This window comes from Pan paniscus, chromosome 18 (assembly GCF_029289425.2).
Source record: "Pan paniscus chromosome 18, NHGRI_mPanPan1-v2.0_pri, whole genome shotgun sequence".
Taxonomy (NCBI): Eukaryota; Metazoa; Chordata; class Mammalia; order Primates; family Hominidae; genus Pan; species Pan paniscus.
This window is the reverse complement of record NC_073267.2, coordinates 96003070-96129972: the sequence shown is the minus strand read 5'-3', so window position 1 is coordinate 96129972 and position 126903 is coordinate 96003070. Positions and strand designations below refer to the sequence as shown.

The 126903-nt window shown below is 48.2% G+C and overlaps 2 protein-coding genes across 20 annotated transcripts; both read left to right on the top strand.

Annotated features, from left to right (window-relative positions):
• The first annotated feature begins 27192 nt into the window (after positions 1-27192).
• On the top strand, positions 27193-55795 carry LOC100967801 (uncharacterized). 19 transcript variants are annotated; one of them, XM_055099249.1, is made up of 8 exons: positions 27210-27336; positions 38092-38174; positions 38264-39225; positions 39314-39545; positions 40711-40904; positions 41610-41703; positions 42702-42921; positions 43565-44762. In XM_055099249.1, the coding sequence occupies exons 3-8, from the start codon at positions 39203-39205 to the stop codon at positions 43582-43584; spliced, it is 783 nt and encodes a 260-aa protein (XP_054955224.1). In that variant the 5' UTR covers positions 27210-27336; positions 38092-38174; positions 38264-39202; the 3' UTR covers positions 43585-44762. The 19 variants fall into 19 exon arrangements, 16 of the variants coding, with proteins under 16 accessions (XP_054955232.1, XP_054955239.1, XP_054955238.1 ...); XM_055099251.1 differs by lacking the exon at positions 43565-44762 and adding an exon at positions 43308-43526; XR_008621299.1 differs by lacking the exons at positions 27210-27336; positions 41610-41703 and adding an exon at positions 31214-31398 and having other exon boundaries at positions 40711-40878; positions 43565-43873; positions 44430-44762.
• On the top strand, positions 49290-67320 carry LOC134729387 (uncharacterized). Its single transcript, XM_063598098.1, has 8 exons — positions 49290-49384; positions 52018-52210; positions 55145-55195; positions 56986-57076; positions 58205-58311; positions 58739-58857; positions 59006-59149; positions 61437-67320. The coding sequence occupies exons 1-8, from the start codon at positions 49290-49292 to the stop codon at positions 62206-62208; spliced, it is 1572 nt and encodes a 523-aa protein (XP_063454168.1). The 3' UTR covers positions 62209-67320.
• Positions 67321-126903: the final 59583 nt, after the last annotated feature.

The following is a 126903-nucleotide window of genomic DNA, read 5'->3' as shown; positions in this document are numbered from 1 at the left end:
GCTAATAAAAAAGGGTCATAAGACGCATCCTTAAATGGAAACAGCAGGTTGCGGCCAAACCAGGAAGAACAGAAAGAAGTATCGAGGACATACAGGTTTGTTTGCTAGCAACAGCCCCAGCTCATATCTCATTGGCTAGAATGGTGTCACATGACTACTTCTAGCTGCAAGAGAGCCTGGGAAATGTACACTTGCTGAGTTCTGTTGATGAGGAGACAACTGAAAGGATCTTGAGGACATAATGAAATGTCTCCACCACGCTCATAAAAAACAAGACTCACAAAATGCATCTGTTTTCAGTGGGTCACCAGGGATGAGGAAAAAAGGTGCCTTCAGGTTTGAAGTCTGGGTTCTCGGAGGCCTGCACATGTCTTCCTGACCACCCCATTCATGGGTTCCAGCCACTGGGACTTTCAGGATTGACTGACTATTCAGAGTTATTAGGAATTAAAGCAATTAAGGGCAATTGAGACCAAGAGGAAGAGAAATGGCCATTTCTCAAGTACCTCCTGCATGTAAAGCAGTGTGCCTCTGGAAGTTCTCACAATGCCACATGCACCGCAAGGCCACATGCACCACAGCCTGGAAAGTGATTTTATAGACAAGGCTACTGGCGGTGAGCACCATGTGCTGATGATGGTAATTTTTATCCGGTGGGTCTTTTATCGGGTGGGTATTTCATGCTGGATGCCACACATCCATGCCCTGTGCCTACATCCCCATAACCATGGTTCTGTGAAGGACATGACCCTTGGACAAGCAAGGAAAGGAATCCCAGAGAGGCTAACAGCCTGCACAAACTCAAACAGCAGGAATTCAGAACTCAACTCTGTCTCCAAATGTCAGCTCCCAGCCTGCTGCCACCCCAACTAACAGAGGCAATTTAGCAGGTTACGGGCCAAGTGGGCAATGCCCTGGAAGACTCTGGAAGGAAACTGAGGACCCAAAAGTTTAAGGAAGCTGGATAAAGCCACACAGTTGCTGGCAGTGGGGGCCAGTACTGAAACCCAGGTCCACTTGATTCCACGGATCGTGCTTTCCCCACCGTGTTCCTGTACCTTTTTCTGTCCATTCACCTGACCCTGGTGGAGCCAAGCAAGCCCTCAGCCCTAAGAGCCATGGAGGGCCAGGTTCTGCATGGAGAATGAGCTCCACATTTCTGGTGCAATCAGTCCTTAGGCATATTAAGGGTCAACCGAAGGGCTCCCCAAAGAGACCCAGAGGTCTGGATTCACAGCAAGGACCCTGTGCCGCCTGCTCCTCCCTGGATCAGATCCTTTGGGCCTCCCATGGTCCAGGTTGCCACTAGGGCACATATGTTGTGCATGTCCACATGTGTGGTGCCTATGCTGCCCGCCACATCCGTCCTTGCTGAAAGATGCACCGAAGCTGGCAGAGACAGCACCTGCAAACGGACCCATGGTGTCCTCTAGCCGCTCTTGGCTGTCGGCTTTTGTCCTGGGCCTCCCTTGCTAATGAGGAGCCCAGGGAAGCCCAGCCGTCGTGCCTTGTTATCTTCACTCCTTCTCCAGAAGATCCGGTTTCCCGTCATGTCTTGCCCTGGCCCCTCACAGGCTATTGTGGAATATACAGAGACGCAAAGCTCTTTCGGGATGATTTATGAACCCCTTGCTGGGGGCCCATCTGTCTCCAGGAGACCCCCACTCCTGAAGCCAGGTATTGCTGGGGTCACGACCCCGGGAAGGCCACCAGAGGTCAGATAAGGATGGTGTTGAGTCTATCAGTGACCCCTCTGTTGGACAGACCTCGGCGTGATGGGGCTCTGCTTGAGGAATTAGTGAGATTTGTCAGGGGGTCTGTGAGGGAGAGGAGGGGGCATTGCTGGCTGGGGTCACAGGGTCACTGTGCCTCGGTGACTGGGTGAATTTTAGGTCATGAGCTTGCCCCGTGGCTCTGCCAGGCTGCTCACGGATAGGATGGTGCAGGGTCTAGCTTACCCCACAGAGCAATCCCAAGGAACTATGGAGGCAGGGGCAGGTGATTTGAGTTCAAGCTCTAGCACAGTGCCTAGCACAGAGTAGGTGCTCTATAAAGAAGAGTGGAATGAATGAATGCAGGCGTGAATGAAGACCTTGCTGCATAACCTCAAGGTGGTGCCCATGACTGGTCTCGAGCTGCCCAGTCCCCCTCCACCTTCCTTTGGTCAGAGCACTCGATGTCCTTTAGGGGAAAAATTATCTCTTCTTGTGGATGAAGCCCTGCTCGCTCATGGCCTGCCCTCCCCACAACATGGGGTCCGCCATGACCCAAGCTTAGGCAGCGGGTCCTTCCCCCAAATACGAAATGGACTGTGAGCAGAGGGAAGGAAGAACGAGCAACAGTGGGAATATGTTTGTCACAGCAGGGGCACCGGGTGGTGTTCTTGTTGTGAGGCAGCCCCAGTGCATCCCCATGTCCAGACTCGGCTCTCCAGCCTTCCAGTTCTACACCCAGTGCGTTCCACCAATTATCCCTTTTCTTTTCTTCATCTCGAGTTGGTTTCTGTTGCTTGCAACCCTGAACAGTTATTCCCCACCCCCTTATACACATAAACGTAATATGTTCAGCTGGCTGAGCCACTTCACCTCCCTGGGCCTCGGTTTGCACATCTGTGAAATGGGTGTCACGAGTCCTCCTCCAGGGTCTTTAAGGATCTAGTCAGGGGATGTTCATGATATTACCCCGGCTTGCACCCTTGGTGTGCAGTGCCTGTGGCGTGTGAGTGAGCACAGGCTGACCTCCTGGTGTGGGTCCTGATGCCCTGGGGAGCCGGTGCAGAAGGAGGTGGGTGGGGCTTGAGTGTCGTTTGTTGGGGCCCCGTCCCCTTCCCTGTACACCTTGCCTCCAGGGTGCTCAGTCCACAGACAGACCTGGAAGCCAGAAAGCTTGAGCCTCATGATTCAGAGCCTGGATTATGCAGCCCGATTACCTGGGTTCAGATCCTGTCTCTACCACCCGCCAGTGCCATTACTGCGGGTAATGAATTTAATCTCCCTGAGACTCAGTATCCCCATCCATAACATGGGAAGGACAAGGATGATAGCACATCCTGCCTCAGGAGGGGCCAGGATGGGTTGAAAGAGATGGCATTTGGGAAGCCGGTGCCACTCTCCAGAGTCCTTGGTGTTTGCAAACCAGAGATGAGCAGTAGGGGGCAGGGAAAAGTTAACCCCCAGGGCCTAGACTGGGGACTCCTCAGAGGACAGACAACGCTAGGGCCCCTAAACATACTTGCTGCCTCAGGTCAGGCTTCCACGGAGCACATGGAGCTCGAGGCAGGAGTCATTGACTGGGAGGTGAGTCCAGGAGGCTCAGGCAGGGGAGCAGATGAGACAGAGGGAAGGCAGGAGCCAGCAAGGCACCCTCCCGAGAGTTACCATGTGGGCCTCCGTGCTCAGCCATTTTGGGGGCTCAGGAACATAGCGCCTCACTCGTTCATTCATGACTCTCACAGACACTGGCATTCCCTTCCCGGGTGCCACGTGCCCCGGGTCCTGGCAGAAATACAAATGGATCCAGAGTGAGCCCCACTATCCACGGGCTCATGGTCCAGTGTGGTGACACACAGGCCACGCGTAATCTGATTGTAGCAGGGCCGACAGAAGCAATGGCTGTCCTGGCTCAGGGAGCAAGGGTGAGGGGCTGGGGTCAGGGATGGCAGCGCTGAGGGGCAGAAGGAAGGGCAAGGACACACGGTACCCGGTCTGGAGGAGTCCCAGGCTGTGTGTGGGAAGGGGATCTGGGGATGCCGTGGTGGGCAGGGGTGGCGGTGGAGACAAGTGACTGGGCTGGAGAACGCAGGGCCTTTCCCTCTCAGCTGTGTTTTCTGCCCCTACATGACCCTTGACCTTCATTCAGACACGTACAAAAAACCTTCCAAAGGGAATTTTCATAGCCGGTTTTGCTATGTGCTGTTTTGTTTTCCTGGGGGGGGTGGGGCGTGGAGGCGGGTTAGGTGCTGAATAAGGGAGTCTCTTTGAAGGCTCATCCAGGACGCTTCTAAAACAGCCCCTCGGCCCCGCAGGACCCAGCGCACAATTCTTGGAATTGTCCCGTTTGCTCCATTATGTTACAGAAAGTGCAATACCACAGGCATTTTCTTAAGAATCAAGATCTGAAACCAACATTATCTTACTCTCTTATTGTTGGCACAGGAAGAAACCGGGCCCCTGCCAAGGGCAACATGTCAGCCTTCCAGCAAGTCCCCGAAGGTCGGAACCTTCGAGACGGGTGAATTTGGATTTCATCTTAGGAAAAGCTCCGAGTGTGGCACCAGGACGTGGTGAATATTTTAAGTAACTTTACATATTAAGGAACCCCCCCAAAAACAAACAAACAAACAACAACAATAAAAGGAGGTTCCCTAGTTTCAAACCTCCGCGGGTGAAGAGGATGGGGCGTGAAAAACAAAATACAAGAGATCCCTCAAAATGCCATGTGTCTTCTCCACTCCCTGGGTCTTGGCTATTCTCTCTGCTCCAGGCATATCTGCTCGCCACCTGTCAATGTCTTATTTAATCCCTGTTATGCTGTGGCTACTGTGACAACTTCCTTGACCTCCTCCAGTGCAAATTGGTGATGCTCTTCTTTTCATACTCACACTGACTGGTGGCACAGTACACGGTGTTTATTATGACTCTTTTTGCCTGATATTATGATGATTGATGAGCACAGGAGTCTCCCTCAATGGTTCCCTGGTGACCAAGAGCTGTATATCCACCTATTCCTCTGCCTGGCACATTGCCAGGTTTATGGCAGGAGATCAATACCTGCTTGTTTCATTCATTCATTTAAAAAATGGGCTCCTCCATTCTCGACTGCAATTCCACTGGCCGAGAATCAGTAGCCACAGTACGCCTGTGTATTGCTGCAGTGTCTGTGTGTGTCTTTCTTCTGTAGGATCCACCAAATGTAAAAATTGGAGCTGGCTCACAACCTTAAAACATACACACCCCATGGGAATGCAGCGTTCGATGCTGATCGGAAAGAACTTAGAAGCACACAGATGGAGTCGCAGAAATCTGGAATGCATGAGGTCCTGTAATTAAACATTAAATTTTACTCTGAGGCCTGGCACAGTGGCTCACGCATGTAATCCCAGCACTTTGGGAGGCCGAGGCAGGTGGATCACTTGAGGTCAGGAGTTCGAGACCAGCCTGACCAGCATTGTAAAACCCCGTCTCTACTAAAAATACAAAAATGAGCCGGGCGTGGTGGTGCATGTCTGTAATCCCAGCTACTTGAGAGGCTGAGGCAGGAGAATTGCTTGAATCCAGGAGCTGGAGGTTGCAGTGATCCAGGATCATGCCACTGCACTCCAGGCTGGGTGACAGAGTGAGACTCCATCTTAAAAAAAAAAAAAAAAAAAAAATTGTACTCTAAGCTTCCTGGCAGGCAAGGCAAAATGGAAATTGTTCAGGATCATCTACATCTTCCTGTTACTCAATTCTAGGAGGGTGGTAGAGAGTGGCAATGCTTTTGACTTCTGTTTTGTTAAAGATATAAAACATTAGTCATATACTGTGTTCCAATCTGAGTTTATCGAAAGTAATATAAAAAAAGGACTCAGGAAAGATAGACACATGGAGGGCCCAATATCTTTGTAGCACTGTGGCTCTGACCTGGGACTGTGTTATAATTTTAAGGATTACTGGCTGCTGGGACAATGAGCTCCCCGAGTCTCAGGACAGTAAGAGGCAATTTCTTGCCCAGGTAAGAGCTGTATGCAGGTGGTGTTGGTCGGTCGCTGTTTTCCTCCATGAGGTGAGTCAGGGACCCAGAATCCTTCCCGTGGTGGGCCTGCCACCTCTTAAGCCCTGTGGATTTTATCATCCAACTGGTGGTTGGGAAAAAGGAGAGCAAAGCAGACACGCCCTCTTCTCAGCCTTTGACGGGAGGTGACTCCCATGACATCCGCTCATGCCACCATGACAGCTTGTCCCAGAGCCACCTTCAGATGTAAGGGGGCTGAGAATTATAGCTCCTGGCTCTGCAGCTGCCCCCAGTGACAACTCCTTCTTACGTGTGGAGGGGGAGGGGTCACAGCTATATATTAGAATCCCCAAGGAAACATGTTTATAGCCTACATGCAGTGCCCACACCCAGGCATTCTAGTGCAGGGAGTCTGGCAGTCACGGGCATGTGTGTTTTGAAGGAGCTCTCCGGGTGAGGACGGGCCCTCAGATCATTCCCTCTAGCATTGGACACTTCTCTAACCACATATATTTGGTTGAATAGGGTCCCCAAAATCCATGTCCTTCTCAGAACCTCAGAATGTGACTTCATTTGGAAACAGGGTCTTTGCAGGTGTCGTTAGTTGAGATGAGGTTATACCGGGGCCAGGAGGGCCCTAGTTCAATGACTGGTGTGCACAGAAGAAGAGGAGAGGGACAGGCAGAGACACACAGAGGAGAAAGTCAGGAGACTGACAGCAGGGAGGCTGGTGATGATGGAGGCAGACACTGAGGTCGTAAAGCTGCGAGCCAAGGAAAGCCGGGGACTGCCACCAACAGCCAGAAGTTGACAAGCCTTCAGAGGGGGCTCTGCCCTGCTGGCACCCTGACTTTGGACTTCCGGCCTCCAGAACTGGGAGAATACATTTCTGTTGCAGCAGACACAGGAGGCCAATATACCACCTGACGCCATGGCCGTTCTGGACAGGGACCCACGAATGAAGAATTTGGGAAAATCGGACACTCTGCAGCAATGTAGGGTGGGATTCGGAGGATTTCCCACATGACAGCAGGGTCCTGGGAGGGTTGGGTTGGAAATTAGAATCCAGACAACAAGCCTGGATTTGGCCTCGGATTCTTGGGGCGAGAATCTAAAAGCAGATTTTCCCACTTTTGGTTGACTTTTCCTCCACTCTGAGATGAAGCGTTTGGCCTGGGAAGGGAGTTCTCAACAGGTAGCGCATGAACCAGCAGCAGCAGCAGCTCATGAGGGTACTGTTGAAAATGCAGATGCCTGTGCTCCCCCGAGCCCCTTTGAAGCAGCATCATCAGAGATGCAGCCTGGAAATCTGCATTTTCACAAAGTCCCCGGTGATTTGAGAGCATGCACGTGTGTTACGCACTGACCTGGAAGAGGTTCAGCGTTTAGTGATAAATGAGTCTCTACAAATGTAAACACAGTCTCACTCCCTGGAAACACTCCCTGGAAAAGGGGAGCAGATGTGCAGCACCTTAACCTGGAAACCGAGCCCTTGGGAGTAAGGGCATGAGGTTGTAGCTGGGATCCTAGTACAATAAGGTGATTTTGGCACCCACTTTACAAAGAGCTTAAGCAAGACCCCTATAAGGCGAAGAGTATCGCCCAAATGTGTCAGGGCATTTGGCCTCTGATTCCCAATTACGGGAAAGCAGTTTAAGTATTTAAGCAGTTATGTGTTTCTTTCCTTTATCTGGGACTGAGCTATGAAAACCTCCACGTGGATATGCTTAAAGAGATACCCTGATTAGGAGGGAGGAGAGGAAAGAAATCCCTTGTTACATTAGAATAACAATTTCAGCTGCCGTGCCAAGCACATCTGAGAAGGCATTTTTTAAACATAGATTCATTATTCAGGAAAAGAGAGTTAATAAACAAAACACAAAGCCTGAACTCAACTGGAATCTAAAAGCCAAGTTGAACTTTCTTTTTCTAGCACAGGTTATGATGTTATCTCATTCATTTATTTCATTCCTGGATTAAGGTGGTTTTACTCAGTCTTAATCTTTACTAGATTTTTCCACCCTAGGTGGGAAAAAGTGGATTTTTCATACCTTTTGAATTTTATAGGTAGAGAAAGAAATCATAAAGAAAAAGATTAACATATTGGACTATGTAAAATCCTTTTATGAATCCATCACAAAATTAGAAAGTAAACAACAAATTGGGGAAAATGTTTCCAACATCTGTGAAAGATGGTCTGACTTTCTCATTGGCCTTTGGAAGGCTAAGAGACCTATTGTAATGAAGGGATAAGGCAAATCACTGTCCTTAAAATGCAGATGACACTTGAAAATCAGGAAGATAAAGTCGATCACCCTAAGAGGTGAAGGGCAAAAAGTATTATCAAGCAATTTATAAAAGAAGAAATCCCACTGGCCAACTAACATAGAAAACTAATCATCTACAATAACAAGAAAACACACAGAGACACAGATGTTCTTTCTTTTTTGTCTGCCAAATTGGCTAAGTTTTTAAAAATTATAGTATTCAATAGGAAACGTTTGAGAAAAGTACTCTTATCATATATTGCTGGTAAAATTGTAAATTGTTACAATCTTTTTGGAGGGCAATTTGGCAAAGGGTATCAAATGCCTTAAAAAGTGCATGTCTTCAAAAATAATCATATTTGTAGGAATTGGTTCAAAGGAAATACTCAGAGGTTCTGCAAATATTTACAGATAGAGAGATAGATAGATTTATTACAACATTAAATGTGTGTGTGTGTGTCCTAAAAATGGCAATTACATAAATAACTAGTAAACAGTAATTGGGCAAATAAAGGATGGGCCATATCCACAAGTAAATGCTTTGTATGGTGAGAAATTATGTTCTTAAAATATTTAGCTGGGTGTGGTGGTTCACGCCTGTAATCTCAGCCCTTTGGGAAGCCAAGGTGGGTGGATCACTTGAGGCCAGGAGTTTGAGACCAGCCTAGGCAACATAGTGAGACCCCTGCCTCTAAAAGAAAGAAAAAATATTTAAAGTTATAAGAAGTGTTTGTAAAACATAATTATAGGACAAACAGTTTACGAGGAAGTACGTGTGTCATGATTTAAAAATTAAGTGTTTTATTTGGTGGTCTAGAAAAAGTATGACCACTTGAAATAAATTCAAGTGTAAATAATAACAACCTTTGACTTTACAGATACGCTGAGGTTATTTGCGGAAGGCGGGACGGAGGCGACTGAACCATCACTGCCGCGTCTGATTTTTGTTTCAGTTTAAGTGCTTGACTGTGGTTTCCAAATTTCCTACAGTGAACATGTGGGGTTTTTCAAAAAAACAAATATGTGAAATCTTTCTCTGTCTAGTTCCTTCGCCTTTACTTTTCTCGATGGTTTGTGAGCTAAGGTGGGCTTTCTACATGGACTTGGAATATTTGAGGAAAGATGGGGCAAGGAAATAAGAAATAATTGCTGCTTTGTGGCAGAATAAACTGTGAAGGCCCCCTCCTGGCCTGCTTCACCTCAACAGGCCATGGACCCTGGCACCCAGCAGCCTACAGACAGAAAAGCCTCTTGGGAGGTCCAGGCTCTGCCCCACCCTCCCCACAGCAGCTGCCGTCACAGCTACGCCTCTGTTTATCTGCTTGATGTATGCGGTGTTGTGGAAATACATTTGAACGAAGGGCTCTGTGGATTTCAGTGGTTTGAGATGTTGTTGCTGTGGAACATGAACCCATCTTTGATCCACCAAGGAGCACCGGCTGGCTCTCTTAGACTTGATGTTGAAAGGTCGAGAATCTAGAACCCCAAATCAAGACATGGAAGAATTCAAGTACAAGGCCGCATTTATTGAGTGGGTGCTGGCCCTGTCCTTTATGAATAGCAGCTTTTTAAATTTTCACAATAGTCCTAGGGAATAGGCACTCTGATTATGCCTACTTTACAGAGGAAGAAACTGAGGCCCAGGTAACATAAATGGTAGAACCAGGACTGGAACTGAAGGCTGACTTCAGAGTCCCTGCTCTTAATGGGTCTAAGACTCTTGTGACTCTGTGGGACCCAGGACCTCTGAGGGCAAGAGTGGAGAGGCTGCCACTGGTCTCCAGAGGTAGGGATGATGTCAGCTGGGGGTGGATGGGTGGCTGAACTTGGGATCACTGGGTCATGCCCTGGAATTATGAGTTGGAGTGCTTCCTGGAAAGAGATGGACACCTGTTCGGATATAGTGGATAGAATGGCAGCCTCTAGAAAGATATGTCCATGTCCTAAACCTAGAACCCGTGAAGCTGACCTTATTTGGATAAAGAGTCTTTGCAGATGTAATGAAATTAAAAATCTCAAGATGAGATCATCCCAGGTTATCCAGGCAGCCACTAAACCCGACGATCAGAGACACACAGAGAGAAGACCAGGAGAGCATGCCAGGAAGACAGAGCCCAGACTGGAGCGATGCACCACGTGCCAAGGGGCGCCAGCAGCCAACAGATGCTGGAAGAGGGAAAAGGCGTCCAGAGGGAGCACGGCTCCGCCCACACCCTGATTTGAGACTTTTGCTCTCCAGAACCAGGAGAGAATACATTTCTATTGTTTTGAGCTCCCTTGGTTTTTGGTGGTTACAGCAGCCACAGGAGACTCATACCTAATAACGAGACCCAATAAGGCTGTTCTTGTACCTATTCGTGTTTCTCTGAACAAGGTTGTTCCAGCTCTTGGTGTCGGGGGAGAAAGCCTATGTCAGATGATGCCAGGCGGGACACTTCACTGTGCAGGAATCCACAGGTCTGTGCCTCTCTGAGCCCTGGCAGGGAGCTAGAAATAGCTCAGGCGCAGCACCCTTTTTTGGTTAATGGACTGGGCTTGCGGTGCCTGCTACTTAAACAGCTACGCCAGGCGGGAGGCTGCAGGGAGCTCAGCTCCTTCCCTCCCTGCCCCTCCTTATCATGATGGATTGCCTCTCAGGAGTGAGATGGAAACTTAAAATGCTTCGCTCTGCACAGCTCCGGGCAATGCCTGGCTCTTTTCCTCGCAAATTCAGGGTCATAAACTTTTAAAAATAGGCACAGGGCTGCCAGTCTCATTAAAGGAGACTCTGATTTATTGAGATGCATGGGCATCGTTTTCAGATAGTTCTGGAACTTTTTGGAAAGATCCTACTTATGACCATTGTGAGTTTGCCCTCAGTCCTCCTTCTCCTCCTTGGAAGTTAGTTTTCTTCCCCGCAGGAGCAAAAAAGAAGCCAGCAGCCTTGAGGACTTTCTGGATACCCTCAGAGGAAGCAAACATCTGGTGCTCTATAAATGCTTCCCTCATGGTTTGAGCTGAAGAAGTAAAAACCACTCTTCTGAATGGCTTAGAGGAGCCAGTTGGATTGATGAGAAAGCAGCCGTGTCCAGTTATGTTTTTCCTGAGCGTGTCAGGATGAAAACCTTCTGCAAAAGGGGATTTTCCCAAAAAAAAGGTGGTGGGTGGGGTGGGGTGGGGTGGGGGTGGACATGTGGCACCCATAGAGCCCTGTTGTTAAAAGTATATTTAGCCAATTTTGTTCGGATAACGGTGGAAGATAAAATTTGCCAGGGACCCAGCTGACCTCTTTACAACTGGAATCAGATCCATTAATCTGAGTACAAAATACAGAGGGGGCTTCGTTACTGATCACATTGTTCTTTCTTTTATCCAGGCAACAAACAATGAAGGTAGGTATCACGTATAATCCCGCTAAAGAAACATGCCTGTTAAATGTTGAATACAACTCCCTTTTAGTACTTTTTTTTCTGTTTTGTATATTGTGTGTACTTAAAATCTGTATTCTACATGGCTATTTGTAACCCTTCATCCCACGCAATACACTGTGAACATTTTAACATGCATTAAGTATTTTATGGCCTCGTTGTAAATGAATAGTTTTCCATCATAGAAAGGTATCCAAATTCATTTAACCAGTCCCCGTTGTGGCATATTTGCTATAATAATCTGATTAAGCACTGAGTTTTTGTTCTAGGGGTTGAGCAAGAGGTAGATTCTGTTTCCTATAAATTCTTTTTCTCTGAGTACACAGGCCACGTCGGATGCCAGTTTTTGTCTTCCTGCTGGGATTAGATGTGGTAGACAGGGAATGTTTCCTCACCAGCGTGGTGAGTTAAAGGCTGTCATTTCAGACCCTTCCAGGCAGGGGCTGGAGCATGCTGATGACAGAGAGAAACATGGAATTCTTCCAACAGCCTGTGGGTCCCTAGGAAGCTGGAACATTCTTTGTCTGATTAGAGGAAGAATGGCATTTCTGAAAGTGGGTTTTGTGGGTGCATAAAAAGCCCAAAAAAGGGTCTGTTCTGGAAAGTTGGCCATCAGAACCTTCCCTTGATATGATGGAGTATATCAAAGAATCACATTTGGGTGCCACTAACAGAACCCCCCGACCTCACCCTACCCCCACCAATTGGTGGCTTGAACACAGTTGGTACGTGTTTTTTTTTCTCAAGTGTTGAGAAATCCTAAGGCTGCAGTAAATAGCATTGGTTCAATACAACACTGTCAGAGTCGAGATCTTTTCCATTTTCCCTAACTTTCTTTTATTGTTACCTCATGGTGTCAAGATGGTGGCGACATCTCCACCAGCCCATCCCTGCTCCAGGTGGAAAGATGGGAATAAGTGAAGTTCAAATGAACAGATTCTGTTTGACTCTAGGGGCAATGATGCGTACAGCCAGTTGGCTCTAATGGCGTCACATGATTATACCTATTTGCAAGGGAGATTGGGAAATGTAGTTTTTTAGATGCCCATTAAAACTTGGCTCTCTTAATAAGAAATAGGGGAAGAATAAATGTTGTGTGGATAATCAATAATTTCAGCGATGTGAAGCAAGCTGAGAATTGTTTTGAAAATGGACAGGCTGGGTATGGTGGCTCACACCTGTAATCCCAGCAATCTGGGAGGCTAAGGCAGGAGGGCTGCTTGAGCCCAGGAGTTTGAGACCAGCCAGGGCAACATAGCAAGACCCCATCTCTACAAAAAGATTTAAAAAATTAGCTGGGCATGGTGGCTCATGTCTGTAGTCCCAGCTACTTGGGAGACTGAGGTGGGAGAATCGCTTGAGCCCAGGAGGTTGAGGCTGCTGTGAGCTGAGATTGCGCCACTGCACTCCAGCCTGGGTGACAGAGCAAGACCCTGTCTCAAACAAAAAAAGAAAAGAGTCAGATATTTAAAGGGTAGACTGCAGAAGCAAGGTAATACACCAATCTGAAAATAAATGTTTTATTCACAGCATTGCCTCTAAATACAAACCACTGTGTCATCCTCAGGGTGCTTTAGATGGCTTTCTGTAGACTTCAACCACGTTAGGGGACAGTTGGTGGCCAAAGAAAGAACATCTGATTACCACTGGCATTGCTTAGTTTAAACAGTCTAAAATCAGTTCTGTAGAGGCAGACCATGATATAAGGATCCACATGTGGGTGGCTTATCAAGGAAGAAAGACTTCCCAGAGAGATGAGTGAGGGAGCAGTGGAAGCAGGACAGAGAAGGAAAAGCTGAGCAGTTGCCATTTCAGGCAGGGTCCCAGCCGGAGCCTTTTTCGGCAGCATTGCTCATTGTTCTTAAGGCAGCTGGGACTTTATTGGCCCTGCCCTCGTCAGTCACTGGCCAGGGCCACTCAGGAGGGTCTCAAGGTCCGAGGAGCCTCCTCTGCATCTACGAGTGAAGCAGCCCCTGTAGCTCAAGAACAGGACTTCAAAGAGAGTCACAGGTGCAGGTCACCAGAAGCAAAGCACACAGAAGATGGGGGAAGTGGGGATGGATAAATAGAGGTAGCAACAGGGAGGACATTGTCTCAGAAATACTCTGAGTTATTTCCAATGACTTTTGCTGCAATGAACATCTTTGTATGCAAATCAATTTTCACATTTATGATTTTTTCCCTAATAAATTCCTAGAAATAAAGTTCCTGGATCAAAATCTATAAATTACTCTCACGGCCTCTAGAAACATGTAAAACATGCAACAATTTCTATTCTCCTCTCTGACATTGTGTATTAACATTGAAAAAAGTATTTGCCAAACTAATCAATGAAAAAAATACCGTTCTGTGTTTATTACGTGTGTGACTTGGATTACTGGTGAGAAGGGAAAGTTTTCTTCTATGCTGTCGATTTCCATGTTTTCCTTTATTGAATTGCCCATTTGAGGCGATGACTCAATTTTCCGTGTGAGTTCATGATTTAGCTTATTAACAGCACTGCAGACGCTGGTCAGAGTCCTTTTACCCTGCCTAAGGTCTGTCCTCCCACTGAGGGGTCCTGGTGACCGGGGCTCTGAGTGAGTGGGCTTCCTGCCCTGTTTGCAGACATTACACCCAGGGCCAGGAGAGACAGTGATCATCTGTCACCTGTGTTTCACCTGAGCTTCAGAAACCCTGCAGACCTGGGGTCCAGCCTGCAGTAAAAAGCGGGTCACTGGCCAGGTGTGGTGGCTCACACCTGTAATCCCAGCACTTTGGGAGGCTGAGGTGGGCAGATTACTTGAGGTCAGGGGTCCAAGACCAGCCTGGCAAACATGGTGAACCCTGTCTCTACTAAAAACACAAAAATCAGCCGGACATGCTGGCGGGCACCTGTGACCCCAGCTACTCGGGAGGCTGAGGCAGGAGAATCAGTTGAACCCAGGAGGTGGAAGTTTCAGTGAGCCAATATCGCACCACCTCACTCCAGCCTGGGTGACAGAGTGAGACTCTGTCTCAAAAATGAAAGAAAGTTTTTAAAAATAAAAGCAGGTCACTGTTTTACTGGTTGCAAAACAAAAATCCCACATGTGACCAAGAGGCTGCCCGTGTGCATGTGTGTGTGTGCACACGTACATGTGTGTGATTTTACATCAGACTGACCTGGTTTTCCATTCTACATCTATCACGTGCTAGCTGTGTGGTCCTGGAGAAGATCCTTCACTGCCCTGAGTCTCAGTTTCCTCAGCTGCGAAATGGGAGAAGCACAGTGCAATGCTGTGTGGATTCCACGACCTGATGAAGACAAAGCTCCTGGCAGGCAGGAACCGTTTCAACCGTGTTAGCGGCCATGGCTACAAGCAGCCCTTAGTCCTGGAGGGGCCTGTGTCCCCAGAGTCCAGGTCTGTCGCTATAACTTGTCCTTCAAGGGGCTTCTAAAGTCTCTGTGTCTTCAGGAACCCACTGAGCATCCGTGACACAGGCTTTTTGTAGCCAAATAATAAATGGCATCTCAGAACAAAACAAAACAACATTAGGCCGGGCGCGGTGGCTTACACCTGTAATCCCAGCCCTATGGGAGGCCGAGGCAGGTGGATCACCTGAGGTCAGGAGTTCGAGACCAGCCTGGCCAACATGGTGAAATTCCGTCACTACTAAAAATACAAAAATTAGCCAGGTGTGGTGGCAGGCACCTGTAATCCCCGCTACTTGGGAGACTGAGGTAGGAGAATCGCTTGAACCTGGGTGGTGGAGGCTGAGGTGAGCCAAGATCATGCCATTGCACTCCAGCCTGGGTGACAGAGGAAGACTTCATTCCAAAAAAGGAAGAAAAAACAATCATTAAGAGCAGCTTTTCCACAGCAGTGCCTTCATGAAAGCGGTCTCCACTCCAACTTCAGGTGGGATTATCTGCAGGCGATGTTGTCAGGAAGATGCAATGAGGTGGGTGGATCAGCAGCTAACAGCAGAGGAGAGGGGTGCTCCCGGGTGGACCTGAACTCAGCCCTTGGCACCATGCCTCACACTAGGGCCGGTCACTTGGCCTCACTGTGCTCAGTGTCCTCGCCCAGAAAACCAGATGCAAGAGCCCCCTCTCCACCTGACCCGTGGGCCAGCCCTCTCGCCCCTGCAGCAGCGCTTCCAAAACTCCAGTGCTCTGCCTCTCACTGTTCAAGAGCATCTCTACTGATACTTTTGTTTAAATCTAAGCAGGCCGATCCTAAAGAGAAATTTCAAATGAATTTTGCACGTGGCACACCAGTGACGTTTGCCACATGTAGACAGGTAACTTTCAGGAATAAATGTCACAGGCCACATGACATGAGACCTGATGCAGACGCCCGCTGGAGCTCCAGGTCTGGCTCTTGTTGCAAAAAGGAAACTAGCAAGCGTCAGCTATTGCAGACCCATCAGCACATACCTGTGGCTTGCTCTCGTCCGCAGGAGAGGCTGTGCCAGGAAAAGAGGAAGGCACTCCGTAAGTCAGTGTGATTTAACACCATATCACCTGGGGGCTGTGGCACCTACACCAGCGGCCCTCTACCCATGGGGCTGCCCCTTTTAAGACCCTGGTGAAGGAAAATGGTCTTTCCTTGAGCAAATTGTTTCTCCAGACAATTGCACTTCCTCCAATGCTGGGCTTTCCCTTGGCGTTCTGCTCCCAATATGTGAAACCTGAAGAAATGAGTTCTGTTGTTTCAGGCTTCAGGCATGAGAATAACAAGGCTGGGCCCCAGTGCCCGTGCTGAACAGTGGGGTGTTGTCAGCACTGCTGGGGGCACTGTTCATGTGCCTCCATGCTGAGGTCTGGGCTGGAGATGCTGTTGCCATGACGACCGTAATAAGGAAGGCATCGACAAGGCTCACAGGGGAGCTCCCCCGCCGCCCCACCAAGCTAGGATGGTGGCAGAGGGTGCTGCTACACCCTTGTCAAACTGTGTGGCAGCACCGACCAAGGCTAAATGGGCAAACAAAAATCCCACACATGATCAAGAAGCTGCGTGTGTGCATGTGTGTGTGTGCGCACACGTACATGAGTGTGATTTTACATCAGACTGACCTGGTTTTCCACTCTACATCTATCACGTGCTAGCTGTGTGGTCCTGGAGAAGCTCCTTCACTGCCCTGAGTCTCAGTTTCCTCAGCTGCGAAATGGAAGAAGCACAGTGCAATGCTGTGTGGATTCGATGAGCTGATAAAGACAAAGCTCCCGGCAGGCAGGAATCGTTTCACCCGTGTTAGCGGCCATGGCTACAAGCAGCCCTTAGTCCTGAAGGGGCCCGTGTGCCCAGAGTCCAGGTCTGTAGCTATAAGTTGCCCTTCAAGGGGCTTCTAAAGTCTCTGTGTCTTCAGGAACCCACTGAGCATCCCTGACACAGGCTTTTTGTAGCCAAATAATAAATGGCATCTCAGAACAAAACAAAACAACATTACGCTGGGCGCGGTGGCTCACACCTGTAATCCCAGCCCTTTGGGAGGCCGAGGCAGGTGGATTCTGCACCCCAGCAATTCCACTCCCCAGTGTGCACCCAACACGCATGCCTACATAAGTTCATCCAAAGTCACACACTAGAATGTTCAGAGCAGCTCTGCTTGCTCACAACCCCAGCATTCAAAATAAACCAAACACCATTCACAGCAGAGCAGATAAATCACATGTCCATGCAAATGGATTGCATTAGCATTAAGAACAAATGGTCTATACCTGCGTGCAATGGGAATGAGTCCCTTAAACATCAGGTTGCAGGAAAGAAGCCAGACACAAGAGACCCCATACTGTGTGAGTCCATTTATTTAAATTACAAAACAGGCAAAGCTGGTCGATGGTGTTAGAGGTCGGGTTGTGCTTTTTCTTCAAGGGTACGTGATGGCGAGAAGGGGCTCAAAGGAAGATCCTTCCCTGCTCCAAGCCTCAGTTTCTTCATCTGTGAAGTGGGAGAAACGCCCTGTGTGGTCAGCGCTGCATGGATCAGGTGGGCTGATGTGCACATCTCCTAGGATGCTGGCCACGTTCTGTTTCTTGGTCTGGGCACTGGCTTCACAGGTGTGTTCAGTTTGTACAAATGCATTGAGCTTATCATATATGCACTTTTCTGCATGTATATCACATGACTTAAGAATTACGAATAAAAAGAACTAAAAGCCCAGAAGAAGGGCTTAAATGATCTCCCTCCCTCTCCCTCAGTCATCCCTGAGACCACAGTGACTGGCACCCCGGCTCTGAGCCCCACACTTTAGAGGGCTCTGCTCTGACTGTCTCCAGAGCTTCATTACTCGCTGCAAATACGTGAGTGAGAAGGGAGAGAAAAAGAGAGAGGGAGACCAAGACAGAAAAGAAAAGAAAAAAAGATACAGTGATTACCACTGCAGAGCATGAAACCCCAGTGGAGAGAGAAGCTGATACCACAGGTATCCCTTGTAGATAAAGAACCCCTCAATATGTGTGTAGTGGTATCTTCATGATACCACAGGTATCCCTCAAAAATAAAGAACCTCTCAGTGTGTGTGCAGTGGTGTCTCCATGTTACTGAGCTCCGGGGGGAACCCAGAGCCAGGGTGGCCCCAGAAACCACTCAGCTGAACCTTGCTGCCCTTCCAGAGGTCACAAACCTGTGCTTTCACTGCTCCACACAGCGCTGTGGTTCATTTTTAAAAATTAAGTATCAATATTCAAAAATATGAAAATTGCACCTAAAGCTCTAGATACTCAGTTTTGTTTTTTTAATTGTTGTTGTTGTTGTTTGTTTGTATGTTTTGAAACACCAGAAAATCCAGCCACACTGGACTTTACTCCCGAAATGCCCTAGAGCCAAGAAGGGGCTCTTTCCCCCCATTGACCTTGGCTGCCCTTGGTCCCTGTATGATGCTGAGACCCTGTTCTATATAATTGAGTCTGAGAACTCGGTGAGTGCACTTTCATACATAACCATTCTCACTAATCAGTCCCCGATTGAATACATTTCCCTCAGGCAAACATATTCCAACCCGAGTTATTAGTCCATGGAGATTTGAGTGTGAGACCCCTGATCTTCATAATTGAGATTTGAGAAACACTCTAGGCACACATCTACGTGCTTACACAGGATTACCTGTGAGCCCAGGCCATTTCTTCCCGGGAACACCCCTAGCTCCCTCCTATGCTCTGGCATGCAGCATGCCCTCAGCTTTGTCTTCCATCCACCATTCCAGCCATTTCTGACTCTCAGGTGCCAATGGAGGCCAATGCCTGTCCATGAGGAGCAGGCTCCCAAGCTGGCGCAAGGGAGGGAGAGGGCACCCAGGAGGGCCCCTGTGCTTGTTTCCTGGAGCTACCTTAACAAAGTGCCACTGACTGGGCAGATTCAACAACAGGAATTCATTGTCTCACATCCTGGAGGCCAGAAGTTCCAGATCCAGGTGTCAGCAGGACTGGCTCCTCCTGAGGCTGCAGTAGGGGAAGGGGTGGTGGGGCGGGGAAAGGGGTGGAGGGGGGCGGGTGGGGACCGTTCCAGGCTCATTCCCTGGCTTCTGGTGGTTACTGGTGATTTTTGCATTCCAGGCTTGTGGAAGTGTCACCCCAACCTCTGCCTTCATCTTCATGTGGCTTTCTCCCTGTGTGCATGTCTGTGTCCAAATCTCCCCTTTCTATAAGGACACAGTCATATTAGATTACAGACTACTCTACTCTAGTGCAACCTCCTCTTCACCCAACATTACATCTGCAATGACCCTATTTCCAAATAAGGCCAAGTTCTGAGCTGCCAGGGGCTAAGATTTCAACCTATAAATGTTAGAGGGGCAAGATGCAGCCCACACTAGCCCCCATCCCATCATCAAGGAAGACAACATTCAACCTGGGAGATGGGCAGGAACCAGCTCAGCTTCTGTCCGTCTCCTAGGCTGTGAAAGGTGGGCTGTGCTCCAGGCAGAAGCAACAGCACGTGCAAAGGTCCTGAGGATGCAGCAAAGAAAGATGTACCTTCTGGAATGATGTATGGGGAGGGGACTGAGACGTAAGAGGTAACCAGGACATGTAAGATGAGTGCGCATATAAGTGTGTCTTGTAAACTCCCAGACACATTCATATATCCTCAGGGAAAAGCAGTAGAGGGAAAGATCCTCCAGTGTTCCCAGGGACCATCCCTGGGTGGTGTTGGGGCAGCATTCGGGGCTCAGGGGTGGCTGGAGCGGAAGGAAGGGATCACATCTCTCAGTTGCTCCATGGGGCTGTCTCCTAATGCAGAATGGTCCAAGCTGAGCAATTACGAACACCCCTCAGTTGCTTCATGGGGCTGTGTCTCCCAGTGCAGAACGGTCCAAGCTGAGCAATTATGAACACCCCTCAGTTGCTTCATGGGGCTGTGTCTCCCAGTGCAGAACGGTCCAAGCTGAGCAATTATGAAAACTTTTAAAGGCTTATGCAGCAGCCTCTTCCAGAACGCTTCACTTCAGCCCTCCTCGTAAACAGATTGTAAAGGTGCAATCAGCCCAGAGCCCACTCCGCTGTGATAATCTGATGTAAGCCAGGCACTGATTTATATGCGCCAGTCCAAACAAACATACCTGTAGACCATCAAACTGGAATTTCTTCCATACTTTCTTCTTATGCATTAAGGAACTGCTTTTGTTTCTCTTTTGCCGGAGGGAAGTGCCGTAATTATTTCACAGAAAGAGAGAAGCAGTGTGCAAGACACTAGGTAAAGGGGCTTGCGGAGGGCTGCAGGCTGGGCAGGGGCTACCATCTCTCTGTAGACAGGGCCAATTTGAAGGGAGAGACTGAAGAAGCCTACTGTCCCATGTGTGCGTTATTTATATTTAAAAATGACTTGTGTTGTGTGTGTTGTATGCCAGGTGCTATTCTGAGAACTCACAAATAGTATGTCAGGGGCTCTTCCATCCCCATTTCAGAGATGGGTAAACTGAGGCAACTGTGATATCCAGTTCTCCCCAAATGGAGAGCTGGGTTTTGGTTTCTCTCTGCCTTGTCCTCCCATGCCCCTGAGCTCTTAGGATGTGGATCTAGATGTGCCTTCTTCATCCTGGATGGTTAACATGTCTGACTCAACACACTACTGATTTCACCTACCTTTCAAGGGCATTGGCGGGAGCTTGATTTCCAGTTCCCACACCTCCTCCTCTCTCTTCCTCTCCAATAACATTCCTGCAATGCTCACGTTGACTACAACATTGGCTGAAATTCCTCACCAGTCCCCAGATCCACTACCTTTGTCATAAGACATTGCAGTTCCCCAGCACCACAAAGACAGAATGTATTTCCCTGCCTCTTAACTTTGAGATCATCATGTGACTTGCTTTGTTCAACAGAATGTGGTAGAAGCAGTGGCATGCTGGTTGCCAGCCCAGGCCTTAAGTGTTCCAAGCCCAGGCCTTAAGGGGCCTTGCATGCTGCTCCGGTGTGCCTCTGCTATTGCCATGAGAGGAACACACTCAGGTTAGCTAACTGACCCCAGGGGCAGGATGAGCCATACCAGCTGAGCCCAACCTGGATTAGCATGCTGCTAAGATATTGTGGTTGTTCCTTGTGCAGCATTTTATGAGCCATAGGTAACTGCTACAATTTTTATTGTAGGAAATTTGATTATTATAGAACAGAATGAAGAAGACCAAGTCATTTGTAGTTGCATTACCCAGAGAGCATCTCTGAGCATTCTGGTATTTTTTCTTCTGCTGTTTTTCTCTGTGTATGTGTGAATGCCACTGTGAGTTTACAAAATGAAATCCCACTGCATGCATATTTTATGGATGTGCTCATCTCATTAGTCTCCTCCACCACCCCAGCATTTCCACCCTCAGTCATCAACAAGGAATCTCTTGTTGAATTTCTTCAGATGCACCCGCACCCTCAGGACCTTGGCACGTGTTGCCTGGCTGCCTGGAACTCTCTCCTACCTCTTCTTTAGCTGAGTCAATGCCTGCTGGTCTCTCAGGTCTTGCCCACTTGAATGTTGCCTTCCCCGATCCTTTCAGTCTGGGCTGGAGCCCTCCAGTCCTCGGTGTGCCCATAGCTCCCTGTCCTCATGATTTCCTTAATTACCTGCCTTGTGTGTGCCTGGGGACTTGTCCAGATCCTTCTCTAGACTGTGAGCTCTGTGGGGGAAGGGACTATGTCTTGTCCAGCATTCCTCGAGAGGGCAGCCCCTGACACACAGAATGCGTAGGCACACGCTATTTGAGAAGTGGAGTTGTGACCTGATAATGTAACATGATACGGATGGAACATGATAAACTGAGCTATTTTTCCTGTCATTAAAGGCCAGCTTGCTTTTCAATGGAAAATTGCCCTGGGCTTTAAGAGATGCCTGGCATTTCATGTGGCTAGAGGGAGATCTTTCTGCCTGTTTTCCTAAGCCAGGGCTTGAGGAATACTTACAGAAAATGATGGGACGCTTTCCCAGACAAGCAGTTCTATGATTGTGCTCTGCTGTCTCCCACTCCCAACCATCCTGGTTGCCAACTCTTGCAGCCTAGAGCACTTTCCTCAGAGTGCCTCCCCTGCTCAATAAACTTCAATTGCTCCCCAGTTCCTGGCAGAGCGTGTAGCCTGACTGATCACTTGGACAGTGGGTAGGAATGGAATCATGGTCAAGGTAGAAGCTGGGAGGAGACAAGATGAGCAGGGCTGTTCCTTGGCTCCTTGCGGTCACTGGCTCCAGGACAGGTCTCTCTTGGGACTGTGCATGCCTGTTGGGACTGAACAGGAAACAAGCCTGTTGTTTCTCTATCAGCAGGGCTGGGAGACCTCCAGAAAGCTGTGGTGAGTGCAGAAATGAGCAGCTGTTCTTCAAGAAGGCTGGCCGCTGCTGACTCTGAACCAGTGGCCCTGCTATGTGCAGGGTCCTGACCATGATGCAACCAGAACCCTGGTCCGCTCTGGCCTGTGTGCTCTGGGCCCCCAGTGCTCCTGCCTCTGACTCTGGGGAGCCACGGACTACCTTGCTTTAGTCTCATCCTTCTTTGTTCTTTACCGGGCAATCCTTTCAACCACGAAGTCTGCCTTCCTGGTGGGTTAGTGCCATCCTGACTCTGTCCTGCTGGAGGGCTTTCCTGGCCACTGCATCTGAAGGAGAGTAGTTGGGTGGGGAGTACTGGGGGCCTGGAGGTCTGGCTAGAATGCCAGCTGTGAGTGTACCTACCGTGTCCCCACCCCTTACTTGGCCTTCCCAGTGGATGCCGGCTCAGTGCTTCTCAAGCTGCCACACGCACACCCAGGATGGAGATGTCACTGAAATGTGGATTCTGATTCTGCAGGTCTGGGGTGGGGCCTGGGACTCTGCATTTCTATCAGGAGGCTGATGTTGCTGGTGCCTGGCTATTCATTGAGTGCCAGGCTCTGGCCCATTTCCAGTGACCGTGATTTGCACGTCTGGGCTTGAGGGCTTTTCCCCAAACCACACCAGGCTGCTGTGCCAACACCCAGTGCGGCAGGCCTCATGCCGTGAGGACCATATAATTCGCAGGCCTCTTGCGGAGAGGAGCATACAGCTCTCGGGAGGTGGCCTGCGAGCACTCCTGCTCCCTTACCCCTTGGGCAGAGAATTCCAAGGCATGGGCTTTGCACCATTTTCCCATTTCCCTGCAGAAGGGAGCTCTCACCACCCAGTGGGGCAGCCACATGAAGAACACTGCGTGCGGGGCTGCCTTCACCTCTGTGCTCACACCCCAGTCCCCTGGGGTGTCCCCTGCACCTCCCAAATAAATGACTTGTGCTTGAATTCTTGTCTGCTCCTGGAAGAACCCCAAACTCAGATGCTGCTAGGGATTTAACTGTGTCCCCCAACCCCAAATCTCCGTGAATGTGACTTTATTTGGAAACAGGGTCCTTGCAGCTGGAATCCAGTTAAGACGAGGTTACACTGTACTAGGAAGGGCCCTCAGCCACTGGCTGGTGTTCTCATAAGAGGTTTGTGGAGGCGAATTCTTAGGGAGTAAGAATGGTTTGGGAATCATGCAAAAGGCTGGGAAGATCTACATGAGCTGACAGAAAAGATGTTCATGCAGGATTCGGCAAGGGAAAAAGGAAGTTGCAGGAAATACATGCGTGATGTGACACCATTTCTGGTCAAATAAATACCATGCGGGTGTCTTTCCGTATGAATAAAACAGTAGGCAAGGCAGGACACACAGGCACTGTTGAGCAAGCAGGGTGCAGCTGGGGATGAGTGATGCCAAGTGTACCTCCCCGCTCACTTGACTCACCCCCCTACTGTGTGAATTCATAGAGAGCATGACTCTCCTTACAATTTCCAAATCAATAGGGCTGGGCACGGTGGCTCCCTCCTGTAATCCCAGCACTGTGGAAGGCCAAGGCGGGTGGATCACTTGAGGCCAGGAGTTCGAGACCAGCCCGGACAACATGGTGAAAACCCATCTCTAGTAAAAATACAAAAAATTAGCCAGGCATGGTGGTGGGCACCTGTAATCCCAGCTATTTGGGAGACTGAGGCAGGATAATCACTTGAACCCGGGAGGTGGTGGTTGCAATGAGCCAAGATCGTGCCACGGTACTCCAGCCTGGGTGAGAGTGAGACTCTGTCTCAAAAAAGAAAAAAAAAGAAAAGAAATCAATAGAAAAATACAAGCGAAAGTGATGCCATAGACTTAAAAACCTAATGACACAGTTTCAAATTAGTATATAAAATTAAATTATACTCAGTAACTCATTAATTTAGTAAAGTAGGTGGTAAAACAGCCTACAGAGTGATTCCATTTTTATACCATTTAGCGTGTGTGTGTGCATCTGTAAGCATGTATCTATCATCCATCTCTGTTTGTCTTTCAATGATCTATATCTATCTATCTATCTATCTATCTATCTATCCACCTGTCTGTCTGTCTGTATTGATCTAGGGAAGAGAAAGAGCTTGGGATCTGCCTTTGTTTGCTCCCATATAAAAATGGGAAGTGTGGTTTTCTGGATTCTTCTTTCAGTGCTTTTCTGCATTTAGATTTGTGCACAACGAGCATCTGGCACTTGTACACTTTTTACAAGTTCTTAGACCCCCCAGCTCCGGGGTGCAGGGGTGTCAGGCACCTCGGCAGGACTGAGAGTGGGAACACGGTCATCCTCCCGGTGCAGCCATGAGGGCAGCCATGGCCACGTAACCCCTGGGGCTTTTTGTGTCCACTGATGAGGGCAGATACCACTCCTTGGCAAGCAGCTCACCCAGCTCATGCTCTCTCTGTACACAGGCTCAGGGTCCTGGGTCAGAAAGTAGCCTCTCAGTTCCCCCTCCTCCCTGCCAGAGATCGTTGAAGGTGGGGAGGAATGGGGTCTTTTGGGGAGAGCTTGTGGAATGAGAAGAGGATGAAGCTGAGATGGTCAGGGACCTGCCATGTGGCAGGGGGAGGAAGGAGGAGTAACGGGGGGCAGGCGGAGAGGGGATAAAGGAAGAGGATGCCTCCTGCAGCCACGCTGGGAGCTGACCCTCTCCACCCATGCTTCGTGCCCTCAGGCGCTCATCCAGGGATCATCCTGTACCTCAGACTCCGCCAAGAACTGTCCAGCCCCAGGGCCTTTGCAAGCGCTGGTCGCACTGCCTGGGATGCCCTCTCCCGGCTCACCACGTGGCTGGCTCTTTCTCATTCTTTGGCCTCAGCCCAGTGGCCTCCTTCTCGTCAGAGAGGCCGCCCCTGCCTACCCTGGCTGGCCGGCCCCTCCCCCACAATGACTCTATGATATCATCATGTTCCTTCTCCTCGGAGCCCTCAGACCCTCTGAAATCCTCTGGTCTGTGTTTTGTTTCCTCTGTCTCTATCTCTCTCCTCACTAGAAGGCAGGTCTCAGGAGGGCAAGGACCCGGCCTGTCCAGCTCCCAGCCATAGCCCCAGGGCGGGACATGCAGTAGATGCTCAACAAGGCTTCTTTCCTCCCACCAGCCTCTCCTTCCCGCAGGGGCGACAGGACTTGGGGGTGTTGTTGGGGTCTAAACGACCCAAAGGAAAGAGACGCTGAAGTGGGTGAGCTGGCCTCGCACTGCACTTCCTGCTGGAGTTCAAAGTCAGCCCTGCCCCTGGAACTGCCATGGCCAGTTTAGATTGTTCCAGAATCCCGCTGCAGGCTGTTCAAAAGGCTCCCAGCTGCTATCAGGAAATAGCTCAGGAAGGTCTCCGTTAAACACTAAGAAACTGAGATGCAATCAGCTGGCCTGGAATTCAGGAAAGTGCTGGTTCTGAAATTGAGGACAGAAAGAACATGTCTCGGGGCGAGAAGATGTGAACCTGCCAACCAGCCTGTGTTCTTCTTCCACCTGTCCTGCCACGTGTTCTGCCACGTCCATGCCTCCTGTCCCGCCAACACCCCAGGAGGTGGCAGATTGGGACCCTGCTCCATGGGGAAGGGAACGCTCAGTGACTGCTGCCCTCTGCTCGCTGGCGTCCACCCGTAATCTCTCAGTTGTGGTCTCAAAGGCCAAACATGAACCAGGATTTTCCATTATGGTTGCAATTTTGGCTTGTAATTTTATCACTCGAATCTAAATCCACTTCAGAAATGCCATAAACTAATTGTCACTGAATAAACTGAAACTTTTGAGGAGTTTATAAAAGTGATTTAGTGGGAGAAAAAAGGAAAATAGAAAACAAATGTTGCCCACAGAATTGTTGGCAAAAAGGTAAAAACTCTCTGTTTCTTTTGAAAGCATTCCCTTGTCTGGGAGCAATCCCTGCCCATCGTGGCTTTGGGGCCCATTCCCTGAGATTGTGTTTGTCTTGGAGCTGGTGGGCTTGATTTCACATTTGTCCCTGGGAAGCTGACTGAGGCAGCATTGGCAGTGAGGGCAGGGATAGGTTGCGTAGAAAATAAATGGCCGCAGATCAGATCCAATCCTTATCCCACAGAATGAACCTTGTTTCCTTGATTAAAAATAATAATAATAACAAAATGAATGTTGGGGTTAAGTAAATGTGAGTTAATTACTAAGTTGTGACCACGTTCACAGTTTCTGAGGCTAAACACTTCAACGCTCCTTGTCAGTTTATGTTAGGCAATAATTTGAATGACTACTGGTTAGCTGTTTCACTTCATTCATATTAAGAAACAATATACAAAGGGTATAAAGTGATCAGCTCTGTTTACACTGAGGAGGAGGGTTATAAAATCAGCTAACAGGGAGCGGGGCAGAGGGGAGAGTGCTCAGGGTTTTTGATGTGCTTCTGATGATGGTTTACGAAGGAAAATCTTTGGAGAAACTTTTAAATGTAGACAGTCTGGGAACAGTGAAATGATGCAAAGCCCTCAACGGCATTTTCAGCATGGACCAGGGAGAGAGCAGAGAGTTTCCCTGGAATACATAGCTTGTCGATAAGAGAGAGCCTACAAAATACTCCAGGTCAAAAGGAGCGAGATCCAGGATCAGTTGAACTCCTGCAAGACCTGCAAGTGCCGAATTACAGCAATCTTGGTGCCTGCTGAGGTGGGAGTCAGGGAGGCTGTGGAATTCTGAGCTTCCTGGTTGGCTGAGGAGACAGGGCTCAGGGGAGAGGTCTTCCTCCCACCACTGCCTCAGAGAAACCCCAAAACCTCATAGCTTCGTACCCCAGAATTCTCTGGTCTTCTGCAAAAATGCAGACATGCTGGTGTCAGAAATCAGCCTGGAGTCCCAGGAGCAGCATCTCACATCTTTACGGCAACACAAAACAAAGCAACACAAAAACAACAAATGCAAAGATATCTTCTTGAGGAGAGGCCTCAACTGAATGAGCAGGGAGGGGCGTGTTCCTTAAACCAGTGGTTCTCAGAAGGTGGTATCTGGACCAGCAGCAGCAGCAGTGGCACCTGGGTGCAGACCAGAGGATTCCAGAGCCCTGAGGGCTCCTAGAAGGAACACAGTGACATCACAGAGTCATTGTGGGGGAGGGGGTGGGCCAGCCAGGGCAGGCAGGGACAGCCCCCCTGATGAGGAGGCCACTGGGCTGAGACCAATGAATGAGACGGAGCCAGCCACGTGGTGAGCCAGAAGACGGCATCACAGGTAGTGGGTCCAGCATGTGCAAAGGTCCTGGGGCAGGACAGTTCTTGGGGGTATTTGAGGTACAGGATGATCCCTGGATGAGCGCCTGGGTGCATGAAACATGTGTGGAGAGTGTCAGCTCCCAGCGTGGCTGCAGGAGGGAGTTGTTTAATGAGTACTGAGTTTCAGCTCTGCAGGATGAAAGGAGTTTGTGTGTTAGAAATGCATATTCTCAGCCCCACCCCGGCCCTGTCACAGACCCTCCAGGGAACCCTCATGCAAGCCGAAGTCTCAGATCTGCTGCTCTCAACAACTGGGTGTTTCCCCAAGGCCCCCTCTGGGTGAATCTCAGATGTAGCGTGGGGAGAGAGGATACAGACGCTGACCCCTGGCAAACCCTTCCCTCTGATACTCAGTGTTCAGGTCCATGAAATGGGCTCCCGAAGTCCAGCCTCACAGACCCCATAGGAAAGCAGATGGAATCTCCAAGGGCACCAGCTATACATGGTGGTGGAAGGACCAACACATGCTCTCAATGCCACTGCGGACCACAGGCCAGTGCCTTCCATGAGCCTGACCTTCAGGCCTCAATAATCGCTCCTTCTCTGTCCAACACGGGCCCTTTTTCTGTCCTCCTCTTTCTTTAGGCCTTTCTCGGTCCCTCACGACTGGCCTCACCCCGTCCTGGGCTCTGCAGAACTGGTGCATGGCTCTGCGAGGGGGTGAACCCTGGCTCTGCCCCTTTTCTGACTGAGGAAGCTGCTTGGCCTTTCTGTGTCTCAGCTGATCTCTAAAATGGGAGTGAAAATCTCTAAACTCATTGGCCGCAGTGAGAATTAGAGAAGACGCAGCACCCTGCTATATGCCTGGCATGGTTGCCGTCCGCCAACAGTGCCTACCAGTTATTATCAACCAGTCATGCTCTGAAACTCTCCACCCACCTAAACATGTGAGACCTCTGTGACACCCCCATCCTAGAGCTCCTTACCACCTCACTGGTTGAGCCCATGGGTTCCTCTGTTTCTTAGATATCACCATTTTCCTTTCATGCGTGACTGTATAGAACCAGGTACCTGTAAACAGGAGCGTCTGCTCTGGAGCATCCTCTATTCTAATTTCTTGGCATCTCCCATTTGTGGTTTCCCATGAGAAATGAGCTTGTGGCTGTGGTCAGCCTCCCTGGGCTGTCTTCTTCCCGCTCATGTGGGATCAGGCTCGGAGCTGGAGGTCACTGCCTGCAGGGCTCCTCGGGAGAAGCACTGCACAGGATGCTCTGGGGTGATGAAAAGTTCCAGATTGGGCCATCCAGGGTTCCAGTCAGCAGCCATTAGCCACGAGTGGCTGTGCTCTTGAAGGGTGGCTCAGAAGCCGAAGAGCTGCATGTTTATCTTATGTGATCTGAATCGAAGTGTAAGCAGACACCTGTGGTGAGCAGCTTCCGAGGTGGACTGCAGCCCTGGGGAGTATCCCCCTGCTTCCAGGCTGTGCTCCCTGAGCCCCAAAGGTTCCAGAGGTGCTTTCAGGGTTGCACCTTAGAGGCAGAAGGCAGGAAACGTCGGTTGGCAGGGCTTTGTGACCCCACCTTCTACAGAGCACGTGTGTCCTCATCCACGTACCATGCTGTTTGAAGAAAGCTTAGGAAAGGAATGATGAGACCCGTGACTTCAGTCAAGCCTTTGCTGAACATATAAGGAAACAGAGAGGGTCATGAAGTGGAAGGACTCACACAGCCACCCCTCCTTCAGTGGGGAAAGCGAGCCTGGGAACATGCTCAAGCCCCTTTGGGGTGGGGGGGGGTGGGAAGATGGCAACAAGCAGTTCCTTGTGGACCCCGGTCCCTGACCCCACAGAGTGGGGACCCCAAGGGCAGTGAGGGGCAGAGTGAGTTTGTACCAGGCACTGGGACCCCAAGCTCCCTCTCTCTGGCCATGGCTTTGGGGGTCCCCAAGTGGAAGTGGAAGAGGGAAACTGAGGAAAACAAAATGGTCCTGCTTGAGAGAGGGAACATGGGCTGCTTTCTCCTCCCCCACCAGCTAGTCCAGTGAGCCTCACCTGTTCTCAGGCTACTAATAAAGACATACCTGAGAATGGGGAATTTAGAAAGAAGGAGGTGTAATGGACTCACAGTTCCACATGGCTGGGGAGGCCTCACACTCATGGCAGAAGACAAAGGAGAGGCAAAGGCAGGTCTTACATGGTGGCAGGCAGGAGAGCTTGTGACAGGGAATTCCCATTTATAAAACCATCAAATCACGTGAGACTTACTCACTACCACGAGAACAGCATGGGGGAAACCACCTCCATGATTCAATGATCTCCACTTGGCCCTGCCCTTGACATGCTGGGATTATTACAATTCAAGGTGAAATTTGGGTGGGGACACAGCCAAACCGTATCAGAGCCTTTGAGATGTGTCGAGGCTGCCACCCCAGCTGAATTCTTCAGCAGGACAGGAAGGGGGCTGGGAAGGGCTGTAACTTTCTTGCTCTGTGATCCAAGCTGAGACAGAAATGTTTGTTGAAAGGGACTGGGGTCAAACAAGCCTGGGTTCAAATCCTGTCCCACCCTTGCTTGTTCTGTGACCTCGAAAGTCAGTTCCCCTCTCTGAGCTTCTTTTGTCTCATCTGTAAAATGGCGACAAAATATAAAATGTAAAAATACAAACCAGGAAGTTGGAAGTCATACACTTTCTGATTTCAAAAGTTACTAGAAAATTATGACAATTAAAACACTGTGGTCCTGACCTACATACAGACAGACAGACCAATGGGACAGAACACAGAGTCCAGAAAGAAGCCCGTTGACTTATTTGACATTCAAGTGTCTTGAGCCAAGACCCTTCAGTGGGGAAAGGGAAGTCTTTTCAAAAAATGGTATTTGGAAAACTGAATACCGCACGCAGAAGAATGAAGTTGAGCCCTTCTCTTACACCAGATACAAAAAATTAACTCAAAAAGGATCAAAGGCATTACCATAATAACTAAATGTAAAAAAACTACAAAACTCTTAGAAGAAAACATAGGGGGAAAGCTTCACAATGTTGGACTCGGCAGTGGCTTCTTGACCACGACACCCAAGAACAGGCAAGAAAAGGAAAAACAATTAAATCCATGCAAACACGTGTGCACAAATGTCCTCAGAGCGCTATTCCTAACAGCCAAATGCTGAGAGCAACGAAAATGTTCATTGACAGGAGAATGGATAAACAAAACATGGTCCATCCATACAGTGGAATATTATTCGGCCTTAAAAAGGAAGGAAGTTCTGACACCTGCTATGACATGAGTGAGCCTTGAGGATATGGTGCTGAGTGAAACAAACCACTCATAAAAGGACAAACATTGTATTATTCCACAGACATGACTTGCCTAATGTCAGCTAATTCTCAGAGATAGAAAATAGCAGGTGGCGGGGGGCTGCTCAGGGTTACGGGGATGGGGGTGGTGTTTAACAGGGACCTTCCTGAGCTATTTCCTGATAGCAGCTGGGAGCCTTTTGAACAGCCTGCAGCGGGATTCTGGAACAATCTAAACTGGCCATGGCAGTTCCAGGGGCAGGGCTGACTTTGAACTCCAGCAGGAAGTGCAGTGCGAGGCCAGCTCACCCACTTCAGCGTCTCTTTCCTTTGTGTTGTTTTGACCCCCAAAAACACCCCCAAGTCCTGTCTCCCCTTGTGGAGGAAAGGCTGGTGGGAGGAAAGAAGGCTTGGTGAGTATCTACTGCACACCCAGCCCTGGGGCTACGGCTGGGAGCTGGACAGGCCGGGTCCTTGCCCTCCTGAGACCTGCCTTCTAGTGGGGAGAGAGATAGAGACGGAGGAAACAAAACACAGACCAGAGGATTTCAGAGGGTCTGAGGGCTCCGAGGAGAAGGAACATGATGATGTCATAGAGTCATTGTGGGGGAGGGGCCGGCCAGCCAGGGCAGGCAGGGGCGGCCTCTCTGACGAGAAGGAGGCCACTGGGCTGAGGCCAATGAATGGGAAAGAGCCAGCCACGTGGTGAGCTGGGAGAGGGCATCCCAGGCAGTGCGACCAGTGCTTGCAAAGGCCCTGGGGCTGGACAGTTCTTGGCGGAGTCTGAGGTACAGGATGATCCCTGGATGAGCGCCTGAGTGCATGAAGCATGGGTGGAGAGGGTCAGCTCCCAGCGTGGCTGCAGGAGGGGGTCGTGTAATGAGTACTAAGTGCCAGTTCTGCAGGATGGAAACAGTTTTGAAATTGGACGGTGGCCATGGTGGTGCGATAATGCGAATGGACCCAATGCCACTGAAATATTCACTTTAAAAAAGTGAAAATGGCAAGGTTTACATTAACTAGACTTTGCCATAATAAAAGGAAAAGGAAAAAATATAATAACTGTGTGAAGTTGAGATGAAATGATGCAACTAATAATTTAGTTTGGTTAGCAAAGAGTAGGCACTCACATAGTTCAATATAACCATCATTATGGCGGTACCCTGTCAGTGCTGGGGGATGCTTTATGAGGGAGGTGGAAGACGAGGAGGAGGCGGAGAGAGAAAGAGAATCAGCTTCTGTTATCCACAGCAGGATGCCTCTGGAGTTGTTTGAAGTAGAAAGTTAGTCCATGTGATCCCGTTTATATTGTAATATTGGTTGACTAGGTCTTTAAAAGTACAAAGTACTAGATAGAGCTAACTCAGCCCAGTCCTAATAATCACGACTCCTTGAGTATCTGTGAGGCTTCTGGTACGTTCTCTACAGTCCCAACATTGGGACCGACTGAACCATGTGTTGCACATTAAATCCATGGTCCGGGGCACCTCCCAGGCCACCTCTGTCATTTCACAAGAGCCAGGCCATCTTCTCAGTGCTTGTGAGCATCCCTTCACACTCAATCCTTCCCACACACCTGCCAAAGGGAAGGAGGCAGGAACCACGTACGGACGCCAAGAAAGAGGCGGCATGGTCCTCCCGCCCTCGAGGCTGTTACCATCTGGAACACCCCACCCCAAAAGTAAGACCACCTACCATCTGGGCTTCTGTCTCACACAGGATATAGCCTCTCAGTGGCCAACTGTTTTTAATAAGGGTCTGCCAGTTCTAATGATATTGCACAGACACGGGGAAGGGGAGAGAGGAGACAGGACTTTGTCATGAGCTGTTCATCCCTCCAACAGCAGTGCTGGTGTCACGGCTGATGGGCAAAATTCCTACAGATGCCTTCTCTTAGAAACTCACTTCCCTCTGGAACCAGACGCAGGCTTCTCCAGGAAACAGCTCACTACCTGACACAATCCCCAACCCCCCTCTGTCTTCTTTTCCCTTTTGCTTGGGAGAGCGTTTTGGGCCACTGCCAAGAGAGAGAGACCTTAGGCTGCGCACCGAGTCCAGCATCTATGTTTACTAAGGAACCAAGAGTCCCTCTCTTGAAAAAGAAAGAGAAGAGAATTTTTTTTTCTTTCCTGTGAAAGCCATTGCTGTGGCTGGGGCCATCAGAAGCGTACTTGCTTTATCTAAAGCCCCCAGAGGGCCTGCATAGCCCACTTTGCTTCTCCATGGCATAAGGGAACTCCTCAGGCACCCTGGGCTTTTCCTCTGGCCTGAAACAAACCCCTGCTGTCCATGCAGATCTGGACTGTCACCCAATCCCCTGTCTGCTGAGACCCCTAATAGGATATCTGGCAGTGAGAGACGGCATCTGATCTTATCAGCTTCTTCTCTGGCAAGCCTGGCTCCACCAAAATAACTTTTATCTGGAAATAAAATAATGCAATTAATGTCCTGACTGTCTGATACCCTCTCGAGTGATCTCAGCTCTGATGATTTCATGGGGGACCCCCTGTCTGCTAATTGCCCAGAGCATTTATTAAGTCAAAGGCATTTGGTTGGAAAACAAAGCCAGTGAGTGAACAAGGATCTTATGCAATGAAATGAATACACAGCACAGGGGTTTTTTTTGTTGTTGTTTTTTCATTTTCTCTTTCTCTATTTGGATCTAAAATGGCTCCGTTCCCCGCACCCCACCCCTTCCCGGGGCAGGAAAAGTGCATGCCCCTCGCAAGCGTCGTGACTGCATTTACGTCACCTAGGAATTTTCTTTTTCTGGCTTACTCTCTGGCATCACCCGGCCGAGAGGCTCCAGGAAAATCGTAAACCCTGTTGAATGGCACCGCAGTAACGGCCAGTCCCATCGGAACATGCTTGTGCTTTTTGTCTTGTAATGTCAAAATGAACTTGGCCGGGAACCTGAAGCCGCCAGCTGTGTGCCAGCTTGGCTTTCCGTGTTTCTGATGGGGGGGTGGGCTGCAAAGTGGGGAGGACTGAGCAGACCCCAGCAAGCTCGCTCCGGGTCCTTGCGGAGCTCAAATTGGGCTGCCCGGCATGGGATTGTCTCGAAGGCTCCGAGAGCCCATCCAGAACCTTCTTATACTCACGTAGGGCTGGTGCAGCGCACACAGGAAGCCCTGGATCCAGATGAACTCAGTCTGCCTGCCTCTGCCAGGAATACCTGTGTGACCTTCAGGGAAGCAGTTTGTCTCTCTGGGCTTTAGTTTCCTTGTCTGGAAAATGAGGAGAGACTGGAATGGGTTAGGAGTTTTCAGCTCATCTCATCCTGGGACCTTATTTTCTAAGGAAACCTTCCCAAGATGTGTCCTTTGTAAAATAGAAAACAGTTGAGATCTTCTGCTTGAAGCAGACGGCTGGTACCTCAGTCCCATCTGCTAAGTGCTCCTGGCTTCTTTTCCAGGAAGATTCTGGGGGTCAGACCACCAAATGCTCTCTGAGGGGAATTCCAAGCTTGTGCTTCTGTGTTCTACGATTTGCCAAAACCAGCTTCATTCAATCAGTCAATCTGTATCTATTGATCCACCTATATCAAGCTTGTCCAACCCAAGGCTCTAGGGCCACATGTGGCCAAGGAGAGCTTTGAATGTGGCCCAACAGAAATTCCTAAACTTTCTTAAAACATTATGAAATTTTTTGTCATTTTCTTTTTTTAGCTCATCAGCTATGGTGAGTGTTAGTGTATTTTAGGTATGGCCCAAGACAATTCTTCTCCTTTCAATGTGACCCAGCCAGAGAAGCCAAAAGAGGACACCCCTGATGTATATCTCCTACATAGATATCAACTAGGCTTGACCTTATTTATCGCCAAACTTCAGCATGTCTGAGAGTCCCCCAGAGACTTGTTCAAATATGGACTTCCGGGCCCCACCTCTGCAGTTTCTGATTGATCGGGGTCTGGGCTGTGGATTTCTAGCAAACTCCCAGATGAGACCGATGCCGTGGTTCCAGCTCACCCCCTGGGGATCCCCAAATCCTCTTCCATATTTGCTCACAGAGAGGGTTTCTTCACCTTGATTTTAGATATTTGAGCAGAAACTAAAGTGTGAAGGACAAGAACGGTGCTCTCTATTTCCCACATGCACAGAGAGGAATAGTCAGAAGGGATTGTGTCCAGTTTTGAAGGCTCTGTGCTGCCCTTTGGGGCCCAAAAGCATTTGCGTCATGGGATACTTGCATTTACTAAACTAATCTTTTCTCTTACAATTAGGGCATAAAAGTCTGACTAGTTGTAGTTAATCAGATTAACACACCCTACAGCCCAGTTCCATCCCATCCTGGGTGAGCAGCTAGTGGAATTCTCACACATCCATAAGGGACATGTGCCTCCATGTCCCTCATGGTGTCGTTTATGATGGTGAGAGCTGAGGAGCTTACCACTGGGACAGTGGACAGTACAGCATGGGGCGGCCCCCATGGAGTGAGGGGTGCCAGCTAGGGACAGTGCATATGGACCCAATACAGTGGGTGTGTCTTAATACCTTGCTGAGGGGTGGGGTGGGGAGGGGAGAAAAATACAACAAAATATCTAACACAAGACCATTTATGCAAATTGTTTCCACACTAAGAACACCCTTTAGCCCCGTTGGAACGGTTGCCCACAGGCAGAGAAGGAATGGGAGTAGGAAACCCTCAGGAGGGGGCTGGAGAAATAAAACGAGAGAGGGGCTCCGTCGGGCCAGGGACGAAAATGGTGCACCAGCAGCCGAGGGCTGCAGTTTGTTGGCCATCTGCACCTGAGGTAAGAAACCAGCACAGAAAAAGTGAAAAAATTAAAATGTGGGTCTTGGGCATCCACAGACAGCACTAACGACTTCTTTCCCTCCAGCCTCTTTACCTTTGTTAACCTCACATTGCCTGTTCTCATCACAGCAGGACAACTAAGCCCTGGCTCCGTCCTGGCGCCCGCCCTCCCTGTGTGTCCACAGTGGCCGGGGAACTTGGGGGCATGGCCAGTGGAAAATTAGAGAAAAGAATGACTCATCTAGGTTCCTTTTTCCTTTGTTGTCATTCCCCTCATGATCAGGGATGACTGTGGCTAATTTCCTTTGTGCGGTTTTAGGGCAAAGTCGGTTTGTAGTGAACTCACGCACGGTTCACGGACCTGGCTACATCAGTTGCAATCAAGGCACTTGTCTAAAAAACCAACACAACCACTAAATTCCCAGGGTCCACTCCATACCAGATTCTCTGGGACGGGGGTTAAAGAATCTGCAGGTGTGTGTGTGTGTGTGTGTGTGTGTGTGTGTGTGTGTGTGTGTGTGTGTGTGTGTGTGTGTGTGTGTGTGTGTGTTTAAAGTTTCCTTAAGTTTTCCAGGTGTTGGGGATGAAACCCAAGTGGGAGCTGAGCTTGTGCCCCCAACCTGTGCACTCTGCAGGTGCTGAGATGGGGCTCCCCTGCGCCCCCTGGTGGTGAGGACGAGGGGCGCGCCGCTCTCCCGAATGGGAGAACCCAGCCTGGGGGCAGGTAGGAGCCCCACAGAAACCAGGTCTGCCATGATACCAGATGGATGGGGCGAAACCACCACTCCACTGCAAGAACATTCGAGACCGTGTTTTTTTTATCCCGCCGTGTATTTCACTGCCACAGGCATTATCTCCTTCAATCTCATTTGTCTTCCACGGGTGCCTTTCCAGAGTCCCGAGGAGTAATTTTTATGGTGGAATTTAAGCCCCTGTGTCAGGATATTAGGGAGATGTTTTGCGGGAGACACTTTTTCTCCCTTTCCCTCACATCTGTTCAAGCCTATGCTCAGGCCAAGTTCCCTGATCCCACATCACTGCGCAGAGGCCTCCCTGGTGAGGCCTAAGAAACAGGACAGTGATTGTGCCGACATCTTGGCTGATGGGAAGGCACCAGGGCTCCATGGGAGAGAGGCTTCTAAACGTCTTGTCCCAGGGGCTAGATCACTACTACGTTGTTTGTTATGTCCAAAAAAATGCAGAGACTCCACATGAGCCAGGGCAGTGCTGGGGGCAGGTATTCACCCATGGGTGAGCAGACATGGCCCTGCCCTCCGGAAGCTTAGAGTCTACTGGGTAAATGGTCAAATAACCACACAAACAGATCATTAGAATTGGAAGGTCTGATGAAGTTTAATCTGAGATCTGAACGTGAGGAGCTGCCTACAGTGATAGCTGGGAAAAGAGCACCTGGGAGGGAACAGCATATTTGAAGTCCCTGTGGCAGGCCTTCAAGTGGAGTGTGGCTGCAGCAGAGGCTGGAGAAGGAGGTGGGGTCAGGCCAGCATGGCTCAGAGTCCACAAGGAGGACTGGAGATCTGCTCTGGGAGCCCCAGGGTCATTGGAGGGGACTCAGTGGGGAGTGGCGTAATCCCATCTGTACTATTCTTTTTCCTGATCTAATAAATGCACGTGGTTAAGAAAGATCAAATAATCCTCAACAGCCTTTCATGGAAAACGCACTGTCGATGGGAATGTAAATTAGTGCAGTCGCTATGGAAAGCAGTTTGGAGATTTCTCAGAGAACTTAGAACTTCCATGTGAACCAGCAATTCCTTCACTGGGTATAGACGGGAATAGACACACATGCATGTGTGTGTTCATCGTGGCACTATTGACAATAACAAAGACGTGGAATCAACCTAAATGCCTATTGACAGTAGACTAAAGAAAATGTGGTATACACACACCGTGGAATACTATGCCACCATAACAAGAATAAGATCATGTCCTTTGCTGCAACATGGGTGCAGGTGGAGGCCATCAGCCTCAGCAAAGTAACACAGGAACGGAAAATTAAATACAGCATGTTCTCACGTATAAGCGGGAGTTAATGATGAGAACATATGGACCCACAGAGGGGAACAACAGACACTGGGCCTCCTCAAGGGTGGAGGGTAGGAGGAGGGTGAGGATGGACACACTGCCTAGCAGGTACTATGCTGATTACCTGGGTGAAGAAATAATCGCACACCAGCCCCCTGCGACATGCACTTCACCCACATAACAAACCTGCACATGCACCCTCTGAACCTAAAATAAAAGTTGGGAAGAAAATGAAAACACCGGCTTCCTGCTTTACTCCTCCCCATGCCCAGTGCCACTCTCCAGAGCAACTATTTTGGGTTTTTTTGTTTTTGTCTGTTTGTCCTCAGCTGTGTATTTTCACTCTCCTCATTATAGTAGAGAATATTTGTCATCATTAAATGAATGAATGAATGGACTCCCACCCAAAACCCACCTGGGCAAGCTCAGGAAGAATGTCTGGAGGCTTGGAAGACTGGGGGCAGCCAGCAGCCTCCCTGCTGAGCGGTTCCAAGCACTGCCCATTGGCATGTGGGAAAGGGCACCTGGTGTATAAGTAGGAGCGCTGCCACCTCTTGGGGGCTGAATGCCAGAGGGGCAGAGGGAGCTGTGGGTCCCATGAGGTCTGGTGTCTGAAGCCCATGCTGGGACAGGTGGGCTGTGCCAGGTGAGGTGGTTCAGGTCCTACCCTCTCTTTGCAGGGCTTGAGTCTGGGGGAGCCTGGCTGCCCAGAGGTGGCAGATGACATGAAGAAATAACCATGTAAGGGCTGGCTGTGTATGAGGTAAGGGGAAAGGAGATGGGGGTTGGGGAGGAGGGGGACTCAGAGGAGGGAGGGAATGGAAGAGCAAACATCATGGCTTCCTCGTCTAGAGCAAGCATTGGGAAGGATGAATGCCAACTATGTTCCAGGAACTTCCACTGTTCTCACACACCCAGGTGAGTGGTGTTCAGGTGGGTGGCACCCAGGTGAGTGACATCCCAGTTGAGTGGCACCCAGGTGAGTAGCATCCAGGTGAGTGACACCTAGGTGAGTGACATTCAGGTTAGTGGCGTCTGTGTGAGTGGCATCATCCAGGTGAGTAGCTTCCAGGTGAGTGGCACCCAGGTGAGTGGCATTCGGGTGAGTGGCATTATCCAGGTGACACCTGGGTGAGTGGCATCCAGGTGAGTGATATCATCCAGGTAAGTGGCACCTAGGTGACATCCAGGTGAGTGACATCATCCAGGTAAATGGCACCCAGGTGAGTAGCATTCAGGTGACTGACACCCAGGTGAGTGGCATCCACGTGACTAGCATTGTCCAGGTGCATAACACCCAGGTGAGTGGCACCCAGTTCAGTGGTGCCCAAGTGAGTCACATCCAGGTAAGTGGGGTCCAGGTGGTGGCACCCAGGCGAGTGGTGCCCAGGTGAGTGACAGCCAGGTGAATGGTGTCCAGGTGAGTGGCATCACCCAGGTGAATGGTGTTCAGGTGAGTGGCATCCAGGTAAGTGGTGTCCAGGTGGTGGCACCCAGGTGAATGGTGTCCAGGTGAGGGGCATCACCCAGGTGAATGGTGTCCAGGTGAGTGGCATCCAGGTGGGTGGTACCGTCGACGTCACAATAGCTAACAATTATTGGGCTCATTGTGGACAGGCACTGTGCCGAGCTTGACATCACTGAACACAGTTCATCCTCGCCAGGAGCTGGTGGGCCGTCCCTAGATCAGAATCCGAGGAGAAAGGACTTCCACACGGCAGCCAGCGAGCTGGAGGGCGGCCTCCTGCCACCACCAGGCTCCCTAACCCAGTCCTGGATATCTGTGAAAGAATGAGTGGATCCCCACAGGCCAGGTGGGCGGGGAGGAGGGCTATTGTTTCCTGGGACAAACGTGCGTGGGGAGCTGAGTGTTTCTCCTTTCTCAGTCCTGACTTCCCACAGCTATCCCCAAACACACTCGTTTACACTGAAGCACCAAGAGATCAGAACCTTCTGGAATCTTAATATGCGAGGAATCGGTGGAGAAGGCGGCACTGAAGAAGAGTCGTCCCTAGGCCAGGCTGGAGGGAAACTCAAGACGGCGGCCTGGCCCTCCTGGGTGGCGGAAGTGGGAGCAGCAGGAGCCCTGGCGGATCCGGGAGGCCAGAAGAGCGGAAGCTTCCTCCCCTCTCAGGTGCGGCTTAGCCTCTGCTGGGCAGCGCTGTGCCCCACTCCCCGCCCCTGCATCTCCTAGCTCAGGAAATGAGCCCCCGGGCGTCACCCCCTGAATCTCCCAGCACGGCCTTAAGGCCGGCACAACCTTCAGTGTCTGGGGTCAGCCTGCAGCGGGTCAGGGGTTTGCTTCCTGCAGCCCAGGCTGAACCCCCTCTGCGTGGGGATGAGGAGGCTGAACCCCCTCTGCGTGGGGATGAGGAGGCTGAGCCCTCTCTGCGTGGGGATGAGGAGGCTGAACCCCCTCTGCGTGGGGATGAGGAGGCTGAACCCTCTCTGGGTGGGGATGAAGGGGCTGAACCCTCTCTGCGTGGGGATGAAGGGGCTGAACCCTCTCTGCGTAGGGATCAAGGGGCTGAACCCTCTCTGCGTGGGACTGAGGGGGCTGAGCCCTCTCTGCGTGCGGATGAGGAGGTTGAACCCCCTCTGCATGGGGATGAGGAGGCCGACCCCTCTCTGCATGGGGATGAGGAGACCGAACCCTCTCTGTGTGGGGATGAAGGGGCTGAGCCCTCTCTGCGTGGGGATGAGGAGGCTGACTCCCCTGTTGCTGTTCCCTGTGGCTTGGGGGCCCAGGCTCCCTATGGAGGCTGAGGGCTTCCAGCCCAGCAGAGCCTGGAATAGGTTCTGCTATCCCCACAGGAGGAAGCAGACAGAAGATGAAAAGGGGTGGGAGACAGGCAGGGGAAGGGAAGGGAGAGAAAGAGGGAAAGCACAGAGCAGAAGGAGACCGGGAGGGAGGGACCCTGAGCTCAGATCCTACTCAAAGTTTGCAGACAACTCACTGCCGTCCACCCTTCCCTGAAAAGCTTTGCAAAGATGAGGGGGTTGGCTGGTTTCAGAGTAGAGGTTTATGAGGAAAGGGTGATAAAGGCTTTAACAGTCACCAGGTCCCAGGGTGTTCGCCCTTCATAAGCCTGTGTGCTGGGAGGGATGGCAAGTGGGCCAGAGGCCCTTTTGTCTCGGGAACACAGGCCCTTGGAAGTCTAGCAGGAAAAGGCGGCTCCCAGGAGACCATCTATTCACATTCATCGGAAATGGCAGCCACTGGCCCAGAGGCCGGGGAGGGTGGGTGGAGGGAGCAAGGGGCGGGGCAAGGATGAATCATTCATTCATTCATTCATTAGGCCAGCAAATATTTCTTTAGCAGCTACAGTGCATTCCAGGCCCTGGTCTCTATGCGGGAGAAGCCAGCAAAGACCCTGTCCTCAGGAAGCTTCCATTTCAGTGCGGGAGGACCCACAATCCGTGAGGCCCTGGGCCTGCCGGTGTCAAGTCCTGCGAAGGAAAATAAGGCAGGGAAACAGGCTGGAGAGTGCGGGTGCTGCGTGATGCTGTTTATGTAGGGCCTGAAGGGAGGGAGGGGTGGCCACTACTGGATCCCCAGATCTCTGCACTCCTGCAGAGATAAGAGGAGCCAGTGCAGAGATGGTGCCGTGGCCAGAGGTGCAGGGGGCATCCAGGGGCAGGCAGGAGGCCGGAGTGGAGGGAGCGAGGGGGAGGGGCAGGTGGGATTGGCTCGGGGAGGCCTTGGGCCCTGTTATGAGCCTCAGATTACACCTGGCTGAGTTGGAAGCTGTTGGAGGGTTCAGAGCAGGGCCGAGATGGGACCCAGCTCAGGTGTTAAAGAATCACATTGGCTGCTGTGTTAGAACTGACCAGTGGCAGGCCAGGTGCTAGCAGGGAGGTGCGTTCTGGGCTACTGTGATGACCCAGGTGACAGAGGGTGGCACCAGGGCCTGGACAGAAAGTAGAGGAGAAGGTGGTAAAAAATAAATATACAAAGTACGCAAATATATGTATAGATATGTAATTACATATTAATTATATATAAAATGTAACATATGTATATTAATTATATAAAAAATTATATATGTAATTTGCAGATAAAGTTATTTTGTATTCCTTCCTAGACAGGGATCCTTGGGAGATACAGGTTTGTCCATTTTGGCCGAGAAAGAACAGCCCCTGACCCATAGCAATCCTCTTTCAGTAACTGTTGAAGAAACAGAAGCCATTTTCTTAGCAGGAAGCTGAGACCCCAGAGGCTGAAATTTCACTCAGACCCAGGAGAGCCAGAGTCCGGAGAATCCCCCTGGTCTCCGCCCCTCAATCCCAAAGTGAGGGTCTTTCTCAGGGTCCCTGGAAGAGCTGGTGGGAAAGCGGTTTATGAGTTTGTGAGTGCCGTCCCTTGCTCTGGGCAATGTCCTCTGAGATAAGAGACTCTTAAAATGTAAAGGACAAGCCACTCAAGGCTCTCCTCCCGAAGAGATGGGAACCATCCCTTCCCCATCTCCGTCCTCCCTCCTCCCAGGCCCCCTCTGTCCCAGGCCCCCTCTGTACCGGTTCCCCGCTGTGTGCACCCAGCCTCCTCACAGTGGCCTTCACTGAGCCCCACCCTGGGTTAGGGGCAGTCAGGCCCTGGGAATTCACAGAAGATAAGGCGTTCCCTGCCCTGCTCATCCCAGCCCAGGAGTCTGGCAGAATCATCAAGTGAAACCATTTTCTGTGCCTTCTGCCTCTGTTTTGGGAACTTAATATGCATCATGATAAAAGTGACTGTGACAGCAAAACACCCTTTAAAACACCCTTTAAAGATTGCATGTTGAAATACAACAAAAATACAGACAAGTATGCAAATCACAGGCATGCAGCTTAGTGAATTTTTGTGAAATCATCCCTGCCCTGGAGCCAGCCCCTCAGCCCAGAGGCTCCCGTGCCCCTCCTGGCTGCCACTCCCACCTCCTGATAACGCTTATCAGGCCCCGGCCAACGAGGGAGGCAGAACCACTACGCGTGGTGTGGAATAACAGATTTATGACAGGGATTTAGACCCTCCGCAATTGTGGGAGGAACTAGGGGGGTTCAGAAGCAAGTTCCTCCCCAAGGAGGCTTCCAGAAACATCAGTGAGTGCAGCTTGCAGGGAAATCCAGAAAGCCGGCTGGCACCTGGGGAATGGGGACGGGAGGCAGTGGAGGGGTCTGCGGGGCATAGCTGCTTCTGTGACTGGTGGTCCCTGGGTCACTGGTGGTCAGTGAGGCTTGCAGTTGGGAAGGAGACAGGGAGAACAAGAGCAAGTTGTCATCAATCAGCACCTCCTTGCCTGTCTCTCCCCAGGACAGCCACGAGGACTCTCGGGGGTCGTGGCAGCTGCTCCACTTCCAACTTCCAGATCCCTCTCACTTTCCTCTTCCCACCAACTCCAACCTGGGACCAAGCAGGGGAAAGCAGCTGCAGCCCAGCTTGACGCCCCTGCAAATGGAGACCTGTGCACCGGGTTGTGAGCAGTTTAAAGGGCGTCACACAGGGCATACCCTTCGGTGCCTGGATTCCTTTGGTAAGTGTTATATTAGGGAGACGCACCCTTGCTGTTGTGTGTGGCAAGATTTGTGCATTCTCATTTTTCCATGATATTCCTCTGCATACCTATCCCATAATTCATTGATCCATCCTAGTGTTGAAAAGCATTTAAGGAGTTTCTGGTCATTGGCTGTTACAAACAGTGCTGCCCGAATGCTCTGGTGATGCTCCTTTTGTGGACGTGGACACATTTTTCTTGCAATTGTGCCTAAATGTGGAATCTCCTGGTGGGAGGCTGTGCTCATAGTCAGCTTCAGTAGAGAGTTCGTGTCCCATGGGAACTGCACCCCCGATTATGTTTCCTGTTGCAAGCCCTTTTTACTCCTGGTCTTGGGTTCAAATGTTGATTCCGTTACTTTCTAGCCATTTGACCTGGAACCATCTAGGTGACCATGCAGAGCAACAATTTCCTGCTTATCTGTAAAACAGGGATAAGAATGGTACCTCCCACACGGGTCCCTGTAAGGAAATGCGGCCGTCCAGGAAAATTGCTTAGAATAGTGACTGTCACGTACAAATTCTCAACATATGAGTTGTTATTACTCTTTTTATTTATAATAATAATGATGACCTTATCAAATTATTTGGAGGCAATCTGACTTTATCTGTAATTTGCATAGATGAAAGGGCAAAGCCTTGAACCTAAGTCATCTTCGAGTCCTCAGCACTTCACCCAGAGCCTGGCACACAGTAGGAGCACAGAAAGCTTTGTTGCATGGAATTAAGCACTCAGGCTGGAGAGTGGATGTTCTTTGCTCAGTGCACTCAATCCCTCCAACAGCACAGCACACACCACAAGGATCGTGCCCCACAGACCCACGGGGAAGACTGGGTGCAGAGTCTTAATCCTGACTCCCGTTTGCTGAGGCTCTCAATGTCTCAGGAAACCCTTAGATAACCTCATTTAATCCTCACAACAACCCGGCAAGGTGGGCTATGGACCCCCGGTTGATGGATGACGAACCCCCCCATCCCCTGTCCCCCGGGTATACATCCAGCAGGAGTTGGCCCTGAGCTCTGAGTCCAGATCATTGCTCTTGGCTGAAGCAGCCTGTCTACTCACAAAGATGAGCATGGTCCCTGCCCCGAGGAAACTCGTGGTCCTGTGGACTGCGGTGTGGAGGGAAAGCTTGGGATTATGAGCCTGATAATGCACCATTACATCCCCACTCACTCGGGCTGTGTGAACCCAGCAAGTCACAGGATCACTGGGTGGTGAAAGAAAGAAACACTCACAGAAGTGTCTGTGCTTAGAGAGCCATGTGGTCCATCATTGTGACTGCTGCTCTCATTGCTATCATGGGTGTCACCATCGCCATCACTCGAGGACTTCTCTCCAGGCCCAGAAGCCAAGCTGGTGCCTGGTTCCTCTGGGTTGGGAGAGGGGCTGGGCATGGACAGGAGGAGGGAAAAGGGACCTGTGCTAGCAGGTGATGCCATCCAAGACATCTGCATCCTAATCCCTGGAACCTGGGATTCCACTAGGTGCCATGGCAAAGGGGGATTAAGGTGGCAGGTGGAGTGAAGGTTGCTAATCAGCTGACCTTAAAGTTGGGAGATGATCCTGAATGAGACAAAACAGAGAACCAGTCATGGTGTCATGAGAAGGACTCAAAATGCAACTGCTGACTTTGAAGATTAAGGGGCTACAAACCAAGGAACGTGGTAGTCTCTCGAAAAGACAAGGAATAGATGCTGCCTTGGGGCCACCAGAAGGAACCAGCCCTGTCAACACCCTAATTTTAGCCCAGTGAGGCCTGTGCTGGACTTCTGACCTCCAGAACTGTAAACTAATAAATGTGTATTGTTTCTGCCACTAGATTTGTGGGAATTTGTTAGGGCAGCCATAAGAAACTGATACTGTCGTATTCCCTGCTGTGTCCCCAGGGCCTAGTGCCCAGTAGGCTCACAAAAAATATCTATTTAATGGACAAACATCGTGAAGGAAATGCTTTGCTGTGAGCCTACTGTGTGCCAGTTTTTTGACACTGTGTGAGTTGTCAGATTCAGCAAATAAAAATACAGAATGCCCAGGTAGAGTTGAATTTTAGATAAACAACACACCACATTTATAAAAGTATGTTTCACGCTATTGTAAGAAACATTTATTATTACTTGAAATTCAGATGTACCTGGGTGTCCTTATTTTGTCAGGCAACCCGTGCAGTCCCTTCCCAGATATCCCAGCAAGCCCCAATCCGTAGCCAGAAGGGAGAGCCGAAGTTTGACAGCAGACCCCACGCCCTTGCTTCCGCCCTGATGCCCCCTGCAACTTCCCAAAGTGGTGGGTAATGAGCCAAACACCTCATCAAAGGGTCCTCCATGGGACAGGCAGGATGCACCACCTCCCATCAGGTCCCTAGATGCTTGGAGGAAGCACATTTGAGGGGCATCTTCCTTGAGCTAAAGCTGAGACCATCCGATCTCTGATGATTCTATGGGGCAAAGCCCTCTCCGCTCCTTCAAGAGGAATGGAAAGGATTCAAGTGGGATCCACGGTCAGATAGCGAGGGCCTGGGGCAGGCCTTGGCCGTGGGTGTCTTCCTGCTGAGTCGGCATTCCCCTGAGCAAGGGTCTGAGGAAACCTGCTAAGGAAGCAAGAGGCCAAGGGAAGTCCTTCCTTCGGAGGGTGGGAGTGCTCGCAGGAGGGAAAGCCACCAGCATGCAACATGAGACAGAATCTTGCCTTCCTATTTCAGGGAAAATGGTACAAAAATAGGGTCCATGTGGAATTCTCTTTCCCCTACGGCGCTCTGCTGGAGGAGGGGCTGGTCAGTTCCTGAGGTTCAGCGACCCCCTGGCTTGGATGGACTTTCGCAAACACCTCCAGGAAATACCTTATCAAATATGGTCACATACATGCACTGGCACACAAAAATAACCTCGGAAAAAAGCACCGAGAATGGGATTGAACTTGCTTTGGCAAAGGTCTTTACGTGTATTGTTATTAGCGGAGTCTCCAAACCACCTCAGATTTTTTCCAAGGAAATTAAAATGCAAGAGATCAAGGGATTTGCCCAAGGTCACGGCGCACAATAGACACTGCCCCAGTCTTCCAGTTTCCAGGCAATTGCTCGCTCTGAGAAGTGGGTTGGCCTCTCCTTCCAAACTTTATTTTTTTGTACTATTTGTATTATTCTTATTTTTTGAGAATTATTAATTTTTGAGAATATTATTATATTCTATTGCCCAGGCTGGAGTGCAATGGCACGATCTTGGCTCACTGCAACCTCCACCTCCCAAGTTCAAGTGATTCTCCTGCCTCAGCCTCCCAAGTAGCTGGGATTACAAGCACCCACCACCATGCCTGGCTAATTTTTGTATTTTGGGTAGAGACAGGGTTTCACTATGTTGGCCAGGCTGGTCTCGAACTCGTGACCTCAAGAGATCCACCTGCCTCAACCTCCCAAAGTGCTGGGATTACAGATGTGAGCCACCGCCCCCGACCCAAACTTTAAATATAGTAAACATTTGAAGCCCCTCCTCCCAGCCTTCCATGCAGGTCATGTGACCCAGGCACAATGATTCTGACATGATGCCAATTTCAAACACTATTTTGCTTTTTGTGAGCTCTACTGCACATATGATCTTCTTGGAGTTGGACAAGTTAAATTTGAATCTTTGCCCAATGAGCAAGGTGAGGGCCAGCAGCGAATTGTCTAGCTTCTGGACAGAAATGGCATGGTGGTGAAGTCAAATTGGGAAATTTGAAGAGAGTTGGACAAAAGACCATGTACAAAGTTGTGAGTGAGGTATATGAATGGCAATGACCAGTTCAGCCCCTTACAGGTGGCATATGGGGGCGGGTTCTACCACTGGGCATGAAGAAGGGAAAGAAGGAAGGACTGAAGCTTAGCAGGAGGGACTGCTGAGCCAGAGGTGGGGCACAGATGGGGGACTCCACAGGGAGGTGGCTGGGAAGATGGCGCCACAGACAGCTCTACTCCTGCCTCGACTGATCACCTAATCACTGCTCTTAAGTTACAGAGTAGGTTGCAAGCGGAGAATCCCCATCACATTGGTCTTCCCCAGAAACCATTCTTTGTCCCATTTATTCAGCAAACATTTCCTGAGCATCTATCTATAAAGTGCCTGCCAAGATAAAGTTGGAACTTTCACCTTGACCTTCACCTGAAATGATGTTCCAAAAATATAAACCACAGTGCCATTTGTGACATTTTCCCATTATATTGAAATGAGGGAAATCATGGTCCTATGGGGCAATATTTTCGCAAAAGCTAATGAAATTCAAATGCACAAGAAGGGCTCAGGGCAAGAAATCCAGGGCGAGGAGAATGAGAGCCTAAAGAATTTTACATTCAGAGGGAGACTGAATTTTATCTATGGAGCTGTAATTATTTTAAGCATCGAAGAGAATTGATCCAGAAGTAAGAAATTTACCTAATGTAGGATCTTGGCTCTTCCATCTGTTAGTCTATTCCAGGATGCCTTTGCTTTGGATAATTTTATTACCCATCTCACAGACATTGCTTCCTGAGAAGATGTCCTATTTCCATTAGATACTCCTGCTCTCGGTTTGCTATGGGTGTTCTCATTTCAATAACAAGAACAACGAAACAAAATGGAACAAATGTCTGTATTCATCAAACTGTATTTCTCTTTTACTTTCAAAATTACTGAAAATTTATTCTGTATTTTCTGAGTCAAGTTCTCCGCATTGCATTCACCCTCCTACTTTATGAGAACACTGGAGGCAGCTTCTGTAGGGACCACGGGGACAATAATAATATCTGGATGATGGACACCCATAGATCAAATGCAGTGAGTGATTTTCCATGCTACAAACACCCTGACAGCATAGAATAATATTACAGAGTTCAACTGAGGCAAATGTAATACTGCTTTCCTCAGGACCTTCCTGAATTACGGCTGTGGTCCCGGCACACTCATCACAGTGGGCCCTTTACTTGAAAAATGTCTCACTTTGATGATAAATTATAAGATAACCTTAGCTATAAATTGCTTATTTTACTAAATCACTTATTTTAAAGTAAATACTATATCCCTTATTTTATTTATTTATTTAATGAGATGGAGTTTTACTCTTGTTGCCCAGGCTGAAGTGCGGTGGCATGATCTTGGCTCACTGCAGCCTCATGCCCCAAATCCCCACAACATGCTTTCAATGCTTGCTTTCAATTTGGAAACCTCCATCAACAAAAAGAGGTAGAAACCACACAAAGACAGGGGGCTTACCAGCCAGTGATCTAAGCCGGCTGCCAGTAGCCCCTATGGCATCTTTGTGCAAATTAGAAAAAGGTGCTTTTTCTCCTGACATATCTAGCCCTGAGCCAGGTGCAAGGCCTGGGGAGTGCAGGATGGGCTGGCCTTCAACCCCCACGTGTCTCCTTGGCCAGGCACCTTGGGCAGTAAACAACCTGCACAACCAAATCCAGCAGCCCAGAGTCCAAGAGAGTCCTGGATGTTTTCTTACTGCCTTTCACAAAGAGTTTTACTGTCAGTTCACAAAGAATAATGAAAGGCAATTGCAGGGCCAACTGGTAGCGTTTGGCTGTGTCTGATGTCGGTTCCTTGACATCCTGGCTTTCATGAATTGGTATCACTTGGGCGGGCTCACCCTTTTGCTACAGAAGAACCAAGTTAAAAGGCAGGCCATGGTGGCTCACGCCGGTAATCCCAGCACTTTGGGAGGCAGAGGCGGGTGGATCATGAGGTCAGGAGTTCAAGACCAGCCTGGCCAAGATGGTGAAACACTGTTTCTACTACAAATACAAAAATCAGCCAGGCATAGTGACAGGCACTGATAATCCCAGCTATTCAGGAGGCTGAGGCAGGAAATTGCTTGAATCTGGGAGGCAGAGGTTGCAGTGAGCCAAAATTGTGCCACTGCACTCCAGCCTGGGTGAAAGAGCAAGACTCTGTCTCAAAAAAAAAAAAAAAGAAAAGAAAAGAGGCCTCTTGTTGGCTCCTTCCCTTTCTTTGCATTGCTGAGGGAGTGGAAAGAGTAAAGAATGGCCCCATCTGAAACCCACTCTCAGTGGGAAGCTCTGGCATGCATGCTGGTGTTTGTGGGGCTGCTGTGATGACTCCATGGCCAGGGCGTTGGTCAGGTGCAACTCCGGGAATGGGGAGTGTTCTGGCCTCAGGCCGTGAACGTCTGGGAATGTGGGAGGCACCATGGAACCTTAGACGGCAGAGACAAGCTGCGAGGAAAACCGTGGAGGAGGTGGGGGTTCACAGAGGCAGCTTGGACTCCAGGCAAGGAGGTGGCCCCACTGTCTCATGCACGTTCATTTTTAACTCTGTTTCACAGAAGAAGAAACTGAGGCTCAGGAGGTGATGAGGCAGCTTGGCTAAAGTCCCATGGAAGTGGCCACACAGCAAGTAAGTGGCCAGGATTTGAATCCAGAGCCAGCACATTTAGCCCTTGGCTGCCGTCCTCTGGCCGTGGCATTGCTGTGAGCCCTCTTAGGATTCTTTTCACCAGTTAGAGCTGTGGCCCCACATCTTTGGTTTATCTTGAGTAACAAAGTCGGAAGTAGACAAATGTGATCTTTGAAGTCCTGGGGACAACATTCAGCATGGCATCTACTGTGTCAAGGGCTTCCTCTCAGATTTCAGTGTCAGGCATGAGGGTACATTGCATGTATGCCAAGCAACATTTTTGTTTTCTATATTTAAACTATGTGCCCCCCCACCCCCCACAGACACACACACTGAAATCCTGGAAGAAGCTACCTTATTTCTCTTGTGTTTTAGCTCTTAGGAAACTCAGAGGCGAATTTATGACCATTTGGAAATTGTATATAACTTTAAATTAGGAACTTCTATATCTAAATTATCCCAAACTTCATTTTACTATTCAATTCTCATTTCCTTTATTTCCACAGTGCTTATTTCTCATAGATTGATAGATAGATAGATGATTGATAGATAGATAATGATATGAAAGTGAATGGTATATTTTTAAGTATTCAAATAACAGATAAAGTGATAGACTAAAATTTCCTATAAATAAAAACAATTTTAATCCTACTGTGCACTAGGGTAAGGTTACAATTTAAATAACACGGCCGGGCAAGGTGGCTCATGCCTGTAATCCCAGTACTTTGTGGGGCCAAGGCAGGTGGATCACTTGAGGTCAGGAGTTCAAGACCAGCCTGACCAACATGATGAAACCTCGTCTCTACTAAAAATACAAAAATTAGCCAGGCGTAGTGGTGGGTGCCTGTAATCCGAGCCACTTGGGAGGCTGAGGCAGGAGAATTGCTTGAACCCAAGAGGCGGAGGTTGCAGTGAGCTGAGAACATGTCACTGCACTCCAGCTCCAGGTAACAGAGCGAGACATTATCTCAAAAAAAAAATAATTAAATAACACAAGAACCCTGTCACTGAGAAAAAAAGAGACATAATTAAATAAGAAAGAGAAGCATGTGAGCAATGTAACAGAGTGCAGAAGCTCTGGCATAGGCTGTATTTGGCTGCTGCGATGTACTGTATGCTTTACATGTATCATCACGCCTCACTTTACACGTGTCATCCTGCCTCACTTTATACGTGTCATCCCAACTCACTTTACACGTGTCATCCCAACTCACTTTACACGTGTCATCCTGCCTCACGTTACATGTGTCACCCTGCCTCATTTTACATGTATCATCCAGGGTCACTTTGCATGTATCATCCAGCGTCACTTTACATGTATTATCCTGCCTTACTTTACACATATCATCCTGCCTCACTTTACATGTATTATCATGCCTCACTTTACATATATCATACCACCTCAGTTAACTGTTGCAGGGTTCCTACTTTTTTATGGATAAGGAATTTAGTTGGTAGCACTAGGTGCCAATACATTTAATAAAAAAACCAAAATAATGGTGGTTTTAAAAACTATAGTTTTCTTTTATCATTTTATATATTGAGTCTAGGGTCACTACAGTGGCCGCACAGCCACAGGGACTCAAACTTCTTCCTTCTCTTGCTTTAACATCCCTAACACCTCATGGCTCAAGATGGTTGCTGAAACTCTAGCCATCATATCTGCATCCCAGGCAGCAGGAGGGAAAAGGGATTGAGCTAACACTTGTCGGTTTTTTTCTCAAGAAGGTTTGTTAGAGGTCTTCCCAGCAATGTTAACTCACATGCCATTGACCAACCCTAGCTGCAAGGGAGGCTGTCACATTATCATCTCCTAGCTGAAAATGTTAGCTTCTGAGATAAACATGGGGTTCAGCTCCTAAGTGCATGAGTCAGAATAGGCCAAGTGCTAAACAAGTGCTAAACATCCAAGTCTCAACATTAAATATACCTGACCTAATCTGAATGACTTAACTAAATAATGTTATCTTGTGCTCACATAGCCTATAACACAGGTTGGGGTGCTGTGGTTATCTGCACTCCCCAGAGTCACCTGGGGCCAGGCTTCCTCCATCCTGTACCCCTGCCCCCTGCTCCTGGAATCCTTCCACTTTGGTGGCAAGTGGGGAAAGATGCTGAGGATTGGACACAGGGGCTTCTATGGGCCAGGCCCAGAGGTGACACACCCCTGGCTCACAGGCCATGACCAGAACTGGGTTACATGGTCACCCAACTGCAAAGGAGGCTGGGAAATGTGGGCTCCTCATGGGCACGGCAGGCCCGGGGAGCCTGGGTATTGGGGACCATAGCCGACCCTAGAGAGCACCGCCCAGGGGTAGAGAGTGAGCACTGGCCAAGCTGCAGACAAGACACCCTAGAATTCAGACCCAGGGCCCAAGAAAGGATGTTTCCATCCTCAGGTGCCCAGAGAGCCAGAAGCCTGGACCTCACTGAGAAGGATGCCCAGGATACGGTGCCATCCTTTCCCCTGGGGGCACATGGCACAAAGGGTCTCCCTCGAAACTTCACCCTGAGCAAACCTCTGCCAAACTGCGCCTAAAGGATACAACTAGTGGAACTCTCCAGACAGGGGCTGCACAGGCAGCCTCCCCTCCATGACCTGAATGGATCATTTGTGGCTCCAGTGACAGACGAATGCAATAATTAGGCCTATTTAGTAGAGAGGAGGTGAAAGGTCAAATGCGAGGCCACCGTCTCGCGTTTCCAGCCTGGTCACCGCGCCAGAGACTTGCAAAGGCTGCCGCTTCTGCAACCACCCAACGCTGGCCAGCGCCGCCCAGTGGACCTCACTGCTGGCCGCTTCCCCGGGCTTTCAGAGTCCGTGGGGCTTCCAGGAGGCCGACACCACAGCCTACGGGTCCAGCTTTCAGTCTCCCTTGCAGGATTTCAGCCCTGAGCAGGCGAGGGCCGGGAGGTGGATCTCTCTGAAAGTGACCGTAGTGGTGCCATGAAGAGTGGGGCCAGGAAAAACAAGCTCGGGCCATCCCCAAGAGATGGGCTCGGCCCCCACCCTGCACGCCATGTCCCTAGCTTACCTCTTTCTTCCTCTTTCTTTCCCTCCCTAAAATTCTGATTTTGTTTTATTTTAACCCAAAGCAGATAATCCAGCTCCTCTCAGCCTGTCAGCATGCGCTGCCTGGGAGGTTTTCCTGGGGTCCATGGGGCCTGAGGGGTGGGAAGGGCAGGAGCTGCTGGGAATGAGTTGCAATCAGGCCTGAAACCCACATCCTGGAAGCAGGTGGCCCTAGACTCGCCTGCCTTCCCTGCACATGCCCGGGAGTTGGTTCTTCCAGTAGCCCCTCCTTCTGCACTTCCCCTTCCCTTCCCTCCATCCTGGAGCCTTTCAGATGACAAAGCCAGTAGAGTCCTCAGTGCCCCACCTCCGCCACTCGCTCCTGAACCTGTAGGGTCCCAGAGAAGGGTTGTTTGATGGGCCTAGAAAAGGGATTCTCAGTAGCACCTTGGCAAGGTGAAAACGATCCTTAGAAAACTGAATTTAGCATCTTAGGCCAGAGGACAGGAAGACGGGGCACCCAGGATCCAGCCCCATCCTTTGACAGCCAGCAGCAAGCCCCCTCTCCTCTTCCCGCCTCTCCTCCCTGGCTTTCCCAGGGTCCACACAAGCTGGGGTGGAGGAAATCCCATGTTAGAGAAGAAAGGAGCACACGCAATGCTAGAGGGCATTCCTTGTCAACCTGGCAGATAGGGGTGCTCTAAATGCAATTGCAATTTCCCGCTTAGAGCCAGGAACTCAGAGGCTTGGTAGACAGCGCTTCTAAGAATAAACCAGACATGATCTTACTCTCAAGCCCTCCTCTGGGACGGTGGGTCATTGGCAGAATCCCTCATTCCGCGATTGGATCCACACGCCCAGCGGGGTCCCCATGCATAGCACTGAGGGGCTCATGGCTCTGGGGTCAGACTCTCAGTAGCAGGTAGTGGGCAGGTCTCCCAGCTCTCTGGGTCTCAGTTTCCCCCTCTGTGAAATGGGGATGAATGCAGAACTCAGGTCCCAGCGTGGATGTCAGGGTCAAAGGCAGGCCATGACCCCCCAGCCCCTGGATTCACAGGAGCTCTCATTCTCTTTGAATGATGGTGCATAACATTCCCAGGACGAGGCTTGTGCCTCCTTGCTTTAGGGCACCTCCTTTGAAAACTCCGTGGCCTTCTCTCCCCTTTCCTACCTGCTCATTCCTACCTACAAAGGTGAGCTCAGCTGGGGAGTGGGCAGGGGATAGGTCGCCATCCCTGAGGGGAGGGCTTCTCAGGCCTGGTCACTCAAGAAGAGTGGCTGAGAGCAGAGGGGGGAGTGCCTGACATTTCAGCCTCTCAGCAGCCAGGAGACAGAAGGCGCCGGCCAGAGCTGGGCTCCGTCCAGTTTGGCAGATTCTGCTTCTGAACGTGGAGTCTTTGAGGGATCCAGTACATTTGCCACTGGACGAATGCAACATCCTGGTTCACAAAACAAAATGCTTTAAACATAGATATGTGTATTTGAAAGTCTCAACCCCCTTCTTGCCTGTCACCGTCCAAAGCAGTGGAGGGTGAGGGGTGAATTAAGGGTACAGAGATCAGAAATCAATGGACATATTTTCCTTTAGGATGATGGGGGTGGGGGTGCTGGGCACACCAGATGTCTTTTCTTGGAGTATGGGGGACCCACAGGCACTGAGAAAATAGTTGCGGGACAGGCTGAGATGTTTGCCAGAAAGTCCAGGCAAACCTCCCGCTGAGACTGGTAGAAGCTGCGGGAGCCTCCAACGCCCTGGCCAGGGAGGCTGGCACTGTTTATGCACCGTTGTTGGAAGGAGAACCGGAAGGAGGCCTGATTTATTTGTTTGTTTGTGGAGGAGGTCATTGTGTGCCCTCCAAAGCTTGACTCCAGGGAAACTTCTGGGACAAGCCTGGTCCCTTGGGAGGGATTCTTTTGTTTTATTGTGCAATTAGAGCCCTAGTGTTGAGGCCACCAAAATATATAGCCCTTGAGAACGAAAACACTGGAGATAAATTGGGCTAAGGGGGAAAAGACAACCTTGTCCCCCACTCCACCCCAAATAAAATGAAACCCAAGTGAAGAGATGGCTGACAGGAGCTCCAGAACAGTCTGGGCTGAACATAGCAAGTCTCCCCATCAAAGAAAAGAAAAGAGAAGAGAGGAGACAAGAAGAAAAGAAAAGAAAAGAGAAAAGAAGGAAGGAGAGAGAAAGACAGACAGATGAAAGAAAGAAAGAGACAGAGAGAAGAAGGAAGGAAGGAAGAAAGTTGTTCTAAAAAATAAAGTTTAGAAATTAAAATAAAAGCGACAGCTGAGACCCTCCTCAAATCAGTGAGGGTTTGCCCACCTGCAGAAAATAAAAATCATCTCAGTAAATATTTCTGTCATGCAAAAATGCAAGATTATTTTTATACCTGGCAACCAAATTAGCTTCTTGTATTCAGGGACTCGCCTTTGATCCTTGTGTAACACCAGGGACTTAAATCACCTCAGAAAGTATCGAGGAACTCAGGTGTTTGGGTGTTGGCTGATCAACATGGTCAGGCTAAGGGGAAGGGAAGCCCTCAGGCCCCAGCTCCACAAATCTAAAGGACAGAGGCAGCTGCGTGTGGTGAAGGGGGCTGGAAGGTTTATCTGAGCAGCATGCTCCGTGGCTGGCAGGAGTGGAGAGATGTCGAGCAAGCCACCGGCATGGTGTCCTCTGGTCTCGGAACTGTTGTGGGCTTGCTGGCTCCTGTAGCACTGGGTGACATCCTAAGTTCTGCACCTCCACCACCACTTCCTTCACTCATCACACCCTCCCCATGACACCGGTGCCCCTGTTACCTCCATTTCACAGATGGGGAAACTGAGGCACGGTGACTCAAGGTCACATGCTGAAGGCTACAAGGTAAGTTTTTTGTTTTTTGTTTTTTGTTTTTTTTTTGAGACGCGCTGGAGTGCAGTGGTGCGATCTCGGCTCATTGCAAGCTCCGCCTCCCGGGTTCACGCCATTCTCCTGCCTCAGCCTCCCAAGTAGCTGGGACTACAGGCGCCCGCCACCACACCCGGCTAATTTTTTGTATTTTTATTTCGCAGTGTTGACCAGGATGGTCTCGGTCTCCTGATCTTGTGATCCGCCCGTCTCGGCCTCCCAAAGTGCTGGGATTACAAGTGTGAGCCACCGCACCGGCCTACAAGGTAAGTTTTAAGCCGGGCATCAAAGCACATCATAACCTGAGTGTCAAACCGTCTTTTGGAAACACATAGGCTCTTCTTTCTGTGCCTGGCACCCATTTGTTTGAACCCTACAATACTGCCAACCTCCAACTGCTTTTGACCAACAAAAAATGGCAAATTCGTGCAGTCCGACCTAATAGCAAGCATCCGGTAAATGGAAACTCTAACAGAGGAACAGGCTGTGGGCTATTCTCCAGATAGCTATTCTCCAAACTGGGTGTGGTCTATGTCCAAAAAGTGCTGGGCCAGCTGGTGGCCCAGCATATACTGAGGGTGTGGGCAGGAATAGCAGAGGAATTATGGCAGATGACGGAGGAACACAGTGACCCTGGAGAAAGAGGGTCATTAGCAGAGAAAAGGAATCAGCTGGGGCTATAGGTGACTAAGCCCCTTTTTGAGCTAACAATTTGAAAAGACAACCTCATCTTGGAATTTGCAGGTCTTTTATTTTGCTTAATCTATAGCATTAAGAAAGCAGACTCTTAGGGGGACTTAAAAGATATTAATACTTATTAAGCAAGCTACATATATTTTGATTTTGGTTCCTTGCATCTTACATGAGTGTTATATGATCAAAGTCTTTGCAGCTTTGAGGAAATAATTGGATATTTCTGTCACAGTTTTAAAGATGATGACATTGAGAGGCGGAAGATGTCTGATCTCTCATTCCAATGAGTCATAACCGCTTTCTTTTCTGCTATTAATTTTTCCTAAAAAGTTCTGTTTCTGGCACAAGGTCACCGAAATCAATTAAAACACTTAAGCTGATACCTCACTCTGAGCCTACTGCAAATCAGATTTAGCAATAATCTGATCCCAGCTCTCCTGTCATGGGTAAAAAAGAAAACCCTCCTTACTGTGAGATTTTGGTTTCGGTGCCTAATTAGCTTGGTTCCACCATTATTGCATTTTAAAAGTAAAACATGATTTCATAATGAACAGTGAAACCACAGACGAGATGGTGTTGCAATTGGAATCATTCAGATAAGCAAGAAAGTCAAACCAGATGCTCACATGCCGGGGGTGGGAGGGGGCGGGTGCCAGATGCAGCAGATGCTCCGATGACAGGGTTGTCCCCAGAACTCCATGTTTCAATGGCTGGCCCCTCCCTCGATGTTTTACTCTATTTGAGAAGAACGTTGGAATTGGGAGGGCAAGGATGGGTCCAATTAATCAGAATCCTCTCCAGAATCCAGCTCTGGTTGCGTCTTTCTTTTCCAACTTAAGCTCACTGCGCTCGTTCTCGGCGGCTCTCATCCCCACCTTCCCCATGGCCCCTGGATTTCGCCCTGGTGCAGACGCTTCTGCAAAGGTCCTCAAAGAATTGAACTCTGCTCCTCACTGGGAGAAAGTTGCACAGCAGCTGCTTTGCATGGAGGACCTTCTGCTCAGACCTGCAGCCTGGATGGGGCAGTGTCTCAGTTATGGGATTTCTGTAGGGTGGAATTTCCTGGAACCTAGGAATGTGCACACCTCCAGAGCTCACTTTGCTTTGAGAACACAGGAAAATTTGACCTGAGAGCTATGATGAGAGTGGAGGTGAATGCAGCTGGTAAGAAAGCCAGCTCTACCTAGGGCAGGAGGAGGTGGAAGGGAGGGTGACCACAGTGGGAGTCAGATTTAAAATTTTCTCACGCATGTGAATGTAACAGTTTAAAATATACTACAGCAACCACCCTTTTCTCACCCTTTTCCTGCTTCTGGATTAGAACTTTACGCTCAAAGGTGTAAAGTCTCCAGAAAAGGAGTTCTTTAGAATAAAGAACTTTCCAAATAAAATGCATTAATTTTATTATTATTATTATTAATTATATAAATAATAATATTTATATATTTATATATTATTATTATATATATTTTATATATATTATTATATATTTTATATATATTATAAATTATATTATCTCATAATATATTATATATTATATATTATATAATATATTATAATATATTATATATATTATAATATAATATATAATATATAATATATATTATATATAATTATTATATATTATTTATATATAATATTTTTATATTATTGTTAATTATTAATATTAATATTATTAAATTATTAATAATAAATATTATTAATATTTATTGCAAGTTGATTTAATAATTACCTTGTAGATACACTATGATACGATGTAACAACAGACTAGCTAATCTTTTGTTTATTTCCCAGTCATTTATTGTGCGTCTACCATGTGCCGGACACTGCACTGGGCACTGGAGATACAGTAGAGGATAAAACAGACAAAAGTCCCCGTCCTTGCGGAAATCTCCTTGCAGGGATGGATGGACAGGAGGAGATTATAAAGAGATAAATACGATGAGGCTGGATGGTAATGCCTGGAGAAGAAGGAAGTAAATAGAGGAGGGGCAGGAGACACAGCTGGAGATAGGGTGCTTGGAGAATGTGCACGGATGCCTGGCATGTGCTCTGAGGTGAGGGTAGTTATTTCTGCCCATTTTCCAAGTGAGGGAACTGATGTTCAGCTGTTAGTTGAATGAATAGCCTAAGGTCACCCAGATTGTGGCAGGATTCAGATTGTAGTAATTTAGATTTGCCTGATGCAGTATTTAAGCTCTCAACTGTTCGTATTTGGCACATTATGTTTTTACCTAATAGTTTAACTTGCTTTCTCACCTCGTGGCTGCCCCACCCCAACCCCCCCGGCAGAAATGATTGTCCCTTTTATGGATGAGGAGATGGAGGCCCAGGAAGTAATCTGCCAACAGCCCTACCAAGCCCAGGAAGCCGGCTGGACCTCCGTGTCTGCATGTGAGGTCAGAGATGGTCCCACTGGCTCCGTCCTGCTGGGGCCACTGGGGACATCTGATAGGGAGGGATCCGTCGACATCTCTGCCCAGAGTGACTTCTGACATGGTTCAGTCTGCAAAGCTCCAGCATGGGCAGCCATAAAGCTGAGAGAGTGCAGATTCCAGGGGAGATTGAGCCGTTTATCGCAGGAAAGCCTCCATCATTGTTGTCAACCTAATCCTCTGGCACCGTGCGTGACCCGCAGCTCCAGATTCTGATCTGAGCCTCTAGGCTCCGGGATGGAGAAAGGGGACCCGATCCTCCCAGGCAGAGGCGAGAGGAGACCAGCGGTGAGCACTTGGTGTCTCTGCCACTCGCCTCTTGGTTTGTTTTTGATTTTTCTATTAAAAAAAAAAGAAAGAAACAGTCTTAAATTGGGCCTGTTGTGCTCAGGTCACCAGCGCCTACTTTCAGGGGCAGGGCTGGTTTAGGGGAGCCAAAGGCAGCCTCCTCCTTTGCAGCCTTTTTCAGCGTCTCATGCAGCAGAAGGGCCCTGCCCTTTGCACTCGGCCGTGGGAAGCCTGAAGCCCTTCTCGGGGTGGCTCACCAAGGCCTAACCCACCTCCACTCTGAGAAATGTCTCGGGGGAAGCTTTCTTCCCCTCGTATATACGGTTTGCAGGTGTATTTCCCCTGTTTGATTTTTTTTTTTTCTAATTAGGAAAGGAAGAGATGTCGGTTTGAACAAATTGACCAGTAGAGATGAATACAAGGAAAAGGTCCAGGCCTCCTCCCCGAAGCTACGCCCTGCAGGGAGCGCTGCTGTTGGCAGGCTGGGGAGCAGCCATTTGGAATTGTTCTCCAGGTGCTCAAAACTTTTTATTTTGTGCTTTTAAGGAGGGAATTACCTTACATGTTGTTCTTCAACTTACTTTTTTCACTTATTTATTATGGAAAACTCTCAAAATCACTACGAGAACATCATTTTTTTTTTTTTTTTTTTGCAGTCGGAGTATTTGATCAATTTAGTGAACCAGTCAGTTTATGCAATTTCTTAAAGTCCAGTCATTTTCTTTGAGCAATGAGAATTATAAAACCCAACCCAACCCATTTCATCTTTTCCTTGGGCTGCCAGGAAGCTCAAAGTTAAATTTCATTAAGAGCTGAAGTTATGAATTCCCTTCTCTGTTCTCTCATGGAATTAGATAGGTAGCCCGACCCAGCCTTTCCATGTTATAACAACAGATTTATTTTTAAATGCTTCTCCTTCCCACTCTGGATTATCAGTGTCTCACCAGGAAGAGACATGTTTGTTTGTTTATTTTATAGTTGTACTTTCTCCATCCAGTGCCCAGCATTTGCCCAGTGGGTTTTGCTTAATGATTAATGCTGGTGCCCAGGAAGCCCAGAGTCACTGCTCCTTTCTGCTTTTTCACTGGCTTTGGGTCTGGCAGAACTTTCCAATTATCCTGATTTCTATTCTGCTTTGTTTTAAAGGATGTGCAAAATTATTCTTGGCACCAGATGGGACATAAAACTTAAATATATTTAAAAGCAAAGAAAGAGCCATCAAAATGATGGAATGAACTGATAGATCAATTTTAAATCATCCCGGAGGGCTAGGCACTCCTGCTTCTGCATTTTTTTTTTCAATTTAGAGAGTTATGTCACAAGAAAGCAAGCAATGACATTTATAAACCCTTAATTTTTCTATACTAAAGAGCTATACCAAGAAAGTAGAAAGCAGAGGAGAGTTTCCATTGGGCAAAAACAGATTGAAGGTTGACTAAATGCAGTAAAATGAAGGAAGGAAATAATCATAGAAATTGCTCCCCAAATGGTGATATGATCCCGATGCCAGGCCAGCCTGAGCAGACAGGGGCCCAGTCATGCTCTGTCATTTATTCAAGAGACAAGATGGCCCGGCACAGTGGCTCATACCTGCAATTCTAGTATTTTGGGAGGCTGAGGAGGGGGGATCACTTGAGGCCAGGAGTTCAAGACCAGACTGGCCAACATGGTGAAACCCCATCTGTACTAAAAAAAAAAAAAAAAAAAAAAAAAGCTGGATGCACAATCCCAGCTACTTAGAGGCTGAGGCACAAGAATTGCTTGAACTTGGGAGATGGAGGTTGCAGTGAGTCGAGATTGTGCCACTACATGCCAGCCCAGGCGACAACCAGACAGATTCATGGTCTCTGGTGGATGGGCCCTTCCCTCTCAACCAACTTATCTCTACAGAGAAGGCCTGGGGGCATTGTCAGCCCAGGACCACACTCCCAACCACTTTTCCGTCACCACCCCTTGCAGTCGCCTGCCCCTGTGCACGTCTCCTCACTGTAAGCATCAATGACCCAACTGTATTGAAAAGTCAAAGCCGGGTCAGAGGATTCCTCCTCCTGGGCACGTCTCCAGCTTCTCACAGCCTTGACGCACCCGTCAATGACGCAAGGTCCAGTGATGCTCAGTGGTACCCAGAGATATCCAGATGCCCAGTGAAGCCCAGTGATGACCAGTAAAACCCAGTGATACCCAGATGTCTAGTAAAGCCCCGTGATATACAGTGATGCCCGGTGATGCCCAGTGACACCCAGTGATGCCCTAATGATGCCCTAGTGATGCCCAGTGGTGCCATGAGATATCCAGATGCCCACTAAAGCCCAGTGATGTCCAGTGATCACCAATGATACCCAGCAACATCCAGTGGTGCCCAGTAAGACCCAGTGATATGTAGTGGTGACCAGTGATGTCCAGAGATGCCCAGTGATGCCCTAGTGATGCCCAGTGGTGCCCAGTAAGACCCAATGATATGTAGTGGTGCCCAGTGGTGTCCAGTGATGCCAGGTGATGGACATGTCCAGTGATACACAGAGATGTCCAGAGATATCCAGATGCCCAGGAAAGCCCAGTGATGTGCAGTGATGCCCAGAAATATGCAGTGATGCCCGGTAGAGCCCAGTGGTATCTAGTGAGGCCCAGTGATATCTAGTAAAGTGCAGTGATACCCAGAGTTGCCCAGTGTTGTTCAGTGATGTCCAGTGATGCCCAGTGATGCCCAGCAAAGCCCAGTGATGTCTGTGACAGCCGGTGGGAATGGTTCTTCCACAGTTCCAGTGCCAGCCCATTCTGAGCACACTTCCCTTCCTCTACAGCCAGGAAGCTGCTGGTCTGTCCTGCGAACTTCCCTGGGGTCTTCTCCATGCGAGCGCAGCAGTGCCCCTCCCGTGCTCTGGTGCCCAACCCCTGTCCTACTTGCAGACTGTTGTCATCACTGCAGGCGTCGTGTTTAGCTTTCATAAAGCCTTCCTGACAAATCCGTTCTGCTCTTTCCTTAATCATTCCTGCTGCGATTCTCTAAACAACGCCCGATTTGTTGACATCTCCAGGGATGTTCAACTAAGAGCTGTACATAGAATCCAGGTGCAGTTTCAACAGCCCCAGATAAAGAGGGATCAAGGCAGCCTCTCTCCTCGGAGGCCAGGGGGCTCCATGGCCCATGTCCACACCCTGAAAGCTGGGTGGGTGGAGCCAAACTATCACAGACATTTTTTGTTTTATAATTTTTTTTTTTTTTTTAGACAGAGTCTCGCTTTGTCACCCAGGCTGGAGTGCAGTGGCATGATCTCGGCTCACTGCAACCTCTGCCTCCCAGGTTCAAGTGATTCTCCTGCCTCAGCCTCCCCAGTAGCTGGGATTACAGGTGCCCGCCATCACGCCCGGCTAATTTTTGTATTTTTAGCAGAGACGAGGTTTCACCATGTTGGCCAGGATGGTCTCGATCTCCTGACCTCGTATCACAGTAATTTTTACCAGTGTGACGGCACTGTGGATAATGCTGGCCAAGGAGGCTTCACTTGCCCTCAGTGCTTAGATCGTTTTATTGTTTCTTTGCTTATTATTCTGTTGGTGTATGCTCACCATTAAAAAAAAAAAAAAGAGTACATATATACAAAAAGAAAAAGGGAAAAAACACCATCTGTAATCCCAACCCCTGGGGACAACGACTTATCTTAGCAGATAGCGCCTGTCATCTGATCAAGGGCAGGGCTAAGCACGTAGATTCTGGAGTTAACCACAGGAGTCCAGGTCATTTAATCTCTCTCTGCCTCAGTTTTCTCATTTCAAACAAGATGCTAATAATAGTACCCACTGCTGTGAAAGTAAACAGTTCCTACTATAGATACGACAGGAAGACCCCAAGATAACAAGATAAACGGCGTTCAGAGGCTCCTACGGGTGGTCAGGAATCAATGCTTTCCTCCTTCCAAGAGGCTTTCTCTGTGCATTTGTCACTTAAAAAATTGGATTACACTGTTTGTAGTTTCTTGCTCAACCTGGCTTTCGTTTTCTTTTTTTTCTTTTTCTTTTTCTTTTTATCTTTATGCCACATTGTGGGAGCTGGTGCCATGAGTCTAGGCACTTAACGCAATCCGCAAAGATTCCGCCATCAGGCGGATCATGAGGTCAGGAGTTCAAGACCAGCCTGGCCAGCCTGATGAAACCCCATCTCTATGAAAAATACAAAACATTAGCCGGGCATGGTGGCGCACGCTTGTAATCCCAGCTACTCAGGAGGCTGAGGCAGGAGAATTGCTTCAAACCCAGCAGGTGGAGGTTGCAGTGAGCCGAGATCATCACACCATTGCACTCCAGCCTGGGCGACAAGAGTGAAACTCCATCTCAAAAAAAGAAAAAAAAATCTGCCACCAGCTGCCAAGGGGTCGTGTTCCCGAGACACCTTCACTGTTAGACCCTGCACACTTGTGCATGGCAAGGAGAGGCTCCAGAAATGTTAACTTTTTCTTTAGAATTTTCCTGAGTTGACTTCTCCTCCAAACATTAAACACAACAAGCCCACATATCTGAGCTTCAGCTGCAAGTGCAAAATGCATCCCTTGATTGATGCAGGAGACACGTTTTGCTAGAAGAAAGTCCAGTGTTGGCCTGGCGTGGTGGCTCATGCCTGTAATCCCAGCACTTTGGGAGGCCGAGGCGGGCAGATCGCCTGAGGTCAAGAGTTCAAGACAAGCCTGACCAACATGGAGAAACCCCGTCTGTACTAAAAATACAAAAATTAGCTGGATGTGGTGATGCATGCCTGTAATCCCAGCTACTCAGGAGGCTGAGGCAGGAGGATCACTTGAACCCGGGGGCGGAGGTTTTGGTAAGCCGAGATTGCGACATTGCACTCCAGCCTGGGCAAAAAGAGCGAAACTCCGTCTCAAAAAAAAAAAAAAAAAAAAGCAAAAGCAAAAGAAAGAAAAGAAAGTCCAGTGTTAACAGAGACACATGAGTTTATTTCTTTTTTCTGTAATGTATTATTCTCCTGTGAGTGAGTGGTTTGTGCATTTTTGGACTGGATGGAGTTGGCCAGAGCCAAGGCGAGAGCTTTCCAAACTTCACTCATTTCCACATGAAGCCTCCTGTACTAGTGTAGGCAGTTGTGGGGCTCCAGGGACTCATATGCTGGCGGCCAGGATAGAGTGTGTTGAAGAAGGCAGGGGACCCTAGATCTGAAGTTTGATGCATGGTATCAGAGAGTGGAACAGACTGTCAGAGAGACAGGAGAGACGCTCAGGGAGACGGATAGGTGCGGGGAGGGAGAAAGCAGGGTGGGGAAGAGGAAAGGAAAGACAAGGGACAAAAAAGAGATAGAGGCTGGGCGTGGTGGCTCACTCCTGTAATCCCAACGCTTTGGGAGGCCGAGGCAGGCGGATCACGAGGTCAAGAGATCGAGACCATCCTGGCCAATATGGTGAAATCCCATCTCTACTAAAAACACAAAAATTAGCCAGGTGCGGTGGCGGGCACCTGTAATCCCAGCTACTCTGGAGTCTGAGGCAGGAGAATCGCTTGAACCTCGCAGGCAGAGGTTGCAGTGAGCCGAGATCACTCCACTGCACTCCAGCCTGGGCAACAAGAGCAAAACTCCGTCTTAAAAAAAAAAAATAGGGAGAGAGAAGTGCACACATGCAGACAGAGAGACAGACAGAAAGAAAGAGATGGAGAGAGACCAAGACAGCCAAAGAGAAAGCCCCAGAGTGAACACGTATCGCATTTTCATGGTCTTCAATCCATGAGCACAATAAGTTCTCCTCTCCAGTGTCCTGCCTTCGTGTGTAGTGTGTCCGTGAACTGTAGCCCCCATCATTTAAAACAGAATTGTAGGTGTGGCCTTGGAGAAGCACCACTCTGTGGATCCCTGCAATCCGCGGAAGCTGTGGATCCCTGCAATCTGCGGAAACTGTTTCCAATGGCAGCTCCATCCAATTAGGTTTCAGCTTGCATGTCTGTACTGACTTAAAAACTGAGGTGCCACCCCTGGATTCACCCACACAACTTTTGGGGATCCAGGGCACTGGCTCCCTACCCCAGAGCCCTGCACCTGAGAAGAGAACCCAGTGTCCAGGTGCCCAGTGGGTGCCCAGTGGCATCACCCGAGGCAGACTAGAGATGGCTAAAACCCCTCACATCAGGGGGTCCTGTAGCCAGCTCCCAGAACAGGGGCTCAGTGGGGCTTTAGGATGTTTTTTGTATGTTAGGACTCTTTTGGAGTCTTCTTGGAGGCGACAACCAAAGATAAAGCCACCTCTTAACATTTGGTCATCTTTGCAGACAGGTAAAGTGGAGTCAAAAGGTAAGTAACTTTCAATTAGTTGAAGGTAAAACCATCATCTGATAGGAAAACCAAGGACATGGCTCTGGGTGTCTACCCTGAGGCCCACGCCTGCTGCCACCCTCCCCAAGTGCTTCCAGAGGTTCAGCCACAAGGAATGCCAGGTTAGAACAGGTACCGGATGTCCCAAGAAGGCTGGGCAAGCTGACTCAGCTAGAAGACTGAGGTTGCATATGGGCAGTAGGGCATTCACCATAAGTGGGTTGGGATGCTTAGGAGGAGAGGAGGAGGGAGAGGAGAAAAAAGGGGAAGAAGGGAGAAGAGGATGAAAAGGAAGAATGGGGAGAAACAGAAGGAAGAGGAAGGACCAGGAAGATGAAGGAAGAGGAGGAGGAGGAGGAAGAGAAGAAGAAAGAGGAGGAAGGGAGAAAGGGAGGGAAGGCGGGAGGGAAGAGCAAAACTGCATATCCAGCTACCTGGAAACACTTCCATTCAATGTTTCCTGGAACCTCCCAGAAGTTTACAGCTAGGTGCTTCTAGGTCCATGAACAACTCTACAAACCCTTGGTGACATCTGTGAAGTGAAGAAGTGGGGCTTGACGTGACTTCCATCCCTTCCAGCTCTGGGATTCCAGAATTCCATGAAATGGTCACCATATCAGGTCGTACTCACGGTCGCATTGGAACTCCTGTGCACACTGCATCTGCAGTAAAGGAATATTATTTCATTACAAGAACAAATTATTATTATTGCCAAGTGGAGGGAAAGTGGGGCCCGGGGCTATTGAAACCATACCTCCTGAGGATCAGCAGCTCCTGTATGAAGACATTGATCTCTCCTCCTGGGCAGCTAAGCCTGAAAAAAATGCGCTTTTAATTACCAATTGGCATTGACTTAAAGTGCCATAGCTGTCTTATCACGTTTAGAGTACTTGTCTCCTTAAGATGGTTAATTTAAAGTGATATCCTTAATTTCCTCATGATTTCCAGTTTATGTTAACTTTAACCTGCTAGTTTGTAAATGCATTCTCTCTTTGATGACCTCAAAGCAAATCCCACACTTTGGTCTCCAATTACTTCAGAGGTAATACCCAAGCTTAGGTTTATCATCACTGCTCTGTCTGCATTGAATACAAATGATAATGGTCTTTCACGTTCCCATGACACTATGATTCGGAACAGGCTTCAAACACATGATCATGACAAGCCGGCTGGTGCTGGCTGCTGCAAGTTTGCCACATGCCAGGCATGGGGAAGTGTTCTAAGGGCATCGTCTCATGGCATGGACCCGACACCTAGTGGGCAGGTATCATTATATGCCCTTTTTACAGAGGAGGGAAGTGGAGCCCTGGTCACACAGCTGGGGGGGGGCAATAAGACAAGGAGCCCAGCCTCTGTCTGCTTCCTCAAGTTGCCCTTTTCAACTTTGTACCCGTCAGGTTAGACACTGTGCCATGAACCCAACTGCCAGCGAATTAATGTTGGACACCCAGGGCACGCAGGAGAATGCCAAGTCCTGGGAAAGCATTGGCCCATTCCTCCCATGCTCTGAAACTCTGGGGTGTCCAGAGCAAGCCACATCCACTGCCCACTTAGCAGATGCATGCCCGAGCCCAGGACAAGTGGCTTTGCCAAGGTCACTTGGGTAGAAGGTGAGGGTGATGGTAGCCCTCCTATGCCCCTCTTCCTTGTTGTGCTCTCTGCCTTAAACAGAACCCCAAGTTGCTAAAAGGGATGTCCCTGGGATCCGCAGTGCCTGTGTCTCACCCCAGCAAGGGGGGGCTCATTTGAAGAATTAAAGTTGGAGGACAGGACCAGTTGCTCTCAGCAGGGACCACTTGAGGGCTGGGGTACTCACTGCAGAAAGGGAAATATTACGTGCTTTATAGAGCTGCTCTGGGGACTGAGGAGAGGGCCGTGTAAAAGGGCAGAACTGGCACAAGGCCTGGTCCATAGTAAATGCTCCATAAATACTCCAACCTCTCCTCTTCCATGTTCTTCCTTTCTGTTGTCAAAGCCCAGTGGTCTTTGACTGCACAGCACCATGACAGTAATAACATTTGTTCTGAGTTCCCTAGTGGCCCAGGGAAGGGAGAAATTATTATTGCATAATTTTCAATTTTACTAAAAGGAAAAAAAAATCATACACTTACAGAAATGCAACTTTTATTAGCACCACTGTTTTTTGTTTTTTTGTTTTTTTTGAGACCAGCCCTTGCTCTCTTGCCCAGGCCGGAGTGCAGTGGTCTGATCATGGTTCACCGCAGCCTCGATTTCCCGGGCACAAATGATCCTGTCACCTCAGCCTCCTGAGTAGATAGGACTACAGGTGTGTGCCACCATGCCAACTAATTTTAAATTTTTTACAGAGATGAGGTCTTGCGGTGTTGCCCAGGCTGGTCTTAAACTCCTGAGCTCAAGAGATCCTCCTGCCTTAGCCTCTCAAAGTGCTTGCATTACAGAGTGAGCCACCGCACCCAGCCCTAAATTTTTAAAAACATTTCCCAGATGGGGACGGGCCTCTTGATAGAGTGGGTGAGTGGTCAGGCCTCTCCCTAGACCTAGGGTTCAAAACTGGAGTTCATTACAATAAAAAGGGTTGCAACTACACAGGGGGTGGTTACTCCGCTGGGCGGGGACCATGATCCATTTGCGTTGATTAGCTCACCATCATCACGGCACAACCTTAGGCAGGGGGTACCACTGGCCTGGTCTGGAGGGGAGGAAATTGGCTTGGGAGCTCACAGAGGTTGCGCAGCACAGCACAGAAAGGGCAGGGCCAGGGTTGACCTGCAGAGTCTGACCGGGGAGTTTGAGGGCTCGAGCCCCCGTGCTGCTGCTTGCTGCTAGACAGCACCTTCCATCCATTTCTAGGGGAGTCTGAAGACGGAGAAGCAACCATCAGCCTGAGTTCTGCCTGTGCCTCATGGATGAGTTGATTTGAATATCTTTCCCCAAAGAAGGTGTGAATTGTGTAAACTCATCACAGTTTATCCAACTCTTCATAATCAGCACATTCTACCCAGTCCTCTAGCTTCCTGCATTCCACGGGAGGAGTTACCTCTTTTGAATTTTATAAGTGTTTGTCAATAGTTATTTTTTTTTTACAGTTTAGAAGAGAAAAGTTAGAACACATTAGGATTCCAACAGAGCTCCTGAGGGCTTGGGCTGTGGAGCTGAACTTCTGGGTTTGATCCCTCCATCCACTGCTCACAAGCCACATCACCCGGGATGAGCTGTTGAGCCTCTCTGGGCCTCTGTTTCCCCATCTGCCTGGAGGGGAGGACAATACGGTTACCTGTTAGGGTTGTTGTGAAGATGAAGTGAGTTATGATACACAGAGTGTTTAGTACACTCCCTGACACTAGGCAATTGTCATTTAAGTATGAGAATTTTTAAAATAATTTGGATTAATCAACAAGCATACTGCTTTGTGCCAGGTATTTGATCAAAAGCAAACTCAAAATCTGGAACCCTCATACATTGCCAGTAAGGTTATAAAATGGTACAGACTCTTTGGGAAACATTTGGGCAGTTATTCGAAATGTTAAACCTAGAGTGACCCTATGACTCAGCAATTTTACTCCTAGGTATTTACGTAAGAGAAACGAAGACACATGCCCGTACAAAAACATGGGCACAGATGTTCACAGCAGCCTTACTCATAATAGCCAAGAGATGGAGACAATCCAAATGCCCATTGATTGATACGTAGATAAAAGGCAGTCTCTCCTTACAATGGAGTATTGTGCAACCGTAAAAAAGGAACGAAGGGCTGATACATGCTGTGGCAGGATGAACTCTGGAAATATGGTGCTCAGTGAAACAGGCCAGACACAAAAGACCACAGGGTGTGTGATTCCATCTCTATGAAATGTCCATAGAACAGGGAAATCCTTAGAGATAGAAAGTAGATGCGTGGTTGCCAGGGGTTGTGGAGGGAGGAGTGGAGGAGTGACTATTAGTGAGTACTGGCTTCCTTTCGAAGTGATAAAATGTTCTAAAATTGATTGTGGTGATGGGTTGGACAACTCTGGGAATGTATTAAAACCATCAAATTCTGCATTTTTTAATGGGTGGATTTTATGGTATGTGAATGACTTCTCAAGAAAACTGTTGAGCAATCTCAAAGCCTCACCGGAACTTGACTGTGAGGCGTCTGCTACCTGGCACTGTGTCAGAGATTGTGTGGTTACGTGGTGATATTTATAAATGTGTCCCTTGAGCCTCGTCTCCATTTGTGATTCGAAGGGGATGTTTGGGATCATTCTCGAGTTCAGCCTTTTCCAAAGTAGGAATCCTTTTCCCAAACTGGATTTAACAGAGCCCCATCAGTTTCTTCACTGCAGGACTTCTCAGAGCCTTTACTATGCCAAGGTGCACAAAGACTCTCCAAGATGAGGGAAGAGTGAGCAACATTCCCAAACTGATCTCTGCAGAGAAACTCCTTGACATTCCTTCAAGGGGCATCTGATGGGACTAGTGCTTTGTGAAACCCATCTTGAGAAAGTTTCTACCCCCCAATTTTTTAACTGTCTCGTATATGTGAATGTGGATGGTTTCTTGTTTGTTTGTTTGTTTTTTCTGTCTCTCTTCTGGACAACTCATTCAATGTATAATAGGAAATTGTAGCATAATTAGCCCCAAACTTTTAGTAATGCAAATGTGGTCATTATTTCACCCACTCTTCCTGAAGCCTTCAGGCACTGATCTTTATTTCGACCTTCTGTTTGCATCTCTGGATGTTCGGGTGAGAACTAACAAGTAATCCTAATTAAGGCAGAGAGTGTTCTTCGCATGTCAGCCCATGTGCTAAGTGGTTTACATGTCTTATTTCCTTTAATGTTCACAAGAGTTCCATGAGGCAGGTGCCCCATTGTATAGATGAAGAAACTGAGGCTTTGGGGAGCTTGCTAAATTTTCCCACGTCACACACAAATCTGTGGTGAGCCAGTGTGCCACCCACAGAGCCTGAACACTAAAATGCAACATTACATTCGAAAGGAATGAAGAAACAAATTAACAGCTCAAGACCACAAGTATCAGAGGACGTGCTGCACGAATGTCTTTATGGAGAGTAAAAGGAACCATGTCATTCCTAATTCCATCAAATAGCTTATAATACATCAAACCACATGGAATAAACATGTGTAACTATTTTAGTTCTTGACAGACTGAAGCAATACTCCTTTTGGAATTCTTCTGAGGGTGCTAAACATAACGCTTGTGGCAGATTTGCAAAACTCATAAAATTACCTAAAAGTTTCACTTTTTTGTAACTCTTGCCTTTGTGATATGCTCGAAGTCTCAGGTTTCAGGAAGAATTTTATAGTTTCTCAACTTCTGCAAAAACAAAAGTTTTCTCTGTTAAATGTTAACATTCAGTGCTCAAAAAAAAAAAAGTGTTTTATGATCTTCCCAGAGTTATGGACTAAAGGAATCCAGGGATGCTTTTGGAGCTGGTCACAGAGGGTCCCCAGTAATTAAACCCTGGGTCCTGGAGATCTCAAAAGGCCTCCATAAGGGGTCAAGGGTTGAGAACCCCTGAAATTTTGTGTGGACTCTGGGAACAGACTCTTCTAGACAGGCTCCATGGCTTCCTGTCATCTTGTTCTCAGTGGAGCTCATGATTCATAAACACCTAAGAACGGGGGCCCCAATTCCTTCCTCCCTTGAGGGGTGACTTGGCTTGCCACCTTCACACAAGGACATTGTCCTAGAGTCAGCTCCGGGCCCGCCTCGCTTCTCCCAAGGCAAGGATCTGGGTGCTCCCCTCCCCTGGTCTACATCAGGTCAATATTTGGAATCCGCCAGGAAGTAGGTACTTGGGTTAACAAAAAATGTCTAATGTTTTTTGACCTAACTTCAGGAAATCACAAATAACCATTCCAGATCAGACCAGCGATTCCATTTTCCCCCACTGGGAAAGGAAGTTCGTACACTTTAAAACATTTTTATAATAGGGGAATAGTGGAGGAAACTATGGCACATCCACAGGTCGGTGTATTAGGCAATCATCAAAATGATGTTTATAAGGAAACTTTAATGACTTGGCACAGTATTTATGATATATTGACAGGTGAGAACAGCACAATATAAATTCCTGATACTGGTTTTATAAAGGATGCATTGTAGAACATACACAGACACACACACACATATCTACATACACACACAAATTTACACATATACACACAAACACACACATACACTCCCCGCATATACACATACATATACACACACCCACATATGCACATGCATACACACGTACGTACATACACACACATAAACACATATCTGCACACACATACACGTGTACACACCCACATATACACACATATACACATGTACACACCTATATACACTTATTTATACACACAAATACACACAGACACACACACATATATATGCATATATACACGTATATATACATACACACACACACATATATATATATATTTTAAAACAGGTTGAAATCTACTGCAATGTTAACCAAGGTTAATTCTGAGTGGTGAAATTTCATGTCACTGTTATTTTTCTTTTCATTCTCTCCTACATTTTCCCCAAAGAAAGTGTATTATGTTCCTAACAGAAACCAAAGCATTCTAAAAAAACACTGTCTCTCTAAAAGAAAAGAGTGTTGAATGAGGGTACAAAGAGAAAATGAGTAGTGATCCTGTTTTCAGTAAGAAAGGTTTCAAAACCATCTTTAAAAAGTTAAATCCAAGTCTTCAAGTTTTATTCATGCTCTTGAAAAATAGCAGATACCATTACATGTGCTTATTTATTTCACATTTAAGATCCAAGTGGAGAAATCGGATTATAGTTTCCTTGTCTGCCGTAAACTATGTGCATGGTTTCGTTTCAGACAGTTATAGGGTGAGTTCTGAATGCTTCTCAGTTTAACTTTTATCCCCATTTTCTCCTCTGTGTAACTCGGTGTGAAAGTCCGGGGGATAGAGATTCGTATCCGATTTGTGGCAGGGCCCACAAGGAGAGAGGAGCACCCCACGCAGGCGAATCGCCTCTTGTTTTGTCTGCAGAGCCAAGAGAGGCTGAAGTTGGCTGCAGGACAGTCTTCAGCGTCCGAGGATGGGGCGGCCGGTCAGGCAGACCTGCCCCGCAGGATGTTCCCGGGAGCAAGCAGTGAGCCCGCCCGCCCCCACGCTCCCTGCCCGGGCGCCCAGCGTGGAGGCTCCCCCGGTCTCCCCACACGGCCGGGGCCTCGCGCCAGCCCCAGCGCAGCCCCTCACCAGCTCCCAGAAACCGGTGAGTTTGGGTTGCAGGCCCCGCAGGGTCAGTGCCAAGGCCCGGCGCAGACTTCGTGGAGCTCACGCAAGGGCCCTGGGCCTGCGGCTGCTGTAAACAGACTCCCCTTAAAGGTCACCTCTTCAGGCTCCAGCTCTGCGGCCAGAGGAAGCTGCAATCATTTTTCAGGGCTGTAAATGCCAAAAGAAAACGCAGCGAGTCCCAGCTTTCCTCCATGCCCCTGGTCAGCCAAGCGCCTCTTCACAAGGCATTTCCTTGCCAAGTCAAGCTTCTTTTTTCCGCCTGAACCCGGAATAGACCTCGAGTAACCTTTGCTCAAGGGTCTTGGGATGCAAGCTTTTAAATTTAGTTTGCAAGCCGTGGTGGCTCCCAGCCAGCAGTCCCCAGCCCCAGAGGAAGCCCATGCAGCACCTTCATCCTCCCTTGCACGCTGGACTCATGATGAGAAAGATTCGGGCCACAGGGCAGGTTCTTTACATTAAAAGGCATCGTTGTGTCCCCCCTCCGCCCCCCTTTTTTTCTTTTGGTTGAGTTTTGTGTGTTTTGCTTTGAAACCTAACGAAAGATTTCATTTCTGTGGCCTAACCTTCCACAGGTGAGAAGCAGCCCATAGCTTGTTACCTGTTTATCCAAAGGACAGATCAGTGCTCAAGAAAGGTAAGTTGTACAGAAAGGGAGGGTGAGATGAAATTTAAGGATTAATTTGAGGGAAGCTGAGAAGCCTCCTGTCCAAATCACAGACATCCATCTCATGAATAAATGAACCCACTTAAAAAAATCCATGTGTTCATCATAGAGTCCAGCTATTTAAATTATTGGGCTGATTCATACTAAAGTGTGAATGACTGATGCCAGAGCCTTTCTTCCAGAGCCCTGAGGATGGGACACTCCGAGAATGATGTTTTCAGGTGGCAGGACATTAGGATAGGAGGGCCGAGTGGGGTCATTGCAAATTGGGCCTCTGATTTGCCTAAGGGCATTTCTGCACCTAGAAAATCTAATCTCTGAAACCAGCCCTAGTGGGAAAAAATAGAGGCGAATGCTTTGAACTAATCTGAGACCTCTATCAATTAAGGTAGGCTTTTTTTTTTTTTTTTTTTGGCCTGGTAATCTGTGAGCCATAAGCACATGGGCCGGTGACACCCGAGTCTACTGGGACATCTTTGAGGCCAGGCCTTCTTGCCTTCTCGTAGCTGCAGAGACTAGCACAGGTCTCACACAAAGCCCAGACCCCATGGGTGTCTGATAGTTGCTCTGTATCCTTGGGCAGCTGAAGATAAAGTGCCTGAAGGATAGGAAGTCTTTAAAGAAATCTGTACTTTGAGAAATTATTTTATTTTTGTTAGATCTCTCACCAGCTTAAAGTTTCCTCTGTGAGCCTTTCAAGTGGTGCACGGTTTCCTCACGTTCAATTATTTGTTCTGCTCCTTTAGAGCTGTGTGACCCTTGGCAAGTTACTTAACCTCTCTGCATCTCGCGACCCTGATGGAACAAAGAAGGAAATAGCGATACATGTTTTCAGCACTGTTTGAGGCTGGAGACACTGTTCAGCAAAGGGCTTCCCGTCGTTCCTGGCCCAGCATGGTTATTCCATATGTACTGGCTTTTATAGGTTAATAAATTAGAGGTGGGAACACAGTGGACCATCTCAGGCAGCGATGAGCTCCCATGGATGGGAGTGTTCAAACAGACCAGAGGCAAGGCCAGGTCTTTGGAGAGAAACAGTTGAGATGATTCAAGTAGGTGGATGGTGGGTGGATGGAGGTTTGGGAGTGGGGTTGGATCTGTTGACCATTACAGCTCTTGCAGCATGAGGATCTAATTTTAAGTAGCTGGGCTAGTTCACAGGTGCATAAATGCCTGATAAATATGTGCAATGTAATTTTTTAAAGACCAAAGAGCAACAATGAGATGCTACTTTCTACTGCTGGAAGTAGCTAAGTGAAAGAATTGGGCACTTGGTATGATGCAGGGCTGAGAACTGGGACCCAGTGTAGATTGTTTGTGTGAGGAAAATTGGCACTTCCTTGCTTGTAGTTTGCTCAGATGGTCACTGTACGTGTGAATGCCCCATGCTCCAGTTACCCCAACTCTAGGCGTCGATCCCAAGGAAATATTTACACAAATGTGCAAAACATGTTCATTGTGGTGTTGTTTATAACATATCATAGCAAAAAAAAAAAGAAAAAAAAAAAGAAAAAGTCTAAATGCCACACCTGGAGAATGCTATACAACTATTTATAGATGATGTAAATCTGTATTTATTGACATGGAGACACATCCGTGCCATATTGTGGCATCAAAAAGAAAAGCAGGTCAACAGCAGCATGGGAAATCTGATTCCATTTTTGAAACATACACATGAATCTCTCTGGATATAATTTGCATAGACAGAGGTTTAATGAAACGTTACCAGCATATTATTTCGGAGTGATGAGGTTTTGGGTGACCATTCCTTTTTTCTTTACGCTCTGATGATTTTTTGGAAAATTTTCGTAAGAACTTGTTATGAGATTTTTAAAAGACTATATGCCTCTTAATTTTGAAAAAATAAAATAACTAGCTGAGCCCTGCAGAAACTCTCCAGTTAACACGTCAAGGCCTGATCCACCTAATAAGATGACATTCCAGGACAGAGAACTTTCAATTACATCAGAAGACAGTTGACAGATGGCAGAGCCCGCCAGCCTATCTCGGCTGATAGGATGATAACCCCTTGAGCCTGGCTGGCTTCGGACCACAGGGCTGGCTGCAGACCCCACAATCGCAGCTACTTGCAGAAGTAAACAGGAAGCAGAGCCAGTGCTGAGAGCTGGCGGAGGACATGCCCTCCTGGGCTCAGAGCAAGAGACTGGCCTCTTGCTCCACATGGACTGAAATTCCCAGGAAACAGGCTGCAGGCATGGACGCTGGACGTTGTGGGAGCGCGAGTGGTGAGCTGGGCCCCTAAGCCCCCATTGAGGGGGAGGGACAGGCAGCTGGAGGGGAGCACAGACAGAGACCGAGCGACTGGCAGAGACAGAGGGAAGGAGGAGGTTGGACCCACCATTGCAGGGTCCTTTTTCAGGAAGTAATCATCAGAATTAAAACTACGGAGTTACTTTCCTCACGGCCTCACTCAGGGCCACCGCTGAGCTGATCAATTGACAAACACAGACTTACCTTTGGAGGAAGCCACAACTCCCCCGCCGGGATTTGTCAGCGTTTGTGACTTTGTCAAGTCATCCCATCTGGCTGCACTCAGCCTGGACGTCGGGGAAACAAAATCCTATTTGCTGTACTTAGCACATGGAATTTTAAAGGAGATGAACATGGATGTAAAATCACTTAAAAATATAAAATGTTGCCCCAATACCTATTACATGTATATTAATATATACATATATATTTTGTATACATATGTATACAATAATATACATATATATTACTTTAAGTAAATTAAATTCTAGATTACTTCGAGTTAAAAAAAAAAAGCTCTTAAGAAATGTTCTAGCCAAAAAAGTACTCTGTAAAAAACTCACAGAAAGTACCCTATTCATAAGGTTTATTTCAGTCTTCATTCTTTTGTTGTTGCATTCATAAATTCACGATTATTTGTGGAGCTCCTCCTAAGTTCCCCCGCTCTGTCCTAGCACAGAGGATGTTGCCGTACACAAAAGATCAAATCCCTGCCTGCACAGGGTCACGTTCCACAAGGAACAACGGCCATGAACGATACATTCGTAGATGTGGTCCCACAAAGCCCGCGGCAGCCAATGATTAGGTCGGTGCAAAAGTAATTGAGGTTTTGCAATCACTTTTCATTTAAATATTTCGTGAATGATCAATTCTGAGCAAGTGACGATTACAGGTCGTCACTATCCCAGGAGAGAAGGAGGAATAAAGGCTTGAGAATACATGACATTGAAAACCAAAATCCTGAAGTGATGCTGTAATGTTGAGTTTCTGAGTCCACGCAACACTGTCACGGACTCACAGATGGACACCCAATTATCTGCGATGCCCAGGGCATGGGTGGGAGGTGTCCCACGCAAAAGAGAACAGCCCAGCCCAAGCCACACGCAGCATATTTTCTAAGCTGGTATTTGTCCACATGAACAGCTCTAGAAGCTATTTTGTGACAAAAGATACAAAAACGTCTGCAAATTCCAAAAACACCTTAAAACAAGATTTATTAGGACTGATTTTTTAAATTATCAGTAGTTTTTACACACTATTGTTTGTGCAATAAATATTTTTAAATGAGTTTAAATCAAGGGCTTGAAAATAAACATTCTCCCTAAAATGATGATAAGAATAGCTGATGTTAAAGCCACGAAAACATCAACATATTACAAAAATATCTTAAAATAAGATGGAAGTTTTTAGTTTTCTTTTTCTTTTTATTGTTTTCATGTCTGCCGGGCTATTTTGTGTGCAATAAATATTTTTAAATAATTTTAAATCAAACATTCCAGAATAGCAGCTCTCCCTGTAATGGCAATAATGACCAACTAGCTATGAGCCAGTTGGCCAGTAAATGCAAGACGAACCTTGCATTTATTAATGAGTTTGATCTTCACAACCATTATTATCCCAGTACTGCAGATGAGGAAGCCAACCAAGACACACAGAGAGGTTAAGTAATCCACCCCAAGTCACACAGCTGACAAAGGGCAGAGCTGGGATTTGAACCCAGGCCACTGAGCTCTGTCTTCTGCGTGTTCAACTCTGTTGCCAGCCTGCAACTCTGCAAGCCTGCTCTGGGGCAGAGTCCATGCGGGGATATCTGCCCCCTCATCTCTAATGGGCCCCCACTGTATAGGGCCAAGTCCTATTCTGATCCCATTTTTCTAGTGAGGGGACGTCAAGCAACCTACCCAAATCACAGACCTAGTATATGGTGAGGCCAGGAGTCACACCCAGGTCTGTGTGATGCTCTGGTGAGGTCTGTCCATGACTGTTCATTGTGTCCTTTCAACAAAACATAGAAAAACAAACTAGCGTCTCAGTGTTAAGTAATTGTGACTCTGTGTGTCTTGGTTGAGTCATAAGAGAGGATAAATTTATGGAGAGAAAAAAAAATTCCCTTAAAAAATGCAACTTAACTTTGCTCCCAGGAAGAGCCAGTTTCTTAGCTCTTACTTGGAAGTGTTGTGGTGTGCTACAAATGATCGGACATCATCACCCCCACAGCAATGCCGGCTCCAGGGAGCCAGTACAGCCCAGTCTGCACAACTCCCGGAAGAGAATTAATCCAGGAATGTTCCCTGAGTGCCTGCTAACGATGCTACCCTGTGAAAATACGCCTTGAACCCAGCAGACCCTGGGTAAATAGTTGTTGGTTTGCTCAAGTTTGCATCCAGCAAGAGCCACCTCGGAGGCTCCCTGCTGCGGAAAGCCACCATCCTGTCCTCCCCGTACCAGTCGGATGTCAGGCTCAACACGCAGCCAGTGAAACCGGGTTCTGAGGAGCCAGGCACCCCTCCTTTCTCCCTCTTTCTGCTATGTGCCAATGGCCTCTGGATTGCATTAAGCCGCATAAATAACAGGGCTGTTGTCAGATATCCCCTGGTGAGGAAAGGGCAGATGGGGAAGCCAGTGGGTCACGACCTTCATGTTTCTCAGCGGGGGTCAAAACGCCTTCCACGCTGGGCGAGGGGAGAGGAGGTCTGTGTTATGCTTGCACTGGGCCCTGACAGGCGAATATAATTCCTGCGCGGCTGCAGGGAACGCTGGGATTTGTTTTACAGCCTGGCGTGGCTCACTCTGTTCAACTAACATCTGGTGGGAAATGGAAAAGTCCCATGCTGGACCTTCCAGGCTGGGATGACTGGTGGATTTTGGCAGCAGCCTACCCTTGGAATGGGGCTTCGTTTCTTCTCTGTGCCTTGGTTTCTCCGGCAGTGAAAGAGGGGTGTGGGTGGTCCCCGAGTCCTACTGACGGGAGGGATCCGTGCACTGGAGCCCGCACAGCTCAAGGGGCTGCCACGCAGTAAGTGCTCGATTGTTGAGTGGATGATAACGGTCCCCGCCCCTTGATACCAAAGACAGAGGGGCTCTACTTTCTGAAGCCGCTGAGCTCAGGGGCCTGGCTTTGGGAGGGCGTGGAGGACAGGCACCCGCAAGACTGGATGTAAAATGCAACGTTCAGAGCTTATATTTCAGACTTCCCATCCTAACCCCAATCTGCTTCTGCAGACAGAGGAGACAAACTCTGACCCTCACTTTGAAGTCGTTGCTTTCCCTGTCCTTGCTGGTCACGTCTAGCAGTTTTTGAGTGCCTCTGCAATATATTTTAGTGATTTCAGAAAAAAGGAGGGGTGAGCCACAGGAGAAGGAAGGGAGGGAAAAGGGAAAGGGAAAACAGAAAGCAGAGTGACAGCGTGCCCGCCATGTGCCGGGCACATGCTTCCCTTCTTTTAATTCAATCTTTGTAAGCGCCCTGTGTGTAGGGCGACTGGGCCCTTTTTACGGGTGACTGCGTTGAGGTTCAGGGAGATAGGTAACTTGCCTTGATCTCACCCTCACATGGGATCGAGCCAGGATTCTAACCCCGGAAGTCTAGTGATAGGAGTCACTAGAATTAAAACAACAGTCATCACCCGGCATGTCAGTGGATTCCCTGTTTCTCTAGCTGCAGCCTCTCTCCAGGACATCGCTGTGGGTTTGTTCTCCTCTTGGTGACTCTGGGAGGCCTTGCCAAAGAGGAAAATGATGCTAGGGTCCCTACTCCAAGGAAAGGCTTCCTTCCACTTGGAATCATCCACTAGTAATATCATGCTATCCCAAGGAACAGGACAAAGGGGTCCTGACTTTCCTGCCTGCCCAAGACAGCAGAGCTTCTCTCCCATTGGCGTGTCCTCACCCACAGATTAAATGTGGAGATTCTCACACAGTCATGGTAACTGCAGCTGGCATTTCCCCGGGTCTCGCCGTGGGCCACATGCTGGGCATACTTGATCTCACTCAACCCTCCAAGCACCTCTAGGAGTTAGGTGTATTTATCGTGCCTATTTTGCAAACAAGGAAGCTGAGGCTGGTGTGTCAGGCAGAGGCCTCAGAGGCAAGAAAGGCTGGGGCTGGAAGGCTGACTCAGAGTGACAGACACATGGATTCTCACGTAATGCTATCTCTCCAGGAGTTTCTGAGATCTGAATTCAAATGGGGCCCCCAAAGAGGGCTGCCCTGACCGCTGGCCCTGAAGTCCCACTGTCTGTCCCGCGATCCTGCTTCATTGTCCTTGGTGTTCTCCTCCCACTCTGGGAATCCAGGGATTTTTTTCAGGCTTCGCTCCTCCCCCCAGATTAGGAGACTCCCCAGGGTTCTGCCCTCAGTGCCTGGGTTGTACGTTTCCATAGTAGGTGCTCAATACAAATGAACCAGGTGGAAGGAGACGAGTGAGCAGAGGGCAGTGTCCGAGTCCACACCCGACTCCCCCAGGGAGGAGTTCTCCCTGGAGCCCCAGGACTAGAAATCCCCCATTGTGTAGGAAGGTGCCTGGGACTGCATCCGCGTGCTGTGGTCTGCAGAGCTGCAATCTTGAGGAGGCTTCAAAGCACCTCTGCCAATAGATCAGCCTTCCTCAGCCGTGACAGCCCCCAGTGCTCACCTCCTCCAAACAAACCCATGTAATGAAGACAGATGGCCCTGGTCAGCCACTGACCGTGCTGGGAGTGTCACATTCCTCACAGATGGTGCAGTGGGCGGCCAGGGGCCATAGAGCCCATCCTGGAACGTTGTTCGGGGTGTCCCCCGGGTGGGAATTTCCTCACCCAGCCCATGTTCCCCCATCACCCTGATAAGCAGAGTGAGTCTGGGGAGATGCGGTTCCTTCCTCCAGCCAACAGCACACCAGCCCCACCTTGGCCAGCAGGCAGGGGCTTTATTTGGCTCCCTTCTCGTTAGGCAGGTGTTGGAACCTGGGAGCCCTCTCAGAGACATGGACTACTTGGGGGCGGGAATTGGATTCGGGGAGTATTTAAGAAGAGGAGCAGAACAGTGAGAAGCAACCAGTTCTTAAGTCTCTTTCCTCGGCCGCCTGCCCATCGGTGCCAACAGTGGTGGGCATTGTATTGGGGGGGGTGTCTTCTAACATGCTGGGCAGGATACAACCGTTAGCACACCTCCGTCAGAGACCTTCCCCCTTGGTGACTCTTTCAGGGCACGCGGCAGACAGGACATAAACTCCCAGCCTCCTAGGAGGGGTGTGGATTTTGAGAGAAGGACAATGGGAAAAGGTCCAAGGGAGTCACTGTCCGGGTGGGAGTCCAGGCTGTCTTTGCACAGAATAGTGGCAGCCTATAAACAGCTGTGGCTGGCATCTGTGGCCAGCATCTGTGGGCTGGCATTTGTGGCCAGCATTTTGTGACTGGCATCTTTGGCCAGCATCTCTGACTGGCATTGGTGGCCAGCATCTGTGGGCCAGTATCCATGCCCAGCATTTGTGGCTGGCATCCATGGCCAGCATCTGTGGGCTGGCATTTGTGGCCAGCATTTTGTAACTGGCATCCATGGCCAGCATCTGTGGCCAGCATCTGTGGGCCAGTATCCATGTCCAGCATTTGTGGCTGGCATCTGTGGCCAGCATCTGTGGGCTGGCATTTGTGGCCAGCATTTTGTGACTGGCATCTGTGGCCAGCATCTGTGGTCAGCATCTGTGGGCCAGTATCCATGCCCAGCATTTGTGGCTGGCACCAGTGGTCTGCCTTAGTCCATCTGCCAGGTTGCCTGTTGCTCTCCCTGCTCCAGAGTTGCTGAAGCTGAGGCACAGAGAAGTGGAGGGGCCTGCCCCGGGTGACCAGGTGGTGCAGAGCCAAGGCATGTGAGCTGGGGCCCTGACCCCCAGGCCTTGGGAGGGGTGCAGACCGCTTGTTTGAGGTGAAATCATGACAAGGCTGGAGTCCACACAGGGAGTGAAGGGCACGGGAGGCTGCCGTCCATACCCCTGCACAGCAGCCACTGTGATCACCCCAGCCCCACAGATGGGGAGACAGAGGTCTTAAAGGGTGAAGGGACATGCCCCTGGTACCCACAGAGCACGTGACTGGGAGACCCCTGGCCCTTTGCTTCTTCGAGGGGATCTGGCTCAGTGTGGGGGCTCTGGCAAGGCCAGCATGGGCCTGTAACTTGTGAGTGTTGAGAAGACACCTCTCCAACTGTCCCATGGCAAAGAAGAGCTGCGCTGGCATGGGAAGGGCCTCCTGTGTGTGACTCCAAGCATGTGCGTGTGCGTAGGCAGGGCGGGCAGGCACACGCCTGTGTGGTCCGAGGGGGCTTTGCGTGTGTGGTCCTCCACCAGCCCAGCACCGATCATCTGTCCAAATGCTGCTAACTGCCTGCCCGATGACCAGCATGTTTACTTTAGTCCTGTCTGCACGGACTGAACTCGGAGCCCTGTCTCCTTCCAGCTGGGCCTCCTCAGGGGGAGAGGGAGAGAGAGAAGGGGAGAAGAGGGAGAGGGAAAGACAGGAGGGAGGAGGGAGACACATGGGATTCTAAAAGAAAGAGATAAAAAAGAAGATGATGTTCACGTGCAGCTCCGCAATGGACGGGCTGTAAATGTGGTTCTGTATAAATCAAGATGACCATTTTCACACCCATCCTCTCTCCAGCACCCTCCAGCCTCCTTCTGTGTGCTCCTGCCCCACCCTACCCCACCCAGAAGCACACAAGCACTCAGACGCTCCAGGTCCATAAATCGCCCCTGTGGAGTCCTGGCTGAAACGGTGCTCCTGTTCCTACCCACTGAAATAAAAATATGCATGCTTGTCTGGTCTGGATGTGTGTCGTCTGTGTGTGTGTAAGGACCCCATTGTGTGTGTCTGTGTGCGTGCATGTGTGTGAGAGACAGGCCATACCCGTTGCAGTGGCACGTGCGAGTCTGCTGTATGTGGGTGAAGAAACGACTTGGTCGGTTTGGAGGGTTTTGGTAAGGGCTGGCGGGGGCCGCAGGGCCCTCAGTGTCCGTCTGTCACACGCAGAGTTCTTCAGCCTCTGTCCACCTCCCAGGAAACTCTTGAGGGTAAAATGAGTGAATGTCCTCCAGAGGTAAACACGCTATATAAATATAGCGGGGGGTTGAATGCATGGCCCGCCACAGCAGCTGTGCGTAATTTCAGAGCTTCAGAGGATGAGTTCTAAGTATTTCCTCTCTAAATCTTGATATTCAACTCTAATTTATATTTTCCCGTAGTTGTATTCTTGTATTGATGATTTACTCCTTTTTAACACTGATTTCCTATAAGCTATCTCAAATATCGTATGCAATGAAGAGGAATGGAAGAGAGAGAGAGAGAATGTTTTACTGAAAAGAAAGTTCTAGAAGTTCTGGTTTCAATGGATGTCAGACTAGAACTTTGTATGAAGGAGAAATTAAGAGCGACGGTGACTATAAGAAAATGATCAGATGTTATACATGGAGAGGTTTCATTCTTCTGAATACTCTATTTTTGTGAACCTAAAGGAATCTTGGAAATTATTTCCCTGCATCCCATTCATTAGCAGTCAGTGCCTCTGGGTTCCACAAAAGCAGGCTGAGAAATCGGGTTCCAGCCTCAGGACAGACCAGTCCTCTGGAGCACCCACACCAGCGTGCTCCAAATCAGGTAAATTATTACATATAAAACTAGAAGACACACAGATAACTCGATTAGGTGACTTGTTTTACTAGAGAATCTGGTACTTTTTATTGAGGTAAAATTCACATAACAGGAAATTAACCGTCTCCAAGTGTCCAATTCAGGGGCATTTAGTAAATGCAGAATGTTCGGTGCAATCACAACGCGCACCAGCCCTCTCTAGTTCCCTAACATTTCATCACCCCAGAAGGAAACCCTACTCAACTAAGCAGTGTCCCCTCTTGTCCCTTCCTCCCAGCCCCGGCACCCATGGTTTGCATATTCCATTTACCTGGAAAACCCAGCACTTCTCATTTACCAAAAATGCTCCATGGAAGCTTATAAATCACCTAGCTGGTTTTCTTTTCTTTTTTTTTTTTCCTTTTTCTTCTTATGAAGACAATGCATACCCATGTCAAAAATTCAACCACTGAAAAAAAATGTTTTTTAAATAAAGAAGACAGTTTTTAAAATTGAACCCTCCTGGTGTCTCACTGTCAGCAACTTCTGGGAATATTTGGTGGCCCCCAGGCCTCTTCTGCCCCAGACATCTCTGTATAAACACTCACCCAACACGACCATTTGAAAAGCTACTGCAATCATATTCATCTGCTGGTTTGGAGCCTAAGTTTTTTAAACTTAGCAATATATGTCACGGACATATTTCCAGTCAACATGTACCGTTCTCCTTGATGTTTTCATGTCCATAGAGGGCTCCTTCCTGCCGTCCTACAGTTGCTCTAACCGGTCCCCTAGGGAAGGACGATTAGGTGCAAGCTTATAGCTTTCCTGCAAATGGATCCACTTTCTGGGCTGTGTTAATTGATTGGATTTAGGAGGCTTGCTCGTGGGCTGTGGGGATTGAGGAAGGATTTAAGGGTTCTATGGAAGAATTCAGAGCTTACTGACAACCACTAACGAGACCTGAGTGAAGCACAGACACACCTGCTCAGCGCCCCTTGACAGATGCACGTAAGGAGTAGATGCGAGGGCAGAGGAGAGGACTGATGGCAGGAACTGCCCAGGGTCACGGGACCTGCCAACAACGGGTACAGGAAGGAGCCATGGGCTGGCCACCTATGCCCAGCAGCGAGCACATGCTGCATGTCAGCTTCATGGCAGTTCTAGGAGACATGGAATGAGGGAGGAAGCAGAAAGGCTGACGGCACCCTGGGATGTTATATGGAGATGCCAGGTGGGGTGTGTGTGTGTGTGTGTGTGTGTGTGTGTGTTTACAAGTGTATCAGCCAGCAAGAAAAGACAATTCCTTTAAACGCAGGGCTGTGTCCATTTTCCAAAACTCTCGTTAGTACCTAGTAACTCAAATCCACACTTTGCTTTAGTGACGTAAGTTGTCACACATGGAGATTTTTTTTTAAGCTAGTCATTTTTTTTTTCAGTTATCCCAGATACGGGCTCACTCTCACTCTCCTCTCCGAATTCTTTGAGGTCTGGACAGAATCTCGGCTCCCCTGGGGAACCTTCCTGTATGCCTCTCTGTCTCTGGCCAGGGTGAGTCCCCATGTGCTCTTGTGATCACTCCTGTCACTGTGCACACAGCCTGGGACCTCCCATCCTGTGGGTTAACTTTTCCTGTCATATTCCTGCCTCCCGGTTACATTGTGTGGCCCCCGGAGTAAGGATTTCACAGGATTCAGCTCCGGGGCCTGGCAGCAGAATGCACGTGGTGACCGTGTGTCAGAGAGACAGGGACGGATGGGCTGGGAATCGAACCTTGCTCGCAGGTCCCAGTCCCCAAGAATTGCTGTGTGGATCAGAAGTCCTCTCCGTCTGGGTTCACAGTGGGTGGCAGGTGGACTGCCAGCTTCCTCATGGACTCCCTGTGATCCTGGAGTCATGTCAAACAGTCCCAGGGAGTGGCAGTTATTACCTTGCCTTTTAGACAAAGAAACTAAGGTTCAGAAATGTGAGATTATTCGCAGGGTGAGGACAAGGGTGAGGCAAGAGAGAGACCCTCACCTTGGGGGCACTGTTGAAGGGGGCACCAAAACATTCAGTCATCAGGACCAAAAAAAAAAAAATCTAAATCCATGCAAAAATAAATCCATGAGGAACAAAACGTGAAATTTTAAATCAAGATGGAATACAGGGTCGGGGTCAGGGTAAGGCAAGCAAGGGAGCACGGGCAGGTGCCGAGATGGAGCCCATCTTTATTTTTTAAATGCTGATATTTTGTGCATCGTAGATTTTTTGCGTTCGTTTTGATTTTTTAAGATACTGCATTAAAATATTATTTATCTCGATGGCTGAGTGTTTCAGTGCTGCCTGTAATGTTGTACCCAAGATAAGAGCCTCATTCACTTTCCCTAGTCCTGGCCCTGCTGGGATCATCTTACCAGTGACTGGTGGAGCGGAGATTTGCACCCAGAGCTTTGGGCTGCCAGAGCTTTTTTTCCCATTCTTGGTGCAGAACTGCAGCTTCTAGCTGGACGCCTGACTCTCACTACAGCATCAATCTCGATTTCTGGGCACCTTGGGTTTCTGAGTTGAGTGGCTGGAGGGAGGGGATGGATTGTGCAGGGGGCAGACTGCACCCAAGGCGCTGGCATGCAGTCACTTCTTAAGCTTTCTGTCTGTCCAGCCCTTTCCCTCTCTATTCCCAATGCCCGTCACAAGATTTAGTTTGATGTCTGAGGTCAGCAAGGAACTTAACATTTACCGGAATCACATTTCTGTCAATGCAGGGTGTTTGATGCTGGCATAACAGTGCTTCCATTCGAAACTCACATACTCATACTCCTGGAACACAGAGTTTTGTGGAGAGGAGTCGTGTCTTTTATGTGAAATATATACTTCAATATATATACTTCACCAAAATAGGAACAACAAAACAACATTTTCTACCTTTTTACTTAACATACAATTTTTTAAAACAAAATATTTCCAAAACCCAGATTCCCAGAATCTGGTGAGGAAAAAGTTTATCGGATACTTGGAAGAGTCATTTATAGATTGGTTTCGCTGTTGACCAGATGGTTTTGTCTATCTTTTTTTTTTTTTTACAAAATGATGACTTTCTTAAACCAAGATGCTCATGTATGTGTGCACAGGCGCGCACACACACAAATATACACACACAAACACACACACACAAATATACACACACACACAAATACACACACACACACAAATATACACACACAAACACACACACACACAGTGCACATGCACACACACACCAAGATGGAACTCTGTGTTACTAAGGGTATGGCTTGAAGTATCAGCACAGCCCTGGCCATGAGGGGCTTATCAGCCTGCCTGCTTTAATTAAACTGATTGACCAATTCAGTTAAAACAACAACAGTGCAATTGTTTGGCGGAATTGAGCAATTCCTTGAGCCGAACTCATCTACCATTAAGATAGATGGGAAAGGGAACAGCGACAGCAAAAGGGAAGGGAGGACCTGAGACCAGTCCCCCCACTGTAAGCTCCAAGGGGATCCCTGCCCTCCTTCCAGAAGGTTCAGCTCAGATGGGATGGCCTTCCTCCTCGCCACCTTCCATCACAACGGATACGGTGCAGAGAGTTGAAATCACTCCTGAGGAAGAGAAAAGCCACCTGCCTGAGGGAGAAAGGTTTTTGCTGGGCTTTGATGTGGCTGGGGAGGTTGATTAAAACATCATTTTGGAGAAGTCTTATTTACTATTATGTACAGATCATCTACAGTAGGCTAAGGCCTCTGCTAAGTTACTACAGAAAATCCCAAGATGAATCCCTTCCAGTCCTGCAGCAATGACAGACGGAATTCTGAGAAACCGGTCCTGAGGGAGAAAGGAAACTCAGTGCAGAGCCCGTTAAGGGCTGCAGCTTCCAATACCAGCGCCTCCACTTTAAAAGGGTGCTAGAAATGGACTTTACATGATCTTTTAAAAATCACAGGAATGGTTTACAAAGTAAGATGTGTTTCTTGTAGAATACCTGGACCATATGCAACTACACAAGGGGAGAGGAACATGACAAAGCCACCACCAAGAGAACCACTTGCCACAGTTTGGTGTTTTGGTGTGTAAGTTACACACACACACACACACACACACAAACGGAAGTGTGCATGCTTAGCACCCAGTAAGCATTAGCTGTTGTTATTCCTATTAGTTATTTTACCGTGTCCTTATAAGAATGGGATCACATGGTGCACGTGCTGTTTTGCAAATTACTTTCTTCATTTATTTGCCTGAACATCTCCCTTCACCCTTCAATATTTTTCGACGACGTAATCCTTCATGGCAGTGGAGCAGAAAGCCGCCTTAAAACCTTCAGCCTCCAGCCTTGCTGGGATCTGGAGGGGTGTGAGCGTCCCGCGGGTGGGCCGGCATTTCAGGGCTCCATGCGTGGGCTTTGGAGAGGCGGCAAGCCTGAGGTATTCTGGCAAACTGGACATCAATCTGTGCAATTCAGTGAATGCGGTTGTTTGTGTGAAGCCATGTCATGTTCTGCTCCCCACAGAAGCAGAGCAGTGGGGACCTGGAGCGGCTTGGATTTTTGCGGCTGAGGTTGGGCTAACAGCAAAGACTGGGGAGCTGCCTCCCTTAGGGGAGACTCCAGATGGAATTGTCAGCTGTGGCAGACCCAGGGCAGGCAGGCTGAGTTCTAGGGGAGGGAGCAGTTACAGCAGAGGGAGCACCGCTTCCTGCTCAGGCACCCCCACCTCTGTAGGTAGACCGAGCAGCAGCTTACAACCAAACACAGTCCCCAGTGAGAGGCAAGAAAATCGAATTTCAGTTCACTTCTCCATAGCCAAGTGGTGAATACTATAACAAGAATGACACCGACCAACCCTGCCTATGAACCAAGCAGTGTTCTAAACTGTCCCGCGTGAACTCAATTTGCAACCACCCTTTGGGGCAGGGAGGCATGGCAGGGGCTCCTCTGTACAGCACAGAGACTGCCTGCAGATTCTATATCATCTGAGGTTGCACATAATTCCATTCCACCCCCAGGCATCCATCCTTGTTCATTTTATTTGAAAAAAAAAAAGTCCAAAATATTACTCTTTTGTCCCCTCTTTTTACAAAACGATGAATGCTCAGTGCCCACGTTTCAGGCATCACAAAGAAATGACTTAAGTTCAAGGTCAAGAGACAATTCTGTCCCCGCTGACCCAGAGATGTCCATTGCTGATGCTCTGAGACGCCTTTTCAACATGCTGTCTGGGGAGGGATGAAGTCAGAGTTTTGATCTCTTTAAAGTCTGATTTCTTTACCAAAGTACCACGTTTCTATACCATCTGTCCTGAAAGTGTCTTTGGCTGGGCTCACCATGTTCCCTGGCCTGTGGTCCTCTGATTGGAAATGGGTTTTCATGAAACAAATGGAAGGGGAGGGTGGGCAGACTGGAGAAGTTTGTAGCCTGTTTCTGGTTTTCTGCGACTTTCATTCTGGCCCCTCCTGGCTCTGTCATCCCCGGTCCCAACAGCACCGTCCAGACCAGACCTAGCGTAGCAGGTCCACACACCCGGGATGGCTCAGCACTGACCCTGCCTTCTCTTCCTCCCCAGGGAGGGCTCCCGGAGTAAAGCCTGAGGAACTCCACCTTTACAAGGTGATCTTCAGCGTTCAACAAACTTTGCTTCTCTGGCCACCTCCTTAATCAACTGCAGCCTTTTTCTATTTCTAGCCTGAAACAAACTCCACAAACACTGGCTCTTTCTTCATCTTCCTCCCTTTCCAATGATAATACCGGATAAAAATGGGACAATCTGTAATTTTTGCCCATTTTCTTAGGAATTTTTCCCCTCTAGTTAAAAATAATCACACGCACACACACACACGCATGCACACACACGCACACCATGAATTGAGTCAGGATTCCCTCTGATCATCCGCACCGCGCTCTTCCTTTTGTCTGAAAGGGGCTGGGCAATGATAATTGTGCTTCTGGGGTGAGAGGTGTGGGGTGAGAGGTGGGGGGATTCGCAGCAGAGGCTGCGGCAGCTGGTGGGGGGTCCTCCTTCCTGGTCCTCCGATGACTCCTCCGACGACGAGGAGCTCTGAAGGGAGACCAGGAGGCGTCTCCACTGACCATGGGGCCCAGCAGCGCGGGGCCCGGGGCCAGCCCCGACCTTCCCCTCCACCAGCGGACGGACCCACAGCCGGAAGGCGGCTGGCACCAGAGGGGCCCCGGCAGGAGCCGATGGGCTGCGAGCGCGCTGGCGAGGGGCGCAGGAGAATGGAACGGGGACAGGGGAGAGGCAGAAGGAGGAGGAGAGGGAAGCCTGGAGAAGAGGAGAGCGCAGAACTGAGGAGCGGGGCAGAAAACAGAGGGAGAGCTGCAGACCGGGCTGAGCTGCAGCGGAGCGCGGGAGTGAGCGGCGGCGGGAAAGCTGGGGTTGGGGGGCCAGGACGTCGCGGGCGAGGGGCGGTGGTGAGTGCAGCCCAAGGGCGCACCGTCCCTGCAGCAGCTTCGCGGGCGGGACAGCAGGAAGGAGTGAGTCTTGGACGGGCGGTGGGTTTCAGAGGAGGGAGGGGCGAGCAGCTGCAGGGGACAGAGGGGCAGAAAGACACGGAGGCGGGGAGAAGGTAGGGAGCGGTTCTGGGGAACTACTTCGCTTCGGAAACCGCCCGGGTCTCAGGCCCCAAGGGCATCCCCCTCCTCCCAGATCCCCGTCTTGGGTCCCTGGACCCAGGTCCCGTGGAAGGCGACACCCGCGTCCCAGACCACCGCGGCGGCTGCTGCCCCCACACGTCTGGTTCGGCTGGCTCTCCCCTGCGATGGTCGGGGTTTCTGGAGCCCTGCGCACTGGGCTCCCCTTGCCCGCAGCGCCCCTGCGGCCCCTCCTCCCGCTGGCCTGGGATCCCGAAGACGCAGGACGACCTCGTGCGCGAAGGGGCGGGGGGCGCGTAGGGTCCCTGGGGCACACCTGCTCACTCATCCCTTCCCGTCTGAGGTCTTCGCTGATGCCAGCTTCACAGGCGCGGGCATCAAGGTCCTGAGACGGGAGAAAGGGTAGGCTTCGCAGGTGCACGTGGGAGAGGCTGCACCTAAGCCCCCGCGCCAGCCCTGGACCACCAGGGCGCAGGGCCCGAGGTGCGTGACAAAGGGGTGACCTCACCTGTAACAAGTGAACAAGCGTTGACACCCGCGCAGGCTCCAGTGTTCCAACGGCGGAGTCATATGAATCATCCTGGTGCTTAATAAACAGATCCCAGAAGGAGCCTGGACATATTGGATCAGAACTTCCCAGGGAGCGGCCCAGGGATCTGGATTCCCAGTACATGCCCTGCGGTGACCCTCACTCCAGAAAGCTCAGGCCCCACTGAACTCCAGCGTTCTATCTCCAGACGTGGATTACACCCGGGGCTACACAGCGAGACAGCGAAGCTGTGCTGGGTCACCAGGTTGAGGGTGGTGGTGATGTTAGTCTCAAACCCCAGCCTAGTGGGGCTTCATGGCTCTGTTTTAGCCAAGGGGCTCTTGGATTGTCCCCGGAGGGGTCAAGGGTCTTTCCACTGTCCTATTCAAAGTGTTTTAGGGTGAAATAATCATGATAATAGTCACAGCACCTGCTACGAATGAAGCAGGCGCTTACTATAGTCTAGAGAGCTACGGACTTTTGTGAATATTCTGTTTTAATCCTCACAATTGACCTTGGGAGGAAGGTACTATTTATCATCCCACTTTACTGATACGCAAACTGAGGTGCGACCAGGTTATTTTATTTTCTCCAAGTCCTGAAATGGTGAGCTGGGGCTCCCCAGCTCTACCCACAGGTACCTGCCTCCCTCCGGAAGGTGTGGACAGCACAGTGGTGGGCGGCCCAGCCCGGAGGGGGGACTTTGTGCTTCCATAGGAAGGGGTCTCAGAGCCTAGCATCTGGGTGTCCACCCAGGAAGGTGGGTGGGGCACAAGGTGGTCTCTGTTGTCCCTGCAGCTGCTGGGAACCCAGATGAAAGGCAGGATCGTGGAGCACAGACCTGGGGTCTCTGTAGAATGCCCTGGAGGGTACCAGGAGCTAAAACTATGTGGAGCTGGGTGGGCCCAATAGAGGAGAAGGGAATAGGGGAGGGAGATTCATAAACTAAGTCCAGAGGTGGGGGATGGGAAGGGGAGGAAAGAGGTGATGGCTTTGGAACAGTGCTACTGAGAGAGGCAGGCCTGGGTCCTTTGGTGGTCTCAGGTTCCACACAGGAACCCTGAAACGAAACAGGGAACGCCCTAAAGTGGCACCTCGTATACTCTCCAGGTTTCTGGCAGCTCAGCAGTTGGGCTGGGGGTGCTTTCCTGTGCCCAATCCCTGGCACCCTTCCCACACCACCCCCACCCCCATAATGCAGCAGCAGAGAACCTCCATCTCACCGATGGGGGAACTGAGGCCCAAAGAGGTTGAACAGGGAGCCGATGGCCTGGAGCTTGCCTCCTTCCAAGGTTGTGAGTTGAATGGAATGGTCCGAAAGCCGGAGGTGTCCGCTATGGATCACCACCCTAACACTAAAACAGCAGCGGTATGACATTTATCAGATTCCTCCGAAATGCCAAGAACTGTGCTGGCAACTTTGCATTTTTATCGCATTAAATTGTCATGACAATCCTATGAAGTACTCTTAGTCTCCCTGTTTCACAGAGGGGGAAACTGAGGCTCCACCTGGAGGACATTTCTTGCGCTGGCTCTTTAAGAGTCTATGCGGGTGCTTCCAGCAGATGCCCAGGTTCTCCTCTTGGCATCTTACCCTGCCTCCCCCATGACCAGCTGAGTTCTAGTTGGCCAACTTTCATGAGACAGGGTAGCAGATGGGCATCTGGTACCCAGATCTCAAAGCTAGTCACGCCTGCCTCAGGGGTCTCGCCATACCCCAGAGTTTCTGCACCTGGGACCTCTGGCTCCTACTCTTTAATTTCCTCCACAGCCTCTTACCCAGATATTTTTAAATGGGGAGATTTAAAAAATTTTTTAATGGGAAGAGTTAAAAATTTTAAAATGGGGCCATTTAAAGATGGGGAGAGGAGACAGAAGAGGATTCCGCCTTCTCCTCTTACAAGAACTGTTTCGTATCTTGCTCTCCTTTGTTAAGAGAGTTAAATAGCAGTTTGTAAATAGTACCTGGAGACCCTAGGATGCCAAATTAGTTGATGTGTGTTAATTAGCTCCTTGGGAAAAACCCAACACAAGAACATTTAAAGTCAGTGAAATCAGCATTCTGTAGCTGATAGGGACACAGACTCTGAACTCCTCCTGGCCTGCCTGCCTGCATATGGCAGTTCAGTCTCTGTGACCTTTGAGGTCATGGCCGCTGCCAGCAGTGGGGCTGGGAATCTGGCACGTGGAAGTCTCCTTGGGACCTCCCTGACTTTGGCTGTAATCGGGGCTGAGGTTGGCACTGCTCAACATTGTGTAGAGCTCACCAGAGGTTCCGTGAACATTCAGAAGAAACAAATGCTGTCAAAGGTATTTCCCTTGGCCTGGGGCAGTGCCTCACCCTGTAATCCCAGCACTTTGGGAGACCGAGGTGGGTGGATCTCGAGGTCAAGAGATCGAGACCATCCTGGCCAACATGGTGAAACCCCGTCTCTATTAAAAATACAAAAATTAGTTGGGCGTGGTAGTGCACACCGGTAATCCCAGCTACTCAGGAGGCTGAGGCAGAAGAATCGCTTAAACCTGGGAGGCGGAGATTGCAGTGAGCCGAGATCACACCACTGCACTCCAGCCTGAAGACAGAGCAAGACTCTGTCTCAAGATAAAAAAAATAAAAAATAAAAAAGATATTTCCCTTGGAATGCAGATGAAGTACACCAAGTCTTTGCTTGGGAAAAGACAGAAGTGAGAATTCAGTTTTCTTGAAGATTCAGTGTAATTACTGTGAGCCTAGGGTAATGGAATGTCCTCAGAGAGCATAAAACATTTTCATCAATAACATACTGAGTGTTATGGAGGATTCCTTCTGTTCTAGTTGTTATTGTTATGTGAAAATTACCCAAAAACTTAGTGGCTAGAACTATATGATGTTGCTCATGGTTTTGTTGATTAGAAATCCAGGAAGATCTCGGCTCGGTGGTTCTCACTAGGGGTGTCTCATTTGACTGTGGTCAGATGTTGACTGGGTTGGATGTTCTAGATGACACATGTTTATAGCTGCTAGTAAATGCTGGTTGGTGTCTGGGAGCCCGGCTGGAGTATGAATTGGGGTGCCCACACATGGCCCCCCCAGCATGACCCCCTCAGGGCTGTTGGACTTCTTATGTGGCAGTGGCTTCCCCCAGAATGAGTGCCCCAGAGGACCAGGCAAACCTGTGTGGTGTTTCACAAACTGGCCTGAGAAGTCACACAGTAGCATTTTCACTGTGTGCAATTGAATTGGGGGTCATAGGGCCACCAGATTCAGGGGAGGGGCACAGACCCAACCTCTCAATGGGAAGTGAACATGTGGGATAGGGGATGGGGTTTTGACCGTCTCGAATCTGTCCCCTCACATTTATCTAAAACAAGTGAAGGCTATTCATACGGCCTCAAGACTGGGACATCAATGCAATAGAGGATGTAGGTCTAGACTTTTCATGAGCTGCCATTCTTTCTGTTTGAAAGCCTTGAAAAGAAGTACCCACTGAAAATCCAGTCCAGGACAACAGAACACATTCATCTTGGGAGAAGCCTGGGTTACTTAGGGTTGGCGTCTCTTTCCAGGAAACAGAAATCAGGAAATATGCTAGACCAGGGAAGGGTATGAACAGTCAAATACCATTTTTCCTGCATCCCTTTGTCGGATCACTAGGATAATCCAGTGAGGTTGGGCACCCACCAGATTGGTAAATTGCATAGAAAATCTAACTAATAAGAGGTTCTAACTAACAAGTCTTTTGTCTGTTCCAACAGGAATCTGGAGGTAGGGAGTTCAAGGGAGTTCACAGAGGGTGCAACTGCTTAGCCACGTGATCAGGGCCCTGCACCTTTTTTTTTTTTTTTTTTTCTCTGCTGCGTTCTGGTGTGTGTGTCCTCACAGTTACAAAAGGGCTGCTTCCCCTCCAGAAACATAACAAGGGCCAACCCCCTGACAGCCTTCCTATTTGCTGGCATTGCTCCAAGGGCTTTGCATGTGTTAATTCATTTAACCCTCCCCAACAACCTACAAGGAAGGTGCTTTTTTATAGCAAGAATACTGAGGCCCACGGAAATTAAGGCACTTGCTGGGGTCATAGGACCTGCAAGTGGCAATTCTGAGTATCAAACCAAGGAGATGGACTCCAGACACTTGGATTTAACTACCACACCAGCAGTATTTCAGGCAAAAAAATCACCTCTATCACCTCTGTCCAAGAGTATTGCAGGCAAAAGAAGGGCAGAGGGAGGAGGATTCAGGGTTCTCAGAAACCGGCAGTTTATGCCTCATTGGCCAGAACTACGTCACAGAGTCACTTGTAATTTGGAGGAATCTGGTGGCGTTTGTGTGCTCAGCTGGGCTTATTGCTCCCCTCAAACAAAACTAGGGTTCTGTTAGAAAAAGAAGAGTGAAGAGTATTGTGGGGCAGTGAAGAGTGGCTGAAATGTAGGCCATTTATATTTCTGGGTCTCATTTTCCCTAGGTTCACCTTATAGTAGTTCTCGGAGCCCAGAACTCAGGGCTTCAGAAGAGATTTGGCTCATACAGAGGGGGATGGGTTGGCTCAGTGGCCAGCCGGAAATGTGGGTGACTGAGGGTCATGGCCCGGTCTTAGCCATCAGTTAAATGTGTGAGCAGCGTCAGGTGTTCTCAACAGCTCCCATTCCTATGAGCACATGGCACCTGGACCCGTCATGAAAAGGGCCAGGCAGACAGCCCGGTCACCCTTGGCTGAAGCATGGGAATTGGTGTGCAGAGCTGTGCGCTGGCTCGGGCAGGCATCTGCAGCAGTGACAGTGCTATGTGAGCCAGGCGGTCCTTCTAGCCTCCTTCCAGCTGGCCCGGAGCACCCCATGCCTGGGACATGCCACCCCTACGTGAGCAATGCTCTGTAGCCTCCTTCTGGTAATTTTTTTAACGGCTCTACTTCAGAACTATGTTGAGCTCATTGTGTTTTGACATTCTAGGGAGAAAAAACCACTTAATTATCTGATTTATAAAGCAGCTCTTCCTTTCAAAAGGATTAAGGTCTTTAAAGCTGACATCCCATGCAGGCTGGCTGGGTCTGAGACAAAGTGGTTGGAGTCAAAGTCCTCTGTCATTTTCACGCGCGTCCGTGTGAAGAGACCACCAAACAGGCTTTGTGTGAGCAACATGGCTGTTTATTTCACCTGGGTGCAGGCGGGCTGCGTCCGAAAAGAGAGTCAGCGAAGGGAGTTGGGGTTGGGCCGTTTTATAGGATTTGGGAAGGTAATGGAAAATTACAGTCAAAGGGGGTTGTTCTCTGCTGGGCAGGGGTGGATCTCACAAAGTACATTCTCAAGGGTGGGGAGAATTACAAAGTACCTTCTTAAGGGTGGGGGAGATTACAAAGTACATTGATCAGTTAGGGTGGGGCAGGAACAAATCACAATGGTGGAATGTCATCAGTTAAGGCTGTTTTTACTTCTTTTGTGGATCTTCAGTTACTTCAGCCATCTGGATGTATGCGTGCAAGTCACAGGGGATGCGATGACCTGGCCTGGGCTCAGAGGCCTGACATTCCTGCCTCCTTATATTAATAAGACAAATAAAACAAAATAGTGTTGAAGTGTTGGAGCGGCGAAAATTTTTGGGGGGTGGTATGGAGAGAGAATGGACGATGTTTCTCAGGGCTGCTTCAAGCGGGATTAGGGGTGGCGTGGCAACCTAGAGTGGGAGAGATTAAGCTGAAGGGAGGTCTTGCGGTAAGGGGTGATATTGTGGGGATGTTAGAAGAAACATTTGTCGTAGAGAATGATTGGTGATGGCCTGGATACGGTTTTGGATGAATTGAGAAGCTAAACGGAAGATACAAGATCTGAATAAAAGGAGGAGAAAAATGGGTATTAAAGGACTAAGAATTGGGGGGACCCAGGACATCCAATTAGAGAGTGCCCAAGGGGGTTCAGCGTAATTACTTGCTTGGTTGGCAAGTTTTTGGGCTCTATCCTTGAGTTTTTTTATGTTGTCATACACCAGGCCAGATTGATTTAGGTAAAAACAACACTCCTCATTTAAGAATATGCAGAGTCCTCCCTTTTCAGCAGTGAGTCAGTCAAGGCCTCGGCGGTTTTGGAGGACAACTGCAGCTGAAGAGTCAACTTGGGCCTGGAGGACTGATAAAGTTTGTGATTTTGAGGGCCTCTAAAAGTATTAAAGCAGCGGCAGCCGCTGCACGCAGACATGAGGGCTAGGCTAAAACAGTAAGGTCAAGTTGTTTGGACAGAAAGGCTACAGGGTGTGGTCCTGGCTCTTGTGTAAGAATTATGACCACGCTAACCATGCCTAGGAAGGAAAGGAGTTATTGTTTTGTAGAAAGGTGCTGAGGTTTGAGAGATCAGTCGGACATGATTGGCAGGGAAAGCACGTGTGTTTTTATGAGAATTATGCCGAGATAGGTAACAGATGAGGAAGAAATTTGGGCTTGATTGAAGTAATGGGGGCTGTCTGTGAAGCTTTGCAGCAGTACAGCCTAGGTAATTTGCTGAGCCTAATGGGTGTCAGAGTCAGTCTAAGTGAAAGCGAAGAGAGGCTGGGATGAAGGGTGCAAAGGAATAGTAAAGAAAGCATGTTTGAGATCTAGAACAAAATAATGGGTTGTAGAGGCAGGTATTGAGGATAGGAGAGTATATGGATTTGGCACCATGGGGTGGATAGGCAAAACAATTTGGTTGATAAGGCGCAGATCCTGAACTAATCTGTAAGCCTTGTCTGGTTTTAGGACAGGTAAAATGGGGGAATGGTAAGGAGAGTTTATAGGCTTTAAAAGGCCATGCTGTAGCAGGCGAGTGATAACAGGCTTTAATCCTTTTAAAGCATGCCGTGGGATGGGATACTGGCATTGAGTGGGGTAAGGGTGATTAGGTTTTAACAGGATGGTAATGGGCATGTGATCAGTTGCCAGGGAAGGAGTAGAGATGTCCCATACTTGTGGGTTAAGGTGGGGGAATAGGAGAGGAAGACGCGAAGGAGGCTTTGGGTTGGGGAGAAGGGCAGCAATGAGATGTGGCTGTAGTCCAGGAATAGTCAGGGAAGCAGACAATTTGGTTAAAATATCTCGGGCTAATAAGGGAACTGGGCAGGTGGGGATAACTAAAAAAGAGTGCATAAAAGAGTGTCGTCCAAGTTGGCACCAGAGTGGGGGGAGTTTTAAGAGGTTTAGAAGCCTGGCCGTCAATACCCACAACAGTTATGGAGGCAAGGGAAACAGGCCCTTGAAAAGCAGGTAATGTGGAGAAGGGGTTCAGGGGTACTTGTCCCTGCCCCAGGAAAGCGGCAAGTCCTGCTCCAGGAAAGCGGGACTTGCCACTAAGGGTGAAGGAGAAGGGGTTGAGGGGTACCTGCCCCTGCCCCAGGAAAGCGGGACTTGCCGCTGAGGGTGAAGGAGAAGGGGTTGAGGGGTACCTGCCCCTGCCCCAGGAAAGCGGGACTTGCCGCTGAGGGTGAAGGGGAAGGGGTTGAGGGGTACCTGCCCCTGCCCCAGGAAAGCGGGACTTGCCGCTGAGGGTGAAGGGGAAGGGGTTGAGGGGTACCTGCCCCTGCCCCAGGAAAGCGGGACTTGCCGCTGAGGGTGAAGGAGAAGGGGTTGAGGGGTACCTGCCCCTGCCCCAGGAAAGCGGGACTTGCCGCTGAGGGTGAAGGGGAAGGGGTTGAGGGGTACCTGCCCCTGCCCCAGGAAAGCGGGACTTGCCGCTGAGGGTGAAGGGGAAGGGGTTGAGGGGTACCTGCCCCTGCCCCAGGAAAGCGGGACTTGCCGCTGAGGGTGAAGGAGAAGGGGTTGAGGGGTACCTGCCCCTGCCCCAGGAAAGCGGGACTTGCCGCTGAGGGTGAAGGGGAAGGGGTTGAGGGGTACCTGCCCCTGCCCCAGGAAAGCGGGACTTGCCGCTGAGGGTGAAGGGGAAGGGGTTGAGGGGTACCTGCCCCTGCCCCAGGAAAGCGGGACTTGCCGCTGAGGGTGAAGGAGAAGGGGTTGAGGGGTACCTGCCCCTGCCCCAGGAAAGCGGGACTTGCCGCTGAGGGTGAAGGAGAAGGGGTTGAGGGGTACCTGCCCCTGCCCCAGGAAAGCGGGACTTGCCGCTGAGGGTGAAGGGGAAGGGGTTGAGGGGTACCTGCCCCTGCCCCAGGAAAGCGGGACTTGCCGCTGAGGGTGAAGGAGAAGGGGTTGAGGGGTACCTGCCCCTGCCCCAGGAAAGCGGGACTTGCCGCTGAGGGTGAAGGAGAAGGGGTTGAGGGGTACCTGCCCCTGCCCCAGGAAAGCGGGACTTGCCGCTGAGGGTGAAGGGGAAGGGGTTGAGGGGTACCTGCCCCTGCCCCAGGAAAGCGGGACTTGCCGCTGAGGGTGAAGGACCAAGGCAGGCGTCCCTGCGTGGTCTGACATCCTTTAAACGTGGTTTTGTAATCAGAGAGGCGTCCCTGCAGTGATTAAACACCAAGGGAAGGCTGCCTTCCCAGTCCGTGACCAGCGCCGGAGTTTGGGTCCACGGATAAAACGTGTCCCTTTTGTCTCTACCAGAAAATGAAAGGAATTGAAATTAAGAGAAGGGAGAGACTGAAGTGTGGCGCCAAGATTGAAAGGAGAAAGAGGTTGAGGGATAGTGAGGGAAGTTGGAGAAGAGAGTAAAAAGAGGCCGCTTACCGGATTTGAAATTGGTGAGATGTTTCTTGGGCTGGTCGGTCTGAGGACCTGAGGTCGTAGGTGGATCTTGCTCACAGAGCAAAGAGCGGGAGGACGGGGGATTGATCTCCCAAGGGAGGTCCCCCGATCCGAGTCACGGCACCAAATTTCATGCGCGTCCGTGTGAAGAGCCCACCAAACAGGCTTTGTGTGAGCAACATGGCTGTTTGTTTCACCTGGGCCCAGGAGGGCTGCGTCGGAAAAGAGAGTCAGCGAAGGGAGATAGGGGTGGGGCCGTTTTATAGGATTTGGGAAGGTAATGGAAAATTACAGTCAAAGGGGGTTGTTCTCTGCTGGGCAGGGGTGGATCTCACAAAGTACATTCTCAAGGGTGGGGAGAATTACAAAGAACCTTCTTAAGGGTGCGGGAGATTACAAAGTACCTTCTTAAGGGTGGGGGAGATTACAAAGTACATTGATCAGTTAGGGTGGGGCAGGAACAAATCACAATGGTGGAATGTCATCAGTTAAGGCTGTTTTTACTTCTTTTGTGGATCTTCAGTTACTTCAGGCCATCTGGATGTATGCGTGCAAGTCACAGGGGATGCGATGGCCTAGCCTGGGCTCAGAGGCCTGACAGTCATCTCAAGAGAGCCACTTAACCTTGGGGAGTCTTCATTTCATCATCTGTAAAATGGGTATAGGACGCCTTCTTAAATTTAGCACCAACCCAAGGGGGCTGGTGGCACTTGTGTGCTCCTTTCCCAGCAGGCATGATTGTCTCCTGTCCTGGAGACCATTTGATCTGGCGACATGAGCTTGAAGTTAATTTCTGCAACTGGCAATTTAGGGAGAGCCTGAATGTGCAAATAGAGCAATGGAACTCTCAGATGGAGCTCTGGCCCCTCATTTTCTGGTCAAGTGGCCCTGGTTATTTGACTTCTCAGTCTCTGTTTGGAGCCTTCAGTGGCTGTTCTGGGCTTCTCTATGGGGAGACATGGCCTTACTGGGGAGAGCAGCTGGGGATCTGGTCTCCAGGCTGGGGACATAGAGGCAACACCCTGTCTCCACTTACATATTTACTTATTTGAATAGCTGCTATCTGAGCATGAAATGAAACAGCAACAAGATCTTTCAAAAAAGGGAAATGAAAAGCAATCACTGCACCCCAACCCCTGTTCTGAATGAACCAGTTTCTGGAGCTTGGAATGCCATGTGCCTGCAGCTGGCAACCCTCTGCTTGGTTCACCAGCTATGAAATCTGTTTCACACCGAAGCAGATGCACGTGGCTGGTGGAATGTGCATTCAGCTCTCTTTTGCATCTGAACAGATTTCAACTGCCTCTGAATGTTGCTCTGAGCAGATTAGCAATGATGATTGTTTTTCAAATTCACTCTCCTCACGTCCCCACCCATGCACACAGATACTCACCAAAGTCTCCTGTTGCTATGGTTTGGCTCTGTGTCCCCACCCAAATCTCATCTCAAATGGTAATCCCCACATGTCAAGGGAGGGACCTGGTGAGAGGCAATTGGATCATGGGTGCTGTTTCCCCCATGCCGTTCTTGTTACAGTGAGGGAGTTCTCATGAGATCTGATGTTTTAAAAAGTGGTAGTTTTGTCCAGGTGCAGTGGCTCATGCCTGTAATCCCAGCACTTTGGGAGGCAGAGGTGGGCAGATCACCTGAGGTCCAGAGTTCGAGACCAGCCTGACTAACATGGAGAAACCCCATCTCTACTAAAAATAAAAAATTAGCCAGGCATGCTGGTGCATGCGTGTAATCCCAGCTACTCAGGAGACTGAGGCAGGAAAACTGCTTGAACCCAGGAGGCGAAGGTTGCGGTGAGCCAAAATCACATCATTGAACTCCAGCCTGGGCAACAAGAAATTGTTGCCTGTCTCAAAAAACAAACTTTGTCTCAAAAAACAAACAAACGAAAGTGGCAGTTTTTCCTGCACTTTCTCTCTCTCCTGCCACCATGTAAGATGTGCCTTGCTTCCTCTTTGCCCTTCATGATTGTAAGTTTCCTGAGACCTCCCAGCCATGCAGAACTGTGAATCAAGTAAACCTCTTTTCTTTATAAATTACCCAGTCTCAGGTATTTTTTTAGAGCAATGTGAAAATGGACTAATACACCTTCTCCCTGATGCCAGTGACCATCAGGGGAGTAAGCCACTTTACATCAGTGCTGTTGAACATTTGATGCCAGTTCTTCATCAGCCAGCTGTCTCCTTTATTCTCTTTCAGTGGCCAGTACCAAGCTACTGTTTGAACTAGTGCATAGAAATATGCACATATTAGGGAATTAGGCCAAGTTAGAGGATGATGGAAACATGTTTTCTCTAATGAATAAATAAATAAGGATGATATCCAGATCCGTCCACAATGAGCTCTGTGTCAAATCCTTTCTGACTCAACGATCACCAAGGTCACTCCTGGTTTTTAAGTTCTGCAATTCTATATTTTGCCAAATTAATTGCAGCACATTTAATCATTATTAAGAAAGTATACTTTCCAAAGGGGAAAAAAGCATGTTTAAGTAATTAATATACATGGCGAATATGTTGGAAGATTATATGAGAAAAATACTTTCAGTTCTTTGAAAAGCCTGAATATGATTATTTTAATAGGAAAATAATTAACAAAGGATAAGGATGTTATGAAAATCCTGTACATCAACTAACATTGTTATGCATAGTGCATATATTATACTGTATCTCATATGCATTATAATTCATATAATATGCAATAATTATTATAACACATTGACTAATTGTGTCACAATATTAATTATAACTTACATTGATTGGTTCCCTATTAAATGCTACGCACTTTACTTCTGTCTCCATATATAAGACTTCTCTAGCCCTATGTATTGGATGCTAATATTATCATCTCCATTTTATAGGTGGCGACATGGAGGCCCAGAGTGAGGAAGTCATGTATTCAAGGTGGCAGAGCTGGGATTTGTATATCATCTCTGTACCTGAGCCCCTAACCTGCAAGTCATAATAGGCAACCAATCAATGTAAGTTATAATTAATATTGTCGCATGTATCTATTATTAAGTTACAATAATTATGACATTATATTCATTATAATGTATATGAGATGCATGATAATACGTGCACTATGCATAACAATGTTTGTCGATGTACAGGTACATCTGTAGGATGCTGTCATTAGACAGTCATTTAAAACTGTATTCCTGGCGGGTCCAATGGCAGTGGATTTCAGAATTTATTAACATTAGTGTCACTAAAGTTGGTATACAATCCTTCACTGCTAAATTTGACTGGCTAAAAAATAATTTAAAAAAATAGAACTGTATTCCTGTTTCATATATTTTCATGTAGACATTTCTCATATATACTCAGCTATACTTGGTCCTAATGTTAATGCAAACAAACATCAGATAATTCAATTCAGGAAAAACCTAGCAAGGATCACCAGATGCCAGGCAAGTTTCCTCATCCACTCAAGGCAGTCTGAAATGGACCAGGTAATGTTCCCACCCTCTGGGTTCTCAGCATCTTGTTCTGCAGAGGGCCCACCTGAGGATATGAATCCAAGGTGCACACGTGCTTCATTCATTCATTCATTCATTTATGCCAGAAACTGGTATTGCCTGCATTGTCCATTGGCAGCATTGCACCTGCCACTGCTTATACAGAGAGAGATCAAGTCTCTGCCTCCTCCCTCTGGGAGCATCCACACAGCCAACTAAAGAGACAGGACTGTGGCCAAACAACCCCAGAACGGGCACAGGCATAGAACATACACAGAGAGGGGACATGGCCTTTTCCAGGGGAAAAAGATGCCAGATCACGTTTTTGAAAGAGAGGAGCATGGGAGGTGCTGTGCGGCGGGAACAGAATTGTGGGCTGGAAGGGAATGCTCAGCCACCTGGAGCTCTGGGTTCCAGACTTTGAGATTTTACAAATCATGACAAGTTCCCTTCAAACTGAAAAAGAAATAACTTGGAGCTAACTAGAGTTGTCAGACTTTTGCTTTTGTTTTTGCCAACTGTGGACCTTAAATTTACCCACTGCTGTTGCCGTAGTTTCATAAAATGGCAGGCTAGCGCTTCCAAATTAGAATGTGCAGGTCTCATGGTGCCTCCCTACGCACCTGCCCTCTGTAAGGCTGGGCTTCTATGTGGGAGAGATGTGGCCTTGCTTGGGAGATCAGCTGGGGACCTGGTCAGAGGTAAGAAAAGAGGGCAGGGGGTAAGAGACCACCGCAGCCTCACTGTGACAGTTGGCCTGCCCAGCTCAAATGGCCAGCACCTGCTTTTCTTTGCATGGGGCTGCCTCTGGATTTTGCCACCTGCACAGCAAGCTTGAGTTCCTGGGAGTTCACGCATGCACACATACATGCACACGTAGGCACCAGCAATCTTTGAGCAACGACCACCCAGAGTTGGTGTATTGCAGCTGTGTGTCCTGGGGAACTCTGAGCATCTGTCTACACTGGCTCCCAGGGTTTCAAGCAGGGTTGAGCTCAGTGCCCACTTGGTAAGCAGGCCAATGACTGCTCACTATCAACTGCCCTCTGTCCTCATTTATCTTCCTCACCCATTCACTGACTTTCCTGGGATCGTCAGCTAAACAAACTCGGTTCCTCTGCATCTCTTGGGAGAGGACCGAAATTAAAACAGTCCCCAAAAAATCTGGCCACCTATCTCAGGCACAAAGGCTTCCCTCAGACCAGCCTTCCATGTAAGATGCTCCTAAGAAGTAAGCAAAAATGAAGTACCTACAGCCTCCTGGCGACTTTCACAGTTACAACCATCCCATGTGAAACTCAGGGAATGTCGTGGAAATAACCTTCCCTGGAATTTGCCCAGGTCCAGGTCCTGGAGTCTTTGGGAGGGTTTTGTTCCTAGCAAAAGGAGACCTGCCCAGCTGGCCAGGATGCTTGGCTGTGAGGAATAAATGCAGGGATTTTGTGAGAAGTCACTTTTAGCTGACATTGGAAAGGGGGTCCTGGTAGGGGCCAACTGTTTGTCTCAGGTGGGGGCTCTCCATGCTGGGGAATGTGGAGACCCTGCTCAGCCAGGCTGGGCATTGTAAGGAACTCATCTCACCAGACATCTACAAGCAAGTCTCCATGCTTGGGCACTGTGGAAGGACTTACGGGCAATGGACACTCTCATCCTGATGATGACAGAGGCAAGATTCCTCCTCTTGGTCTCACAGTCCTGATAGGCTACAGTGACACAGAGCCAGCAGTCCAGCTTAGGGCTGTGCTGGGTAGGGTCTGTGTGCATCATTAACACTGGGAAATGGAATGTACTGCACTGGGTAGCTCAACAACCAACCACAAAGATGGAAAACCAGGCTCAGAACAAAACACAGTGAAGCAGAGATGTGCCAGAGTCTAAGAGAAAAGAGCTATCTGATGGTCTATGCAGGTCCCCACTGCCGGTGTTTGTTGTATTTAGTTTAATAAGTATGTATATAGTGCTTTTTATTAGTTATACATGTGTGTGTTTAATTCTCATAACAACCACATAAGGTTAGTAATATTTTTATCTTCATTTTATAGAGAAGGAAACTGAGATGTAGGAGAGTTTACAATACTTGCCTAAGGTTACCAGCAGCTGGTGTAAGAGGTAGCAGACACAGGATTTAAACTCAAGATGTTTGTCTCTGGAACACCATTTCTTTTTCCATATTAAAATAACATAAGAAATGAGGGATCTGGATTTAGCTCCATGAAGGCCTCGTGAAGTCTTCCTGTTCCACTTTGCAAGCTTCTTTCTTTAAGATCTCATGGTCCAAGAAGGCTGCTGGAGCTCCATCCATTGCATCCACATTCCAGGCAGAAAAAAAGTGGTAATGGGAGGAGAAAGATAAAAGTCAGGCTTATCAGATGAGTCAACTCTTTGAGATATTTTCTTGGAAGACCTACACAATAGTTTTCGCTTATATCTCAACAACAATAACACATAAGATAAGGAAAGTATGTAATAATAATAAATAGAAACCCTTACACCTACCTTTTTCCTCTCTCTGGAGCCAGGTAGTAAGAACCACATGAAATTATAATAAAATTTGCCATAGTCTTGTTCATACTTAAATTCCTATATTTCAAAATGCTTTGCGTAACTGGCCACCATAATCGCTCTAATTACGGAGGCAAGGAGCACAATTCCTGGGATGCTGGTGGATGTTAAATAATTAGAGTGAGCTGGTGGAAACTTTCTAGTTTCTGTATTGAGGTTAAATCGGCATTTGCAGTTCTCTGGGGCAAGGCTTGCTTTCAAGTTCTCATCGGTGTAATTAAGCCAGTGACTTTACAAAGCAAAACACCCCCGATTACATTTACAACCAGGATACCCAGCAATCACCTCCTCCAGCCCTGGGAAGGTGTGAGAGCCACATACACAGCCCCTTGCTTTGCAACTGGGTCAAACAGACATGCCCTCGCCAGCTGGGAGAGAGGATTCTAAATGAGTATACAGAAAGAGAAAAACTTTCAGCTCCACCCAAGCTAGATCTTCACAGAGAGCTTTAATTCTGTTCTCGTTTTGTTTAAAAAGATTGTGAGTTTGCAGAACACAGCATACAACCAAACGTAACTTTAAGCACCAAATCATTTCAAGTGGATGCCTGGCCTTTGTTCATTGGGACCACTTCACCCAGTGTCTCAGGGACCTTCAGAGACTTGGGGTAAGCAGGATGCTGGGGCTGTTTGGCACCAAGTCCAGGGTAGGCTACAGCCTAGCTGACTCCCCGCTGACCCTGGGGGAATGAGACCCTTGCTAGCCATCCATGCACAACATTCAGCAGTTAAATCTGAATCTCGATACTGCCTCTAGCTAGCTGTGTCCTCTTGGGGCAAGGTGGTTTAACCTTTCCAGGCCTCAGTTTCTTCATCTGTTCAGTGGAAATGATCATGGGCTCTTGTGACCTGCTGTAAGCCAGAGCTTTTACCAGCCATTGTATTTCGATGAGCTATGAAGCTGTGTAAAAACAAGGCATAAAACAGAATTGCCTGGGAGCAAAGAGCAGTCCCTTTCCCCACAAACACTTCCTTCATCCTTGCATTTTCCAGTTCCCCATTTTGAGCTGTCTCCTCTCCCCCAGGATGTGCCTTCTAGATGGGAGTATGGAGAGTTGACTGAGATGGATACCACCCCCACCCATGCTGGACAGCCTTACATGTTTCCAGTTGGGTCCAGCTTAAGGAGAGGACTGTGACATCACTAAGGGTGCACACACCATGCTGTATAGGAAGGCTCAAATGCCTGGGTGAAAAGTGCTTAAAGCAAAAGAAGTTGGAGTGTTGTCGAATAGAGTAATTTTAGAGAGAGTATTAAAGAGTCTTGTCAATGCCTATGTATTGACTTCCCCTGGGGTTTTAAAATTTGATTTCCTTGGCCGAGAATTCAGTTCTTGGCTTAACCACAACCTCATGAAATATTAACAGTTTCTCCACTGGAAATGGCGCGCGTGTGTGTGTGTGTGTGTGTGTGTGTGTGTGTGTGTGTGTGTGTGAAAAAGAGACAGCGTATGCATACGCATGCTTACATAGTTTTGTTCTAGAAAATTCTAGGAAAATTAACAATTTTCCCGATGAAAATTGTGTGTATGTGTGTGAATGTGCGTGTGTGAGTGCACATGCATGTGCACCCATTAAATTATTCTGGAAAATTCTAAGAACACCACATTAATGAGGCCTAAGAATGCTGTTGCTGTGTGCCAGTACCCCAGCTACGTCCCCTGAATCTTCGTGACACCCTCTCAGGTTGGGATTTTCTTTACTGTTGTTACAGAGATGAAGAAAGTGAGGTCAGACAGGAACTCTGAGGCTCACCAGGGTCACGTGGCTGGATCCTGTCCCAGGGTCTGTGCTGCCTTCTAGTACCAGGGCAGTAACAGGGTAGAGTTTTACCCGGAAAGATAGTGCCCCAATTCTGGAACTCCCCCCAGGAGGCTCATCCCTGTCTGGGAAGGGCCTACACCTTCCTCTATAGTAAACAAGGGCAAGCCCACACTCCCGCATTTCCCTGACTGGCCCCCAAAGCCCACCGCAGCTGCCTTTCAGCACCAGGGAGCTCAGGGCACTTGGATTCCTAGGCAATGTGCCACAATCGTTCATCTCTGACCCTCTTCTGACACCAGAAAACTCAGGGCAGTCTCTTGTTCTCTTTCCTCTGTCAGCAGCTATGGGGCAAGTCTGGCTTTGGTGTACAAGCATCACCACTGTCTCAGGCACAGAGCACAGCAGGGGCACTCCCTGGGCACTCTTCTCCTGGCACGTTTGTGTGCCTGGGCATGCTCTGACAATGTCTTCCCCCATCAGATCCTTAGGCTGGAAAGAACTTCCAATCCTGCAGAGTTCATTCACTCCAGGGCAGGAGAAGTCACTCAAGACTTCTCCTGCCCTGACCCCAAGACGGAATCAGGGTCATTTTATGGGTATTTGCTGTAGGAATGCACTTCTTTTCCTTCCTAAATCACTCACAGCCCGAGTGTGAATCCCAGTTCTGCCACTTACTACTGAGTGACCTTGGGCAAGTAACTCAACCTTTCTGGGCCTCATTTGCCTCATGTAAAATGAGACGAATAATATCTGCCACATAGGATTATTGTGGAGGCTGTGTTGCTTACTGCACACAGGCTTAGAGCAGCACCTGTTACACAGGAAGCACCTACTACTGGGTGATGCTTTCCTTCTTTGTTTCCAGCACATAGTCAGTGTTTAAGAAACCTGAATGCCTCTTTGCGAATAAAAGTGATGCAGTAACTTCATAGTTTTCATGGCTCTTCAAAGTCAAGTTTCAGCATATCTGAAGTAAACCCTAGATAGAGACCTCCTTTGAAAAAGCAAATTAACCCAAAGGACTATAAATCATGCTGCTATAAAGACACATGCACACGTATGTTTATTGCAGCACTATTCACAATAGCAAAGACTTGGAACCAACCCAAATGTCCAACAATGATAGACTGGATTAAGAAAATGTGGCACATATACACCATGGAATACTATGCAGCCACAAAAAATGATGAGTTCATGTCCTTTGTAGGGACATGGATGAAATTGGAAATCATCATTCTCAGTAAACTATCGCAAAGACAAAAAACCAAACACTGCATGTTCTCACTGATAGGTGGGAATTGAACAATGAGAACACATGGACACAGAAAGGGGAATATCACACTCTGGGGACTGTTGTGGGGTGGGGGGAGGGGGGAGGGATAGCATTGGCAGATACACCTAATGCTAAATGACGAGTTAATGGGTGCAGCACACCAGCATGGCACATATATACATATGTAACTAACCTGCACATTGTGCACATGTACCCTAAAACTTAAAGTATAATAATAATAAAAGAAAAGAAAAAGCAAATTATACAGAAACTTGCTGCTATGGTTTGAATATGTCCTCAGAATATCTATGTTAGAAGTTTGGCCCCTCACGTAGCAATGTTGGGAGGTGGGGCCTTTAAGAGGTGATTAGGTCATTAAGAGGGATTAATGCCCCTCCTTCAAAACAGGGTTAATTCTCAAAGGAGTGAGTTATGGCTTTTGCAGGACTAGATTGGTCACCACAAAGGCAGGTTGTTATAAAGTGAGGACATCTCTCATCTTTGCCCCTTCTATAAGCACCCACTTCCTCTTCTGCTTCTTCTCCAGGTTATGATGCAGTGGAGGCCCTTACCAGAAGCCAACCAGATGCCAGCACCATACTCTTGGATTTCCCAGTCTCCAGAATGGTGAGCTAAATAAACCCCTATTCTTCATAAATTACTCAATCTGGGGTATACAGCTGTTGCAACAGAAAATGGACTAAGACACCTGTCTTCTCACATCCCTTCATTATGCAGTGCTCTACTATAGGAAAGATGGTACCAAATCATATTTTTTATTCAGTCAATTTAAATACCAGTCATTAAAGGAAATATGGGGATTTTCTGGCATTAAAATGCTATTGCTCTAAATAAACCAGAGAATGTGAATATTAAAGAGTTACATTGTGTTAAGGTTTCAGGAGAGACCTTGAAAGGCTGTTTGCTGGGGTCACCAGGCTCAGCTGAACTAGGTTTCAAACAGTTCCCCAGTTTCCACCAAGACACTTTCCCTTGATACCACAGCTGGAGAAAATTCCATGCCCTTTGGTTCCCCAGACACATTCCTAGAACCAAGCAGGCGCTGCTGATGTTTGGAAATGAACTGGATCTTTGAATATATGCACGGAAGAGGAACAGGAGCACTGTAGCAGCAGCTATAAAAATGCTATGAAATGACCACACCAGGAAATGGAATTCATGGGAACAGTTGTAAACATACAAGCAACACTGAAAGAAACAGAGAGGGACCCTAATTACTGAAACACACACCACAAAAATTCAATGAAGGAATATTAGGACCTAAGAGCTGGACACCCATCCATTAACATTGTTTTCCCAAGAGTGAGATGCATGTCAGGGGGGCACACGATGATTTTAGGTGGTAACAGACACAGGAGTTATTGAATCAAGTAGAAAGTCTTTTTTTCTCATTCTTTTTCTTTTTCTTTTTTATTATACTTTAAGTTTTAGGGTACATGTGCACATTGTGCAGGTTAGTTACATATGTATACATGTGCCATGCTGGTGCGCTGCACCCACTAACTCGTCATCTACCATTAGGTATATCTCCCAGTGCTATCCCTCCCCCGTCCCCCAACCCCACCACAGTCCCCAGAGTGTGATATTCCCCTTTCTGTGTCCATGTGATCTCATTGTTCAATTCCCACCTATGAGTGAGAATATGCGGTGTTTGGTTTTTTGTTCTTGCGATAGTTTACTGAGAATGATGATTTCCAATTTCATCCATGTCCCTACAAAGGACATGAACTCATCCTTTTTTATGGCTGCATAGTATTCCATGGGGTATGTGTGCCACATTTTCTTAATCCAGTCTATCATTGTTGGACATTTGGGTTGGTTCCAAGTCTTTGCTGTTGTGAATAATGCTGCAATAAACATACGTGTGCATGTGTCTTTATAGCAGCATGATTTATAGTCCTTTGGGTATATACCCAGTAATGGGATGGCTGGGTCAAATGGTATTTCTAGTTCTAGATCCCTGAGGAATCGCCACACTGACTTCCACAATGGTTGAACTAGTTTACAGTCCCACCAACAGTGTAAAAGTGTTCCTGTTTCTCCACATCCTCTCCAGCACCTGTTGTTTCCTGACTTTTTAATGATTGCCATTCTAACTGGTGTGAGATGGTATCTCATTGTGGTTTTGATTTGCGTTTCTCTGATGGCCAGTGATGAGGAGCATTTTTTCATGTGTTTTATGGCTACATAAATGTTTTCTTTTGAGAAGTGTCTGTTCATGTCCTTTGCCCACTTTTTGATGGGGTTGTTTGTTTTTTTCTTGTAAATTTGTTGGAGTTCATTGTAGATTCTGGATATTAGCCCTTTGTCAGATGAGTAGGTTGCAAAAATTTTCTCCCATTTTGTAGGTTGCCTGTTCACTCTGATGGTAGTTTCTTTTGCTGTGCAGAAGCTCTTTAGTTTAATTAGATCCCATTTGTCAATTTTGTCTTTTGTTGTCATTGCTTTTGGTGTTTCAGACATGAAGTCCTTGCCCATGCCTATGTCCTGAATGGTAATGCCTAGATTTTCTTCTAGAGTTTTTATGGTTTTAGGTCTAACGTTTAAGTCTTTAATCCATCTTGAATTGATTTTTGTATAAGGTGTAAGGAAGGGATCCAGTTTCAGCTTTCTACATATGGCTAGCCAGTTTTCCCAGCACCATTTATTAAATAGAGAATCCTTTCCCCATTGTTTGTTTTTCTCAGTTTGTCAAAGATCAGATAGTTGTAGATATGTGGCATTATTTCTGAGGGCTCTGTTCTGTTCCATTGATCTATATCTCTGTTTTGGTACCAGTAGCATGCTGTTTTCGTTACTGTAGCCTTGTAGTATAGTTTGAAGTCAGGTAGTGTGATGCCTCCAGCTTTGTTCTTTTGGCTTAGTATTGCCTTGGCGATGCGGGCTCTTTTTTGGTTCCATATGAACTTTAAAGTAGTTTTTTCCAATTCTGTGAAGAAAGTCATTGGTAGCTTGATGGGGATGGCATTGAATCTGTAAATTACCTTGGGCAGTATGGCCATTTTCACGATATTGATTCTTCCTACCCATGAGCATGGAATGTTCTTCCATTTGTTTGTATCCTGTTTTATTTCCTAGAGCAGTGGTTTGTAGTACTCCTTGAAGAGGTCCTTCACATCCCTTGTAAGTTGGATTCCTAGGTATTTTATTCTCTTTGAAGCAATTGTGAATGGGAGTTCACTCATGATTTGGCTCTCTGTTTGTCTGTTGTTGGTGTATAAGAATGCTTGTGATTTTTGTACATTGATTTTGTATCCTGAGACTTTGCTGAAGTTGCTTATCAGCTTAAGGAGATTTTGGCCTGAGACAATGGGGCTTTCTAGATATACAATCATGTCATCTGCAAACAGGGACAATTTGACTTCCTCTTTTCCTAATTGAATACCCTTTATTTCCTTCTCCTGCCTAATTGCCTTGGCCAGAACTTCCAACACTATGTTGAATAGGAGTGGTGAGAGAGGGCATCCCTGTCTTGTGCCAGTTTTCAAAGGGAATGCTTCCAGGTTTTGCCCATTCAGTATGATATTGGCTGTGGGTTTGTCATAGATAGCTCTTATTATTTTGAAATACGTCCCATCAATATCTAATTTATTGAGAGTTTTTAGCATGAAGGGTTGTTGAATTTTGTCAAAGGCCTTTTCTGCATCTATTGAGATAATCATGTGGTTTTTGTCTTTGGCTCTGTTTATATGCTGGATTACATTTATTGATTTGTGTATATTGAACCAGCCTTGCATCCCAGGGATGAAGCCCACTTGATCATGGTGGATAAGCTTTTTGATGTGCTGCTGGATTCATTTTGCCAGTATTTTATTGAGGATTTTTGCATCAATGTTCATCAAGGATATTGGTCTAAAATTCTCTTTTTTGGTTGTGTCTCTGCCCGGCTTTGGTATCAGAATGATGCTGGCCTCATAACATGAGTTAGGGCGGATTCCCTCTTTTTCTATTGATTGGAATAGTTTCAGAAGGAATGGTACCAGTTCCTCCTTGTACCTCTGGTAGAATTCGGCTGTGAATCCATCTGGTCCTGGACTCTTTTTGGTTGGTAAACTATTGATTATTGCCACAATTTCAGCTCCTGTTATTGGTCTATTCAGAGATTCAACTTCTTCCTGGTTTAGTTTTGGGAGAGTGTACGTGTCGAGGAATTTATCCATTTCTTCTAGATTTTCTAGTTTATTTGCGTAGAGGTGTTTGTAGTATTCCCTGATGGTAGTTTGTATTTCTGTGGGATCGGTGGTGATATCCCCTTTATCATTTTTTATTGCATCTATTTGATTCTTCTCTCTTTTTTTCTTTATTAGTCTTGCTAGTGGTCTACCAATTTTGTTGATCCTTTCAAAAAACCAGCTCCTGGATTCATTAATTTTTTGAAGGGTTTTTTGTGTCTCTATTTCCTTCAGTTCTGCTCTGATTTTAGTTATTTCTTGCCTTCTGCTAGCTTTTGAATGTGTTTGCTCTTGCTTTTCTAGTTCTTTTAATTGTGATGTTAGGGTGTCAATTTTGGATCTTTCCTGCTTTCTCTTGTGGGCATTTAGTGCTATAAATTGCCCTCTACACACTGCTTTGAATGCGTCCCAGAGATTCTGGTATGTTGTGTCTTTGTTCTCGTTGGTTTCAAAGAACATCTTTATTTCTGCCTTCATTTCGTTATGTACCCAGTAGTCATTCAGGAGCGGGTTGTTGAGTTTCCATGTAGTTGAGCAGTTTTGACTGAGATTCTTAATCCTGAGTTCTAGTTTGATTGCACTGTGGTCTGAGAGATAGTTTGTTATAATCTCTGTTCTTTTACATTTGCTGAGGAGAGCTTTACTTCCAAGTATGTGGTCAATTTTGGAATAGGTGTGGGGTGGTGCTGAAAAAAATGTATATTCTGTTGATTTGGGGTGGAGAGTTCTGTAGATGTCTATTAGGTCTGCTTGGTGCAGAGCTGGGTTCAATTCCTGGGTGTCCTTGTTGACGTTCTGTCTCGTTGATCTGTCTAATGTTGACAGTGGGGTGTTAAAGTCTCCCATTATTAATGTGTGGGAGTCTAAGTCTCTTTGTAGGTCACTCAGGATTTGCTTTAGGAATCTGGGTGCTCCTGTGTTGGGTGCATATATATTTAGGATAGTTAGCTCTTCTTGTTGAATTGATCCCTTTACCATTATGTAATGGCCTTCTTTGTCTCTTTTGATCTTTGTTGGTTTAATGTCAGTTTTATCAGAGACTAGGATTGCAACCCCTGCCTTTTTTTGTTTTCCATTTGCTTGGTAGATCTTCCTCCATCCTTTTATTTTGAGCCTATGTGTGTCTCTGCACGTGAGATGGGTTTCCTGAATACAGCACACAGATGGGTCTTGACTATCCAATTTGCCAGTCTGTGTCTTTTTTTTTTTTTTTTTTTTTTTTTTAATTATTCTTGGGTGTTTCTCACAGAGGGGGATTTGGCAGGGTCATGGGACAATAGTGGAGGGAAGGTCAGCAGATAAACAAGTGAACAAAGGTCTCTGGTTTTCCTAGGCAGAGGACCCTGTGGCCTTCTGCAGTGTTTGTGTCCCTGGTTACTTGAGATTAGGGAGTGGTGATGACTCTTAACGAGCATGCTGCCTTCAAGCATCTGTTTAACAAAGCACATCTTGCACCACCCTTAATCCATTTAACCCTGAGTGGACACAGCACATGTTTCAGAGAGCACAGGGTTGGGGGTAAGGTCACAGATCAACAGGATCCCAAGGCAGAAGAATTTTTCTTGGTACAGAACAAAATGAAAAGTCTCCTATGTCTACTTCTTTCTACACAGACATGGCAACCATCCGATTTCTCAATCTTTTCCCCACCTTTCCTGCCTTTCTATTCCACAAAGCTGCCATTGTCATCCTGGCCCGTTCTCAATGAGCTGTTGGGCACACCTCCCAGACGGGGTGGTGGCTGGGCAGAGGGGCTCTTCACTTCCCAGTAGGGGCGGCCGGGCAGAGGCGCCCCTCACCTCCCGGACGGGACGGCTGGCCGGGCGGGGGGCTGACCCCCCCACCTCCCTCCCGGACGGGGCGGCTGGCCGGGCGGGGGGATTGACCCCCCCCACCTCCCTCCCGGACGGGGCGGCTGGCCGGGCGGGGGGGTTGACCCCCCCCACCTCCCTCCCGGACGGGGCGGCTGGCCGGGCGGGGGGGTTGACCCCCCCAACCTCCCTCCCGGACGGGGCGGCTGGCCGGGTGGGGGGGTTGACCCCCCCACCTCCCTCCCGGACGGGGCGGCTGGCTGGGCGGGGGGGTTGACCCCCCCACCTCCCTCCCGGACGGGGTGGCTGGCCGGGCAGAGGGGCTCCTCACTACCCAGTAGGGGCGGCCGGGCAGAGGCACCCCTCACCTCCCGGACGGGGCGGCTGGCCGGGCGGGGGGCTGACCCCCCTACCTCCCTCCCTCCCAGACGGTGTGGCTGGCCGGGCAGTGGGGCTCCTCACTACCCAGTAGGGGCAGCCGGGCAGAGGCGCCCCTCACCTCCCAGATGGGGCGGCTGGCCGGGCAGGGGGCTGACCCCCCCACCTCTCTCCCAGACGGGGTGGCTGGCCGGGCGGGGGGCTGACCCCCCCACCTCCCTCCCGGACAGGGTGGCTGCCGGGCGGAGACGCTCCTCACTTCCTAGATGGGGTGGCTGCCGGGCGGAGAGGCTCCTCACTTCTCAGACAGGGCGGCTGCCAGGCGGAAGGGCTCCTCACTTCTCAGACGGGGTGATTGCCAGGCAGAGGGTCTCCTCACTTCTTCGACGGGGCGGCCGGGCAGAGACGCTCCTCACCTCCAGACGGGGTCGCGGCCGGGCAGAGGCGCTCCTCACATCCCAGATGGGGCGGCGGGGCAGAGGCGCTCCCCACATCTCAGACGATGGGCGGCCGGGCGGAGACGCTCCTCACTTTCCAGACTGGGAAGCCAGGCAGAGGGGCTTCTCACATCCCAGATGATGGGCAGCCAGGCAGAGACACTCCTCACTTCCCAGACTGGGTGGCAGCCGGGCAGAGGCGGCAATCTTGGCACTTTGGGAGGCCAAGGCAGGCGGCTGGGAGGTGGAGGTTGTAGCGAGCCGGGATCACGCCACTGCACTCCAGCCTGGGCACCATTGAGCACTGAGTGAACGAGACTCCGTCTGCAATCCCGGCACCTCTGGAGGCCGAGGCTGGCAGATCACTCGCGGTTAGGGGCTGGAGACCGGTCCGGCCAACACAGCGAAACCCCGTCTCCACCAAAACCAGTCAGGCGTGGCGGCGCGTGCCTCTCGGCAGGCTGAGGCAGGAGAATCAGGCAGGGAGGTTGCAGTGAGCCGAGATGGCAGCAGTACAGTCCAGCTTCGGGTCCGCATGAGAGGGAGACCGTGGAAAGAGCGGGAGACCGTGGGGAGAGGGAGAGGGAGAGGGAGAGCCAGTCTGTGTCTTTTAATTGGAGCATTTAGTCCATTTACATTTAAAGTTTATATTGTTGTGTGTGAATTTGATCCTGTCATTATGATGTTAGCTGGTGATTTTGCTCGTTAGTTGATGCAGTTTCTTCCTAGTCTCAATGGTCTTTACATTTTTTGTTTACCTAAGCAAGCCTGGGCAATGGCGGGCGCCCCTCCCCCAGCCTCGCTGCTGCCTTGCAGTTTGATCTCAGACTGCTGTGCTAGCAATCAGCGAGACTCCGTGGCCGTAGGACCCTCCGAGCCAGATGCGGGATATAATCTCGTGGTGCGCCGTTTTTTTTAAGCCCGTCGGAAAAGCGCAGTATTCGGGTGGGAGTGACTCGATTTTCCAGGTGCCGTCCGTCACCCCTTTCTTTGACTCAGACAGGGAACTCCCTGACCCCTTGCGCTTCCCAAGGGAGGCAATGCCTCGCCTTACTTTGGCTCGCGCACGGTGCGCGCACCCACTGACCTGCGCCCACTGTCTGGCACTCCCTAGTGAGATGAACCCGGTACCTCAGATGGAAATGCAGAAATCACCCGTCTTCTGCGTTGCTCACGCTGGGAGCTGTAGACCGGAGTTCTTCCTATTTGGCCATCTATCAAGTTTATTAAGTTTATTTAAGTAGAAATGTCAGTTAGTTAAAGAGAAATGTTCACTGAGTAAAAGCGGAGATTAAAAGTGGGTAATATTATTCTGCAGTTATCCCCCAACATTTTAGTGACTGAACACAACCAAGGTTTATTTTGCTGTGTGGGTCTCGTCAACTCTCCAAGTCATCACTCCTGTGTGGAGACAGCATTCTAGTCTGCTTCCATCTTGAAGTGATAGCTTCATCTTGAGTGCTAGCTCAGAATTAAGTGTCAAGGTTTGCCATAATACAGGGAAAGTGGCTCCGAAGTTCTTTCATAAGCAATTAAATCCTTTGACTAGGAAGTGAAGCATTGACCAGGAAGTGACACATCACCTTTCCACAAACCCCATTGGCCAGAACTAGTCATGTGGCCCAGGTCACCTGCAAAGAGTACTGGGAAATGAAGTCTTTCATATGTCCAGAAAAGAATAGAAACATTGATCAGCTCAAATAATATCGATCACAGGAGGTATATATATAAGAAAGTATCTGAAAGGTGGAAACTGAATGACTGAAAGGTGGAAACTGAATGACTAAAATGTTGGAAATACTAGGTTATTCCACAGTACACTGACATCACTTAAGAAGCCTTAGGCTGATTGGCCTCAGTTAGCTTAAACAATAAGGAAATGTATAATGTCATACAAGGCAAGTCCAGAAGTGGTGCGGGTTCTCAAGTTGGCTCAGGTTTCTGCTGGATTGCAGCATTCTACAATATCATCAAGGAACCATGTTCTTTCCATCTTTCCACCTCTTCACTCTTGGCTCCATCCTCAGGTTGGTCACAACGGCTGCAGCAGTTCCAGGACAGGGAGCAAGAAGGAAAACTCCTTCTCTTATATCACCTTCATTCAATAAGAGAATCATGTCCCATGTCTCGTTGGCCAGAAGTAGGTCACATGGCCATTGCTAAACCATTGATGGGGGGAGTGGACCTACATGGTTGGCTTGGACTAATGAGGATTTGTTTCCGTGGTGGTGTTGGAGTCGCCTCTGTGAGGGATACTTAAGGAAATTTGTTTTTGTTTTTGGTTTTTAGCAAGACAGAGATGGAGGAGCTTCATCTGGTTTATAGAGATGATAGATAGGTAGATAGATAGACAGATAGATAGATTGATATAGATAGACAGATAATAGATAGATTAGATAGCTGGATAGCTCCTCCTACATCCTCAGATTCCAGAGCTGCTAGCTAGATAGAGCTAGCTAGCTAGATGGATGGTTGGGTGGGTGGATAGATGGCTAGATAATACACACATAGACAGAGATTCAAACATCTGGGTAATTTAAACTTACATTTATTGATATCCAGAAAAAGGATGGTTGTTGGTCATTTGCTCCCCCTTAACATATCCAAAGATGTTGCTTATTCTGAGATTTTTTACATAATTGTTGAATCTCTCCCTCACTTTGTCTGCATAGAAATAACTGACTTTCACATACATCACCTATTAGCAAAATAATTGAGTAATTGACTGTAGGGTGTGCCATGGGCCCTATAGTCTCCAGTTGTCTAAGGTAACAATGTCCCTTGAGTGAATGAAGCAATCTTCCCAGCACCCTAGTTTAGTAATTCCCTGAAACAGATTTATCTACATTTCAGAAGGTGCCCTGTACCATCTGACTCAGCTGGGTGCATTTGACCAGTTTTGCCCCCATCTGTAAATGTCCCTCAGTCCCCATGGAGCTGTAGAGGTGAGTGATGAAGCAGTGACAGCTCTGGGTAGGAACTCAGCTCAATTTCAAGTTCCAGACCCTTGCCATCCTCAGGTTCTTCTTCTGTAAGATGAAGATCCCTTTGCGGTGAAACGTTTTGCAGCTCTGGAATCTGAGGATGTAGGAGGAGCTACAGAAGAGAGGGGTATAGGACTCACCTGAATAAAGGTGGCATCTGTGATTACTGTGGGCGAGGGTGAGAGGGAAGAGGATACTGACACTAAGCCTTGCCTTCTTAGTCCAAATTTTGGTTGTGCATTAAATATGTCTTAATTTTTTTTATAACTTAACCTCACCCCAAATTTGAGCTTCTGTTTCACTAAATCACAATCACTTCTGGGGTCTTCCATTCACCTTTGCTAGGGCAATATCTGAGAGCTATTAGATTCATGTAGCACTAAGTGTCAGAGGGAATTCCACCTGCCCTTGAAGTTGATGTGCACTGAGATGCCCATTCTTCCTGTCCATTTGGCCCTTCAGGTGTGGTGACCATTTGCATGCCAAGCTTGAGGACACTGGAATTCTGCGAAGTCATCTGTTCCCTTGCCCATGTAGGTCAACTCACGGCCATTTCCTCTCTTGGTCTTATTGTTTGCTAGCAGGGAACAGGCTCTGATTTGTAATATTCAGGAAGAAGCTTCTGCTTAATAACAGAGACCCAAATTAACAGTGGCTTAGACCAGACAAAGGTTGATTCCACACTCTCATATCACACACAGGCAACCCAACCTAAACTTAAATACTAGGCAAAGAGTACCAGAATTGGGATGGCCAGGTCCTTGGGAGGCCCACAAATTGGAAGGCTTATCCATGGGTGCTGGAGATGGGGTGAAGAGGAAGATGATGGGACCAGGGTTAAAGGCCCTCTTGCTGGTAGAGGAAAAATAGTGGAATCCATCCATTGTGGTGACATACAATAGCAGCAAGACTTCCAAGAGATAGTCAAGATGGAATACAGAGATTTGGAAGTGGCCACGATGGAAGAGGAACGTGAATAGCCAAATATTTCTCTTTTTGTGCAATCACTAAAAGGGATAGAACTGGCATTCCCCACTCACAGGAGGCCTCAGGGAAGCTGTATAATCACAAGCACAGTTTCAGTTCATAAAAATTTCCAACTTCTTCAGTTAAATTCAGGCATTTTTCAGGTCCTTAAGAACCTCCTTCCTTTTCACACCAGACCATTCTCGGACAAAATCCAAAGCTGCCTTAGGGGTGAGCTAAAAGATGCTTTGAATATTTCCCTGGCTGTACCAATGTCTTAAGCCCAATTTCAAATACTAACTAGGAGAAAATCAAGTCTTGGTTTCCAGATTTGTATAATTTTACCTCCTTTGGCCTCTATTGTTGATGACTGGGAGGCCTCGGTTACTGGAAGAGACAATCCCTCGTGTAAACAATGCTGCCACATCCTGATGTCATGGCTCAGGATTTTATAACTTCCAGTTTCTGGTCTTCCATGGGACTTTCCAAATTCTGCCCCTTTTCCCAAATTTAATGTGGAAAAATGAATTTGAAGTCATAGGGATTTAGAACTGAAAGAAAGTGTACAAAGACTCTCATCTGTATTTGAAAAAAATTGTTCTGTAATAGCTTTGATGGATGACCAAAAGGAAAACTGGTAGAATGAAAGACTAAGGGGCCGGGCGTGGTGGCTCATGACTGTAATCCCACCACTTTGGGAGACTGAGGCGGGCAGATCACCTGAGGTCAGGAGTTCGAGACCAGTCTGGCCAACAAGAGGAAACTCCATCTCTATTAGAAATACAAAAATTAGCCAGGCATCATGGTGCATGCCTCTAATACCAGCTACTCAGGAGGCTAAGGCAAGAGAATCACTTGAACCGGGAGGCAGAGGTTGCAGTGAGTCAAGATTGCACCACTGCACTCCAGCCTGGGTGACAGAGTGAGACTCTGTCTCAAAAAAATAAAAATAAAAAAAAAAGAAAGATTAAGGAAACAATAATTCTAAATATAAGAATGATTATTACCTGAAGTGTACTACTAGGCCAGGCACTAGGCGCATCAGTTCATACATGTGATGCCATCTAACCACAATAGTGCTGTGAGGGGGGTGCTGTTATTATCTCCATATTACAAGCGGAGGTTGTTGGGGAGCTCTTATCAATTTTTAGTTGTATTCATTGATGTAACACTCAATTTCTCTGCAGAACATATAGCTTTTGTATGGAAAAATCAGGCAGAAAGAGATGTCTTGTGCCTGTTACCGTCTATTTCTGTAATTTACTACGAAATAGCAAGCCACCAGAGGAGTGACCTTGACCTTTGGCTCTTGTTACCTCTCCTGCTACCTCCTGGCCTCTTGAGACCTGGGTGCGCCTGGAGCTACTCTCTCCCACATGTTTGTTCTCTTCCTGAATGAGGAGATTGAGGGTTTTTAGTATGTGCTGATCTATTTTCCTTGGGCCACCCAAGAAGTCATAGAGCAAAGAGGGATTAAAATGCCTCTCTCCTGAGTGTCTCTTCAGGAGAGGACTAAATAATGGAAAATGAACGTGAAGTGTCGTGTGAAGAAACCTTGGGTCGGATGGCTGCTGAGGCCTCCTGAGTTAGTGGTTAGATGGCCCACGCTTTGAGTCAACCTTCAGTTGGGAAAAGACTTGGAGGTTATTCCCCAGAAGAATGTGAGATAATACACTAGCGGCCCAGTGAGTCTTCTCAACCATGATTAACTGAGGAAAGCTGGGGAGAAGGTCAACATATCTTATTCTAGAAGGTCCCAAGTGCAGCTGTGAATTTGACACTGAGGGTCATGTTGGCGAATGTTCCTACAGCAAAGATAATGGAGGCAGCTGGGTGGGGAAGCAAGGTTGAAAAGGCAGGGGTTATGAAAGTAGATAGGCTTGAGTTCGACTTTTCCCTCTGAGGAGACTTTTGGTTCCTGCCAAGATGGAGTAGCTCCATTCCTCCACTTCCTACCTCTGATAACTAAAAACCCTGAACATAGCATAACAAACATGCAAAGACTCTGAAATGTGGATTGGAGACGGCAGGCTGCTTAGGAATCTGGGGACTTAAGGGATGACTCAGCAAAAAGTTTCCTGAGTTTCCATATTGAGTCCCATCTGTCTCATACAGGGTGCTGGAGAAGCCCAGAGCCCCAAACCATCAACGGGCCCAGACAAAAAATCATCCTAAGAAAGCCTGTTTTCTCCAGTCAACATACCAGGAAAAGTGTGGATTAATAGAACTGAAAACCTTGATGACCATAGCCACCATGCTCCAGCCAACCAAAACCAACGGAAAAGCTCCTTCTTTCTCTACAGCCTTCCAGGTCTCCCACCCAGTGGTGTCAACTGAGCCAAACAGTGACCTAACCTTTCATTTCCTATCCAGCAGAAGCAGGCATGCTCTGATTCCTCTGTTGGGGTGGTATTGGTGGGCTGAGTGGCGAGCTAAACCTCCACTCCCATCTGGAAGGAAATAGACTGAATTCAACAGTGTAAGGTGGAGCTAGTGGGCATTCCTCACCCCTCACTTCACCGTACATATCAGCAAAGCACAGTAGGAGCTGAGCCTTAAATCCTGCCCAGCATCAATGAGGCTGAATGAAGTGGTATGAAAATGAGGAAGGGCTAGTCCACACTCTAGTTTCTCCCGCCCTACCCTTGCTGACAATGAGGCCCAATGGGTAGCTGAGCCTCTACCCCATCAACAAGGCTGAATGAGGACAAATGAGGCAGAGCTAGCCAGCACTCTGTTTCCCCCACTCCCTAGTATCAGTGAGGGTACAGCAGGGAACTGAGCTTACTACTCAATTTGGAAGCAATGAAGCAGTGTGAGTTGGTGTCAGTGGTACTGAGTTGGGAGCTGAATTTCTAGCCCACCCATATGCAATGAGTTAGTGTGAGTCATCACCACTCCACTTAGAGTGCATAGGTCAATGAAGCCCAGTGGAGCAGTGAACAACCACCCCTACCCTGGATCTACAGGATGCATCTGAACATGGTGGCTGCCTGCTAAAAAAGAAAATTAAACAGGGTCCTTAGTCTTAAGACACAATCCCCCAAAGATCCAGGATCCAAACAAAATTTGCTAATCATCACAAGCACCATGACAATAACAACTTGAAAGAGAAAAGACCACCACCAACACAAAAAATGAGATGATTTGGAATGATATGACAAGGATTATAAACAGCAATCACAAAAATGCTTCAGCAAGTAATCATGACTATACTTGAAAAAAAGAAAGTCTCAACAAAGAAGTGCAAGATATGAAAAAGAATCAAAAGGAAGTTATAGAACTGAAAAATACAATAACCAAAATAAAAACACTGGTTGAGTGTAATAGCAGAATAAATATGACAGATGAAATAATGAGTTTGCTTGAAGATAGAACAAAAGAAATTATTCAATTTAAACAACAGAAAGAACATAGATTTTAAAAAACAACAAACAGAGCTCCAGGGACCTGTGGTATAATATTTTAGAAATCTAATATTTACATTGTCAAAATGTCAGAAAATGAAGAAAAAGCGTGTTGGTCTGAAAAAATGTATAAGAAAATAGTGGCTGAAAATTTCCCAAATATGGTGAAAGGCATAACCCTAAGAGATTCAAGAAGCTGACTAAAACTCAGAGTAAACCCAGATAAATCTGCACTAAGACACATTGTAAGCAAACTTCTGAAAAGTAAAAACAAGTAAAAAATCTTGAAAGAAGCTAAAGAGAAATAACATGTTACCTGTTGGAGAACATCAATTCAATTGCCCGTGGATTTTTTATCTGAAACCAGAGAGGACAGAAAAGAGTAGCGCAATATTTTTCAAGTGATTGAGAGAAAAGAAGTGTCAACGACAAATTTTATATCCAGTAAAAATGTCCTTCCAAATTGAAGGGGAAATAGATTCTCAGGTGAAGAAAAACTGAGAGAATCCATCTCTCAACAGGCTCACTCTTAAAAAATGACTTTGGGAAGTTATCTAAGGAACTTAAGAAGGGAAAGAAGAATGGATAAACGTAGGAGTAAATATAACAGATATTACTTCTCTTCTTGACTTTCTTAAATCTTATTTGATAGTTAAAGCAAAAATCATAGCACTATGTGAGGTGGTAGTCAATGTATATACAGGAAGTAGCTAAGACAATTTTATCTTAAAAGTGGGGAGCATAAGGGGACCCAAAGGGAAGTAAGTTTTCTAAACTTCACTCAAAGCGGTAAAACCTCAATACTAATAGACTTTAATAAGTTAGTTGATATAGTATCTAAAGCAGCCACTAATAAAAATAAAAAAGTCATAAGCTAAAAAACATTTTTAAGTAAATAAAAATGGAACTCAGAAAATGTTTATGGCAAAAAGAAACAGGAATTAGAAACAGATATAACAAACAGAAAACAAGAAAATGGCAGACTTAAGCTATATCAGTAATTACTTTAAATGTAAATATTTGAAGTAAAATAATTAAAAAAGATTGGCAGAAGGATTTTTAAAAACCTCACAACCTAACGATATGCTTTTTATAAGAAACTCACTTGCACCAGCCTGACCAACATGGTGAAACCCCGTCCCTACTAAAAATACAAAAATTAACTGGGTGTGGTAGCAGGTGCGGGTAATCGCAGCTACTCAGGAGGCTGAGGCAGGAGAATCGCTTGAACTCGGGAGGTGGAGGTTACAGTGAGCCAAGACTGTGCCATTGCACTCCAGCCTGGGCAACAGAGCAAGACTCTGTCTCAAAAAAAAAAAAAAAAAAAAAAGAAATCACTTGCAACATAACGACAGAGGTTAACAATAAAAAGATGGAAAAAGATATATCATGCAAATATTAATTTTAAAAAGAAGAGGCTATATTAATATCAGGTAAAGTCAACTTTAGAACAAAGGAAATTACTAAAGACAAATATATATATCACATAACGATAAGAAGATCAGTCCAGGCTGGGTGTAGTGGCTCATGCCTGTAATCCCAGCACCAGGAGGCTGAGGAGGGAGGAATGCTTTACCAGGGTAGGCAACATGGCAAAACCCCGTTTATTAAAAAAAAAAAAAAAAAAAAAAAAAAAAAAAAAAAATAGCCAGGCATGGTGGCACATGGCTATAGTCCCAGCTACTTGGGTGGCTGAGGTGGAAGGATCTCTTGAGCTTAGGAGGTTGAGACTGCAGTGAATCATGATCGTGCCACTGCACTCGACAGAGCTAGAACCTGTCTAAAAATATAAAATAAAAAATAAATTTTGTTAAAAATCAGTCCAATAAATTTGATTTCTACCCTTTGCTATCTTTAATACCAAGCAACATAACCACTTTGAGGCTCAGCTTCTCCATCACTAAAATAGACACCATAGAATAGTTTGTAAAATATTATGATGACTAAATACCTAGTACAGGTTAGCACATGGGAAAGGTTCAAAGTGATAGCTGTCATTATCATAAGTAGTGTTTATTTCATCATCACTATTTAAATAATGTACATCAGTCAGGAAAATAGAAACAACACCAGCCTTGTGTTGGGGGACGGGGCTGAGGGGTAAAAGTCGTCATCACATAAAATTTGCTATTTTCTGGCTGGGCGTGGTGGCTCATGCCTGTAATCCAAGCTCTTTGGGAGGCCAAGATGGGCAGATCACCTGAGGTCAGGAGTTTGAAACCAGTCTGGCCAATGGTGAAACCCAGTCTCTACTAAAGATACAAAAATTAGCCAGGCGTGGTGGCACATGCCTGTAATCCCAGCTACTTGGGAGGCTGAGGCAGGAGAATCGCTTGATCCCGGGAGGCGGAGGTTGCCATGACCAGAGATCGCTCCATTGCACTCCAGCCTGGGCGACAGAGTGAGACTCCATCTCAAAAAAAAAAAAAAAAAAAAAAAAAAATTTACTATTTTCACCATTTTTAACTACAATTTGGTGGCATTAAGTACATTCACATTGTTGTGCAACCATCACCATTATTCATCGCTATAGCTTTTTCATCTTCCCAAACTGAAACTCGATACTCATTAAACATATCAGTTATTTTAACACAGAGAATTTAATATAAATATGTTTTTAAATCTAGTTATTGGAAGACTGAAAAGAGGCAAAAGGGAACTTTAAGATACTGCAGAGGCAAGAATTACAGATGAACTCAGCTAACACCTGCAGGGCTAGGAGGACAAAGGGAAGAGGTTGAGGTTAGGAGAATTTGGGAGCTTGGAGGAGGGGTCCTATGGAGGTAAGACCCAGACCCTCGAGGAAACAAAGGTAAGCAGCTGAGGCTGGCATCTCTGAAGGGTGGGGGTGGAGGGGTGCAGCATGGATGGGGGAAGAGATTCTGGAAAGTGGAACCAGCTGCTTCTGACAAGGTGAAACCCATTGATGCTGGGATGCTGATGGGACGGGAAGGAGCTCGGCTCTCCTGCCTTCTCCTGCGTTGCCCTCTAGCGCCCCCTATTTGTGTAACCAAACAGGGAGCAGCTGGCAATGGTGAAGTGGGGTTGCCCAGCCCCACTGGAGCATCACTATGCAAAGAACAGAAGGACAGTGTATGAGGGCCCGGGACTGCCGTAACAAAATACCATGACGTGGGTGACTCACAGCAACAGAAACGTATTCCCCCACATTCTAGAGGCCAGAAGTCCAAAGTCAATGTGTCAGCTCCCTCTGAGTGCTCTAGGGGAGAATCCTTCCTGCCTCTTCCAGCTCCTGGTGGCTCCAGGCTGTCCTTGTCTTGCGGCTGCAGTTCTCCAATCTCTGTCTCCATCCTCTTGTGTCCTGTCCCGTCTCTGTGCATCTCCTCTTCTTTTAAGGACTCCAGTATTCCCCAATACTGAATTGGGGCCCATTCTAATTCCCACTGCAGATGGTCCTGGAGCTGAGAGACAAGAGCTTTATAACCAGCACAGGCATTGTTCTGAAAACTCAGGTGATAGGGCCCACATCTACTTACACAACGCTCGCAGGACTTTCAGTGCCTCTGTTTCCCCATCTGTAAAACAGGGGATTGGATTAGCAAACAAGTGAAGATCAACTATGTGCAAAGGCTCCACGCCACATGTGCCAAATATGAGAGAGCAAGGCCCAGTTCCTGCTCTCCAGGTGCTTCAGGTGAACAATGGCAGCTCCGAGTGAGCAGTGCAGGTGACCTCAGGGGAAGGGAGCTTGGGGAAGGTCCACGCCATGTGGGCACTCCAGGATGCCTGGGTGAAAACCCCTGTTTGTTTGACCTAGTGGAGGACAAGAGCCACCCAGCTGGGTGTGGATGGATGTGTGGATTTATAGGATTGCCATGCCTTTCCCAAAGCTTTTTGATGGAATTGAGGGATCCCAGACAGGGCACAGAACTCACACGCACAGTGCTTGAAGTGGTTTTCAAAGGACAGGCTGCAGCTTCCATATTCATCTGACTGAGAGTAATGTAAACTGCCTCCCTCACTGGAGCTACAGTTTATTTGTACAGTTTGGGCCTTTTCTGTAAACATTTGACCCATTTCGAAATCCAATCCAAAAGGAAAGCAAATGAGGGCTTTTATATTGTGCAATGGAATTCACGATCGACGGCGGTAACATTTTACCTATTGCAATGTATTGAATGCTGCATTCAAGAAGTAAGATAAAGAAAGGAATTTTTAAACATCTCAGAACTCAGGGAGAAAAAAAATGCATGTATTCATGAAGAGTAAAGAGGTATGAGACTAAACGTCCCCCACAGGTGGGGGAACGGGGTTCTCTTTACCAACAGGGCCCCATGAAGACAGCACAGGGCTCAGTAATTCTTGGATGGATGGGAAACCCCAGAAACAGAGTCAGGAACCTTCATTGGAGTCAGAGTAAGGGGCACCCAGATGAGCAGGTCTCCAGATGAGAAACACAGCTCTGCTTCATTTCAAAATACGGATGAATCCTTTACTAATTCTGCCTCCTGCTTTTCTTGTCCACTAAATCATGCTGTCACTATGCCAGGGACCTTAAGGAAAAGAAATGAAACTTTCAAATGAAATAAGTAATTGCTACCAACTTTTGTTTTTTAAGAAATATATAGATTTTTTATAAAGCGGGACTTGCTACAGCTAATATAGGGAGAGAGAGAAAAGGAGAGGGAGGAAGATACAGAGGAGGGAGAGAGAGCGGGGGAGGGAGGGAGCAGTCACACTGTAAATATATGCATAACAGATTACTGGTTTTGAAATTATTATTATTGTGTTGTTACAATATGGAGGGATTGGAGATACATTGCAAAGAGCAGAAAATTATAAGTGGAGAAAAATGAACACATCAGCTAGTTCTTAAGAATTCAGGAGTGATCTTGTAAATCCTTAACCTCTGATACGGATGGCTTGGACACTGGGCACTCTACTGGTTGCTGACCAGTTGGGCAGACCGTGTCCATGATGCCAGTGCTGTGCTTGCCAGGCAGGTCCCTCTTCTGCTTAGTGTAAGGCGTTACAAAGCATCATGAGCCACTGCACTGGCAGCTTTGAGCTTGGCCTATTGAGAACCCCTGAGAATTCTGTTAAAAATTGCAGACTCGGGGTCCTTTCCCCAGAGTTTCCGATTCTCTGGGGCTAGGGCAGGGCTCATGAATCTCCACATTTACCAAGGCCCCAGATGCTGCC

Excerpts from the sequence above, each read along its gene's own strand:
- LOC100967801 (XM_055099249.1), top strand. The coding sequence starts at position 39,203 with ATGAGTGGATCCCCACAGGCCAG. Across the intron at positions 39,226-39,313 it reads AGTGGATCCCCACAGGCCAG|CTATCCCCAAACACACTCGT; the intron begins GTGGGCGGGGAG and ends GACTTCCCACAG. Across the intron at positions 39,546-40,710 it reads GAAGCTTCCTCCCCTCTCAG|GCCAGCAAATATTTCTTTAG; the intron begins GTGCGGCTTAGC and ends TTCATTCATTAG.
- LOC134729387 (XM_063598098.1), top strand. The coding sequence starts at position 49,290 with ATGGAAGTGGCCACACAGCAAGTAAGTGGCCAGGATTTGAATCCAGAG. Across the intron at positions 52,211-55,144 it reads AGGATTTCAGCCCTGAGCAG|ATGGGGAAACTGAGGCACGG; the intron begins GCGAGGGCCGGG and ends TCCATTTCACAG. Across the intron at positions 57,077-58,204 it reads AGTGGAGGTGAATGCAGCTG|AAATGATTGTCCCTTTTATG; the intron begins GTAAGAAAGCCA and ends CCCCCCCGGCAG.